We start from the raw sequence: 122,137 nt of genomic DNA, 5'->3' as shown, positions 1-122,137 counted from the left end.
TTTTAACAAATATGTGTAATATTAGGGTTGGTGGTCTTCTATTTGTAGTCTGATGTCAAACATCAGGTTTTTATGGCTTTGTTTTATTTAGTTCGGTTGATATTGAGATTGATTGTCTTTGATGGAGCTGACTCATAACCTGAAGATGGTTCAAAGTTCACACTATTCAAAGGGTTTGCTCTTCCCTGGGCATGCGTGTGTGGAGCCATCTAATTTGAACTACTCTTAAGACTCAAATTGCAAAACCATACAATCCCAGTTTTCCTATTTTTCCTTTCAATATGTAACTCATACCAGCAAATGATTGTCTACATTGAAATGACATCAGTATTTTCAGTCTGAATAGAAAACCTAAGCATTAACACAAAGTATGGGGTCTTAAGTCTAAATTATGTTTTCAGTTGTTTAGAATACACAATGTTAATTATTGTTAATACTGTAGGTAACTGAAAGTTGACTGTATTAGCATTTATGACCTTCTGGTGTGCAGAACCCATTTAATTCCCTTCTCTACATCTTAAAGGGTGAAGCTGTAAACCATATTGACATAGAAATGCAAACTTATTTGAATATTTTAACACTTTAAGACATGTATATTCTGCTTTATATGTATAAATTAAAACCTGACAGATATTGTAGCCTATTGCCAGATTATATATTTGTGTACGAACTGAAACCAAAAACCACTAATTTTTCCGATTTTTGTTATATTACAATTTCAAAGTGATTTGAGTTATGCTTATACAAAATAAATGCTTTATTGTAATTAGTTCTCTTAAATATATCACGGCCAGTAAAATGAATTTATTTGTTCTGTTGTCAAATAGAGCAGTCAACAGTTGTGGCTATTTATTCATTTTTATCAGAAGAGCTTGTAAAACACAGAATGAATTTGGGCAACTTGGAATTTTACTGCATTGACAAGTATTTACTTTGACACAGCGGGCTTCATGCAATTACAGTTCTAGTCCTTTCGGGGTCTATTTTCTTGTCATATAAATGATATGCTTAGTGACAACTCCCAAATATACTGAACAAAAATATAAACGCAACATGTAAAGTGTTGGTTTCATGAGCTGAAATAAACGATCCCAGAAATGTTCCATGCGCACAAAAGCTTATTTCTCAATGTTGTGCAAAAATTTGTTTACATCCCTGTTACGGAGCATTTCTCCTTTGCCAAGATAATCCATCCATGTGACAGGTGTGGCATATCAAGAAGCTGATTAAACAGCATGATCATTACACTGGTGTACCTTGTGCTGGGGACAAAAGGATAGTGTAAAATGTGTAGTTTTGTCAACAATGCCACAGATGTTTTGAGTGAGTGTGCAATTGGCATGCTGACTGCAGGAATGTCCACCCAGAACTGAATGTTCATTTCTCTACAATAAGCTGCCTCCAATGTCATTTTAGAGCATTTGTCAGTACGTCCAATCGACCTCACAACTGCAGACCGCGTGTAACCAAGCCATCCCAGGACCAACACATCCAGCTTCTTCACCTGTGGGAACGTCCGAGGCTAGCCACCCGAACAGCTGATGAAACTGGAGTATTTCTCTCTGTACTAAAGCCCTTTTGTGGGGAAAAACTCATTCTGATTGGCGAGGCCTGGCTCCCCAGTGGGTGGGCCTATGCTCTCTCAGACCCACCCATGGCTGCACCCCTGCCCAGTCATGTGAAATCCATAGATTAGGGTTTAATGAATATATTTAGTTGACTGATTTCCTTATGAACTATAACTCAGTAAAATCTTTGAAATTGTTTTTGTTCAGTATACATTGTAACGATGACTAAAGGTACACTAAGCAAGTTTTAGTTGCTAATGAATTCAGTGTTGGCGATGTTTTCTTAAACTATACAATCCTTGAATTTCTGGACAATATTTCTGGCCATTTAGGGGACCTTTTTTGTCCATTAACTAATTTAATTTAAATGGAAGTCAAGGCCCTGCATTCGAGATTGGACTAAGAACTGACAATAACAAATCCACCCAATGTGGCACAATGCAATCATTTGACAAATGCATGTAAAACGTGTATAAAAAAGGGTGTGTTCTGCTGTAGTGGCAGCAAAGTGACTTTCTAGCTCTCTTCCCTGTTCTCCCAATAACCTATGTGAAGCTAGCCATAGTAAGGATTACCTACCTACAAAAAACAAAGTCCCTCATTGAAAGTGATGCAAATATACAAATAAACTTCAGAATTGCATTGGGGGCATACTTGTATTTCACTGTACAGCCTTACCTATGGATTGGCGATCAATGGAATTGGGTATCAGTTCACTCAGTGACACCCACAGAACACAGCTGTGAAGGATTACACAAATATGAGTCTCGTAGCTCAAATTGCGGGACTTTTGACTGTGGGAAATCACCTCCCCTGTCAACCTATTGTGCGTATTGACATTCATATTGTACTGAAGTGATTTCCCACAGTCAATGTCCTGCAATAAGAGCTACAACGCTAATATCTGTAGCCCTGGATGTCACTGAGCAGACTGATACCTATGAAATGGGGTAAGACTGTACAGTGCAATATCATTATGAATATAAATATCCACAGTGGGCTGACTGAGCCCATAGTCAAAGTCCTACAATAAGAGCTATGATACTAATATTTGTGTAAACTATTCACAGTTGTTCTGTAGGTGTCACTGAGTAGACTGATACCCCATGTCATTGATCCACAAGCCATAGGTAGGGCTGTACAGATAAATAAGTATGCCCCCAATGCAATGATGAAGTCTAATACATCCACAGTGCGATTTCAACTGATTGTTAAATGTATATAACATGCCCACCTTGTTTAACATATTGTCCAAATATGACATGATTCAACTATTTGTATCCGTTTGCATTACTTTCAATTAGGGACTTTTATGTTGAAGACAAACCGCAAATTCCACTATTGTGGCTAGCTTCACATAGGTCTCACAATTGTACAGTCTGCCCCCACCCGCGGAACTCCAGTCCCTGCAGATGATCTGGAGGAAATGTTATGAAGACGGGTTTTATGCCAATAATCATACGTGTGCAAGCAACTAGCATTTCACAGGCTAAAATTAGGTGTGGATTTAAAATACACATTGAAGAGCTGTTGAATCACCATCTCTGGAAAATGGACCCAGGATACTTGTTACACCTCGCTATTTGAAATACGTCTCAATTCATCTCCTCGCTGGCTTTCTTTCTACCACCAACAACATACCAGGCCGACGTCGACGACAGCTAGCGTGTATTGCTAGCCACCTAGCTAACATACTGCTAGCTACTGGTAAGATGTTCTTGTATTTTCAATTCGTATCTTGGTTGATAATTTCACAACTATCACAAATGTGACAACGACAATGAGTACAGATCGATCAAATATTATATTACTTGCCATGGTAAACAAACTTAAAGATAGACAGTCAGCTACTTATGATAGCTAGCTACCTACGATAGCTGTTAGCTAAATCACTCGTGACGTACGTATACGTGATGGAGTTGTGTCTGCTCTCTACCTGTCCTTAAGGACGCTGATTATAGATGGTGTTAAACACTGGAACAACAATTACATGCGGCTCGTTGTAGATAGAATATCCACGTCCTTATTGTAATTAAACATGGGACTTGTCAACCATTTGGAGGTAACTTTTCTGTTTCACATAATTAAGTCACCTTCACCACTGTCTTCCTTATTCCGTCAAGACAGCGTGAGGTAGTGTCATAGTTTAGCTCTATCTAGCCAGCAAACCAGGCTATGTGTAGCTAGCCCGAGAAGGGTGCCATTGAGACCCGCAATTTGGGGCGTTACTGCATCAGCAGGAACCTCTCTTTATACTTCTATTGGTCAATTTTTAAGCTTGGGCTCTGGTACACAGGCGGGATTCGGGGGCGCTCCAGTGCAGTAGGTGGCGGTAATGCACCATAACATTGGATGCCAACCGCTGATAAACCCCACCGAAGAAGTGACGGGGCAACAATCCTTAGCTAGTGATGGGGAAACTAAGCTTCCTGAAGCATTGAGGTTTTTCACACAATTCTGTCAAATAGGTCCATTACTCGAGTCTTTGACCAACACGGTTACTATTGGCACCTGCTGGTCAAAAGAATTTAGAGCAGCCAAATTATTATAGATGACGTCCCACATCCCTTAAGCGTGTGCGCAACGTAGCCTTTTTGTCTTCTACCAAACCGATCAGGTGGTTGTTCAACGAAACGAAGCTTCGGATGTCATTGATCACATGCTTCTGATAAATTGATACAGGCATCGGCACCCTGCTTTGAAGTACACTTATCGATTGCGACGTGTGCCTCTGAGCTCCAGTATCAAACGTAGCATCACTAGGTAGACAGTGTCCTTTGCCCCGGCCTATCGGCAGGGATGCAAACTAGTCACCTTTTGGTGAAATTAGCCGTTTAGAATCCAAAATAGGTGACCTACGTGTTCGTGTAGATCTGACGAGTGATGTGCGTTTGGAGCAATACTGGCTGTATCCAAGGCTCAGCCAATCGTTCACATAACAGAATGCAGCATGCGACTGAAGAGAGAAGAGACAACCGATTTGCAAGTTACAGCATCAGCGGGTGCTCTGGAAAGACAGCAGAGAGTAGGACGGCAGTTTGCCATTTACAGCAGCACGTCCTCTGAATGATAACGAAGAGGTAGGTGTAAAGCCTGTCCATGGAGACGGGGGTGAGAAGGTGATGAAGCGTACTTCATGAGCTGTAACCGAAAAACAACTGGCATTTGGAAAATTTGAGGTGAGGGAGAAGGTGTGGTGAAACAAGCATTGTTAATTATCCTGCTAGCTGCATCGAGGCTTAAGCTGGATGCCACTATAGAGGTGCTAGGAGCACCACACACTTTCCCTCTTTCTCACTTTTTCAATGCAGTGGGTAAAAAGGGGTATGCCAGGTGTACTCTCTGCCTGAAAGAGATCAATTATGCCAACGAAGGGCATCATGCTCTGCTGGCACATTGTAGAACAGATATCCACAGGCAGAAAGTGCAGCCCACAGATATTGCTTTTGTTGTGTTGAACTTGACAGTACCACTTGTGAGTGAGGGGGGATTATTACATTTTTTACTCTGTGAACGTTATTTTTGCATACATGTAGTCTTGTGCACTTGATCAATGTCTACTATACTATAGTTTGTTTCATTCTATTTCCACTTTAAGATGTTTTTTACCCACGTGCAATATTTAGATGTGTGTGGTCGCAAGCGTTCTATTATAAAGGCTGTCATGGCTAACTGCAATATTAGTGTATTGTTTTGAGTGTCATTTGCAGTAAAGTCTAGGCAACAAATAACATTGGATTGCTTTCTTGACATTTTTCAGCTGTGAGTTAGGTTCACATTAACAACTTTTTATTTTACACACAGACACAGACTGAGCATGTAGAGCATATTCTTTGTTGTTTAATTAGCTAAAACCTGCATTTCCTCCTAGCAGGGATTTTTTCCCGCATGTTTCCGTGAAGAAGAAAAAAGTCACCTTTTTGGGTCCTCACCAGTTTCCGTCCCTGATCGGGCACTCCTTTCCGGCAGTTTTGTTAACGATGGCGAGGGCAGGTGTTCGGCATGCGGGAGCGAAGGACACTGTGTGAGCCCTCTAGCTAGCTAGGACTCCTGTACACAGCAGGTGGGAAAGGTAGCTAGCTAGCACACCGGTAGACTGTACTTCACTCCCGCTTGTCTGTTAACAAAGGCGAGGGCAGGTGTTTAGTGAAGGACGCTGGGTGCTACCTAGGTAGCTAACAATAGCTAGGACACCAGTAGAAGGTGTATTTGGCCACCGCCTGTCGGGAACTGCTTTCCCGCAGTTCTGTCAACGACGGCGAGGGCAGGCGGGAGCAAAGGACACGGTCTTGCACTGTCTAGCTGCAGTTTCACGTCAGGCAAATTATGATGACATTGCAAGAATGAGAAAGAAGCTCAAGCCTATAGCTTAAATACTTGCATGAGTACTACTCAAGCAGTTTTGCTTGTACTAGTCGGTGTCTTCTTCATTTGATAGAAGGCATAATATTATATATTTTATTTTATTTATTTAACCTTTATTTGACTATATTAGGCCTATGTCTGAATGCTGACACACTAGCCACAACATCAAGATCCGTCCCTTTAGGGACTAAGAGAGAGAGCCACATTTGTTTATTTACTATGAGACCATGGCCAGCCAGCTGGTGTGATGGAGTCATTTTCATGTTTTGAAACACCATCAAGAGCACCAATTTCCAGTGAATGGTGAAAATGCAGTACTTCAGAATATTCCCAACTGTACAGCACTTTTGTGTACCTATGTTTACTGTTTCTAGTGTCTTTCCGCAGTTTTAGTTTTGTTCGCAGCAAAACTATCAAGACGTTGTCTTGTCCAATAAAGGGACAATCTGGACAGTTTAAAAATGTGAGGCAACTGCAATAGGCTACATCCTTTCCATCTTGGTTGCGATTCAGTGTTACTGGTAAAAGTTGGTTTGCATGTTGTGTGAATCATATCTCCCCTCAATGCTTACATAACCAGTCAGTGCCTCCTGCAGAGTAGACCGCTCTGACCAGATTCAGCTGTTGCCTTAATTAACCTGTGCCATTATTTAGACTGTGAAGATGATTCGATTTGTGGGGGCTTGCTTTCTCTCACATGGCTTAGTCATTACGCCAGCCTACTCTGATTTCCTGCTCTCCGAGAAAGGAAGGCTTTGATTGCTCGACCCAGATCTCACCTCTTGTCAGATGAGGCAGCTGAGAGGTTTACAGTGTATCTTGTGTTTTGCCAATATTGCTGTTGCATTGGTAAACTTTGACCTGGACCTCTAGCTCTGTTACCCCTACCCTAAAATGTGTATTTTCAATAACTATTTCAATATGTTAAAATTGTGCAGCTATTGAAACCTGGCATGCAACGCATAGTGTACACAGTGACGTACACTATGTATAATGAAGAAGGGTTATTGGTTTTGGTGGGGAAATTGTGTATGTTGTCAGCTCTGTATGTTGATGCTGGGGGCCTTCACGTCCAGGCCAGATATAAAAACTCTGGTGTTGTCATTAATGTGGCATACTGAAGGTGGCAGTTACAAATGTTTTGCTATATACTGGACAGAAATACCGGCCTAGCTAGGCCCTAACTGTAAACATAAAACAATAAATTGCCCAATCAAAAGGACATTTCTTAATCAGCTTGGCTATGTGGCATTTCCAAACAGAATTTGCTAGTGATGGGGGGGATTGATATTATTTTGGACTAATTTATATTGATACTTTGACTCCAAGTATCGAAAAAAAAAATTAGATACACTGAACAAAAATCTAAATGCAAAATGTAAAGTGTTGGTTGTATGAGCTAAAATAAAGATCCACGAAATTTTCCATATGCACAAAATGCTTATTTCTCTCAAATTTTATGCACAAATGTGTTGACATTTCTGTTAGTGAGTATTTCTCATTTGCCAAGATAATACAGCCACCTGACAGGTGTGGCATATCAAGAAGCTGATTAAACAATTTGATCATTACACAGGTGCTCCTTATGCTGGGGACAGTAAAAGGCCACTCTAAAATGTGTGGTTTTGTCACACAACACAATGCCACAGATGTCTTAAGTTGAGGGAGCGTGCAATTGGCATGCTGACTGCAGCAATGTCTACCAGAGCTGTTGCCAAATAATTTAATGTTAATTTCTCTACCAATAAGCCACTTTCAACATTATTTTAGATAATTTGGCAGTATGTCCAACCGGCCTCACAACCGCAGACCACATGTAACTACGCCAGCCCAGGACCTCCACATACGGCTTCTTCACCTGTGGGGTCGCCTGAGTGGGGAGTGCTGAGGATTATTTATGTCTGTCATGAAGCCCTTTTGTGAGGGAAAAGTAATTCTGATTGGCTGGGCCTGGCTCACAAGTTGGTGGGGCTATGCCCATCCATGGCTGTGACCCTGCCCAGTCATATGAAATCCATAGATTAGTGCCTAATGAATTTATTTCAATTGACTGATTTACTTATAGGAAGTTTTACAAGTTCTTCATTTTTTGTTCTGTGTGTGTGTGTGTGCATATATATATATATATATATATATATATATATATTTATTATTATTATTATTATTATTTTTTTTTTTTTGCTAGGGAGCGTTAGCTAGCGCTAGTCAGCTGTACCTGCTCCAGAACAATTTTTCTATCTTATAGCTTGTTATTCATCTTCTTTTTAAATGGTTAGCCAACATGTTTTCAGCACTTTTGTTTCTGTGACTGATCAAAACTAATTTTGTCATGCTCTCTCTCTCTGCAGCAGACATGCACTACATGACCGAAAGTATGTGGCCACTTGCCCGTCAAACATCTAATTCCAAAGTCATGGGCATTGATATGGAGTTGGTCCCCACTTTGCTGCTATAACAGCCTCCACTCTTCTGGGAAGGCTTTCCACTAAATGTTGGAACATTGCTGTCGGGACTTGCTTCCATTCAGCTATGAGCAGTAGTTAGGTCGGGCACTGATGTTGGACGATTAGGCCTGGCTCGCAGTCGGTGTTCCAATTCCTCCCAAAGGTGTTCGGTGTGGTTGAGGTCAGGGCTCTGTGCAGGCCAGTCAAGTTCTTCCACACCGATCTCGACAAACCAATTTTGTATGGACCTTGCTTTGTGCATTGTCATGCTGAAACAGGAAAGTGCTTCCCAAACTGTTGCAACAAAGTTGGAAGCACAGAATTGTCTAGAATGTCATTGTATGTTGTAGCATTAAGATTTCCCTTCACTGGAACTAAGGGACCTTAGCCTAAACCATGAAAAACATCCCCAGACCATTATTCTTCCTTCACCAAACTTTACAGATGGTATGATGCGTTCTCCTGTCATCTGCCAAACCCACTTGAAGATACTAACAAAGTTCTTGAAGTTTTCCATATTGACTGACCTTATCTTAAAGTAACGATGGACTATTGTTTCTCTTTGTTAATTTGAGCTGTTCTTGCCATAATATGGACTTTGTCTTTTACCAAATTTTTTATTTTACCGTTATTTTACCAGGTAAGTTGACTGAGAACACGTTCTCATTTGCAGCAACGACCTGGGGAATAGTTACAGGGGAGAGGAGGGGGATGAATGAGCCAATTGTAAACTGGGGATTATTAGGTGACCATGATGGTTTGAGGGCCAGATTGGGAATTTAGCCAGGACACCGGGGTTAACACCCCTACTCTTACGATAAGTGCCATGGGATCTTTAATGACCTCAGAGAGTCAGGACACCCGTTTAACGTCCCATCCGAAAGACGGCACCCTACACAGGGCAGTGTCCCCAATCACTGCCCTGGGGCATTGGGATATTTTTTAGACCAGAGGAAAGAGTGCCTCCTACTGGCCCTCCAACACCACTTCCAGCAGCATCTGGTCTCCCATCCAGGGACTGACCAGGACCAACCCTGCTTAGCTTCAGAAGCAAGCCAGTAGTGGTATGCAGGGTGGTATGCTGCTGGGCTATCTTTTGTATACCCCCTACCTTGTCACAACACAATTGATTGGCTCAAATGCATTAAGAAGGAAAGAAATTCCACAAATTAACTTTTAACAAGGCACACCTTGAAATGCATTCCAGGTGACTACATCCATGAAGCTGGTTGAGAGAATGCCAAGAGTGTGCAAGCTGTCATCAAGGCTGTTTTGAAGAATCTTAAATATAAAAATATATTTTGATTTGTTTAACACTTTTTTTTGGTTACTACATGATTCCAAGTGTGTAATTTCATAGTTTTGATGTCTTCACCATGATTCTACAATGTAGAAAATAGTGAAAATAAAGAAAAAATGTATCGTGAGGTCCCTGGCGATTCCCAGCCCTAGTTTTTGCCCATAGTTTCATTAGAGTTGAATCTAGTGATGCACCTATATGACATTTTTCGCCAATACCGAAATACTTTTAGCTTCCTTTTTTAAGCATTCTAGTACAGTTAAATAGTTAACACACACACATGGACGCAGCGGTCTAAATCACCGCATCTCAGTGCAAGAGGTGTCACTACAGTCCCTGTTTCGAATCCAGGCTGTGTCACATCCGGCCGTGATTGGGAGTCCCATAGGGCGGCGCACAATTAGCCCAGCGTCGTCCGGGTTTGGCCGGGGTTAGGCCATCATTGTAAATAAGAATTTGTTCTTAACTGACTTGCCGAGTTAAATAAAGGTTACACACACACAACACTGACCAAAAAGTTATTTTGTTTGCATTTACGTATGTCTCCATTACAAGTAAAAACAATTCTTTCACTTACTTGCTGTGCTGTTTTGTTGTTCATTTGTTCAGTCGGTTCATTCTCAACCAGGGTTGCTATGGAACGCCGTTTGGGTCTTTGAGTGTCAAAAATATACCATTTAACACTATATTTGAAGTGTCAAATAACATAACACTATTTGACGAATCAGGACCTGAATATGACTGCACGTCACATAATAATTTAACGCGTTCATAAATTTGATGTAGTTATTACACATTGATTACACTATCACTCGTATTTCATATGTCACAGCGATTCATCGATACGTATGCTATGATGCTGGTAAAGTTGTCTTGCGCCCCTACAATGCTGGCCATAAAAAGAAAAGCTAGCTAGCTCATGGATGCAAATCATGTTCTTCCTCCAAATACATAGCAAAACGACATCTGTTTCAGTAGCTATAGTTAGCTAGCTAAATATATAGCTAGGTGTCATCATCTAAAATAACCCTAATTTATTAAACAGTTATTATTTGATTAATGGTGGTCAGACCCATCTGTGAAGCTAGCCACAATAAGAATTAGCCACAATAGTGGCTTTGTGGTTAGCTTTCAAAATAAAAGTATGGTATAATTCTACTATTTGTATTAATTTGCATCACTGTTAATTGCACTTTTATTTTAAAGGCAAGCCGCAAATTCCACACTTGTGCCTAATTCTTATTGTGGCTAGCTTCACAACACATAACCTGGTCCGGTTGAGCCTCACTAGCCAGATGAAGCTAGCTGGCTGCTTATAACGTTAGCTTTGGGCAACAGGGTTAAGTAGCTGGCTAGCTATTTATTTTCATGAACTGAAGTTCAATTTCAATAGGCGAACAACAATTGGAAACCTAGCTAATACTTAATCACAAGGATTCCTAAATCATTGCTAAGAATAATTTTAAAAAACTGCAGTTTCTACTGGTCATTGTTTTCAGGCTGGTTGTATTAGTGCTAGCTAGGTACCAAGAAGTTGCGGTCAAACAAATTATTATTCATTACCAATGCGGCATTGTAAACACATCGTTCGTGGCTGGTGTTTGCTTGTTTGCAGACCTTTTTTTGTACGGCTTTGATAGTGGTACTGTTTCTTTTATGACACGAAAAGACCCAAACGGCATTCCATAGTATGTATGTCTTGAAGCTAACAGTGGCTCTATTACTGTGTAACTCCGGTAGGTCAACATCTGAAAAATTGCGCACTTGGTAGTGTGTAGCGGTGCTCGACCAGTCGACGAAATCCAACATTACCCATGACGGTGAATGGTTTATTGTCAAGGGCAATGAATTCCATTATCTTGGCTTTAATGGATTTTCCCTTTGAGTTGTCTCGCTGAAATTTTGTTTCTCTTTCAAATGACTGCTCGACTTGTTGACTGCTCGATCCACACAGCAGACATTGTGGGCTAGTTTAGGAATGCTGTGTTGCACGTATAGCTCAACATTTTACATGGCGTCATTACGTCATGTACCTAGGTTATATAGGTATGCACGTCAGCTTCGACATTGGTTTTACTCATCGGCGTTAAACTAGACATCGGCCGATACTGATGTTGGCATTTTTAGCTAATATCGTCCGATCACCGATATATCGTGCATCCCAAGTTGAATCCAATTGGAGGAAGGTAGCTTAATGGTGGCTTGTTTCTTGTACAGGTTTGAATTATTTTGTAAATGTTGTCAAGGCCCCATAGGCATTGAAATTCAGTGGCTGAATATCAGTCTTTTGCAGTCTGTTGTGTGCTACAGGCTGTTTCAGTCATAGCCACTCCAAATGGCAAACTGTTAGCAAATGAATGGCACGAACAGCCTGTATTTCATGTCTCCATCTCCGGGTACACATACTATCCAGACGGTCTGGTGCTTTTACTCCATTCTCCGTGGCTATTTCTTTTTGCTGAGCACTTGGGCCTAGTAGGCTAATATTTGAGGATGCCTTTACCCATCAGATCAAACACAACCAACTTTAACATATAGTCTACTGGTAAGCTGATCTGGTTGTGGAGTGTTTGTCTTTCTGGGTGTAGTTTCAAAGGCACCACTTGCAAATGTATCTAGTTTCTAGTGCAGAATGCACCGAGTAGTCCATATGTAGGTACTGGACTACTTTGTTAAATGATCACGTTGTCTGGCTCTAGATGTAGCCTAAGCCTAGTTTGAATTATAGATGCTAGGTGGAGCTGAGATTTGATCACCATTTAAGAAGGCTACTGGGAACAAGATATAAGCGTGCACAGTTTTTACATGGCCACATAGATTTGTTATTTGCTGACACTTCACTGCTGAGGTCCACAGTGCATTAGCGCCCACACATTTGTAAGTTAATTATGCTACTCCGAGAACGAAGGTAAACAAACCAGTGAAGGCGGCTCAGGCAATATTTGCTCTGTTATTGATAGGGAGGAAAAGCTAGGCCTACGTACATGCGGCGGTATCTTAAATGAAGATTCTAGACTGTTTATAGGCCTAGTTACTTTGTTGACAATTTATAGTAGTAAGCCTAGTGGGCCTTTTTTGACAACTGAGAATAACCTTCCATGGACATTTGTTTATACCAGCCTTTGACGTCTGCGTAATATTGTTAAGGGTATGACCTGAAATTGAGCACGCAATTAAGCTTTATCAATATCCCAGGCCTGTGGGTAGGTAATTAGGTTTTATTGTGATAGGAGCAACTTAAGAAATGAGCCACAGGCGTCATTGAGGAAATTGAATGAACTAGAGCTGTTGTAATCAAACATTAGGCTACCTTCTCAGTGAATGGCCAGTTATGCCTATTTTAGATCACAGCCTCACTTTTTATGAACCAATTCACATTATTCTTTGAGTCTACTTGAGGTACTTGTCCTCTTCCGTTCTTTGCCTGTCAGGTTTTTTGTTAATGCTTGCCATTTGGTCAGGCCTTGTCCAGAGCCATATATAGGCTACATTCTTCCTGGTTTTTGCTTTGTAGCTGTCATGGTAAATTTCCTAATTTGACCGCATCATATTTTGTAAAATGGCCCATTAGCCTCGATAATAAAACCTTTGGTGCCACTGATAACATGGTGCCCTGCTCACTAGCGTTCTCTGATTTTAAGAATAGCCGACACACAGCTGCACAAGAAGAAAGCAGAGTTGGGTTGCTATGACGACTATCGTGAATGTTATTACCTCAGGCCGATAGGGCTGTAGGCGGAATAAAAAATGATCGACTGGGAGGCAAGTAGGTCACATGACCAGTTGAGCAAGGACGTTAGACTTCCATTCTCTTCTATCTTTTTAGAGATTTTTCTCTCAAATCCACCTTGTTTTTCACACTCTCAGTAGGCTAATATTTCCTCAATGAGTTATGCCTTAAGCCTAGTTTATACCCTATGTACAGATGCATTGAAGAACTACAAGTAGCTATACACAATGGTGTTGCGTAGGAAACCTACACAGACATGTGCAGCCCCACAATTCATAATTTGACACGAATGCGTACTGTTTTTGTGTTGCGTACGTAATTTAGAAACCAGCCCTAATTCTTTTAGATGGGAAAGGTATGGCAAGCCTAAATAAGTTCAGGAGTAAAAATGTGCTTAAAAAGTCAGCCACAGACTCACTGTGAGCGGAACAAAAGCTTTAAACATGATTTTTGAATGACTACCTCATCTCTGTACCCCACACATATAATTATCTGTAAGGCCCCTCAGTTGAGCAGTGAATTTCAAACCCAGATTCAACCACAAAGACCAGGAAGGTTTTCCAATGCCTCGCAAAGAAGGGCTCCTATTGGTAGATGGGTAAAAAAAAACAGTCAATGAATATCACTTTGAGCATGGTGAAGCTATTAATTACATTTTGGATGGTGTATCAATTCACCCAGTCACTACAAAGATACAGTTGTCTTTCCTAACTCAGTTGCCAGAGAAGAAGGAAACCATTCTGGGATGTCACCATGAGGCCATTGGTGACTTTTTAAAACACTTACGGAGTTTAACCTCTCTGGGATAGCGTCCCACATGGCCAACATCCAGTGAAAATGCAGAGCGCCAAATTCAAATAAATTACTATAAAAATGTAACTTTCATGAAATCACAGATTTCAAAAAGGCTTTACGACGAAAGCACACCAAACGATTATGTTAGGTCAGTACATAGTCACAGAAAAACACAGCCATTTTTCCAGTCAAAGAGAGGAGTCACAAAAAGCATAAATAGAGATAAAATGAATCACTAACCTTTTGATGATCTTCGTCAGATGACACTCATAGGACTTCATGTTACACAATACATGTATGTTTTGTTTGATAAAGTTCATTTTTATATCCAAAAATCTCAGTTTATATTGGCGCGTTACGTTCAGTAATGTTTTGCTTCCAAAACATCCGGTGATTTTGCAGAGAGCCACATCAATTTACAGAAATACTCATTATAAATGTTGATGAAATATGTGTTATGCATGGAACTTCACATGAACTTCTCCTTCATGCAACCGCTGTGTCAGATTTCAAAAAAGCTTTACTGAAAAAGCACACCATGCAACAATCTGAGTACAGCGCTCAGAGCCCAGCAAGCCAAAGAGATATCCGCCATGTTGTGGAGTCAACAAAGTCAGAAAGAGCATTATAAATATATTTACTTACTTTTGATGATCTTCATCAGAATGCACTCCCAGGAATCCCAGTTCCACAATAAATGTTTGATTTGTTAGATAAAGTCCATCATTTATGTCCAAACACCTCCTTTTGTTTGCGCGTTTAGTACACAATCCAAACTGCCGACGTGCTGGCAGGTCCAGGCGAAAAGTCATATTACAGTCCGTAGAAACATGTCAAACTAGGTATAGAATCAATCTTTAGGATGTTTTTATCATAAATCTTCAATAATGTTCCAACCGGAGAGTTCCTTTGTCTTCAGAAATGCGATGGAACGCAAGCTACCTCATGTGAATTCGCGTGACCAGCTCGTGACACTCTGCCAGACCTCTGACTCAATCCCCTCTCATTCCCCCCTCCTTTATAGTAGAGGCATCAAACAAGGTTCTAAAGACTGTTGACATCTAGTGGAAGCCGTAGGAAGTGCAACATGACCCCATTTCCACTGTATCTTGGATAGGCAAAGAGTTGAAACACTACAAACCTCAGATTTCCCACTTCCTGGTTGGATTTTTTCTCAGGGTTTTGCCTGCCATATGAGTTCTGTTATACTCACATCATTCATCATCATCATTCAAACAGTTTTAGAAACTTCAGAGTGTTTTCTTTCCAAATATACTAATTATATGCATATTCTAGCTTTTAGGACAGAGTAGCAGGCAGTTTACTCTGGGCACCTTTTTATCCAAGCTACTAAATAAGTTAATGGCTGTAGTTACTCCACAATACTAACTTAAACGACAGAGTGAAAAGAAGGAAGCCTGTACAGAATAAACTATTTCCAAAACATGCATCCTGTTTGCAATCAGGCACTAAAGTAAAACTGCAAAGAACATGTCAAAGAAATTAACTTTATGTCCTCAATACCAAGCATTATGTTTGGGGAAAACACAACACATTACCTCTCTTCATATTTTCAAGCATGGTAGTGGATGCGTCATGTAATGGCCCTGCTTGTCATCGGCAAGGACTAGGTTTTTTTAAGGATAAAACGAAACAGAATAGAGCCAAACACAGGCAAAATCCTAGAGGGAAAACCTGGTTTAGTCTGCTTTCCAACAGACACTGGAAGATGAATTCATCTTTTCAGCAGGGCAATAACCATTTATTTTTTAAATATTTTACTATGTAGCTAATATTGTTTTAATTAGAACAATTTTGATAAAGGGGGTGGATTACACCAAGATGGGTGCCCTAGTTTTTTGTTGTTATGTGGAGGTCCGTGCTCTCAATTAAAAAAAAAAAAAATGATTTTCACAATTCTGTATGTATTGTGATTTTATTGCGATTCGATGTTCCAAACATATTGCTCACCCTATGTCTGCTGCAGAGGGACTAGAGAGCCATGAGAAAACCAGTTTTGATTAGTCATGGCGGAAATGAGGGTTGAAAACAAATTGTGCTCCCTATTTAAAAGGGATATGGAGAACAAGCTATGCCGGACAAGTACTGGAGTTTAATATAACATAATGCAGAGCTGTGGTAAGTGTCCACTTTGAGAGCGCACACTACTAGATGGAGTTGGGTTGTCTGTCAATTAGGCTATAGTTTACCTTTGTTTGTATTGTCTCCTGACTCTCCAATTACTCCTCTGATGGGTGCTGTAGCACTGGTTTTAGACTACAGTCCTCGATTCCACATGTCAGACACACACCTCCATTAAGTTGATTCAGTCTCTTTTAGTATGTTAAAATCTGTCCTGTAGCCTAAACGGTACTTGGAGACATGTTTATGTCTTGTGGTATTTACTATCCAAATGGCCCATTACTGGTAACTTACTATGTCATCCCAGCTATCAATCTCTGATCTCTGTCCACAGGTTGATTTGTGAGCTATTTTGCCTCTTAGCAAAAACTGCTATACGAGCAGAAGTGTCTGCACTAATCACTGAATCATGCCTTCATTTCCACCTCATTGCCAACGAGGCAGATTGATTGTTTTGCTGGTTCGAGAGCTGCGAGAGACTTGCAGCCCGAGCGATTCTCCACAAGCAGGATCTAATCAGAGTATTTCATTATATTATAGTAGTATTCATCTTATCGAAATGTGTTGTATTGGAAGAGGAGTACTAGGTGTTTGTGTGACACAATGTGACACAATGTGACCTATAGCCTATGATACAAAATAAACTCACTGGTCCATTTCCTGATTTTATGTTGAATTGCAATGTGTATTTTGAATTCCTACATCTTAGTCATGGGTTGGAGAAGTTGTAAAGGTGGATGTGGAGAAAGCTTATTTCCACATTTCATATCCTCTGTCCTTTGGGCTACATCTCCATAAATCCTTAGCTAGATTACTTCTCATGCTCTCAAACACTTGAGTTTGCAGTCCTCACGACAGATTATTTGACACACCTGATCTGTCTTCTGTGAGATAATTGCAGTACTGTAGCTCAGCAAATGCCCTCTCTAGGGTTAGATAAGTGCCTCGTCAGATGGGCCTATAATTCAACATCAGCACAGTTTTTCTGGGAATACTAGGTACCTGTTAGGCATACCAGAATGCCACGGGCCTTGCAGGCATCACTTTGTTGTGTCATGCACAATGAATTTAGCTCGCTTTAAGTAACTGTCCAGTGTTTCCATATTTCTGTGAAGTATACAATATGAGTGAAATAGTTTTCCTTCCATTTACATTTTTTTTGTTTGTTAAACAGCTTTTCTGTGTTGGAATGGTTAGGGCGTACCACAACAACAGAATGGTGTGGGTGTACAACGGTTATAAAAAAAAATATGAATGCGAGTTAGGGCCGTCCTCCAAAAAATCCCCCAACCAAGAGTCGTCTGTTCTGTTACCGAAATCCTTCATTTGTTTAGGAAAAACATTCCCTATGCCCTCCATCCTTGCTCTCTTTACGTGACAAATGTATCCAACGCAAATACCACTTCGCACAGGACTAGTATTACTAGAGAACGATTATAGATAGAGTATAATTACAGTCTAGGTGATAGGGCCACACTGATAATTCTTCCAGAGAAGACTAACAGCAGGACAATGACCCTAAGCATACTGATAAAGCAACACTCGAGTGGTTTAAGGGGAAACATTTACATGTCTTGGAATGGCCTAGTCAAAGCCCAGGCCTCAATCCAATTGAGAATCTGTGGTATGACTTAAAGATTGCTGTACACCAGCAGAACCCCTTGAAGGAGCTGGAGCAGTTTTGCCTTGAAGAATGGGAAAAAATCCCAGTGGCTAGATGTGTCAAGCTTATAGAGAGAGACATGACCCAAGAGACTTGCAGCTGTAGTTGCTGCATAAGGTGGCTCTACAAAGTATTGACTTTGGGGGGGGGGGGGTGAATAGTTATGTACGCTCAAGTTTTCAGTTTTTTTTGTCTTATTTCTTGTTTCACAATAAAACATTTTTTTGCATCTTCAAAGTCGTAGGCATGTTGTCTAATTCAAATTATACAAACCCCTCAATCTATTTTAATTCCAGGTTGTAAGGCAACAAAATAGGACATGCCAAGGGGGTGAATACTTTTGCAAGCCACTGTAAGTATTCAGAGCCTTTACTCAGTACTTTGTTCAAACACCTTTGGCAGCGATTACAGCCTCGAGTCTTCTTGGGTATGATGCTACAAGCTTAGCACACCTGTATTTGGGGAGTTTCTCCCATTCCTCTCTGCAGATCCTCTCAAGCTCTGTCAGGTTGGATGGGGAGCGTTGCTGCACAGCTATTTTCAGGTCTCTCCAGAGATGTTCGATCGGGTTCAAATCCAGGCTCTGGCTAGGCCACGCAAAGACATTCAGAGACTCCTGCGTTGTCTTGGCTATGTGCTTGTTGTCCTGTTGGAAGATGAACCTTCGCCCCAGTCTGAGGTCCTGAGTGCTCTGGAGCAGGTTTTCATCAAGGATCTCTCTGTACTTTGCTCTGTTCATCTTTGCCTCGATCCTGACTAGTCTCCCAGTCCCTGCTGCTAAAAAACATCCCCACAGCATGATGCTGCCACCACCATGGTGCCAGCTTTCCTCCAGACATGACGCTTGGCATTCAGGCCAAAGAATTCAAGCTTGGTTTCATCAGACCAGAGAATCTTGCTTCTCATGGTCAGAGTCTTTAGGTGCCTTTTGGCAATACCCAAGCGGGCTGTCATGTGCCTTTTACTGAGGAGTGGCTTGCAGAGATGGTTGTCCTTATGGAAGATTCTCCCATCTCCACAGAGGAACTCTAGAGCTCTGTGAGAGACCATTGGGTTTTTGGCTATCTCCCTGACCAAGGCCTTTCTCCCCCAATTGCTCAGTTTGGCTGGGCGGCCAGCTCTAGGAAGTCTTGGTGGTTCCAAACTTGGAGGCCACTGTGTTCTTGGGGACCAAGGATGATCAATGGAAACAGGATGCACCTGAGCTCAATTTCAAGTCTCATAACAAAGGGTCTGATTATTTTCTGAAGGCACTGTGTGTGTGTGTGTGTGTGTGTGTGTGTGTGTGTGTGTGTGTGTGAGATACTAGGAATACTTACTGTTGTTGTAACTGTCATCCTTGCTCTTCTTGTTCCATGTCTTGCCTAAGCAATACTTAATTTCATATGTCAGCCAGCTGTGTTTTTTTTCTTGTGTGCTTTTGTTTAGTACTAAATTGCAAAAGAAAATTCTTTCAAATAAAATATTTTTTTTAAAGAACGTACTGTCAATATGATATACAAATATCAGAGAAAGTAAATGCATATACAGTGGGGAGAACAAGTATTTGATACACTGTCGATTTTGCAGGTTTTCCTACTTACAAAGCATGTAGAGGTCTGTAATTTTTTGTCATAGGTACACTTCAACTGTGAGAGACGGAATCTAAAACAAAAATCCAGAAAATCACATTGTATGATTTTTAAGTAATTAATTTGCATTTTATTGCATGACATAAGTATATACTGTCTATATACTACATGGAACTATCTGGGAAAATATAGGCATGTACTCTAAATATTCAGTACCAGTCCAAAGATTGGACACAGCTACTCATTCAAGGGGTTTTCTTTATTTGTACCATTTTCTTGTAGAATAATAGTGAAGACATCAAAACTATGAAATGACACATATGGAATCATGTAGTAACCAAAAAAGTGTTATACAAATATATTTTGTATTTGAGATTATTTAAAGTAGCTACCCTTTGCCTTGATGACAGCTTTGCACACTCTTGGCATTCTCTCAACCAGCTTCATGAGGTAGTCACCTGGATTGCATTTCAATTAACTGGTGTGCCTTCTTAAAAGTTATTTTGTGGAATTTACTTCCTCAATGCGCTTGAGCCAATCAGTTGTGTTGTGACAAGGTAGGGGGGTATACAGAAGATAGCCATATTTCGTAAAAGACCATATTTATTTGCCATATTTCTGGCAAGAACAGCTCAAATAAGCAAAGAGAAAACAGTCCATCATTACTTTAGGACATGAAGGTCAGTCAATACGGAACATTTCAAGAACTTTGTAAGTTTCTTCAAGTGCAGTCGCAAAAGCCATCAAGCGCTATGATGAAACTGGCTCTCATGAGGACCGCCACAGGAATGGAAGACCCAGAGTTACCTCTGCTGCAGAGGATACGTTCATTAGAGTTAACAGCCTCAGAAATTGCAGCCCAAATAAATGCTTCACGGAGTTCAAGTAACAGACACATCTCAACATCAGCTGTTCAGAGGAGACTGTGTGAGTCAGACCTTCATGGTCGAATTGCTACAAAGAAACCACTACTAAAGGACACTGAACCAGGTTCTCCTCTAGGATTTTGCCTGTGCTTAGCTCTTTTCTGTTTCTTTTAGTAAAATGTACTAGTCCTTGTCAATGACTAGCATACCCATAACCTGATGCAGTCACCACCTTGGTTGAAAATATGAAGAGTAGTATTCAGTGATGTGCTGGATTTGCCCCAAACCTAACGCTATGTATTGAGGACATAGTTTATTTCTTTGTCACATTTTTTGCAGTTTTACTTTAGTCCCTTGCAAATATTATGCATGTTTTGAAATATTTGTATTCTGTACGGGCTTCCTTCTTTTCACTCTGTTATTTAGGTTAGTGTTGTGGAGTAACTACAATGTTGTTGATCCACCCTCAGATTTCTCTTATCACAGCCAATATACTCTGTAACTGTTTTAAAGTCACCATTGGCCTCATTGTGAAATCCCTGAGCGGTTTCCTTCTTTTCCGTCAACTGAGTTAGGAAGGACGCCTGTATCTTTGTAGTTACTAGGCGTACTGATACACCATCCAAAGCGTAATATATAATTTCACCATGCTCAAAGGGATATTCAATGTCTGCTTTTATTTGTATTTTACTCATCTGGCGATATATGCCATTTGCTAGGCATTGGAAAACCTCCCTGGTCTTTGTGGTTGAACCTGGGTTTGAAATTCACTGCTCAACTGAGGGACCTTACAGATAATTATATGTGTGGGGTACAGAGATGAGGTAGTCATTCAAAAATCATGTTTAAAGCTATTATTCCACTCACAGTGAGTCTGTGGCTGACTTTTTAAGCACATTTTTACTCAACTTATTTAGGCTTGCCATAACAAAGGTGTTGAATACTTATTGAATTTGTAAAAATGTCTTAACATAATTCCGTTTTGACTTTATGAGGTATTCTGTGTAGGCCAGTGACAAAATCTCAATTTAATCCATTTTAAATTCAGGCTGAAACACAACAAAATATGGAAAAAGTCAAGGTGTGTGACTACTTTCTGAAGGCACGGTATATAAATGAAGGCATGGCACATTGCACAAGCCCTGCGGTTTTAGAATGGCTGTGTCCCTATGTGAATTTGCACATGTTTAGAGCGCCACCATTAGGTAAACGATCAACAACAACAAAAATATATATATTCTTTGTCCTTTTGAACAGTAATTGGCTTCCAAATCTCTTGTCTCTTAATTTTTACATCTTAGTTTTGGGTTTTGTAGTAATCCTATTGTTTCTGACACCTTTATCAGAATCTCACAGTTCTTCCCTTTCTAAATGTACTAGGCAGGTGTTTGTAGAAATTATAGTTTTGAAACTGAAATGTACTTTATGAGGGTAGTATAGAATATTGGGGCTCTTGGTTTGTTTCTAGAGCATGGCTAATCCTTGCAGGCTTGATTGCGCCCGCCCAGTTGACTGAGTGTCTCATGCTGATGTCTCATCCACTTCTGAAGGGTCTTGCCAGATTCGCTGGCTGTGCGCTGGGGTAGCTAAAGGACACACACACACACACACACCGCAGTGTAGGTCTGTCATATGAGGATATAAAATAGCCACAGAATCTTGCCTTTTTCTTGGTTAGTTTGCCTCTAACAGTCACTATTGTTAGTTCTCAAAGATTTTATTATTTTAATATGTGTGTGTGTACAGTTGAAGTCGGAAGTTTACATACACCTTAGCCAAGTACATTTCGACTCAGTTTTTCACAATTCCTGACATTTAATCCAAGTACAAATTCCCTGTTTTAGGTCAGTTAGTATCACCACTTTATTTGAAGAATGTGAAATGTCAGAATAATAGTAGAGAGAATTATTTATTTCAGCTTTTATTTCTTTCATCACATTCCCAGTGGGTCAGAAGTTTACATACACTCTATTAGTATTTGGTAGCATTGCCTTTAAATTGTTTTACTTGGGTCAAACGTTTCGGGTAGCCTTCCACAAGCTTCTGACAATAAGTTGGGTGAATTTTGGCCCATTTCTCCTGACAGAGCTGGTGTAACTGAGTCAGGTTTGTAGGCCTCCTTGCTCGCATATGCTTTTTCAGTTTTGCCCACAAATTTTCTGTAGGGTTGATGTCAGGGCTTTGTGGTGGCCACTTCAATACCTTGACCTTGTTGTCCTTAAGCCATTTTGCCACAACTTTGGAAGTGTGCTTGGGCTCATTGTCCGTTTGGAAGACCCATTTGCGACCAAGCTTTATCTTCCTGACTGATGTCTTGAGATGTTGCTTAAATATATCCACATCATTTTCCTGCCTCATGATGCGATCTATTTTGTGAAGTGCACCAGTCCCTCCTGCAGCAAAGCACCCCCACAACATGATGCTGCCACCCCTGCGCTTCACTGTTGGGATGGTGTTCTTCGGCTTGCAAGCCACCCCCTTTTTCCTCCAAACATAACGATGGTCATTATGGCCAAACAGTTCTATTTTTGTTTCATCAGACCAGAGGACATTTCACCAAAAAGTACAATCTTTGTCCTCATGTGCAGTTGCAAACCGTAGTCTGGCTTTTTTTAATGGCGGTTTTGGAGCATTGGCTTCTTCCTTGCTGAGCGGCCTTTCAGGTTATGTCGATAGAGATTCGTTTTATTGTGGATATAGATACTTTTGTACCGGTTTCCTCCAGCATCTTCACAAGGTCCTTTTGCTGTTGTTCTGGGATTGATTTAAACTTTTCGCACCAAAGTATGTTGATCTCTAGGAGACAGAACGCGTCGCCTTCCTGAGCGGTATGACGGCTGCTTGGTCCCATGGTGTTTATACTTGCGTACTATTGTTTGTACAGGTCTACAATTGGCTGATTTATTTTATTTTCCCCCCCATGATGTCAAGCAAAGAAGCACTGAGTTTGAAGGTAGGCTTTGAAATACACCTCCAATTGACTCAAAGGATGTCAATTAGCCTATCTGAAGCTTCTAAAGCCATCACGTCATTTTCTGGAATTTTCCAAGCTGTTTAAAAGCACAGTCAACTTAGTGTATGTAAACTTCTGACCCACTGGAATTGTGATACTGTGAAATAATCTGTTTATAAACAATTGTTGGAAAAATGACTTGTGTCATGCACAAAGTAGATGGCCTAACCGACTTGCCAAAAGTATAGTTTGTTAACAAGAAATTTGTGGAGTGGTTGAAAAATGAGTTTTAATGACTCCAACTTAAGTGTATGTAAACTTCCGACTTCAACTGTGTGTGTAACACTTAAACAACACAATGTAACTCCAAGTCAATCACACTTCTGTGAAATCAAACTGTCCACTTAGGACGCAACACTGATTGACAATAAATTTCACATGCTGTTGTGCAAATGGAATAGACAACAGGTGGAAATTATAGGCAATTAGCAAGACACCCCCAATAAAGGAGTGGTTCTGCAGGTGGTGACCACAGACCACTTCTCAGTTCCTATGCTTCCTGGCTGATGTTTTGGTCACTTTTGAATGCTGGCGGTGCTTTCACTCTAGTGGTAGCATGAGACGGAGTCTACAACCCACACAAGGGCTCAGGTAGTGCAGCTCATCCAGGATGGCACATCAATGCGAGCTGTGGCAAGAAGGTTTGCTGTGTCTGTCAGTGTAGTGTCCAGAGCATGGAGGCGCTACCAGGAGACAGGCCAGTACATCAGGAGACGTGGAGGAGGCCGTAGGAGGGCAACAACCCAGCAGCAGGACCGCTACCTCCGCCTTTGTGCAAGGAGGAGCACTGCCAGAGCCCTGCAAAATGACCTCCAGCAGGCCACAATAGAAGTAGAAAATCATTGAAATATTCCCAACAATATCAAAAAGACTATGAAGATAACATTATCTACCCACTAAATAAACTGCACAGCAGACCTGGGATAACTATAAATTTAACTATGCTTTATGGAAAGCGTAGTTAACTTGGTGGGAACAAATAGTTACAGATCTCAGAAAGTGAATACTTAAAAAAAAATGTTTTTAATACAGATCTCTGGAAATGACTACTTTTCATGATCTATTGGATTGGCTGCCTTCAACTAATGAAAGGGCTGTATCTGGATCTGCATGTTGAATAGAGCGCACGCACAATCTTAAACTATTCCAATCCATCTGACAGACATATTTAATCTACACAATACATTTTCTATTTAAATATTCTGTAAATGTCCATTCAAACGACTGTCCATTGACCAAGGTGTACATTATTAAGTCAAACCAGTTATATTTTTACATGTAATTATAAACTTTGTGACGCTCCACTACTGTATGACTTTTTCAACATGCCACTGAAAGTCGAAAGCTGTCATTATTGTTATGATACCTGAAAATACTACAGAGAAGTTGAAAGGCATTTGCAAACAGCAGCTTGGATGCTTAGCAAAAACAACTTTAACCTCTTTGTTCATCTGAGGGTAAGTGCTCTTGTTTCTAACACACTATGAGATCTTTAAAGGGATAGTTCACTCAGAATACAAAACTAACATTATTGGCTGTAGTTCAAGATGGCAGTTTTTGGATATTTAGTTTCCTTTCAACACTTAATAGACATATTGTTAGCATTCTCAGTAACACAAAATGAAATTGTTATTATGCCTGTGTAATAAAATCAATTACTTTTGGAACAACATTTTATTAGCATGTTGTTCCATAATACTTTGGTAATTGCATTTTTATTGCGTAGCACTACTGTACACGAGGAATAGTGGCTGTTCCTTATTCCACATATGTAATAACTCCATACTATGCATTATAAAGCAACTTCCAAAGGCCTTTAACCTCTCGTTGGTACGTGAGACGTTAGCGTCCCACCTCTTCAACAGCCAGTGAAACTGCTGGGCGCCAAATTCAAATACTGCTGGGCGCCAAATTCTAGGTCCCGTGTAGCTCAGTTGGTAGAGCATGGCGCTTGCAACGCCAGGGTTGTGGGTTCGATTCCCACGGGGGGCCAGTACAAAAAAGTATGAATGTATGTACTTGTAAGTCGCTCTGGATAAGAGCGTCTGCTAAATGACTTAAATGTAAATGTAAATGTAAAAATACAGAAATACTCATTATAAAAATTCAGAAAACAAAACATATTTTACATAGGTTTAAATATGAACTTCTTGTGAATCCAACCACGGTGTCAGATTTTAAAATGCTTTATGGCGAAAGCATACCTTACGATTATTTGAGAACATAGCCCAGCAGACAAATCATTACAAACAGTAACCAGCCAAGTAGAAGAGTTACTTACACAAGTCAGAAATAGAGATAGAATTAATCCCTTACCTTTGATGATCTTCATTAGGTTGCACTCAGCAGACATTCATTTACTCAATAAATGTTCCTTTTGTTCGATAAAGTCTCTTTATATCCAAAAACCTCTGTTTTGTTTGCGCGTTTTCTTCAGTAATCCACAGGCTCAAACGCTGTCAAAACAGGCAAACAAAAAATCCAAATTGTATCCGTAAAGTTCATAGAAACATGTCAAACGATGTTTATATCCAGTCCTCAGGTTGTTTTTGGTCTAAATAATCGATAATATTTCAACCGGACAATAACGTCGTCAATATAAAAGGTAAACAAGGAAGGCACTCTCTCGGTCGCGCGCATGAAAAAGCTCTGTGACACTTTAGGGTTCACTCATTCTGACTGCTCTTACTTCCTAATTTTTCAGAATACAAGCCTGAAACAATTTCTAAAGACTGTTGACATCTAGTGGAAGGCATAGGAACTGCAATTTGAGTCCTAAGTCAATGGATACTGTAATGGCATTGAATAGAAACCTACAAAACCAACAAAAAAAACTACTTCCCGAATGGATTTTTCTCAGGTTTTCACCTACCAAATCAGTTCTGTTATACTCACAGACACAATTCGAACAGTTATGGAAACTGTAGAGTATTTTCTATCCAAATCTACCAGTTATATGCATAGCATATCTTCTGGGCCCGAGAAGCAGGCAGTTTAATTTGGGCATGCTTTTCATCCAAAATTCTGAATGCTGCCCCCTACCCTGGTATTTGTAAGCTATTGTAGCTATTGTAATAATCAGTTACTACACATTAGTTACTACAAGAACTGGATGCCAAGTGTTCCTCTATTACCTTATGTCTCGCTCATTATGAAAATATATTTGTTTGTCATTTTGAAGCTGCAAAAGTGGTGCTAGATTCTAATTATCAGAGTAAGAACTTGACGGACACTATGAAAGCTTAAACCAAGTTTATTCTTCCCAAAGGATCGAGCAGCTGAATCGACAAAAACATGTTTACAATAGTGGTGGTATTTGTATCATCTCCTTTGTTTTGTTGACGTTCAGTGAGAGGTTATTTTCCTGACACCACACTCCGGAGGGCCCTCACCACCTCCCTGTAGGCCGTCTCGTCGTTGTTGGTAATCAAGCCTACCACTGTAGTGTTGTCTGTAAACTTGATTATTGAGTTGGAGCAAAGAAGTTGTTTAATTTGTCTGGGAGCGAGACGTTGGTGTCCGCGACGGGGCTGGTTTTTCTTTTGTAATCCGTGATTGTCTGTAGACCCTGCCATATACGTCTCGTGTTTGAGCTGTTGAATTGTGACTCTACTTTGTCTCTATACTGACGCTTTGCTTGTTTGTTTGCTTTGCGGAGGGAATAGCTACACTATTTGTATTCGGTCATGTTTCCAGTCGCTTTGCCGTGATTAAAAGCTATCCTAGCAAGAAACTGATATCCTAGCAAGAAACCATGTTGATATAGCAATGCTCCAAGAAACACACCTGGTTCAAAAGGACTCGCATAGAATAGAGAACCATTTGTACAAACTGGCTGCTTTTTCATCAGCCCCAAACAAAACTAAAGGTGTAATCGTAATGATGCATAAAGGCTAACTAACTAAAAAGTTGGTTACAAAAAAGAGACAACTGATCATAGATTCTTAAGATATTTGCCCGGGGGCGACATATTACCAATGGTAATTGTCTGCACTGCTGAGGTGGGGTGGGAACTCTCCTTTCTGTAGAGTCTGTGAAACTGCATGGCACACGCTACCTCAAATTAGTAATTTTTAACAGACGTTTTCAAGTTGTCATAGCAGTATTAGCTAGACGAGCTTGAATGACAAACAAATGGTTAAACAAATAAGCCTTGTGTGGTTAGCTGATTTTTCAATTTATCGTCAGTTTTAGGCAATAGATTTCCATTCAAAACATTTCAATTAGCCTTGCTACTTTAGCCTTGTTGTTTAGGCCTTAATGCTCAAATCAGTTTTGTTTTTCAAATCCGTTTTGGAATGCTGACTGTTCAAACAGTAAGTTACAAGTGATCAAATTGCATTTGTGTGTATTCAGACCTCAGTCATTTGCTGACGTGGCTGTGCTAGTTGTCATAGTAACGGCGGGTGTGTGCGCAGTGTTGTAGGTTGACTGGTGGTGGTGATTGTGCTTCCTATCACTCAGAAGTGATGTAGCAAGCTAAGCTAACTTTCAAAACGAGTCCTTTTTGGCTAACCACAGCATTCAACTACCTAGCTAGGTAGCTGTTCAGCTTTCTAGCACATTCACACATTTTTTTGTTAGCAATTAACAAGCAAGTTGGCTACCACATGTTCTTGTCAAACTGTCAACAGAGTAGCGAGAAAACAACAAAATATGACAAATAACGATCTAAAAAACACTTGAGGGCAAATAAATCGCATGGCCAGGACTCTTTGTATGTGGCTTGAAATATCCCATTCCATGTGCTTTTTGGCTGTTCAGACTGCAGGAAAAATAAAATATTTGAATTGGATGTGCCAAAAAATAGGTTGAGAGTCACTTCAAACTACCAGTGTGAACAAGGCTTTAGTGAAGGAACAAAGCTGATAACCGTAACACACTACATTTTCTTGTTTTGCAGATTTCCCCATTTCTTTTCTCAGGTGTCCACAATGACAACTAACGTCCTGCATGCTCCTCCCACACCTAGCCCTGCCTCTTCGTGATTGAACAGCTGCTGACTGACCAGAGAGGTGAAAAATGTCTGTGTTGCCATGACTTAAAGACGTCAATCAAAGATGGAGAAAAAGAAAATGTGCCCCCGTCTTCTGGACTACCTGGTGGTGGTCGGAGCCAGGTGAGGACTTCATAGGGGTGGTTGGGAGATAACTGATTCCTACCACCTCACATTATATCTTTAGGCCTTTGTTTTTTTAAATTCAAGACTGTTTCTAATGCCCATTCTCCCTCCATGCTACTTTGCAGGCAGCCCAGCACTGACAGCGGATCCCAGACCCCCCAGCTCCTCCGTCGCTACCCGCTGGAGGACCACCCAGACTTCCCTCTGTCTCCGGACGTGGTCTTCTTCTGTCAGCCTGAGGGATGCCAGAGCATCCGGCAGCGCCGGGTCAGCCTGCGAGACGACGCCTCCTTCGTCTTCGCACTCACTGACAAAGACTCGGGCATCACGCGCTATGGTATCTGCGTCAACTTCTACCGCTCCTTCCAGCGAGGGGGGCACCGCCGCGACAAGGCGGGTAGCGGTGGAACGGCGGCGCAGACAGCGGAAGCGACCAGCGAGGGTTCCGATGGCAGCGGTGGCTGCCCCACTGCCTCCACGTTCCCGACGCCTGCCAGTGCTGACACAACAACCACACCTGTGTCAAGCACGGAGCCGGGACCAACCGGTGGCGAGCCAAATGCCGGCAGGTCCCCTCGGCACAAACGCAGCACGGCCAAGATGGTCAGTCGGAACCGCGACAGCACGCTGACCTCGCTGTGCATGATCAGCCACTACCCCTTCTTCTCCACCTTTAGGGAGTGCCTGTACATCCTTAAGAGAATGGTGGACTGCTGCAGCCACAGGTTGACCCAGCGTGCCGGCCTGGCCCGCGCAACTCAGAGGTGAGACCTATGCATAGTGCCAGGCTTATCAAACGATGGAGCCCCCTGGTTTCCATTTCTTTCAGGAGATTTAGTTGAGGGAATTCACAACGTTGCTAAAACTATCCTAAAACTACTCAGGCCAGAACACTTCCAACCGCAGTACTAACCACGCTCATGATATTTAATGGACAAGATAGAATTGCCCCACTCATTCTATTGCAAAACAACACTGTGGTCTGAAATGCCGGAGGATTCAATTCTTGGAGGTGAAATGGACACTGGACAGTGAGAAACTTGTGGTAGTGTCATCAGTGAGTCAGCAGGGTCTTGCCTTATCCCCTATTGTGGGGTCTCCTAACAAATGCTGCAGGAAATGTGTGGTTCCTTGCTCTCGAAGACACACACACACACACACACCGGCACAGGGCCTATCATGCTGCTGTCAGCTGGTGTTCATGCAAGGCAATTGATGAAGATCCGTGAACATTGTGTGCATGCATCTTTACGCACACAGGATATTGAGACATTCCCATGCAAAGCATTTTGTTTTACATGCAATAATGTTTATTATTATAGTTCTATTATGTTTTCTTAGAGATATGTAACGATCAACACCACAATGGATCCATATATTGTCTGCCCAGACAATAGTAATAATGGTCCCTCCAGTAACAATTGTAGCTCAGCTCCATGAAAAGCACAGGATAACCAATTCCTGTGTGTAGTAGTAGTAGTAGCAGCAGATGTCGGTAAACAACAGTACCCTATCAGAAGCAGAGGGGAGTAAAGCACAGATAGAGCTGTAAAGATGCTTCTGCTTCGGGTTAATGAAGACCTCACTCACTGTCGTGACATTTTCCCTGGTCTGTGTATAGCGCGGTGACGAAGACCGAGAGAGAGACTCAGGGATTTAAATAAAAAATTGGTAGCACTTGTGCTCCTAACTTCAAAAAGTTAGGAGCACCACATCAATCTTAGGAGCACCAGAAAAATAGATTTGTAAATTGATTCAGATATAGCCTGCATTGGGCCTATATGAATCCTACTTACTTTTGAAGCACAGCTCCTGAAAAATATATCACCAAATGTTTGCATATACTGGTAAAGTTACCAGGTTGTTACTAGGGCCGCACGATACTATGGGAAGAAAAAATATCGTTGTGATTTTTCAACCGAATCTTGTAATTTGACTTGCGATATAGATCAAAACACTTGGGTGAACTGTTAGAATTTTAAATAGTATTTATATGATTCCATGGTTGGTGTTGTTTGGCATGACAACAAATTAAAAAGCCAGCTAGGAGTTATGACAGGGTGGGAACCAACGTGTTGGTCAGTGTTTCCCAGGGGACCCTAATCACATTTAAATAGATGCTGCATTTGGACAAAGATTTTAGAATAGGCTATCTGATTCAGAACATGCCGTTGCACAAACAACATGCTGATCTACACCACCACTGGTAACAACCTGTATGAAAGCTAATGTTTGTTTTGCCCTAACATGAGCTTTTAGCTAAATGGCATTTTAGCTAGCTAGTTAGCGATCAGCATTAGCATTATTTTAGGCATATGCCAGCTTCCTTAGTCTAACTTGGGCTTTGCAGTGGGCAAGATACACAAAGTAATCGTATAATAGAGAAGACATGTAGTTTCATATTTAGAAACAGCCTGGAAAGCGCCATCGTTCTTGTTTTGGAGTGTGGAGTGTATGAATTGACACCATGCTGAGAGAGAAAAAACGTCTGTGGAGGAGCTGTGTGCTCTCTGCTTGATTAACAGGGGCCGGTGCTTGGTGTGTGTGTGTGTGTGTGTGTGTGGTTCGGGAACTGGAAGCAAGCAGATGCAGGAGGCAGTCTTATTTGAGCAGTGTAGAGAGGTGTTGCGGTGAAATACCGTTAGACATTTATTTATTTGTGATTTTCTTTTAGTCGCGCTGGTGCTCCCAAAATAAAACCCCAGGTCGTACAGCAAAATATTTTGTCGTATATGCGTCCAAATTGCTCACACTTTAGAGCCCTAGCCGTGCTGCCTTACATAACACTGTGAGGGTCTACTGTGTTGCGGGCTGCTGCGGCGCACACACACACATAGTCACGCAGGCGCACGGACAAACACGCACACAGGAAGTCTATGACATGCGCACACACATTCACACACAGCGCTCGCCTGACAGATTGAGGTCTCTGACTGCCTTCAGGGAGCAGCTGCAGTGGGCGGCGGCCCGGGGCGAGCTCTGACGAGCTAATGATTAATCTCCCTCCCTAGCCAACAGACGCCAGGCAATTGCAAAGAGGGTTTGATGCCGCCACGTTGTGTGTACAGGTGTGTAAGTTCAGGAGTGGAGGGCTGTCGGCATATCGGCGGCTCATATCGGCGTCTTGTTTGCTCATTACACATTGACAACGTACAGTAGAATGCAGAGGGAAGGCTGTTTTGTCTGTGTAAATGTAGTTAAAAGGCTTTGATGATGTAGCACTCACTTAATATTAGAATAATGTATGTGAACAGGTGGTGTTGCGGTACAGTTTGATTGGGTGGATTATCTCGCAGGATATGCTTTTATCACCTGTTGAGAAGTATGATTGTAATATGATTTGTTGACTGTCTCCTGTCAGGGACACCATTTCCCTCTGCATGTAACAGAGGCCTCTACATGTGTATCTAAACTGTCAGTTTGTTGACTGACTTGTCATTCTGCCATCAGGGACACCATGTGGCGCGTGTTCACGGGGGCCCTGTTGGTGGAGGAGAAGGGCAGCCAGCTGCTGGCTGACCTGCGGGAGATCGAGTCCTGGGTCTACCGCCTCCTGCGCTCCCCGGTGCCCGTGGCGGGCCAACGGCGCGTAGATGTGGAGGTGCTGCCCCACGAGATGCAGCCGGCGCTCACCTTCGCCCTGCCCGACAACTCTCGCTTCTCCATGGTGGACTTCCCCCTGCACCTGCCCCTGGAGTTGCTGGGTGTGGACGCCTGCCTCATGGTGCTCAGCTGCATCCTGCTGGAGCACAAGGTTAGGGGAAAGGGGGGACGTTTTGAATGGAGTTTACCCTGAGAACTGAGTCGTTATTTAGGATGCAAAATGATTTGCAAATCAGTCAGTTGGTGCAGTCGGTGATCAGCGACTCAGGAGAATTTATGTTCTCAAACAACTCTGGGTGCGTTCGAAATTTCAGCCGACTTTAAAGGCAAGTCGAGACTGACTGATCTACAAATCACCTTGCATCATAAATAACTACTCTATTATTTGTTTATCAGTCAGTCACAATTAACCCATGATACATCAAGCTTTTGATACTGTCGAGCACGGCCTCTGCCTTAAATAAGGCTATTGCTCAGTCACAAATCAACCCATTTGCCTCCTAGGTGTGTCAGTGGAATGAGTGCTGTTGTGTGTGTGTGTCCCTGGCATCAACAGCTAAACTCAGCAACAACAAAAAAAGTCCTCTCACTGTCAACTGCGTTTATTTTCAGCAAACTTAATATGTGTAAATATTTGTATGAACATAACAAGATTCAACAACTGAGACATAAACTGAACAAGTTCCACAGACATGTGACTAACAGAAATTGAATAATGTTTGCCTGAACAAAGGGGGGATGGGTCAAAATCAAAAGTAACAATCAGTATCTGGTGTGGCCACCAGCTGCATTAAGTACTGCAGTGCATCTCCTCCTCATTGTCTGCACATTGTCTGCAAGTTCCTGGACATTTCTGGGGGGGAATGGCCCTAGCCCTCACCCTCCAATCCATCAGGTCCCAGATGTGCTCAATAGGATTCAGATCCAGGCTCTTGGCAGAACACTGACATTCTTGCAGTGTCTTGCAGAAAATCTCGCACACAACGAGCAGTATGGCTGGTGGCATTGTCATGCTGGAGGGTCATGTCAGGATGAGCCTGCAGGAAGGGTACCACATGAGGGAGGCGGATGTCTTCCCTGTAACGCACAGCGTTGAGATTGCCAGCAATGACAACAAGCTCAGTCCGATGATGCTCTGACACACCGCCCCAGACCATGACGGACCCTCCACCTCCAAATCGATCCCGCTCCAGAGTACAGGCCTCGGTGTAACGCTTATTCCTTCAACGATAAACGCAAATCCGGCCATCACCCCTGGTGAGACAAAACCGCGACTCATCAGTGAAGAGCACTTTTTGCCAGTCCTGTCTGATCCAGTGACGGTGGGTTTGTGCCCATAGGTGACATTGTTGCTGGTGAGGACCTGCCTTACAACAGGCCTACAAGCTCTCAGTCCAGCCTTTCAGCCTATTGCGGACCGTCTGAGCACGGATGGAGAGAGTGTGCGTTCCTGGTGTACCTCGGGCAGTTGTTTTTGCCATCCAGGTTTGGATATACCGGTCCTTAGCAGGTGTCGTTACACGTGGTCTGCCACGTCTCCCTGTAGCGCTGTCTTAAGCGTCTCACAGTACAGACATTGCAATTTATTGCCCTGGCCACATCTGCAGTCCTCATGCCTCCTTGCAGCATGCCTAAGGCACGTTCACGCAGATGAGCAGGTATCCTGGGCATCTTTCTTTTGGTGTTTTTCTAGAGTCAGTAGAAAAGCCTCTTTAGTGTCCTAAGTTTTCATAACTGTGACCTTAATTGCCTACCGTCTGTAAGCTGTTCGTGTCTTAACGACCGTTCCACAGGTGCATGTTCAGTAATTGTTTATTGTTCATTGAACAAGCGTGGGAAACGGTGTTTGAACCCTTTACAATGAAGATCTGTGAAGTTATTTCGATTTTTACAATTATCTTTGAAAGACAGGGTCCTGAAAAAGGGCCGTTTCTTTTTTTGCTGAGTTTATATGTTAGGGTTGTGAACAACGGACAATTTTGCATAGTGTTTAAATTGTCTTTTTTTTTTTTATCATAAAATTCTACTTCAATTCACAATGCGGAATAATAGTCTGATTACATATGTATGACCGCTAGGGCCGGGCGATTAATTTATATCTACCGCAGGTTTCCGTTCAAATTAATTAGAAGCCAATAAATACAATTGTAGCCGGTCAAATTGTCCGGAATTGCACATTGTACATCCTGATTTCACCATCAGCACCATTCTCACTCCTTGCGTGTTGCCTTACGTGTGTGCTACTGAGGAGAGAGAAATGGTGAGAAAGGAGCCTTGGGCTACTTTTGATTGCGAAGATAGTCATTTTTCTTTGAAGTAATAGATATTATGCCTATAGTTTCAATATTGTAGTAGACAATTATGGGAAGAGCTTTGGCGCGGCCAAATCCAAGCTACTGTGCAACTCGCTATTCAGGTAGGATGCAATTTTTTTAATGTAATCAAATTTGATCGTATTTATAATACTTTATCATTACTGTATATCATTGTTATTGTAATGCATATTTATTCATCTAAACTAGTTCTTTAAAAATGCAAAATGTGTTTTGTTTAATTCTGTTGAGACATTTTTGTTGGTTAAATTAATTTCAATCTGCCTTTTTAATTGTTGGCTCCGGATTTAGTTTAAGATAGGTTTAAAGAGGCCTATTGTTAAATCAATATCATTGGCCTATTGCTGTCATTTGTTGGGTACGGTAGGCATTGGCCCTTCTTATTTTATTTTTTGACCTTTATTTAACTAGGCAAGTCGGTTAACCTCTCTGCGCTACAGATCCCTTTAGCGGGATCATTTTCCTAAACAACCGCTGAATTGCAGGGCGCCAAATATTACTAAAAATATTTATAATCATGCAATCACAAGTGAAACATTCAAAAACACAGCTTAGCTTGTTGTTAATCCACCTATCGTGTCAGATTTTGAAAATATGCTTTACAGCGAAAGCAATCCAAGTTTTTGTGAGTGTATCAATCAATGCTAGAACAGCTAGCCCCAAATTAGCATGGTCACGAAAGTCAGAAAAGCAATACAATTAATCGCTTACCTTTGTGATAATCTTCGGATGTTTGCACTCACGAGACTCCCAGTTACACAATAAATGTTATTTTTGTTTGATAAATATTACTTTTATAACAAAAAAACGCCATTTGGGTTGCGCGTTATGTTCAGAAAACTACAGCCTCGTTCCGTTCGACGAGAATTCCAAAAAGTATCCGTAATGTTCATAGAAACATGTCAAATGTTTTTTATAATCAATCCTCAGGTTGTTTTTAACATACATAATCGATAATATTTCAACCGGACCGTAACCTATTCAATAAAAAAGAGAAAGAAAATGGAGAGGTACCCCTCTCACGCGCAGGAACTAATCAAAGGACACCTGACTAGTTTTGAAAAATCTTGCTCATTTTTCAAAATAAAAGCCTGAAACTATGTCTAAAGCCTGGTCACAGCCTGAGGAAGCCATTGGAAAATGAATCTGGTTGATACCCCTTTAAATGGAAGAAAGACGGGAAATGAACCAGAGATTAAAAAAAAATCACTTCCGGGTTAGATTTCCTCAGGTTTTCGCCAGCAAAATCAGTTTTGTTATACTCACAGACAATATTTTGACAGTTTTGGAAACTTTGGAGTGTTTTCTATCCTAATCTGTAAATTATATGCATATTCTACGATCTGGACCTGAGAAATAGTCTGTTTAACTTGGGAACGTTATTTAAAAAATAAAAATAAAAATCTGACCCCTAGCGTCAAGAAGTTTTGGTTACAAGTCCAACGCTCTGACCACTATGCTACCTGCCGCCCCAGGTAGCCTAGTGCAGGCTGTTCAAAACTTTTATGAGATTTGTTTCATTCGGTGTAATTTTCTTTGGCCAAATTAAATTCCAACTAATGCTGTGTTTGCTGCAATATAATATCCTGCTCGTATTTTCCATATAAAAGTTTGAGTGACTTACTTTTGATACAGTATTACATTAATGGAGTTTAGAAACTTTTTTGAAGGTTTGATGTGGCTATTAGCCTGCAGGCCTATGATAAGAAGGCAGTGCACACCTATAATCCAACTAACCCTTGACAGTTGAACTAGAGGTGAGGTAGAATGTTTTTGGCCTACCAGAGTTACTCCTATAATCTTACAATATAATGCCTATCTTTATAAAAAATATTGTAATAGAAAATTACTATTTGGCCTCCTTCTGTACGCCTATACTGTGCAGCAGATCTAGTAGCCTAGCTTATCTGACAAGGATAATGAAATGCATGTGAACAAGCATTGTGATTGGTTGAGAGGCTTCCTAAGCCAAACTAAAGATCCTGTTTGGTAAGGGTTAACCTATGACGCAAAAATGGGAATATTGTTTTCTGTTCAATCTGAGAAAGTCATTTCGAAGCGCCACTGAACGGGCATTTTACTTTAACCGCCATCGGTAGAAAACAGTACTGTGCGCCGTCTTCATCGACTTTGCCAAGGCTTTCAACTCTTGTCAATCACCGTGTTCTTATCGGCAGACTCAACAGCCTTGGTTTCTCTGACTGCCTCGCCTGGTTCACTAACTACTTCTCAGATAGAGTTCAGTGTGTCAAATCGGAGGGCCTGTTGTCTGGACCTCTGGCAGTCTCTATGGGGATGCCACAGGGTTTAATTCTCGGGCCGACTCTCTTCTCTGTATACATCAATGATGTCGCTCTTGCTGCGGGTGATTCTTTGATCCACCTCTATGCAGACAACACCATTCTGTATACTTCTGGCCCCTCTTTGGACACTGTGTTAACAAACCTTCAAACGAGCTTCAGTGCCATACAACACTCCTTCCGTGGCCTCCAACTGCTCTTAAATGCAAGTAAAACTAAATGCATGCTCTTCAACCGATCACTGCCCACACCTGCCCGCCCATCCAGCATTACTACTCTGGACGGGTCTGACTTAGAATATGTGGACAACTACAAATACCTAGGTGTCTGGTTAGACTGTAAACTCTCCTTCCAGACTCACATTAAGCATCTCCAATCCAAAATTAAATCTAGAATCAGGTTCCTATTTCGCAACAAAGCATCATTCACTCATGCTGCCAAGCATACCCTCGTAAAAATGACCATCCTACCAATTCTTGACTTTGGAGATGTCATTTACAAAATAGCCTCCAACACTCTACTCAGCAAATAATTGGATGTAGTCTATCACAGTGCCATGCGTTTTGTCACGAACCGGCTCATAGCCTGTAACAAAAGGGAGACCACATGGAGATAAGAAATAACAAACTATATTTATTAACTAAGGTAAAGTAAATACAATTAACAATGGTGTGTAGCAGTCAGTAGTGTAAGTGAGTGGCTGCGTGTATACATGTGATAAGTAGGGGTGTTGAAGGGTGCCAACACAAACAAACCAAATAACCACAACCAGGCCACAACCAAAATCTGTCTGTGTCTGACTGGAGAGAGTCTCCCCCATGAATGGGGAAGTGGTGTATTTATCCTGGACACACTGGGCTCAGGTGTTTCCCATGTAGCTGACGACCCTCCCAACTCCGCCCACCGGCATACTAATAAGGAAACAAGAACAAAGAGAGAATACAGCAGACAGAGTGGGAGGGTCGTCACAGTTTTGTCACCAAAGCCCCATATACTACCCACCACTGCGACCTGTATGCTCTCGTTGGCTGGCCCTCGCTTCATATTTGTCGCCAAACATACTGGCTCCAGGTCATCTACAAGACTTTGCTAGGTAAAGCTCTGCCTTCTCAGCTCACTGGTCACCATAGCAACACCCACCCGTAGCACACGCTCCAGCAGGTATATTTTACTGGTCATCCCCAAAGCCAACACCTACTTTGGCCGCCTTTCCTTCCAGTTCTCTGCTGCCAATGACGGGAACGAATTGCAAAAATCACTGAACTTGGAGACTCATATCTCACTCACTAACTTTAAGCATCAGCTGTCAGAGCAGCTTACCATTTGCTGCAGCTGTACACAGCCCATCTGTAAATAGCCCATCAAACCAACTACCTACCTCATCCCCATATTTGTTTTAGTTTTTCTGCTATTTTGCACACCAGTATTTCTACTTGCACATCCCATCTGCACATCATCACTCCAGTGTTAATTGCTAAATTGTCATTCCTTCGCCACTATGGCCTATTTATTGCCTTACCTCCTTACTTCATTTGCACACACTGTATACAGATTTTTCTATTGTGTTATTGACTGTATGTTTGTTTATTCCATGTGTAACTCTGTTGCTTTTGTCGCGCTGCTTTGTTTTATCTTGGCCAAGTCGCAGTTGTAAATGAGAACTGGTTCTCAACTGGCCTATCTGGTGAAATAAAATGTAAAAAAATCTGTAAAGTAATGCTTCTTTTCAAGTTTGACTAAGGTCCATCACTAGGTGACTAGAGCTGTCAATCAAAAAAAGCCTGCCTGCTGCCTGCCCACAAACCACTCTCTCCAAAAAAGTACTTTACAGTTTGCTAAATACCGTGACGTAGAAAGAAAACACATTTTCATCTAGGAATTGACTCCAAAAATCCAGTATTCTTGGAACAAAGGAGACTGATTAGGTGGCTTACTTTCGAGAATATTAACACTCGCTTCTTTCATAGCTAGCTAGCGAGGGACGGAGAGAGGCACAGTATAGGAAGTTCGGTTACCAGGCAGACTCAGAACCGTGCACTAGGGCTACCAGCAATCGAAGCTGTATCTCACTGGAATGCTGTATTTCGCAATTTCCTGGCTTGTAATGCCTCGCAACTTCTTCAGTAAAGCAGGGCCTATCACCAATGAATAGGCTAGGATATTCTACACGCAACAGACTGAAGTATGAACACACACTTGCACCATTAGTGAACGAGAAATAGCAGGCGAGCCAGCTGCACTGTGATTTTAATTTTGTAGAACAAATAAAATAAACATTGTTTTTCCGTTGGGATCCTTAACGTTAAGAAAGAGCTCTAATATATTTTTAACGTTTAAACATTCTCACCCCTACTATATATCCAACTCTTGATATTGAGTAAAAGGAGCTACTCAAACATTTAGTTCACAATCTCACTAGATTATTAAAGACCAAGTCCCACACTACACATACACTCATTTTATAGGTAGCAGGGGTATTCAACTCTTGCCCTACGAAGTCCGGAACCTGCTGTTTCTTCTGTTCTACCTGATAATTAATTGCACACGCCTGATGTCCCAGGTCTAAACAGTGCCTGCTTAGAGGGGAACAATGGGGAACAAAGCAGTGGAACTGGCTTTGAGGTCCAGAGTTGAGTTTGAGGGATATATAGTATACTACTCTTTGCTCCTAAGCTAACATCCTGTGTTGTAAACTGCTTTTAAACCCAACTCTCATCCATTCTCCGTTCTTAACCCACCCACTCATCCAGTCACTGCTGGAACCCTCCTTGGGTTGAAGTCACCACTGTAATCGTCACGCTCCCTTATTCAGTCCCCTTGTTTCACTGTCTGAACACCTGCAGTGACTACGCTCTACCCCCTTCCCATTTACCGTAAGAACAATATGTCAGGTTAACCTTGAAGGACCTCCTTTCGCTGTTCAAGCTTAAACACGCCACTGTTTGTAGAGTGAAAACAGCAGATTTTGGTCTGTGTGGCTGTTGAAACAACCACACAACTAGTCAATGCTACCTCTCTTATTGTGAAGGAATACAACTCTTTGGGAGAAAAATGAAGATACTTTCTCGGGTGGTAGTCATTGAATGTAATTGAATTGATCTTGTATGGAATAAACAGCATGTGATCACCTATGGCCAACAGTCTTCTGAAGTATTTATTGTCCATTTACAATTGATGTTTAAATGCACATCAAATAGTTTTGTTTTGTGTCTTCCAGGTGGTCCTTCAGTCGCGGGACTACAACGCCCTGACCATGAGTGTCATGGCGTTTGTGGCCATGATCTACCCCCTGGAGTACATGTTCCCTGTCATTCCCCTACTGCCCACCTGCATGGCCTCCGCTGAACAGGTACGTCAATCAAACCAATGACTGCAGCACTGGTAGTTGTAGTACTGTTAGGAGAACAAATAGAGGGCTTTTTAATAGCTGGAACCAGAGGTTGTGGATGGATTTTTTTTTAAAGGGATGCACTTCCACACACAATGTTTGGAAAAAAAATAAGGAATTCCTGCGCCGTAATTGATTGCCTTTGAAAGTTTCACAATTTTTTATTTAATTCATTTAGTCAGTTTTATCATCCATTGCTTTTTTTTGTCAGGACATTTGTGATTGTAGTTGTTGAATAAGAGATTAGTCCCTGTATTATGTTGGGTGTTTTACCTGGGATTTGAATCCATGCCTAGTGGAGTTCATGGTGTGAGGCTCCTCCTATTGGAGCTATTCTTGCTTGTCTGCTGGTTTGATTTTGTCTGATCGTGACATCATACAATGTCCTTTCTCTCTCCTTTTGTAGCTTCTCCTCGCCCCCACCCCTTACATCATAGGTGTGCCTGCCAGCTTCTTCCTCTACAAATCCGATTTCAAAATGCCCGACGATGTGTGGCTCGTGGACCTGGACTGTAACAAGGTAAGTGCCCCAAAATGGAGGTGCGCTTCAGCGTCCCCGCAAACGGTCTCTGCAGATCTATGCTATTTTTTGGCAGATCTATGCTGTTTCTTCGCAGATCTATGCTGTTCCCTACTCCATTCGATTCCCATACAGCATTATCTCTGATTGGGAGGCAAGATTCTAGACACTTGCTTGAGATGTCTTTATTTTCACTGCTAAATCCCTTTTGGGGTTCAGTTCTCTCATTGTGACATATATTGTGTTAGGCTAGATATCGACTTGATGCAGGAAAAGCCTTGCTCTTGTCATCCTTATTTCAGACCTAAGTCCTCCCTCTCTGAGACAGAGAGAGCATCAGTGTTTTCAGTGCTAAAACACACACCCACATCCCAGTCTGTCTTTCTAGGGGCAAATTCCTTCCCTCTCATCTACTACTTAGTAGGTAATAGGTGACTGATGTATGCTTTCATCATTTGAAGGGGTATTTGTGTACCCTCGTATGTGTGTAGTGTACATGGTTGTTTTTCTAACATTTGACAGTTTGCGCATGCTCTGTTGCTCCACAGGTCAAAGCACCCACCAATGCAGAGCACCTACCCCCTCTTCCCGAGCCGGAATCCACAGAACTCAAGAAACACCTGAAACAGGTAAATATAGCCTGTCGCAACATACCCGATAGCACTATTTTCAGTGGTCGTTCATGAAGCATGTATGTTATCACTGCCAACCGTTAACTCCGTTTATTTCTACCTCTTGTATTGATTTATTACTTCTTTTTTTTTTAAACAGCGATATTACCGTATGTGTTATATTAACTATTTGTTTTCAAGACATCACCTTCTCTTCTTTCAGCTTTAGATATGTTTCAAGAGAGGTTTGATGAATTGCGCCAGGCACACGGGTGTCCCTGTTCTCTTACCGTGTTGTATGTACTAACTATGCATATAGCGTGGGAGCATTGTGGAGTTAAGCATTGTAATGTCCTAACGACAACAAGTGTTTTGTTCCCTTGTTCTTTTTCTGTCTCTCTCTCTCTCTTCTTTGCATGCGCTAGCTCTTGGAGGTAAAAGCAGCTACTAGGTCTTACTCCCTGGGGCCTTAGTAACAGCTGTAGCAGTAGAACTAACCAAACCCTCCTAAGCCCAGAACCTCAAATAACAATACGTTAATTAGAAGCTGGTTCTGATTCACAAACCTCTCTTACTCGTGTTGTGAAATGCCAATCAAACCTTCCACTCTAGTACCACGTCACAGCTTAGCATTGTAACTAAAAGCACCTTGAATTATCAGCGGACATCTAGTTGCCCCCACCCTCCATCTTGACATCAAGCTATCGTTAGTACGATTACGTTAGTACGACATTGTCATCATCTAAGTTTTGAGTTTATTTGATTTGAAAGTGCATATTAAGCACAAGATGCTTTATGAAGAGAAGTTACACGAAAAGAACAACAAAACAAAAATCCGCCATATGAGCAAATGTCACGTTTAAACATTCTAGGCACATCGCCATTTAAAATGCGTCTCAATTCGTCACCAAATGTTATTCAGCGGTTATTTTTTAACATCCAAACCCAGTAAGCCCAATTTGAATCCCCAATCAAACCTCATGTTGAAAATCCCTGCATATCATAGTTTGTTGATATGCTTTGAATCAGAACCAGTGTTGTTATTTTTGTGTGATACACTTGGCCCTATCACAGAGTGTGTGTGTGATTGATTAAGATAGACCTGTGTGTTGGCAGAGCCAAAAATCTGTTGTGGTAACAAGCCATTTGAGTGACAAAATATGGGTAAAGGTGAGTTTTCATAGGTTCCATTGTTTTAAGTGTTAAAGCAGTCCTCAGCCGTCCTCAAAACAGTAACAAACAAGAGGTAGCTGGTAGGTCCTTGCAGTCCCACAGAGAATGGGTTAGTATACACTGAGTGTACAAAACATTAGTTACACCTTCCTAATATTGAGTAGCACCCCCTTTTGCCCTCAGAACAGCCTCAATTCATCAGGGCATGGACTCTACAATATATCAAGCGTTCCACGGGGATGCTGGGCCACTCCACTGCTTCCCACAGTTGTTAAGGTGGCTAGATGTTTTTGGGTGGTGGACCATTCTTAAAAACCCCAGCAACGTTGCAGTTCTTGACACACTCAAACCTCTGTGTGCCTGGCACCTACTACCATACCCCGTTCAAAGGCACTTAAATCTTTTATCTTGCCATTCACTCTCTGAATAGCACACATACGCAATCCATGTCTCAATTCTCTCACGGCTTAGAAATCAATCTTTAACCTGTCTCCTCCACTTCATCTACACTGATTTGAAGTGGATTTAACAAGTGACATCAATAATGGATCATAGCTTTCACCTGGATAGTATATGTCATGGAAAGAGCAGGAGTTTTGTAATGTTTTGTACACCTAGTGTATGTCAGAATCTCACAGGTTACGAGATGGGAGAATTTGAGTTGGGGGGAGTGTATGGACAGTGTAAACAAAAAGCCACAAGGTTTTTAATTTAAAACAATTATTGTCAAGAGATCTGCTCCCTTCTGTGTCTCAGTGTCACCTCTCCATCGTTGCCACTGGTTATCCTCCCAGTTGGTAACCATCGATAGGCTCTTTAGTCTTCAGTGGCTAACTTGTGTTGGGTGTGGTGTGGTGAATTACTGTTCCTTTTTGTGTGTTGTTTTGTCGCACTCATGTTTGTTTGTGTCTCTCTCTCACTTGTCTCTGTCATGGTTTGTTCTCTTGCACCTCTTCTCTCTCGCTCTACTTCTCTACATCATTCTTTCTCTCTTGTTCTCTGGCTATGTCCCAGTTCTCTAAAACTGCCCTTTTCCTGTTCTCCCTTCTTTTGCAACCACTTAGCTGAAAGGGCTGTATGTGAAAGCAACAAGGAGGCATCTCCATCTCCCCACTAGCCCACTTATTGGCTAGTCAAGGTTCCGACGTCGCTTCCAAGCATCCCGTCCTTTCAGCTGTTTAGTAGTCAGGATTGAGAGGAGATGAGGAAAGGAATCCATTTAAAGGGAATTGGACCACACAGCCTCCTATCTTGACCCTTTTTGTCATGTGTGGTTTCAATTCTGCTCAGCAATTGGTCAGCTCAGCCTTTTCATGTGATCCTCTTCCTGGCATCTCTCTTGTCCCCCTCCTCCCCTTCCCTAGTGTCTGGTTAGGTTGACCGTGATCACCCAAAAGCAGATCTTCTCCTCTGACAATAAGGTTCCTAATTTCTCCTTCTGCGGAATGTGCCCATGCTCCTTGCACGGATATTCTTCCTAACCAAACTTAAATATTTTTTGTTGTTGCTTGTTATTGTTTCAGTTTTCTCAAGTGTCGTACACTATTGTTGAGCTGTTGTAACAGACTGGCGGCATAGAGAGATATTTTGTAAGACCCACCACTGGCTGCTTAGTTTTGGCTTGAGCATGCCTGAATGTATGCACATCTATCTTGTCATCAGTGGGTGTTCTTGTAAGCAAACACAGTGGATATGCAGATCTTTGCTGTAACACATAGGTTGCGTCCAGGACTGAACCTGGCCATCAAACGATCCACTGTGCTAACATCGTGCAAAACCCTGAATGAGTCTGCAGCAATCCCAGAGTGCTAGTGAATTCCCTCTGCTGTTACTTCTTCCGCCGACCTTTCCCGAAGCGACGCTCCCATTTCAGGCATCTGCAAAAACATGCACTCTTCGGATTAATTTGCTGGGGAAACGGGCTTCCTTATTTTAGCCCACACTCTCACCTGTTAGCTTATAACATAATCACATTGTGAGTCCTCCTAGCTTAGTCCTTGTGTTTTATCGATGATTTATTCTCAAATGAGAACTTACATCATACAGCCAAAAAATAAATAAAACAGCACAATACATAAACAAATAAATGATAAGTTGTAACTTATTTTTATCAAATTTTGAGGTCTCCAAAACCCTGTACTACTCTCTTGCACCGTTTTGAACCTCAAACAGACAGTTCCACACTGGTCCTAGTGAGACCATTCTGTTGCACTACCCTTCAGCTGATGCCTGAGGTGAGAGTGCCCCCTAGTGGGGCCGAGTGACCCCTCATCATCACGACAGTGTGTTGATTAAAACCTTCCTCACCTCTACCCGCTCCAGGCCCTGGCCAGCATGAGTCTCAACACCCAGCCCATTCTGAACCTGGAGAAGTTCCAGGAGGGCCAGGAGTTACCCCTGCTCCCCCCCGGCCAGAACAAGGCGTCGCCCTCCTCCACCGAGTTCAACCCCCTCATCTACGGCAACGACGTGGACTCTGTGGATGTGGCCACCAGGCAAGGCTTGACAACGTTTCTCTGTCCCTTTTCAAGTAGATCTCATATTATCCATGCAAGGCAATTTGTGAGGTTGGTTCAATTTGAACTTTGAGCTTAGCAGAATAATCCAGTCAGGACCTAGACACTACTCCATTTGATTTAGTTCCTGAATATTGTAGATAGTTAATAGATATGAACGGCTATTTACATATGCACAATTTATGGATTGACCCCTGTTCCCAATTGCAGTTTTTAAATTCTGAAGTGTATATTTGTATTTGTATTGTATTTATTATGGATCCTGCCAACTGAACAAGAGGACAAGTACATTAAGAGTGTCTAGTTTGAGAAACAGACACTTCACAGGTCCTCAGCTGGCAGCTTCATTAAATAGTACCCGCAAAACACCAGTCTCAACCTCAATAGTGAAGAGGCGACTCCGGGATGCTGGCTTTCTAGGCAGAGTTGCAAAGAAAAAGACATATCTCAGACTGGCCAATAAAAAGAAAAGTTGAAAATGGGCAAAAGAACAGACACTGGACAGAGAAACTCTGCCTAGAAGGCCAGCATCCCGGAGTCACCTCTTCACTGTTGACATTTCTAAGTGACCCCAAACTTTTGAACAGTAGTGTATTTTGATTTGTTTAACACTTTTTTTGTTTGTTCCATATGTGTTATTTCAAAGTTTTGATGTCTTCATTATTATTCTACAATATAGTAAAAATAAAGAAAAACCCTTGAATGTGTCGTTCTGAAAGTCATAATGTCATGTGAAACAATGTGTTTAATTTGAGCCTCATATCAAAGACGCATGTCTCTCGTATGTAAACAAGAAAGCTTTTTGAATTGAATTAAATTTGACTTATTGAAGCGTTAACAAACTCACCTTTCCTTCTCCAACAGAGTTGCCATGGTGCGGTTCTTCAACTCCCCCAATGTGCTCCAGGGTTTCCAGATGCACACGCGTACGCTGCGCCTCTTCCCCCGGCCTGTGGTGGCATTCCAGGCCACGTCCTTCCTGGCCTCGCGGCCCCGACGCTCAAGCTTCGCTGAGAAGCTGTCGCACACCCAGGCCGTGGAGTACTATGGCGAGTGGGCCCTCAACCCCACCAACCTGGCCTTTCAGAGGATCCACAACAGTAAGTCCCTTACCCTAGCCTACACACCTGCTGTACTGCATATACCATGCACTGACTGACAATTGGTGTATTTGTGTTTAGAGCTGACCTGAACCATACTGTGCTAGATTGGATATTTATAGTGTGAAGTGAAGTTTAGCCCTTTACACTCGTACTCAAGTTGAAAATGGCAGATTTGTGCACTAGTTGTCTAAATTGGAATGTTAGTGGCTGTACAGTAACACGCTATATATGAAGTTAGAGCTCTGGCTCTGCGCTTCACAGATGACGAGGATGCTACACTACAGGTCTGTTTTGCTAGCACAGACTGGAATATGTTCCGGGATTCATCCAATGGCATTGAGGAATACACCGCCTCAGTCATCGGCTTCATCAATAAGTGCATCGATGACAGTGGCTGTACGTACATATCCCAACCAGAAGCCATTGATTGCAGGCAACATCCGCATCGAGCTAAAGGCTAGAGCTGCTGCTTTCAAGGAGCGGGAGAACAATCTGACGCTTATAAGAAATCCCGCTATGCCCTTAGACGAACCATCAAACAAGCAAAGCGTCAATACAGGATTAAGATTGAATCCTGCTACCCCGGCTCTGACGCTCGTCGGATGTGGCAGGGCTTGAAAACTATTGCGGACTACAAAGGGAAACCCAGACGCGAGCTGCCCAGTGACGCGAGCCTACCAGACGGGGTAAATACCTTTTATGCTTGCTTCGAGACAAGCAACACTGACACATGCACGAGAGCACTAGCTGTTCTGGATGACTGTGTGATAACGCTCTCGGTAGCCGATGTGAACAAAACCTTTAAACAGGTCAACATTCACAAAGCCGCTGGGCCAGACGAATTACCAGGACGTGTACTCAAACCATGCGCGGACCAACTGTCAAGTGTCTTCACTGATATTTTCAACCTCCTTGACCGAGTCTGTAATACCTACATGTTTCAAGCAGAACACCATAGTCCCTGTGCCCAAGGAAGCGAAGGTAACCTGCCTAAATGATTACCGCCCTGTGGCACGGTAAGTGCTTTGAAAGGCTGGTCATGGCTCACATCAACGGCATCCTCCCGAACACCCTAGACCCAATCCATTTCGCATACCTCCCCAACAGAGGACGCAATCTCAATCACACTCCACACCGCTCTTTCTCACCTGGACAAAAGGAACACCCATGTGAGAATGCTGTTCATCGACTAGAGCTCAGCGTTCAACACCATAGTGCCCACGAAGCTCACCACTAAGCTAAGGACTCTGGGACTAAACACCTTCCTCTGCAACTGGATCCTGGACTTCCTGACGGGCTGCCCCCAGGTGGTAAGAGTAGGCAACAATACGTCTGCAACGCTGATCCTTAACACTGGGGCCCCTCAGTGGTGTGTACTTAGTCCCCTCCTGTATTCCCTGTTCACCCACGACTGCGTGGCCAAATACGACTCCAACACCATCATTAAGTTTGCTGACGACACAACAGTGGTAGGCCGGATCATAGACAATGATGAGACAGCCTATAGGGAGGAGGTCAGAGAACTGGCCATGTGGTGCCAGGACAACAACCTCTCCCTCAATGTGAGCAAGACAAAGAAGATGATTGTGGACTACAGGAAAATGCGGGCCGAACAGGCCCCCATTAACATCGACGGGGATGTAGTGGAGCGGGTCGAGAGTTTCAAGTTCCTTGGTGTCCACATCACCAACAAACTTTCATGGTCCAAACATACCAAAACAGTCGTGAAGAAGGCACGACAAACCTTTTCCTCCTCGGGAGACTGAAAAGATTTGGCATGGGTCCCCAGATCCTCAAAAGGTTCTGCAGTTGCACCATCGAGAGCATCCTGACCGGTTGCCTCACCGCCTGGTATGGCAACTGATCGGGCATCTGACCGTAAGGCGCTACAGAGGGTAGTGCGAACGGCCCAGTACATAACTGGGGCCAAGCTTCCTGCCATCCAGGACGTATATAATAGGCGGTGTCAGAGGAAAGCCCATAAAATTGTCAGAGACTCCAGTCACCCAAGTTATAGACTGTTTTCTATGCTACCGCACGGCAAGCGGTGCCGGAGCGCCAAGTCTAGGACCAAAAGGCTCCTCAACAGCTTCTACCCCCAAGCCATTAGACTGCTGAACAATTAATAAAATCACCACCGGACAATTTACATTGACCCCCCCCTCCCCTTTGTACATTGCTGCTACTCGCTGTTTGTTTGTTACCTATGCATAGTCACTTCACCACCACCTACATGTACAGATTACCTCAACTAGCCTGTACTCAGCACACTGACTCACTACCGGTGCCCCCTGTATATAGCCTCGTTATTCTTATTGTGTTACTTTTTATTATTACTTTTTATTTTAGCCTACTTGGTAAATATTTTCTTCTTGAACTGCACTGTTGGTTAGCATTTCACGGTTTCACGGTAAAGTCTACACTTGTTGTATTCGGCGCATGTGGCAAATAAAGTTTGATTTGTATGGGTTTTGACTGACAGACGTTCTGAACTTGAGCATCAAGCGACTCGAAGCTGCTCCCACCCCTCCTGGTAATTGGACAACTTTAGCACATTTGTGGTTGTCTTAGTGAGGGAAAATGCTGTAAATAACGATGACTCAATGTATTTTGAAAGATGAGAGGCTGAGGATTATAATAGGTACCGCTTTCATGTCATAAAAGCAAGCCAAACAACCGTGAGTCCAAATGTGCACTTCACATTTCCAAATTCTACAAATTAATGTTTATGATCGCTATGCTTGATGTACAGTTACAAGATGACATGGCGTCATCCCTTGGGTTGTTCTGATCAGAATGAGCCTACGTTTGTTTATTGTGAAGGAAATTTGCCGCAGGACACACACCTGAATGCACTAATGACTCCTTTCTAAGCGCACCAATCTGTTTCTTGTGAAAGTCTGATAGTATTTTAGAACGTAGCTAGTCACGTTGGCAATAGAACAAGCTTTCAAATAATGCACATCTGACCCAGATTGCGATTTTATAATGGGCCATTTTTGCATCGCGTTAACAACAACAGGAATTGTGTGATTGCAGGGTTGTGTTCCATGCGATACGACTACAAGGGTTCTTGCTACAGTTCCTCAACGGCACAGCAGGAGAGCTAAAAAAAAAAGTACCTGTATGGTTGAAGACTCTTTTTTTGAGTCATAAAAGTGCATTGAAATTGCTTAGGAACTGTGCACACTTTAGAAAGGTGTGTAGCCACTTAGTCCTCTCACTCAAACCCTTGTCATTTTCCAGTAATAGTTGTATCATGTTACTGAATGTATCCAGAGTATTTACAAATGCGGCAAAAGTACAGTAAATGTAAAATGCACATGAAATCAACAGTGTAATGTTTGGAGCATGAACAACCCAGCAGCGTTGCAGTTCTTGACACAAACCGGTGTGCCTGGCACCTACTACCATACTCCGATCAAAAGCACTTAAATACTTTGTCTTAACCATTCACTCTCTGAATGGCACACATACACAATCTATGTCTCAATTGTCTCAAGGCTTAAAAATCCTTCTTTAATCTATATCCTTCCCTTCATCTACACTGACTTGAACTGGATTTAATAGGTGACATCAATAAGGGATCATAGCTTTCACCTGGATTCAACTGGTCAGTCTGTCATGCAAAGAGCCAGTTGTTCCTAATGTTTTGTGCACTCAGGTGTAGTTCAATGAGCGATACAGGCAGTTTGAAGGCCTCATAGTGTTTCTGAGCATACCTCTGTGTTCTGCAGACGTGTATGACCCATCTTTAATCGGAGACAAGGGCAAGTGGTACGCCCACCAGCTGCAGCCAGTGTTCTACCGTGTGTATGACGGCAGCTCCCAGCTGGCTGAGGCCATGAGCGGACCCGTAGAGGATGAGGCCAACGACTCGGACCCCACAGACGACAGGTAAAAAAACAAGACCTCCACGGTTGGAAGGTATAATGGTGTTTTGATAACATTTTGTCAATTATATTATCACAGTGGTAAATTGAAGATTTGTTCAATGCCAGGTACTGTCAACGGTCTAAAAGCTATTTTTCAATGTGTAAAACATGTTAGTGTGCCATTTAGCTGCATATAAAACTAGATCTGAAAGGAGGTCCTTTCCAGTGTTTGATCTGTGAATGTGTGCATCATTTGTGTGTTTGTGTGTGTGCAAGTGCGGCCGACGGAGACATAGCAGAAGAAGCAGCATGGTAGGCTATAGAATGTTGATAGACAACACATTAGCCACTAGATGGCAAACTCTAAACATTAACTTGTAGATTTGCTAGTTGGCTCAATAGTTAGCTTGCTAGTCTTGCTAGAAATGATGTATGAGTTGAGGTTAATTTTAGTCTGAGAAAGGTTTAGTTAGCGTTTTTCAGTTAGCCTTCTGTAGACATGTAAGATGTCACCAAGATGGTGTCCGGGGTAATGCTACTCTGTTTTGTCTCCGTGGCAGCGACAGTGAGGCTGGCTACGATGACTCCAGCTCTTCCTACTCGTCACTTGGAGACTTGGTGAGCGAAATGATCAAATGTGACATCCAAGGGGACATGCCAAGTAAGTATCTGTGCCATTTCACCAAGGTTACATTTACCCAGGCAACCCAATTCTATTATTTTGCCCAATTATTGCCAAAAGAGCTGATCTGATTGGTCAAAAGACCAATAAAGTGAGAAAAAGATCAGATTTGGGCTGCCTGTGTAATTGCAGCCCAAGAACCACCCAGCTTACACATACTTATTGTTATGACAAAAAACTGTAAATTCCCCTGATTATAATAACCGACAATTGTTTTCATCTTGAAAAAGATTCCTTTCAGAAACGGTCACTAGCTAAACATTTTGTTTTGTGAACCTTTGGCCATCAATACTAACTAACTAATATCTGTCTTTTGGTGTCGTAGACCTGGATCCCCCTACCCACGCTGCACTGGGAGACGCCAGCGAAGTGGAGTTCCAGGACTTCCAGGAGTTTAAGGGAGGAGAGGGTCCTCTCCCCCAAGAGAAGGCACTGCCCGAGGGGGGTGACGGAGCTCCTGAACCTCCTGATGGACAAGCCCTCCGCTCGAGCTCCAGCACAACCGCCAGCTCCAGCCCCAGCACCAGCACAATCATCCAGGGAGTCAACAATGTCAGTGAACCGCTCAATTTACACCAGTATAAAAATATGCAGTTAACACGATATATGTTTTTAGCAACTGGCATTTTTGGCAACTTACGTTTTGAATTCGAGAACATGAGAACATAATGGCAATAATTATATCTTTGCTTGAGTTTTTTATTCTTCCTTCTAAAGTGGCAATCTCGTGTATTTAATATCAACCATTAGTGTCCATTGATTGATGTTCATTGTGTCCAGGAGCAGGCAGAACCAGTGGAAATGGAGGCATTGGCCAGTGCAGCTCTACAGAACCCTGTCCCGGGATTGGGCGCTCCGCCCTTCTCCAGACCTCCCCCAGACGCCGCCCCAGTGGGACCAGCCAATAAGAAGGGAGAGTACGACAACCCCTACTTTGAGCCTCAGTATGGCTTCCCTGCTGAGGAGGACCCTGAGGCAGAAGACCAAGAGGAGACATACACGCCCCGGTTCAACCAGAACCTCAATGGCAACAAGTATGTTACAACACACCTACGTTACAACACACCTACTCCATAACGATGTACACACAAACAAGCATCATAAGCCACACATTCTGAAAACATAGTTCAAAAAAAAAAAAGTGATGTATACATACATCTCTTAAACATACACACCCAATTAAGTCTGAGCTCCTGAATTCTGCATCTGTGATATGCCTCTGGTGTAGCAGTCGAAAAACTAAGCTAACAGAGCGTGACAGACCTCTAACAGATCCAGACCTCGAACACTTTTTCTGCTCCACAGAGCCCAACGCCCCCTGAGGCCCAGCAGCCTAAAGCTGCCCGGAGAGTCGGACGGGGAGGGCGACTCCCGCAACAGTTCTCCAAACTCCACCATCTCCAACAACAGCAGCGATGGCTTTGGTGGCCTCATGTCCTTTGCCAGTGAGTCTCCTTAACCGGAGTCTATTTCAGTTGTATGATAATCACAGATCTGAAAGGGCTGGATAGGTGACGGTTACACTTTGTCCTCCAAAGCTGAGCTTTTTTGCCCTTCTGCTCGTCTATCCTGTCCTATGGGATCTTTGAACACTGAATGGGTAAGGATTACCCAGCAGGCAATACTGGTTGCTGGTCTTCTCAACCAGGAAGACAACCAGAAATGTACAGTTTTCAACCAGAAATGGACAATATTTGCCAGCTAGGTAGGGATTGAAATGGAACTTGACGATGGGCTGCAAATCATCACGGGTAATACTATAGGATGGTGAGACATGGTTGAATGTTGGTTTCTTTGATAGACTTCATCAGCGACGCTCTCTCTTTCACTGCAGGTAATCTGTACAAGAACCACGGCACCAGCTTTAGCCTCTCCAACCTGTCTGTACCCAACAAGGGGGGGTTGAGGGAGAAGGCCGCTGGGGCTGGGCCCTTCCCCAATCTCAAAGGTACCGTACTAATGCAGCCCTTTACCCTGTTTTGTCCACCTTTCACGTTGTCTTCACTCATCCTTCATCTCTCTTTCTATCTCTGACTTTTATCCATCTCATCTCCTTCTCCATTTCACTCTCTGTGGCTGTATTCTCCTCTTATCTGTTTTCTGTACAGTTTTTGTTCCCTACAGCCGATTGCGGTCAGGTTTGTCAGTTGAAGGCAGTAGAGGCAGGCTGTCTACCAAAACAATGCCCTTTCAAAGTTCAAAGGGTTGTCATACAGCTCTTGCAGTGGTTACAAAGTGTAAATGTTTTCGTTTTATCATTGGCATTAAAAATCATATTTGGAGTGCAAATTTCTACAATATTTTATACTCCTTATCGTGTCTGCTATTTATCTTGATAAGACACATTGAGCATAAGCTCCAGTCAATTTAATCATTTAAAGTAACTGTCCAGTGTTTCCAGATTTCTTAGAAATTTGACCAATAATTAATTACAATATGAGTGAAATAATAGTTTTACGGTAATTAAAAAACATTTATTTTATTAAGTGTGTTTTAAAAGCAGCTTTTCTTTGTTTGAATTATGTGGGCATACCCCAACAACAGAATGTTGTCGGAGTATACAAGTCATTAAAACCACTGTAGACCGCTGATTGGCCAGCTCAATGAGCCAACATGATGTCATGTTCTATGAGGAAATAACAGGCATTTTTTAAACTGTTTGACTTTTATGCTTTGGCCACAAATACATGTATGGGATGAGTTAACAGAATATTACTTTTAAAAGTAAGATTTTCACTGGACAGTTAGGCCTACTTTAACCTGGTGTGGAGAAGGAAGGAGAGAAGATGACAGAGTTACACATTATTGACTGATATGTTGAACTTCTTTAACATCAGCATATTTCTTCCTCAGAGGCTGTTGCTTTGTTTGCACTAAGTAGAGTTAGTGTTGACAGTATGTCAAGTAAGCATTCAGTGCTCATGCTGAAATGTCTGGCAAGCCAGTTTAGGCTATACAGTATTAGCATTTATGCAACTTTACATTGTAGATTTTTATTTTCTTTCCTTTTGCCTTTTCCCCTCTAATTATTTTCATTTACAAAAATATAGAATATTTTCATTTTGACATAGAGGAAGGTTTGTAGAAATCTTTATTTAGATTTTTTTTAATAGAATGAATAGACTTTCATTTTAAATTTGTATTTGTCCGTCTGTGGACTGTCATGTTGATGTAAGTTAGGCAATAGGTGGATATTGAGGACCCCGTTTTCAATGTTCCCAATCCCACATGGTTGCCTGATTTTGTTATGGGAACATTTGTGAGAGAAAATAAGAAATGCATGTGTTAAATTCAATAGCCCCACGCTGTGTGGGACAGTAGCCATAGCAAACCAACGTTTGTTTCTTTTTTCCTTTTGATGGTGCTTTTGTTTTGTCTTGACTGTTCAGATGACAGCCCGGCTAGTACCCCGGGTAGCCCGGGTCCAGACAGTCCGGGTATGTTATTGTCTGGTGTGGTAGTTTGTTTTGCCCTACAAGTAGCTCCATCTTTGACCCTTATTCGATCCTACCTGAGTCCACATTACTCAGGTTGCATACTAGGAGATATACCTGTATATACATTCATGTATATCCATATCCTTCCCTCTGTTTCCTTGTTATTCCTCTCTGTTTGATGGGAGTCTGATGCGCTATGATGCACACATTTATAGATGACAGATCTCTCAATTTACATACATATTTACCCCCTTTTTATGTGTCATTTTCCCGTTTTGTGTTTTTTCTCTTGGTTTCCCAGCAGGGTTGGGGTCAAGTCAGTTTTCAATTCCACTCAATATTTGAGGATGAATTGACATTCAGTTCCTGAATGGCAAATTACCCATTGCTTTCGATGAGGATTTTTCATTTCATCGATTGAAGCACAATTGATTACACAAGTGGACTGGAATTGAAATGAAACTGACACCTGATCTCCTTGCTCTGTGCAGTCTGTTACCTTGCTTGCTCGCTAGTTCGGTGGCTCTCCATCGTTCTTGTGTGTTCTCCGTCTGCGGTCTCTGTGGTCCGGACATAGACATGCTCTTCTGGACATAGACACTTAAAATTGGCAAATGCTTTCTCCCACCCCAAGATGGTCTAAAAAGACATAGGGCTCCTAACAATCACCACATGTAAGATTGGCCATGAAATTTAATGATCATAACCTTTTGAGATTAAAACATGTCCTTCCCCCTTCCTTGGTCTGTCTCCCTCGTTCTTTTTCTTCTTCTTTTTATTTTCTGCACTCTTTGTGCGCTCTGTCAATGTGTTGCTGTGCATGTGTGTTGTGTGTTGATGTTCAGACTGGTTCGGTCTGGGCCGGTGTCCCTCTCTGTCCCTCTTCCCACTTCTCTGCACTAATTCTGGGTTTTTTGTCCAGTATTTGGACTAAATTCTCTAATGGAGATAATTACAGAGGCCGGTCCGGTGAGTGGAGAAGGTGGGTTCCGCCCTTTAAAACTGCGTGGGCTGCATGCTTCTCCTAGCCAGTCAACTACATCTCCCGGCATCCTCCTCGCTCACCCTCTCACTCCTCTGTCACCTGACATGCACCATCGAGAGATCATTCATCGTCATACATCGAGTCTGTCCTGTTGTCTTTCACCATCCACAGTGACTGTTCCCCCAATCACTAACCTTTGCCGAGTCACACGTCTTTGTGTTAGTTTGGTTCGGGCCCTCACGGTCTTAGCTTGTTAGAAGCTGTACATCCCATATTGACAATTGTGAAGATGATGCCATTCATTTTTTCTTTTTTTTATGCCAATCTAAGTCTGCATTCCACAGTATTGTATGGGACCTGACAAGATGTTGATTCGAGTTGGTCAACATCAGCTTTCCCATTTATTCTCCAAGCCAAGCAAGAAGCGATATTTGCTTGTTTGGCCACTTCTTTGGTCTCACACATACACACCTAGACCTCTCATCACCTTGCCAGTGGAGGCAGGCCTTAGCCAATCAAAACTGCTACCCTGTAGGTAAGGCATGACATCATTCTTCCAGTGCTGTGAGTTATTTTTAAACACTGTTTTATTGATAATTGAATTAAGGAGTGCGGTCTCACAGCACCAAGAGTGCTGTTCTGTCTTACTTCCTAAACTCATAGTCGCCGGTTTTGATTGGAGTTGTCATTGGACACTTAGCTGGTTTTGTGGTTACTGAGCATCTGTACCAGTACCACAGTGATCAAATGGAATGGAATTGTTTGAAGTGCTTTGATGCATGTTGTACAACTTATGGACGATGCTTCGGAAAATGTGGGGGGAAATGGCATCGTTGTCAGGTGAGGTCTTTGGTAACATGCGGTCATAGAGCCTACAATAATGGCTACGAAATGCCATGACAAAATTGGATATACTGGTAACAGCCAATGTCTGTTTATGACAAGGACCCAATGCATTTTTGGTGGATGTATTAATTTGTATCCTCACATTCAAGACATTACCTTTAGCTTAAATGTTCAGTGTCAAACAGGCTAACCACTGGGCAAAAACTGGTTGAATCAACATTGTTTCCACATCATAAAAAAAAGTGACTTTGAATCACTGTGGAAAACTGATTGGATTTGCAAAAAGTCATCAACGTAAGGGAATAATTTTTTTTGGTGTTGATTCTCTTTAGTTGACAACTCAACCAAATGTAAATCAAAAATAGACGTTGAACTGAGGTCTGCCCAGTGGGTAAGTTATGTAGGCGCAACAATATTATAATCGGTTTGATAATAATATTGTTCACAGGCCAAATCTCTGCAGGGGATGCACTATCTGCCATGTCACTGTGTTCATGTGAGTGTCTGTCAAACTGTACAAGGTGACTAACCGTATGAACACTACAGTGTGGAGCTTTCCGTTAGCCGTGTGTGTATGTGTGTGTGATTGTCGACCCATCTGTATTTTTCGTTCTTTTACTGCATGACACACAACTTGTCTTGTTGCCATGCAGATCCCGCTCCAATCTGACCTCGCCTCTGTTCTCTGCCAATGTGTGATGCCCAAACACAGCGCCATTTTGACTCCTTCTGTGTGACGTCCCAGTTGATCTGTCCCTCACCTTTTAGTGTCTGAATATGAAACCTGTAGCTCAGCTAGTCATTAGCTAGTGTCCCTGCCACTGAAAATGTATTCGTGTGAGTGTGTCCTTTCATGTATGCAGGATGTGTCCCGTCTTTGTTAGTCTTTGATGTGGTTTTCTAATTAGTACACCGTAGACTATGTGATTTAGGGGCTTTGTAGTGAAGTGTATAAGCTCTTCCTGTATAAAGTCGACTAGTATTTCTTTTTGTATGTCCCCGACTTGTCGTTGGTTATGGTTTTGTGTTTTCCATGGTATTTACTATAGAGACCTCATTGTTCTATATGGCTCTTGCAGGAGGCGCCCGCGGTCCCCCCAGGGCGCTCGTTGACCAGAAGTCGTCGGTCATTAAGCACAGTCCCACGGTCAAGAGAGAGTCCCCTTCGCCCCAGGGTCGTGCCAACAACACCAGGTAACAGACCCCTATGAGACTGTATTACCAGCACTTTGCTGTCATGGCATTCTTTGACAACTCACGCTGACTGCCATATTTGAATTAGTTTACCATCTTCATGGCATAATATCTAAATGATATCATGTTGGCCATCAAAAAACAGAAGCTGGTTGTTATTAACTTTCTGGCCAATATGATGTCAAATGACAGACCTGGATAGGGGATAGACAACCCTTCTCCTGAAGGGGATTGATATAACTTAAGAGCCAACGGTGACATATACAAAAAGGGGAGTGTGGTCGGAGTGACTGAACCAGAGCTGTGTGTCCCAGTGAGAACCAGCAGTTCCTGAAGGAGGTGGTGCAGAGCGTGCTGGATGGCCAAGGCGTGGGCTGGCTCAACATGAAGAAGGTGCGCCGCCTGCTGGAGAACGAGCAGCTGCGCGTCTTCGTGCTGAGCAAGCTGAACCGGGCCGTCCAGTCAGAGGAGGATGTCAGGCAGGAGGTCATCCGGGATGTGGTGAGTGGAGAAAGGAATTGAGGGGGAGAGAAGTTGTAATTGTGTTTTTAACCTTGATTTTGAATTAAAGCTGAATAACACCTTTCAATTAAACTGTGCGTGTGTGTTCTACTCTTCAGGAGATTAGCAGGAAGGTTTACAAGGGCATGTTAGACATACTGAAGTGCACCGTTTCTAGTCTGGAACACTCGTACACCAATGCCGGGCTTGGAGGCATGGCCAGCGTCTTCGTTCTGCTGGAAATCGCACGCACCCACTACCAAACCAAAGGTAACGTTCGGGAAACCTATACTCGACTGAAAGTGTCAACATTTTCTCTCAAAGGACACATTCAATCAGCATGTCATGCCCCCTCCCAAAACTACGAACTTAACTATTTCCTCTGAAAAAATGAAAGTGACTGATGCTTGATTCTTGTTTGAAACCAAAGAAGTGCTTGACAGCGTTTCATATACTCCACTTAAAGGCAACGTAAGTATTAGATAGGAAAAGGAGTGAAATCTAGATCATTTCTGGGGCCAGCCTTTTTTGTCTTTTTCTTTTATCAACTCATCTAAAAAGTAAGCCGTACGTTTTTACAGCAGTGAGTTCAGGTTTAATCTCTGAGTCAGTACCGTCAACGCATGCCTCATTTTTAGGTGTCCTTTGTAGTTTAATTAAGCATTCACTGAGCGAATTTGGGTCATAAGAGCAGACAACTAGGGATGTGACAAACGATTAAAAAAAACATTTAATAGAAATTCAACTCAAATTCACAATGCAGCTTTGCCTGCAACGGGTTGGGTCTCGGTGCATCCCTTTTAGATTGCACCTCTACTGCCATTACTGGACCTCAATTCCACGTTGCAAAGTTTACATTTCCTTCTTTGCGTAACTTCTTAAAATATTGCAATACAGGACTTCGCTACTGTTGCTTGCCTTTCTCTGCCATTTTTCCAACCATTAATAACGACGATGACGTAGTGTTGGAGCATCGACTCCAAAATAATTGATTCGTCGACTCCCATTTCTAAGTGCTAAGATTCAATTCCGCTAGGAATCACTCCTAAGATTCCGATTTTTTTGAAACGGAAGAAACCGTACTTACGAGAATAGTTTCCGTACTTACGAGAATACAAACACTCCCATCTTTCATAGATAGCTAGCAAGGGACAGGGGGAGGGGAGGGGCACAGTATAGGCAGGTCTGTCACCAGGCAGACAGGTAGGCCTAGTGCACGGTTCTGACTATCGGCAATCAAAAGCTGTATCTCGCAATTTCTTGGCTTACAATGTCTCGCAACTTCAGTAAAGCAGGTCCTGTCATCAATGAATAAACTAGAATAGTCTACACGCAACAGACCGAAGACTGAACACGCACTCGCATTGCGAAGAGAAAGAGCAGGGGTGTGTGTAATCATTAGTCTAAATAGTTGCAAAACGATTTGCAACTTAAACAAGTTTCTATTGGACAAATGCAAGTAGCTCCCTACCTTTTTTTGATCCGTTTAAGAAACGTTTTGCAGAATGGGCGTAATGAATACGCCCCAGGCATCCAGAAAGAAACGTGTGCATAGACGGGTTGGTTGTTTAGCAACAACGCCGATGCGTGCGCAACTATGGGGCGAAACAGACTGGGTTGGCTTAGATTGTTGACATGTAAACTATATTTTGTCTCCAATGTTTATTGAAAACAAACACATTTGCACAATGAGCACTTTTTGTCTCTCAAATACATCTTTACAGTTGTTGATTAGCTAGCTAGTGAATTATTGCCATATTAGCATTGACATGAAAATCAGTCAACATACCTCAAAACAAGACCTGGTATCAAGAACAAGATGAAACTAGCTGAAATGTGTCACTTATGATTCCCCACATGGCAGTTTCTTGTCAGTGTTGGTAGCTATCTGGCCATCCAGAATCACAACTCACGGACTTCTGCGCAGCTGCTGTATGCACATCGTTTTCTTAATGTTAAGGATCCCACTTTCGTTTTAGCGTTTGAACGTTCACACCCCTACAAACAACCGTCTATTCTAACCTTCAAACCTCCTACTGCAACTCTAAACTGTTTCTTTCTTCTCTCGCTACTATCTCTTTCCCTTCTTCCCTATTCTTCTCCCTTTTTCCTCTTTGGTGGCCTCAGTAGACCCAGAGAAGCACAAGAGGAGCCCCAGTGACTCTGCAAGCAGCCCGGGCAGCAAGGAGAGCCCGTCTGCCCGCATGGAGAGCACCAGGCCCCCGGTGCTCCTCGTGGTGCCCCGTCTCCAACTCCCGCACCCCACCTCGGGGGGCAAAGGCACCCACCACTTTGACACCCGGAGTCTGAACGAGGAGAATTTTATTGCCTCCATTGGTGTGTAGCCCACCCCATCCCCCCTTGCATGCGCTCTGAGAGCACCCCTTGCCCCCCTGCTCACCAGTCTAAACACTGCCCTACCCCTTGACCCACCTCTCTCCAACCAGGCAACAAGGGGAGTGCTTTCCCCTTAGAAAAAGAGCCCCTTATGATATTCCATCCACTTTGACCCACACCACTGATGTGCGCCCAATGGGTCAGCATTTAAAGCTGTGAAACTCTGAAATATATTTAGAACATAAATACACTATGCTGGTTTGCCGTAATATTTGTACACAGGTTGCATATTTGCACATCACGCAACTCCAACCAAATTTTACAAATAACCACATTTGAATTCCAGATCTGGCCTTGGATCATATGTTGCTATGTGTGTGAGATTGGAACAGCTTTGAGCGGTGTAGGCGTGTGTGAAATATTGCATTTCCACCCCCCCCGGCCTGGATGTGTTATGTGTTCCTCCCACCCTCCTCTGAATGTCGAGTGCCCCTGTTTGCCGCCGCCTCTCGTGGAGTCCTCCTTTGTTTCCCTCCTAGCACCTTGACTGTGCATGTCTTCGTTTTCCGTTGTCTTCTCGAAACTCCAAATCTGCAGTACCGTGCTAAGGAGTCTGACCACCTGTCTCTGCCTTTACTGCAGGTTTCCTTTAAAGCGCGCTGTACAAGTAGCAGCTCTCTCAGCTCTAGCATGGAGGGTGGAGCGTCACTCCCCAGTAAACAGGCCCAAGGAAGAGACAAATGTCATGCTCACCGTTAGCAAGCCACGGTTGGCGTTTAGCTTAGGGATAGGGCTAATTTAACACTGAACATCGTGGAAAAGGAGCGACGCATTGCTTCTCCTTTCGACCACCGTTCTATCTCAAATGTTACTTTGGGTCTGTATACAGGGGACAGATTCACCCAACTCCCTCAATCTCCCTACCTACCAACCTACCCTCACTTCACCAGTCCCTTTTCTCTCTTTGGGAAGATGCAGCTTCAATTCTACAGAATGTCTTTTTGAGACTTGCACCCCTGCTTCTGCAACAGCTCCATTCAACTTGCCTGCTAGCTGGCTGGCCACTCCATCCCCATCCCATGCCCTTCACCCAAGCCCTGCTGCCTCTGTCACACTGGTTCTGGAGAGCCACACACTGCTAGCCAATAAGTTAACGCCTCGGTCACAGAACATTTTCAAGGAACCGCAGTATTCTCCCTTGTGTGGTTCTCCAGGACCATGGTCCAGGAGTGTTGGGTGTGTTGTAATGTTACACCTCAGTAGCAGTAACTGGCAATGGATCAAACTCTGCATACAGATAATTATGTCATAGTGTTCCATATTGCCAAGCTGAAATGTGACTACTCGCAGACATTACAAAACATCCTCAATTGTTAAAATAACTTTTTTTTTTTTTTATGCTTAATTTTGTTTTATGTTATGGTTTATCTAATGCTCATCCTCCATACCTGCCTACTCAACCAGCTCTCTGACACTCTCTCTGTCTTTCTCTCCTTGCTTGCAATGCATCTTGGGTAGAATTGTGGAGCAGGCACCATGAAAAGGATAAGCAAAAAGCTATGGAAAAACAACAGAGTAAGATATTTTTCACACACAAAAAAAGACTGGTGTATTGCATAACTGCCAGCTCTTAACACTTCCACGCCCTTTTTCCCACCTTTCCCCAACCTACTTATGTTGATTAGTCACAAATGATTTAAATAGTTCATGTAAGTGATCATGTTGACATGGATATTGATTCTAGGACTCTAGGTCTATAATCTTGATTTGAGGTGTGTACGTAACGTTTTGTGATTTTGGGTTGAATCACGTCTTGATATCAGTGGAATAACTGAGTTACGCTTGCATATCTCAAATCAGGAGTCATAATGTTGGGAGTTCCTCTTTCTTTCCATAGAGCTCCTCCGTCATATGTTTGCCAACAACTTTTCCCATTCCTATTCACTGAGTTGTGAAATAGTCATTGGAAACGTAGTCTGTCAGATCCATACTTAATCCCAAAGATTCCCTATTTTCCTGGGCTCTTGAGGTTCTATCAAAGTTAAGACAGTTGTGGCATTTTAATTTAGCAAATGTGCTTTTCTGGAAAATCACTACATGGCAAGAAGTTAAAATGTACAACAAGAAAACTAGTTTGTTAGAGTACAAACATCTCTTGCAGGTTTGTTGGCTGCATGGCCAAATGTATCACAGAAGTCAAGTCATGGTTACATTTGCACTTTTGCCCCATTATAATTGACTGTACTTTCTTCCAATGTAAAGGTTTGATGTCCTGGACTCTTCAAAATGTACAGATTGCAGGCCAGCGTTTGTTTAATTGTAGTAACATTTTCCTAGCGGTGCATTATGTGAGGCGTAACAAGGTGTGTCTGCAACAACTGACTGGTATATTAACAACAGTGCTGTTGGTCAATGCTTGTCTAAAAGCAAACTTGTGCAGAAAATGGTCTCCTATTTTGACTGTCCCTCAGTTTGTCTGCATGCCTAACTGCCTGAGTCTGTATGTCCATTTTTGTAACTTTGACCTCTTTTATATTGGTATCTGCCTTTGTCAATTACAGTTTGATGTACATCTATCAATATTCCTACTGATTTTGCACTCTCCACTTGCCTCTACATAGTCACATGCTTGGTCTATTGAAATCTGACAGCTGGGTCATGTTCATTAGGGCACACAAAACAATGTTTTGCAACAGAAAACAAATGGGATTTGATCTCTCTGTTTTGAGCCATTTTCTTCTGTTTTGGCCTACTGAACATGACTGATTTATTATAACATTTTTTGCTTCCTGAATATAAAAAAACAACATAGCTGTTGTAACTGTTGTTCATTGAATTCCACAACAAAAAAAGAAAGGCAAGATCCTCCGGTTAAATGAACTGTCCCTATTATAGGGCCAGTATTTCCGGTCAATCCCAACGTGATGATATTAGAGGTCAGACACACCAATAGCGTTTGCTGGACGAGAGTACCTTGCACCTCTGAACGTAATTTGCGAACCGAGTGCGCACCAATTTTACATGGAGAATCGTGTGAAAAGTGTCGTCATTCAGATCAGAAGACAAACGCTAAATCCACATTCAGTGCGATGTGTGCAAGCCTTTCAGTAGCAGTTAGGTCACCCGCACCCTCCCCCACTTCTCTGCCAGTTGCCAAACATGTGACACTCCGTAAGGGGGCAGTGTGGAAGTGCGCATGGCACCCGTGCTGACAACAACATGTATCCTGCAGGAGCGGAGGGGGCTAAGAAACAGCACCCTGAGCTGACTGACACAGAGGAGAAGAAGTCCCAGATCAGTGCTGACAGTGGCCTCAGCGTCACCTCTGGATCCCAGGTCTGTTCTTTTCCAAAGCCAGCTCTTGTAACTAAGGGAAGAATGCACATGTTGAATCTGACACTTGTTTTATTTCGGTTATCCCCCAACTCTGGTGCTTGTCTGCTGGTTTTCATTCTTGTCAAAATGTCGAACATTTTCCTGTCAAAATGTAACGAGTACTTTTGGGTGTCAGGGAAAATGTATGGAGTAAAAAGGTACATTATTTTCTTTAGGAATGTAGTAACGTACAGATACCCCAAAAAACTACTTAAGTAGTACTTTAAAGTACTTTAGACCACTGTCTGTCTGCTCAACTCTCTTTCTCAGTCTTTCTCGGTCTTGCTTTGCAGAAGAGTGACACAGAGTCTGTGACCAGCACTGAACCGCCAGTCCTTACCAGAAGCAACAGCCAGGACTCAGAGGCCAGCACAGTGGTAGGGCGCGGCCAACACAGAGAAACAATCTCAACCCGATCCTTAGCCCCTCTCAACCTTACCTCAGTGTGACTCATCCCAAGGCCCGCTTATCCCTAAGCTTAATTTTTATCCTTAGTCTTACAAGGTTTACACTCAAGGTTTCCCAATCTTACTAAATTCCGAGCTTGATTAATTTCTAGTCTTTGCTAACTTTAGTCCTACTCATCTCTTGTCTTGCTTTGTCTCAGCCTGGCACAATGGCTGTTGCCAAAACCGTACGTGTCATACTAATCTACCTCTTCCCCAGTGTTTCTTAGCCTTAGTGTAACTCAGTGATCCTCAAAAAAACCTGTAGTACTGCAGCTCTCCAAGAGCAGGGTTGAGGAGTACTTATCTAACTCTTGTCTCTTTTAGCCTTAGTCAGTGTGAGTTCTCTGTGTCTCAGTATGCCTGATATTCACTAGTCTCCTGACACTTTGACCCCTGACCCCTCCAGATAAGTAACAGCTCAGGGGAGACGCTGGGAGCTGACAGTGACTTGAGTAGCACCACTGGGGAGGGCTTGGGTGGCAGGCAAGCCCCCCACCTCAACCTCTCCAGGGGAACACTGTCCGACAGCGAGATTGAGACCAACCCGGCCACCAGCTCAGTGTTTGTGAGTGGAAAGTCCTTCCTGGCTGATCACACTGCTTGATTCACCAGTTAATATTCGTGCAACTGCTTTGTTTTTTGGGGCGTTTTCGATAAGTGCAAATGCATTCGCTGCGGGACATGAAGTCTGCCCGTGGATGTCAATCTTGTAAATGCAGGAAAACCTTGAAAATCTTTGGCAAGACGAATTTATCCCATGATTTATGTTTTGTGGTGTTTTCCCAGGGTAAGACCCAAAAGATGAAGCCTTGTGTGAAGGAGGTGAAGGCTAAACTTGTGCCTGTCGTGGCTAAGGGGCCTCCCACCCAGCCCTTGGAAGACATCAGCATGAGGATTTACCTGTGTGATGGCCTGCTAGGTACGTTCCAGATGACTGATGTTTTAGAAAGGCTGTGGGTTTTAATATATATTCCAGTGCCTTCTTTAGTCTCCCTCTGTTCAACTTTGTGGTTAAAAAGTTCCAGTAAATATCGAGTAGCCTCAGCGAGATGTTGCATGCGCAAGGTAAACACAATATCAGGTAAATTTCTGCAACATCAAAGAACGTTGAAGCGCGATGCTAAATGTCTCTGCTGTCTTGCATCGTGCTCATCTCACATCTGCGGTGCTGCTCGTTGTAATGTCATCTTGCTGAGTGAATCCTTCCTATAAGGCAAAACACATGCATACATGCATGCATGCATGCATACATACATACATACATACATACATACATACATACATACATACATACATACATACATACATACATACATACAGTACCAGTCAAAAGTTTTTCTTTACCTTGTAGAATAATAGTGAAGACGTCAAAACTATGAAATAACACATGGAATCATGTAGTAAGCAAAAAGGTTTTGAACAGATAAACATATTTTTGATTCATCAAAGTAGCCACTCTTTGCCTTGATGACAGCTTTGCACACTCTTGGCATTCTCTCCGTCAGCTTCACCTGGAATGCTTTTCCAACAGTCTTGAAGGAGTTCCCACATATGCTGAGCACTTGTTGGCTGCTTTTTCTTCACTCTGTGGTCCAACTCATCCCAAACCATCTCAATTGGGTTGAGGTCGGGTGATTGTGGAGGCCACGTCACCTGATGCAGCACTCCACTCTCCTTCTTGGTTAAATAGGCCTTACACAGCCTGGAGGTGTGTTGGGTCATTGTCCTGTTGAAAAACAAATTATAGTCCCACTAAGCGCAAACCAGATGGGATGGCGTATCACTTCAGAATGCTGTTGTAGCCATGCTGGTTAAGTGTGCCTTGATATCTAAATAATCAGAGATGGTGTCACCAGCAAAGCACCCGCACACCATCACAACTCCTCCTCCATGCTTCACGGTGGCAACCACACATGCCACGTCTTGCTTCCGGACAGGCTAAACACATTCTTCGCACGCTTTGAGGATAACACAGTGCTACCGACGGGGCCCTCTAACAAGGACTGTGGGCTCTCCTTCTCCGTGGCCGACGTGAGTAAAACATTTAAATGTGTTAACCCAAGCAAGGCTGCCGGCCCAGACGGTATCCCTAGCCGCGTCCTCAGAGCATGCGCAGACCAGCTGGCTGGTGTGTTTACAGGCATATTCTATCTCTTCCTATCCCAGTCTGCTGTCACCACATGCTTCAAGATGGCCACCATTGTTCCTGTACCGAAGAAGGCAAAGGTAACTGAACTTAATGACTATCTCCCTGTAGCACTCACCTCTGTCATCATGAAGTGCTTTGAGAGACTAGTCAAGGATCATTACCTGCCACCCTAGATCCACTTCAATTTACTTACCGCCCCAATAAATCAATAGACGATGCAATCGCCTGCACACTGCCCTATCCTATCTGGACAAGAGGAATACCTATGTAAGAATGCTGTTTATTGACTATGGCTCAGCATTCAACACCATAGTACCCTCCAAGCTCATCATTAAGCTCGAGGCCCTGGGTCTGAACCCCGCCCTGCGCAACTGGGTCCTGGACTTCCTGACGGGCTGCCCCCAGTTGGTGAAGGTAGGAAACATCACCTCCACTCCGCTGATCCTCAACACTGGGGACCCACAAGGGTGCATGCTCAGCCCCCTCCTGTACTCCCTGTTCACCCATGACTGCATGGCCAAGCACGCCTCCAACTCAATCATCATGTTTGCAGACGACACAACAGTAGTAGGGTTGATTGCCAACGATGACGAGACAGCCTACAGGGAGGAGGTGAGGGCTCTGGGAGTGTGGTGCCTGGAAAACAACCTCTCACCCAACATCAACAAAACAAAGGAGATGATCGTGGACTTCAGGGAACAGCAGAGGGAGCAACCCCCTATCTACATCGATGGGATCGCAGTGGAGAAGGTGGAAAGTGTTATTTCATAGTTTATGTCTTATCCTACAATTATAGAAAATAGTAAAAATACAGAAAAACCCTTGAATGAGTAGGTGTGTCCAAACTTTTTCTGGTACTGCATATCTTTCTGATTCGTCTAACTCTTTCTCACTATTTGACTAACACTGCATGAACTGTACTATAAAGCGCGAAGGTAGGTCTGCAGTGAATGAGGTTGGGTCTGTTTATTTGTGCTTTCACCTCTTCCTGTGGTCTCTTTCTTCTCTTGGTTTGTCATTAACCCACTCAGCTCTGAGCTTAACCCTCTTTGCTCTGCTGCTCCTCTTCCTCCCTACTGCGTGTCCCGGGAACACCTTGCAGGGCGAGACAAGAGCTCCATGTGGGACCAGCTGGAGGATGCTGCCATGGAAACCTTCTCTCTGAGTAGGGCTGACCTCTTTCACCTTTTGACCTTCTATGTTTGTGCTTGGATGAAATGCCCGCCTGGGCTCTGGTGCTCACTTGTGTATTGTCTGGTGCTTTGAAGTGTTGCTTTGATCTTTACCGCCACTGGATTTCCCATCACACTGAGTGGATGGTTTTGTAAACAATGTAGCAGGACAATGGACAAGTAAACAAGAGACAATATCTCTTGGTTGACAATACATTTTCAACAATCACATGGTCAGGTGTGTGTGTTCGCATGGATGTGTGTTCATATGGGTGTTTGTTCGTTTGTGTGTGTGTTTGTGCAGTTATGTAAGGATCTGTGGGATCATGTGTATGTTAATGCATGTCTACTGGCGAGTGTGTGGTGACATGTACAGTAGTTGTCAGTGTGAAGGGGATTTTGACCTGGAGATGATTTTGTAGACTAGTTTTGTGGTTTTGTGTGCCCTTGTGATTGTGGTCATGATGTGTTTTGTGTAAGTGTGTCCCCTTTTGGTCACAGAAAAGCAGTGTGTGTTGTATTTATGTAGGTAAGGAGCGCTCTACACTGTGGGACCAGGTCCAGTTCTGGGAGGATGCTTACTTGGATGCTGTCATGTTGGAGAGAGAGGGGATGGGCATGGACCAGGGACCTCAAGAGATGATTGACAGGTACAGGTTGCCTATTAGAGTGGATCTGTATTTTTGAATTGACAGCCATCCTTGTATAGCTGTGTTTCCTGTTTAGAGGCTGATGGTTACTACTGTTTACACAGATACCTGTCACTCGGGGACCACGACCGTAAGCGCCTGGAGGACGATGAGGACAGGCTGCTAGCTACTCTACTGCACAATATGATCGCCTACATGCTAATGGTTAAGGTGGGTCTATCACACACAATGTTTCACTTCGTAACCCCCGTATGTCAACTGCAGCAACTACGAATGTTCAGATAAGTAGGCATTGCACATTTTCCGACGTCTCTTGCTAAGTTTGTCTGTATATCCTTCTCTGTCTGTCCAGGTGAACAAGAATGACATCAGGAAGAAGGTGAGGCGTTTGATGGGGAAGTCCCACATCGGCCTTAGCCACAGCCAGGAGATCAACGAGAGTCTGGACAAACTGGCTAATTTGGTAAGAAAGAACCAAGGATTCTCTCTCTTCAATAAAATAGGAGCCACTAAGGCAGTCAACTGTTCTACCAAGTGGCATAAAGATTCAACGTTTTATGTGGTCCTTCGAGCCAGATCCTTTTATGCAACACATGTTTTTACGGTGTGTGAGAATATCAGTGTTGCTGATACAGTATCTCTGTTTAACCCTCTAGAGTCTAAGCCCTGTCTAAGCCGGGGATGAAACATTTGATTTGGCATTATTGCTATTAGCCCATAGAAAAGCAGATTCAATATATGGAACAACAATCCCCCCCCATAAAAAATCTAAAAGAAATCCTGTCCTATATCTGAGAGATATAAGAAAGGACACATGTATTTAACCCCTTATTCAAAGCACTAAACAATCTCCATTAGAGGTTGACCGATTAATTAGGGCCGATTTCAAGTTTTCATAACAATCGTAAATCAATATTTTTGGACACCGTTTTTTTTTTTTTTACACCTTTATTTAACTAGGCAAGTCAGTTAAGAACACATTCTTATTTTCAATGATGGCCTAGGAACGGTGGGTTAACTGCCTCGTTCAGGGGCAGAACGACAGATTGCTAGCTAGCATTAAACTTATCTTATAAAAAACAATCAATCAATAAATCAATCATAATGACTAGTTAACTACACATGGTTGATAATATTACTAGTTTATCTAGCATGTCCTGCGTTGCATATAATCGATGTGGTGCGTATCGTTGCGCCAATGTGTACCTAACCATATACATCAATGCCTTTCTTAAAATCAATACACAGAAGTATATATTTTTAAACCTAATAAATTTAGCTAAATAAATTTAGCTAAAATAAATCCAGGTTAGCAGGCAATATTAACCAGGTGAAATTGTGTCACTTCTCTTACGTTCATTGCACCCAGAGTCAGTGTATATGCAACAGTTTGGGCCGCCTAACTTGCCAGAATTTTACGTAATTATGACATAACATTGAAGGTTGTGCAATGTAACAGGAATATTTACACTTATGGATGCCACCCGTTAGATAAAATACGGAACGGTTCCGTATTTCACTGAAAGAATAAACGTCTTGTTTTCAAGATGATAGTTTCCGGATTCGACCATATTAATGACCTAAGGCTCGTATTTCTGTGTGTTATTATGTTATAATTAAGTCTATGATTTGATAGAGCAGTCTGACTGAGCGGTGGTAGGCAGCAGCAGGTTCGTAAGCATTCATTCAAACAGCACTTTCCTGCGTTTTGCCAGAAGCTCTTCGCTTTGCTTCAAGCCTATCAACTCCCGAGATTAGGCTGGTGTAACTGATGTGAAATGGCTAGCTAGTTAGCGGAGTGCGCGCTAATAGCGTTTCAAACGTCACTCGCTCGGAGACTTGGAGTATTTATTCCCCTTGCTCTGCATGGGTAATGCTGCTTGTCGTTGTGTTCCTGGTTCGAGCCCAGGTAGGAGCGAGGAGAGGAATGGAAGCTATACTGTTACACTGGCAATACTAAAGTGCCTATAAGAACATCCAATAGTCAAAGGTTAATGAAATACAAATGGTATAGAGAGAAATAGTCCTATAATTCCGATAATAACTACAACCTAAAACTTCTTACTATTGAAGACTCATGTTAAAAGGAACCACCAGCTTTCATATGTTCTCATGTTCTGAGCAAGGAACTTAAACGTTAGCTTTCTTACATGGCACATATTGCACTTTTACTGTCTTCTCCGACACTTTGTTTTTGCATTATTTAAACCAAATTGAACATGTTTCATTATTTATTTGAGGCTAAATTGATGTATTATATTAAGTTAAAATAAGTGTTCATTCAGTATAGTTGTAATTGTCATTATTACAAATACATTTTAAAATCGTCCGATTAATCGGTACCGGCTTTTTTTGGTCCTCCAATAATCGGTATCGGCGTTGAAAAATCATAATCGGTCGACCTCTAATCTCCATATATACTTCCATTGATTAAAAAAAAATAATAATGGTACCGGGTAACTTCAGATGAGTCTTGAGGCCTTGTGGGCATCCTAGAGCAAAACAACCAACATGAACGCGTTTGTGAGAGACTCGCCTTTCCACAGAGAGGGGTCATATTACTGTGTAGTCCAAACTGTTCGGAGGCTACAGACAGAAGTTGGCAGAAGGGGATGTACCAACTTCGTAGAGCAAAACGGAGAACACCATTGGGTTCATGAGTCATCTTTCCACAGAGAAGTCATAATAGTTTTATAGGCCAAACCGTTCAGACGTTTTTGGGAGAGGACCGATCTTCTGGATATCTCATGGTCTGACAAACACAGTTCTTCTAATTCTGCCACCTTTCACCACAGATGTGGAAGGGCGATCTCGGCGAATATGGTGGATTGAGACGCAGCCCATGCAAAAAAAAAACATATCTCTAGCTTAAACGGATGCATTTTGATGGGGATTTATTTATTATGTTAGATTTCCACGCGGCCGCAGAAATTGTAGAAGGGTGAAAAGTCTTGTTCAATCACATTTCAGAATGGCCGCGAGCTGTTCATCAGACCTAGCGGAAGCCGTCACATCAAGAAGCAGACCTTCGTGGTGCATGCTGGGACAGATACCACGGGGGACATCTTCTTCATGGAGGTATGAGAGACACTTTCAGCATTCACTTTCCCAGCCCTTCCTTGTACATACAGTAGGCCTTGTTCATGTTTTCTTTTTATCGTGCCCTCAGAGATGGCCTGACGAGTATCTGAATAGATCAAATTTACAAATCATCGTCAAGAACTGTCAAACTCTGCAATTTGAAGTTTCAGTAGATCTAGCGTTTAGCTCTACAGTGGATATCAAATAATTGCATCCTTTGCCTCTGTCCATTTCCCCCATTCAGGTGTGTGACGACTGTATAGTCCTGCGCAGCAACATCGGCACAGTGTATGAGCGCTGGTGGTACGAGAAGCTCATCAACATGACCTACTGCCCCAAGACCAAGGTCCTGTGTCTGTGGAGACGCAATGGCCAGGAGACCCAACTCAACAAGTTCTACACCAAGAAGGTGAGCCCCTACCGTTAGCGCTTCGAGTACTGAAATGCAACTAGCAATTATGAACACCATGATATCCGTGTTAGTGGAACCTGTGACTAAGGTGACTGCAAATTGTGACTTTCGTGTCCAGACTTTTGTACAGCCACTTTTTGTATTCCATAATCTGAATTCAAATGTTTTGTTGTCTAGTGTCGCGAATTGTATTACTGTGTGAAGGACAGCATGGAAAGAGCTGCTGCCCGACAGCAAAGCATTAAACCAGGTATGTGGGTGTGCACGTTTGGCTGGAGTCTCTTTCTTTGAGGCAGCACCAATGTATTCTTGCCCTGCGTTTTGAAAATGGATAGCCCTAGGCCAGTGGTATTCAAAGTCTGGGTCGGGACCTAGAGGAATTGCTTGTGGGGTCACCAAAATATATTTCAAAGAAATGAAGAGTACAGATTAATGTATGAAACAATATATACAAACGCTTGTGAGAGAGATCATTTGAAAAAGGAATTATTGAATTTGTTGGTTTCTTTTCAATTTGATAAGACAGATGAAAATGTCATGAAATAAAGGTTATTTGTTCATGTAAAAATGGAAATGTGCCGATTTTTAAGGTTGTCATTACATTTGGCCAAAAAAACGGGGTCCCGATGAAGAAGTTTGTATACCGCTACACTAGGGGTTAATAACAGTTAGTAATAGTTCGTAGTCTATGGAGAAGTAGACCTTTGGGATGTAGGAATAACCGAGTGAAGGTGAGCTCTACCCTACTGCTTTATCGTCCAATAAATTCTATAACCATTTGAGTCAATCAGCTGAGTTGGCCAAGTAAAGACTTTTCTGTCTGTTATCACGAACACTTTTCGAAAGGGATGTACAGCGAAATGGATAGGGGAGGGATCCTTTGGTTTAAGCGACCTGTCCCTCTCTCCATAGGGCCAGAGCTGGGTGGAGAGTTCCCTGTGCAGGACATGAAGACTGGCGAGGGAGGACTGCTGCAAGTCACCCTGGAAGGCATCAACCTCAAATTCATGCACAGCCAGGTAGGAGGCCTGTATTACCACACGCACACGCAAAACCATTTAACCTCCTTCCAACCACCGCAATTCTTCTCCTCGTTTTCTTTCTCTCTCACACACACACAACAGTGGCTCACTTCCTCTAAGGTCTCTTTAAAAAACAAACGAGAGAATAGAAGGCATTTATGGTTGTTTATCTTTGGCATTGATACATTTTTATAGCCTACTGACTTGAGTGAAAAAGCAGAGTACATTTTAAAGGTACTTCAGTCACTGTTTTGATCAAGACCTTAGAGGAATAACTCATTTTTGTGCTTTGTCTTTCTATGATTTATTTGTGCAGTCACTAAGATGTATGTTTCAAGATGAAAACACATATCCACTTCTGTTAAAGGCCTCCCGAGTGGCGCAGCGGTCTAATGCATTGCATCGCAGTGCTAGAGGCGTCACTACAGATCCGGGTTCAATCCCTGGCTGTGTTGCAGCCGGCTGCGACCGGGAGAACCATGAGACGGCGCACAATTGGCCCAGTGTCGTCCAGGTTAGGGGACAGTTTGGCCGGCTGGGTTTTCCTTGTCCCATCACGCTCTAGCGACTCCTTTTCGAGGCCGGGGGCATGCACGCGGACTTCAGGTCCCCAGCTGTACACTGTTTACTCCGGGTTAAGGCAGCAGTGTGTCAAGAAGCAGTGCGGCTTGGCAGGTCGTGTTTCGGTGGACGCGTGGCTCTTGACTTTTGCCTCTCCCGAGTCCGTATTGGGAGTTGTAGCGATGGGACAAGACTGTTAACTACCAATTGAATATCATGAAATTTGGGAGAAAAAAGGGGTACATTTTTTAAATTTTAAATAATCATAATTGGACATAATTTTTAAAAAATATATAAATGCTAAAATAGTCTGTTAATAATTAGCATTCTTAGTTGTGGTGCCCAAACCTTGTCGTTTGTGTAAGAGAGATTTGTGCATCAGAGGTAAGACAGATGACCTTGCGCAAAGACTTTTCATTAATAATTGCCATTTTATTTTTCCCTTTTAAAGTTTTGTCCCCTTGACCTGCATATTAAAGTTCGATGAAAAGTACTTCAAGTATTCACAACTTTTGGGGTTGGGGCAATTCCATTTCCTGAATCAACTTGAGTAAGAATATAATTGACCTCAGTCCTCACCACTGTCACAAGTAGATATTTTTGGACCCAAAGGAAATGCTTGGAATCTGAAATAACAATTATAGTGACTGAGGGTCATAGGAGTGGCACTCATTTAATATAACCATAGTGAAGAAACATACTGGACATATCACACTGTAGGATTGGGGCAAAAACACATTGAATCAACACATGGGAATGCCTACTCATAAAGTAATACTCAATTGTAGTAGAATAGAAAACAATGTTTTTGACCACTACTTTCTTTATGAAAGGTCCTAGCTCTTTGAACTGCTTTCTTGATTTCTTTAGATCACACAGTGCACCTAATTGAAAGGAATTAAGGCTAGACATTGGAGTGGCCAATCGAGAGTGTATTTGATAGTGTTGCTTCAAAAAGAAGGCACAAACAGGTTAGAACACAGTGCTATGGTTGAAGAACAGTTTCATCATCATCATCATAGAATTTAACAAGGGTACCACAGTCAATGTTATAATACCCTTCCCCTACTACAGACAACTTAGCCTAATTTGCCTTTTAGGAACAACACATACCTTTGTGCAACCTGATTGTACGATAATGGTCATAGTTCTCATTGAGATGCTGCTTGGAGAGTTCAAACCACCTCTTTTTCCAACGTCAGCTCTGCAGGAGCGTATGCACCAGTAGTAGATGTCATATTCATTAGACCTCATTCATGCAATAAAACATTACAAAAAAACACTTAACTGTCTTGTTGTGAAGAACTTTTAATGCCGAACCATTACATTTTGCCAGTGCAGACCCACCCAAGCTTCCAGTGACAGACATGGGTCACCGTAGGGTTAAATACGCGGGCATGTTACAGAGTGGTGAGGTTGTTATAGGGGGCAGCCTGTTTTGTTGGGGAGGCGATGTGGCTGACTGCCCTCTTGTACCTGTACTACTGAGCTGTTGTTGCCAGCCCTCGTTGCTGGAGGAGGGGGCATGGAGGGCATGGGGGGCGGGAATGGATTCCCAGCAGTCAAAACTGGTTGAAATTATGTCATTACAACCAGAGATTGGTTTTGGTAAACTGGTAGTAATTATGTCATTTTCTGGGTTAGGCCCAGTAACGAACCAAAAAAAAAGTCCAGCTGTTTAAAGTATAGACTAGACCAACTTTCAGTAGTTATTTTTTCATTTTTTTGTACTTTAGTTTAGCACTTCATCATTCCAGTAGAATTTTCTGTGGCAGGTATATTGGCATTGATAGCTGTTAATACGTCAAGTCCCGTCCGTTATGTTGATCGTTTTTGGGGGATAGTGCCGCGCCCTCTTTGAGCGCCGTCCAGTGTTTGTGCTCTTCTGTCCGGTAATAATCCAAACCGTTTCTCTTCCATGCTCTCTCCCCCTGCAAGGAGCGGAAGGTACACAACCTCTGCCGTGTTTGCTTGTTAGCGGTTATGACTTTTTTGTTGGGTTCGTTTTCCTCAATTTCTTTAGCTGTGTGTGGTAAACTTTATGTTATGTGTCCTCATCTCTGTTTTCATATGGAATTTCCATGTATGCTAAGCATTACATGGGTCACAGTGCATTTGCATTAGTAGGGAAAACGGAAATTAATTAGCAGTCGCCATTGCTTCACTGTTGACAACAAATGGCCACAATAGCTTTGCTGATGCACAGTTTAGCTAAGGCACTATAGTGTGAACAAATTGCCATATTATAGTTTCATTCAGCAAGTAATCATTAATAGCACTCACTTCATCATAGACCTTTCCACAATGCATTTCTACTCACCTAACCCCAGCCCATGTAAGCATTCAAACATGGAAACTTCTGTTTTGTGCTGTCCCATTTCATTTTGGTAGCGTTTAAAAGCTTGCATATACCATCTTCTGTATTCTTTCCCTTTTAGTATTGACTAGATGAGAATTTAAACGTTGTTCATTTTCTCTCTGAAATGTTTAATTTCAGCATGTTGTCATTGAGTTACTAATGTTCTGTCTTGTTGTTTTTTTGTTTTTTTTGTTTTAGGTTTTCATAGAGCTGAATCACATTAAAAAGTGCAATACTGTGAAGGGAGTCTTTGTCCTGGAGGAATTTGGTAATTACCACATCTATTGATTCTAGGTCTGTACTCGACACGGCAGTAACTCACGACAAACGCAATCTTGACGCACAGCGTTAGCAACTGCAACGACTCGGGGTTCAGTGGATTCACAACAGCTCTTGCTTACCTCAGGGCAAATTATAGTCAGCGCTAGAGTTAGCTAGTTTCATTTTGCAATTTGAGAAGTCCAGCTCTCACAAATATGAATGTTTGCTTATTTTCAGATTTATTCGCTGAATTATAAAACAAGAGAAAACAGCCTTATTTGTGAGATTTCTGTCTTTATCTTGTGTTTTTAGTTTTTAACCATGAGGTCTTAGGAGTCAGGCCTGCTGTGTTATGATGGAAGACTTGATGCACAGCTTGTTTCTGCATCAGACTTTTGTAAGGATCAAATGTTGGAAATTAGAGCTTTAGGGTAGGAAATCGTTTTTAGGGTTCACTCGACCAAATAAGATGCTATGTGCGTGAGAGGGAAATTCATCAAAGCCCAGAGCAGAGGGAAGCGGAGCCACAGATCGTATTTGAACTGTTTTAAACGCTCATTAGGAATAAAGGACACGTACGTTAATGATGTTCTCAGTTGAAACTGAATTATCTCGCTCGATCTTCAGGATGGAAGGATGCTAACTTGCTGGAAATGGCCACATTTGTGTTGAGTAGGCACAAAAAAATGTTTTCAGAAAGAAAAGGAAAATGTACTTTCTTAGGCACGTTCAGGTAGTATCTCAGCCATTTCAAAACGTTTTCTCTCAATGGTGCCTACTAAATGCGATTAGTGATTCCTTTCCTGAGACCAAGGCTAGTATTTAGAGCATTTCCTTCAAGATGTGTACAGTAGATGGTTTATCGTGTCTGTTTATACTGCCATATTTGAAACAGACAACCAGTGACCAATGAGATTGTTAGGAGAGGCCTAGATCTGTGAGGTTATAGCCCCCATTTATATCAGCGCTGGACTGGGTTACTGCCGTGTCTCTGTGCTGCTTTTGTAACACGTTACCCTCATCCTTGCCGCTATGAAAACCTTCATTCTCCAGCAGGTAAAGTGCTGTCACCTTTCTCTTCTCCTTTCCCTTACGTAAGAGCATTCCTCCTCTCCGTTCCCGCCTTCTCTCATCCCCTTCATTCTTTATGCCGAATCCCCCTCGTTCCTTTCTTGTAAACCTTGGCTGAGTTTCTTCCTGTCCTGACCGTTTATTAAACTGAAACTTTCTGCTCCTCTCCATCACTTTAAAAAAGCAAACCCCTCTAGTGTTGTTTTTTTTCCTCAGTGCTTTGGGGTTTTGAGGCCAAGAAACCTGGCGTCTTGACAATGTGGGGAGCAGAGCGCTTTGACTGCCCCCCATTCCCTCCCCCTTTTTTCCGACCCCTACTTATCATTGTCCCCTCTTTCATAGGTTCACAGTTACTAATGAAAAGTCTGTCCACCGACACTGGCTTTGAGCTTGGTCTACGGAGTTGGGCCTCATTAAAAGGACACTTGGGGATTTTGGCTGTCTACTTCCCCAGAGTCAGATGAACTCGTGGATACCATTTTTATGTCTCTGTTTCCTGCGTGGATGTAGTTTCGTGAGCCCATAAACTTCCAGTCATTGCGCTGACGCCAGTTAGCAACTTCCTTCAAACTGCAAGCAGAGACATAAACATTGTATCCATAAATTAATCTGACAATGGGGATGTAGATGAAGGGCCTCAATGCCAAAATCCCAAAGTATCCCTTTAACAGCTTATGTATTTGTGTCTTTAAGCATTCAGTTTCTTGGTTGACACACTTAGTTTCTTCCCTATAATGTCCTGCTTTGTTTCTTTCCCATTCTCCACATTGTTTTACATTGTTGTTGCTGTACACATTTGCTCACACTGTGTGACACTGATGGTTTTTGTATTTTCAAGCCATTAAGTGGGAGTTCTTTCCTTTTCCGTGGGCCACATATGTCCTTCTTTACACAATCATTTTGATGCCTGTGTTCAAATGGCTTGCTGCTACAAACAGTTGAATCTATTCACCAAGACAAATCTAGAAACAGTAAGTAATGGGGGCAGTAAAAACCACTTTTTAGGGAACAACAGAACCTACACTACCGGTCAAATGTTTGGGGTCACTTATAAGTTTCCTTGTTTTTGAAAGAAAAGCACATCTTTTGTCCATTTAAAATAACATCAAATTGATCAGAAATACAGTGTAGACATTGTTAATGTTGGAAATGACTGTTGTAGCTGGAAACGGCAGATTTTTTTTTATGGTATATCTACATAGGCGCACAGAGGCCCATTATCAGCAACCATATTTTTAAAAGGCTAATTGATAATTGGAAAACCCGTTTGCAATTATGTTAGCACAGCTGAAAACTGCTGTTCTGATTAAAAAAGCAATAAAACTGGCCTTCTTTAGACTAGTTGAGTATCTGGAGCATCAGCATTTGTGGGTTCAATTACAGGCTCAAAAAGGACAGAAACAAATAACTTTCCTTCTGAAACTCGTCAGTCTCTTCTTGTTCTGAGAAATGAAGGTTATTCCATGCGAGAATTTGCCAAGAAACTGAAGATCTCATACAATGCTGTGTACAGAAGGGATTCTGGCTCTAACCAGAATAGAAAGAGGAGTGGGAGGCCCCGGTGAACAACTGAGCAAGAGGACAAGTACATTAGTGACTCTAGTTTGAGAAACAGACTGGCAGCTTCATTAAATAGTACCCCAAAACACCATTCTAAATGTCAACAGTGAAGAGTTCACTCTGGGATGCTGGCCTTCTAGGCAGAGTTCCTCTGTCCAGTGTTCTTTTGCCCATCTTCATCTTTTCTTTTTATTGGCCAGTCTGAGATATGCCGTTTCCAGCTACAATACTCATTTCCAACGTCTACACTGTATTTCTAAATAATTTAGTTTTTTTAATGAACAAAAAAAATGCTTTTCTTTCAAAAACAAGGATATTTCTAAGTGACCCCAAACTTTTGAACGGTAGTGTATATATTTTTTATCAGGTGAGAAACTGAGCCAGCTCATACAGGTATACTGTTTGACATGTACCACAAGGATAAAGCTGGCAGCAAGCTAGAAGCGAGGTCGAAGTTTGGGTGGTTCTCGGAAACGAAGCTAAATAAACAAACTAGCCAGCTGTTTGTCAGAGGTGTTTGCAGTTGGCCGCATGCTGTGGACCGGGCAGACTAAATTCTCTAACTTTGCGAACTCATCTCTGGTGAACTATGCAGACAGTCATCAAGATGGTAGTCTGGTATGCAGACATGGTGGAAACATAACCAAACTGTCCCCAAGTTATATTCACACAAGCAGTTTTCCATCGTTAGCTTGAAAGATGATGGCTAGCTACCTAACTTAGCAGTGGCTGTTTGCCAGTCAGCATAGCTTGTAGAATACTGTGTGTAATGCCCTGGGAGTGCGACCCTAGCCCCTGTGTCTTCGGGTCAAAAAGACGATGCAAGCCGTTGATTCACTGTGTAACCAGAATAATGGTGAATATGTAGTAGTACAAATTTCTACTAGAGAAAAGGAATGATAATACAATATTAGTCATGTCTAATAATTCACTAGATAAAACATTGACATAGGTATACAATAGGAAGTAAGCAGTGAAAATATGCATAAACATACAGAAAAGAATATGCATAAATAGTCATAAGGAATGTACACAAACATAATTGCAAGAATACCTAAGAAATATGCATATGTAATATGTGGTTGGTATATATACATAATAGGTGATACACATGTAAACAATATGCATATAAACCATGCCACTAGGCGAGCTCTGTAATAGCTCTAATTGCAAAGGCTGACTGACATCCGTGAACATGCCAGAAAGGGCGGTGCTAGAAAACGAGAACTCTTAACGGCTGCGTTTCAAACTCAAAGTAGACAGCCCTCGGCCCTGAACTCTAAGCCCTTGACTGGCATTTTACATCGTCACATCCGAGTGTTCCTTAAATGTCCCTTGCCCAAGCGAGGGAGAGTGTTGATCGAAGAGGCAACGTCCTTGGTGGAAATCTTGAAGTTGAGCTTCAAAACAACCAACCTAAGGCTATTAATGTTAACGACGCTGGGCCTATTGTACGTTGGCTTATGGGACTCCCAATCACGTCCGGTTGTGTATACAAATTTCAGAATTCCCCAAAAATATGTTTATGAATCTACTGTTTATAGGCTCCTCACTATGAGACTAAGCCAATTTTACAACGCTAAAATCAATGTTGTCTAGATATATTTTTTATCAAGTTAGGTTCATTTTTTCTGGCATGCCGAAAAAGCAGCCTTGTTGATTAAATGTATAACTTTGCGGCCACCAGAGTTTGACATGTGACTACAGTTTGCATTGAATTGTGGGTCATATCAACCCTGCAAGTGACAAATTCTTCACTCGCTCCGTCAAGCAAAATCGAGGGCCAAGGGGGCAACGTTTGTGAATTTGACCTCCATTTAAGGTGGCAATCAAACTACATCCGGTTTCAATGGGGATTCCCCGAGGGAATGTTACTAGACCAAGGGCTGATGGGGTAAAAATCGCGTATTTGGACTGCAGCCTAGTGAGTGCCTTATTTTTCCATAGAGATTAACAGGCACAAATGGTGAACTGCCTAAATGGCCTACAGTTACATACAACACTGTAGAATAGGAATGTACAGGCACAAATAACATGCAGGGTGTAAGCATACATGGTAACAAAAGGGATAGAAGTAAGATTTGATGGAATATAAACCTGTACATGGCTGTAATGGATATAACAAAATACTGTTCTGACCACGGTTTACCTCAACGGTGAATAGACCAGTCAGAGGAACAGTAATGGAAGCCTACATAATATGCAGCGAAACAAGGAAGGTGAACTATATGTTGTAACCCAATACTGATATATTCATTTGTAATAGACAATATATAAAGGTGAGTAGCAAGGCTACATTAACTGGGAACTAGCATAGGCTGACCGGGATAAGTTGGCAAAGGCAAGATGGCAATGACGCAGTATAAAGTTATCTGTGGGGATATACAACAGGCATAGCAAAAAATATTGTAATCAGATTGTAGATACTTTAGAGGATTACATATGACAACGTTTTCTCTCAATTCAGCATTGGGAAAAGGACACAGTCAGAGACTACAATGACAATCACCAAATGCATTTGGAAACTTTTTGTCTTCTTCTCGGTAGTGATGCATGGGTAATATCACTGGGGAAGCCAGGACCATGCGGACGCCTCCGAGCGATCGGGGAGGCTGTTTGGAATATTTATCTGACAGGATTAAAAAAGTGTCACCCCTACTTCTAAAACCAAAGTTGCGCCCCTGAATTCAACCACACCTTTGTTTCATCCCAAAACCGGAGAGCGACATCTGTCCGGTGAAGTCCACAAAGTATATGGCATGTAACAAACAGTTACGTGACCTACAGCATGGTCAAGCAAGTTAATGTTTACGACATTTTCGGACAACTAAACTATTGATTTAGAACTAAGGAGAGTTACCGCAAGTTGCAAAGAAAACAGGAGCTGCCTCCATTATTCCAGCACCATTTCAACTTCAACATCATCAAATCATCTATGCCTAGTCTAGTAGTGACAACTAAAATATACCAAAAACAATATAGTCTGATCAACATAAGCTAAATATGATGTGGCTGTCCATTGTTCTGATTTGTGTGTATGCAGAGAAAAACATGTTGACTCACCCTACTACAAGCGTTTCACTACACCCGCAATAACATCTGCTAAATATGTGTATGTGACCAATACGATTTGATTTGTAGAGAAACACCAATGCCATCCTCCTCTCATTCATGTTGACGAAACGGTATATGACTGTCATACAAAATACACTTTTATTTTTTGTTGTCCTAGGCTACCTGGCTAAAATGCTTGCTCGCTAGCCTAACTTCCTTTTCGTGGGCAACATTAGCTAGTTAACATTATCCTTCTACATATACAGTAGCTACATAGCTATTGAACTTCCAACCTCTCAGTCCAGGGGCACAATGTCTGAATTTATGGCTGGATCAGAATTGCTTTTATAATCATTGGCCAATACGGAGAATTAAGTAAAACCAAATCCCTATCTCCATCCATGGCAAGGAAATGGCCAATTTTAGCTAGCTATCCACCGTAGGACAACACAAGATGCAACAATTGAAGTTGTTTCTGTCAATTATGTATTTTTCTTGAAGCGATGTGAAAGAAGTGAAGCCAAATTCAAACTGGCGTCCCTTGATACTTTTTTTTGGTGCGCCAGGAGCATTCACAGTTGAGCTCACTCAGTTCAGCGGAACGCTGATTGGCTATTATTTTCATTACAAAATTATCAAGGGAGGCCAAATGTTCGCTGGCTTCCCTTGCATTCAATGCTACGGGAGGCAACAATGTCATACTCTTTAAGACTGTAACTCTGTGTTTTTTGTCGCACTGCTTTGCTTTATCTTGGCCAGGTCGCAGTTGTAAATGAGAACTTGTTCTCAACTGGCCTACCTGGTTAGATAAAGGTGAAATAAATCAAAAATTAATTAAAAAGACCAGACAGCATCAGATAGATGGCCTACACATACGGAGACAAAGGGGCGCTGTGTCGCTCTCTCGGATGCTTTCTCCATGATATACATTCAGCCTCTTGCGAATTGAAGGACAATTCTGAAAACACAAAGAGACGAAAGATATATTTCTTTGTCAATTTTTCAAGGAAGCCAGGCTTCCCTTGGTATCCATGACTACACACCACTGCTTCTAATGCCTCATAAGGGGTAAGTAATCCAAAAGTAATCAACTATGTTACTGAGTTTGGGTAATCCAAAGGTTACTTAACTGATTACAATTTTGGACAGGTAGTAACAGATTACAATAAGAAAGTAACCTACCCAACCCTGCTGGTGACTGAGGGAGATGGGGATTCTTCATTCTTCTAGTGCACTAGCTAGCTTATTAGCTGGCTAGCTACCTACAGTGGCTTTCTTAGCGCATTATTGAACTTCGCTTCGCAAAGACTATAATTTGAGATGATTTACGAAGAACGTATTTTGCCTACAAGAACCACCCAAAGTTGCACTTTGATTCTACTGTCCTTCCCCCTTAAATATCAAATATATTTGCTAGACCTAGCAGTGGCAGAAAGGTAATTTTGAAAATGCCACACATTTTCAGATAGTATATGAGAGTATCCACCGTCTTAGACTTCAGATTTTCATCATGCCCAAGTGAAGCGTGTCCGTGTTTTTGATTCGATCCAATCTAGCATATGCCCAAAGCAAATCAGGTAGCATAATTTTCGAGCTAAGTATGAACTCTGAACCAGTTCAGTACTTGTGTGGACTCTTGGCCCACAGCCTCTTTTGCGTAACCTCTCATAGTCTGAAAACTCTAATCACATGCTACACCCGCTGCAACCCCCAGCTCTAACACTCTTTCTTGAAGGGTGGTTTCAACCTCTTGAATCCTTTGTTTTGTCTCTTGCACCTGCACTTGTAGTTCCTGAAACTAAAGAAGTGGTGATCCACAAGTACAAGACACCCATGGTGAGTTAAACTCTTCCGCTCTTGTAGCTGATGCCATACCCTTGGCATTCAATAGCCACCAGATCTGTTTTAACAGTACTGCGTTGCATATACAGTTGAAGTCGGAAGTTTACATACACTTAGGTTGGAGTCATTAAACTCATTTTTCAACCACTCCACAAATTTCTTGTTAACAAACTATTTTTGGAAAGTCAGTTAGGTCATCTACTTTGTGCCTGACACAATAATTTTTTACAGACAGATTATTTCACTTATAATTCACTGTATCACAATTCCAGTGGGTCAGAAGTTTACATACACTAAGTTGACTGTGCCTTTAAACAGCTTGGAAAATTCCAGAAAATGTCATGGCTTTAGAAGCTTCTGTTAGGCTAATTGACATCATTTGATTCAATTGGAGGTGTACCTGTGGATGTATTTCAAGGCTTACCTTCAAACTCAGTGCATCTTTGCTTGACATCATGGGAAAATCAAAAGAAATCAGCCAAGACCTCAGCAAAAAATTGTAGACGTCCACAAGTCTGGTTCATCCTTGGGAGCAATTTCCAAACGCCTGGAGGTACCACGTTCATCTGTACAAACAATAGTACGCAAGTATAAACACCATGGGACCACGCAGCCGTCATACCGCTCAGGAAGCAGACGCGTTGTCTCCTAGAGATGAACGTACTTTGGTGCGAAAAGTGCTGTTGTTCTGGGATTGATTTGCAAAGGACCTTGTGAAGATGCTAGACGAAACAGGTACAAAAGGATCTATATCCACAGTAAAATGAGTACTATATCGACATAACCTGAAAGGCCGCTCAGCAAGGAAGAAGCCACTGCTTCACAACCACCATAATAAACCCAGACTATGGTTTGCAACTGCACATGGGGACAAAGCTTTTTGGAGAAATGTCCTCTGGTCTGATGAAACAAAAATAGAACTGTTTGGCCATAATGATCATCGTTATGTTTGGAGGAAAAAGGGGGAGGCTTGCAAGCCGAAGAACACCATCCCAACCGTGAAGCACGGGGGTGGCAGCATCATGTTGTGGGGGTGCTTTGCTGCAGGAGGGACTGGTGCACTTCACTTCATAAAGCTTGGTCGCAAATGGGTCTTCCAAATGGACAATGACCCCAAGCATACTTCCAAAGTAAAATGGCTTAAGGACAACAAAGTCAAGCAATTGGAGTGGCCATCACAAAGCCCTGACCTCAATCCTATAGAAAATTTGTGGGCAGAACTGAAAAAGCGTGTGTGAGGCAGGAGGCCTACAAACCTGCTCTGTCAGGAGGAATGGGCCAAAATTCACCCAACTTATTGTGGGAAGCTTGTGGAAGGCTACCCAAAACATTTGACCCAAGTTCAACAATTTAAAGGCAATGCTACCAAATACTAATTGAGTGTATGTAAACTTCTGACTCACTGGGAATGTGATAAATCACTCTGTACTGTTATTCTTACATTTCACATTCTTAAAATAAAGTGGTGATCCTAACTGACCTAAGACAGGGAATTTTTACTAGGATTAAATGTCAGGATTTGTGAAAAACAAAGTTTAAATGTATTTGGCTAAGGTGTATGTAAACTTTCGACTTAAACTGTATGTCCTGACATGATTATGAAGAGTAATCCCTTTGACATAACTGCTAAAATGCATGTAATATTCATTTTTTTCAAGGAGCCTTTTTATTTAATCTCTAAGTATTTTAAAATAATGTAATCCCCTTATTGTTCATAACGATTAGTGTAAATTCTACAGAGCCATGACATCAAATAATAAAGTGAAAGGTGGCAGAAGTAGTATAACTATGCCACAGGTAGCTTGACCTTTTTCTTTCTCTCAAACAGGCACACCAGATCTGTTACTCCGTCCTCTGCCTTTTCTCCTACGTGGCTGCGGTGAAGGGGAAGGAAGCAGAAGGCAAGCCCAAGCTTCTATCTCCAAGACCCCTGGCCAGCTAGTCTACGACCGCCCCCCATCCCCCCCGTGCCTCTCACTCTGCAACAAAGTGGAATCTCGGTCCTACTATGACATTGAGTTCTATGACACACACCTCTTTACTCCTCTTTGCACCCTGTAAGTACATCTCCAAGAAATACCCTCTCCTCTTTGCGCCTCGCCATGTAAGTAAAATCCCTATGTTGTGTGTATGTATATGTGAACCCTGGTCTGTGGCATCGTGTGTACCCTTCCCAACGATGGTCACGTCCACTAGGCTCCTCCCATACAGGCCCAGCCTGATGTCTTGGCCGTAAGCTTGCTTGATCTTCAAGGTGAGGTCCGTCCGTCCCCCATCTCTGTCCCCTCTGAGACAGTGTCCTTCTCTCGTCCTGGCCTGCTGCCAAGGTCTCATTGGTTGTTTTTAATGGGATGGAGACAGTAAGGGGGAGGGGTGTGAGGCACAGCTCTGCAAGTTGATAAGAAAGCAACCAACCGCCCCGTCCACACTCTGCTCCACTCCCTATGACTGTGATGAATATTATATGTGCTACTACTGTAAAACTCCAGTCTGTCCAAGTCCAAACCGGTGAAACGTTTAAAAAGCATTCTAGTACTGACGGTTGTCACTTTGTTAATAAATGCTACTTCTGCATGGTGCATCAAACACTGCACGTAAAAGCTTTTATTCCTTTTGATCCCAAAATATCTTGTGTGGTCCAAGATGTGTGCATCTCTCTTTAGCTTGCCCAGTGAGGCTAAACTACTGTCAAATGTCTTGTCTGTGGTCCTCTGTATTGAATTGCATGTTACTATGGAGAGAAAAAATGCTGTACATTCCACCATAAGATGTTTTGCAAAGTGTGGTTTATTCACTAGATGTGCAATACTTTACGTAGTTCGCCAGAGCCTGATCATTGTTCAGATTTTTTTTAAATCTTGGCAATTCTGGCTTACAAAGAGCAAAGATTGTAAAAAAGGACTTCATTGTCGTACATATTTATTGAAGTAAATAAATATGATGACCTATTGTTTATATGTGCGAAATCACTATTTGGAGATTGTAGAGATGTGTAAACCTACTGCTGTTATGGTTTTGTCTGTTGGAGAGGTGTGTTAAGTCTTCATGTTGTGTCTGTATTGTAGTAAGATAAATAAATCCAATCTAGCCCAACTGTAAGTGGTGCATACATGCAGTGTGTTGTTTTGCCAGATCAGCAATATATGAATAATACGATATGATCAGGATATTGTTTTTAATGTTTACGTGGCTTTTATTTTTTAGAGATGAAATGCGTGTGTAAGAAAAATATTGTTACAACTTCCATGAGAGGTATTTAAAGGTATTTCATTCTTGACAATAAAAACACTGGTGTAAATATGAGAGTAGCTGGATGAGGATTGTCTCAAAACGGTAACAGAACATAATAGTATAGTTTGTTAGACTAGTTACATATAATGAGAACATTACGAAACGGGAGCATTTGAAACCAACCAACCCTATTATTGTGTTAGCTAGCCTACTGCTGTTGAGAGAGAAAGTGATGGAATAATTGAAAAGGTTGTAAATATTTGTGTTTGAAATAAGTATTTATAGAACATGTACAGCTTTGGCAATATCAAAATAAAAGTTGTCAACTAAAGCCCTCCATTTTGTCTCAAAGTTTGGATGAACACCAAAATGATGTAGCACATATCCAATGTGCATACATATATTTGGAAAACATAAGAATGAAATCTAGAGTAATATTTGTGAAGATTTAATGCAATACTAGCATGGTCTCAGACAATACCCTTTTTTTAAATTAACACATTTGTGAAGGCACTGACTCCCATATCACCTGAAATTATTACAATGAGTGCTGTTAGCATTAACTATATTGGTAATAAAGAATAGACGATTGTAACTGAATAGCAAATATTTGTTTGTACTGGAACTGGAGTAAATGCCAAGTTGCACAATGTGGCTTTCAACATGCACGTGTACTGAAGAGGACGAGTTATTTATAATAAAGGGTTACATGGAGAAAATCAAACCTCTTTAAAATGAAAATGGAGTGCCCTCCCTTCTGCAAAATATATTGTACCTGCACCTTAGATACGCACTTTTATAAACTGTTCTTCATCCTGTAAGCATTACATGGCAATGCCGGAATTTTGATATCGCACTGTGCTGCGGGCCAGAAGCATGCAGACCACCATGGACAAGAGTAGCCTAGGGGTGGAAACATCTCCTTTTATAGTAAAAGCATTGCATTAATCGATCATATTTGCCAGGTTTAAAAAAAAAAAAAAAAAAGAAGCCTTTTATAAAAATGTAATTAAATTCATAATTTCACATGTATTTTTAAATACCACACAAATTACCGAAATTTCATTCTAAACATTAGCAGAGAGGCTTAAGTGTTAATCTTACAATATTTCTCCAATGCCAAATCCGTGTCTTGTTTGCAAATAATTAAATCTGAGACGTCATTAGGAATCTAAACATGGTACTTTCAAAAGTTTGACCTACCTTTCCAACCCAGACAGAGTAGGCCTACCTTTCCAACCCAGACAGAGTAGGCCTACCTTTCCAACCCAGACAGAGTAGGCCTACCTTTCCAACCCAGACAGAGTAGGCCTACCTTTCCACCCCAGACAGAGTAGGCCTACCTTTCCAACCCAGACAGAGTAGGCCTACCTTTCCAACCCAGACAGAGTAGGCCTACCTTTCCAACCCAGACAGAGTAGGCCTACCTTTCCAACCCAGACAGAGTAGGCCTACCTTTCCAACCCAGACAGAGTAGGCCTACCTTTCCAACCCAGACAGAGTAGGCCTACCTTTCCAACCCAGACAGAGTAGACTTACCGACGCATCAAAATGTAAGCTTTAACTGCTGGCTTCTGTTCTTCTGTGGTTTAAACATTATTTTAGCCTACAGAAAGTGAATAGCTTAATCAATTGATAGTGGCAGAATTAAATTACTTCCCAAGCAAAGTCTTATGTCTTATCGGGCTATAAAAAGGTTGAATCTCAGCCTCAATGTCAAAAAAACGAAACAGTGATATTCCCATATGCATGAAGTAATGTCTTTCCCGGGTATTTTACACCTTCATGCTTGTTTCTGAACACAAGCATAAAGCATCTCGGGACAAGGCACTGTTATACATCACTTTATATAAATCGGATCAGTTTAATTTTATTACAAATCTTAAGCGAACAAAAGTCGGTGCTTTTTGCTATTTTCTTTAATAAAAGGTAGGACGATGGCATCCCCTTTCATACCCCGTCAATTCGTATCCCCTTTCATACTCCGTCAAGTCTTGGTTTTAACTTAACAGCCTGTCATTGACATAGAGGTTGGAGTAATTGAGCGACAAATCTATGGATATAGCATTCTATTGCCTAATTTCATCTATCAAACAGGTAGGCCTACCTCTTATTTCTTAAATAGGAAGAAATTGGTTCCAACACAAAGACCTCTTGTTGTTAGCAAAGTCTCATTCAAATGAAGACTGCTGAAATGAATTATGCCTACTTTCAGCACCATGAGCTGTCTATTTCTGATTGATTGATACGGTGGCTGCTGCTTCAAGTTTCAGCGACACGATGTAAGTTACTCGAGTCTGGCTTCTTGTGAGGTCAATGACTCTGATAAATACATAATGGGCGAGAAATATTGTTGCGCTCTCCTTCTCAAACTGAACAGAACATAGACTAGTCCATACTAGCTAGTCCATTTTGACATTTGTAGAAGCCTCCTGAACTGCCACTGTAGCCCTACACAGCACAGCCATTGGTTAGGCAGCACACAAAAACGTTTTTGATCAGCCAGAGCAGGCAGGGGCTCCGGATTGGAATATCCATTGCGGTGTGTAACGCAGCCTAGTTGTATTTACACCATCATCAGCCATCTTAGAAATATAACTTTGCTCTGTGCTTCTCTGAGCATGCACTTCGTAGCCTATAGGCTATGGATCATTTGATGGAGACTACACTAAAGAGTCTATATGCACACTTGATATTGAGCACCCAGCGAAAAATCTGAGAAAAGTTATTCTAAAACATTGATAAATTACATGACCCTCCCCCTGGACTAGATAACAAAAAAAATACTAAACCCTCCCCTTGACTGAAATTGAAAAAGCATGACCTTCACCCAATTTCATTCAGGTAACCATTCTGTAAATTTAGATTAATCCCATAGCTTATGCTTTTATCCAAACTTGCATGTGCATACATTTTACGTACGAAGAGTTATTGTAAAGAAAGTTATTAAAAAATGATTGATTTGTGGGGCTGATACTAGTGCTATACACTTTTTTTGTCTTAAGGTTAGATGGCTGAAACTGAACTATACTACTGGATACAAGAGGTAGAAAAAACTTCATCACCTCTTGTTGACGTGACACCCTTAAGACATTGATGTAGTAAAGTGCTGCCAAATTATGACCACCAGAACACAGGCCGATAGAAAAATAGATTAGAGCAAAGGGAAAGATAGGTCAATATTTTCGCTTACACAACCCTAGGAACAAAGACACTATAGTCTACCGGCTTCATACAGTAAGACAGATTCTTCATAGGTATGCTACTCATAAACAGCTTCTATGCCTCTGTTAGCACTTATAAAGGGGAGTGTGTATCATTTAGGAGTGCTCAACCCTTTTCCCCATCTTCTTGCACTTTGCCCAATTGTCACTCTGTTCAAAAAACTGGCAGCCATCTTGACTCACACACGAGTAGCCGTAGCCCACTAGACAATTAGCATCTGCCTCTTTTGGCCGCTCAGAAATTCTGTAGATCAGGGCTCTCCAACCCTGTTCCTGGAGAGATACCCTCCTGTAGGTTTTCACTCCCAGTTGCAACTAAACTGATTCATTCAACTTATCAACAAGCTAATTAATAGAATCAGGTGCACTAGATTAGGGTTGGAGTGAAAACCTACATGACGGTAGCTATCCAGGAAAAGGGTTGGCGAGCCCTGTTGTAGATTGATGCGGTTCTATATAGTTGAAGGAGGCTTCGCTCTGGGGGCTTGGCGGGTCTAGCTCTCTCCGTGGACAGACTTGCAGAGTATCCGCAGGCGAGACATGACTTCGTCCCAGTCCAGGTAGGCTCCCTCCAGGTGCCTCACCCGGTCTGGGTGGCTCTGAAAGCTCTTCCGCCCATGGAGCAGGCGCCAGTTGTCAAAGGTGACCAGGTCGCCTGCAGGAGGAGGTGGAGGGAAATGGCGACTCAGTACTCAACCAATGTTATACAGATATTTCAAGATGAAAGTTCAAACGAATAGGCTAATAGGCTAACGAATACTAGCACTCTTAAGTGCTAGTACAGTATGTCACATAAAAGATTAGTCATAGACGGTAAGTCTACCATCTCTACAACATTTGTAACTACAATGAATTAAATATTTTACAATACAATCCTATTCACATTGGCAACTTTTATCCAGGGAAGCTTCACTTGAACTGCTAATGTTGAAGGGGCACACTCATGCACACACACTAACCAGGCTCCATCTTGTAGGTGAGCATGTTTTCTGGTCGCGTCATCAGCTGGACGTAGGCCTTGAGGGAGCTGTAGAAGGCCTGGACCTGGTGCAGGGGGAGGTCCAGCACAGAGTCCCTGGTGGCATTGTTGTAGTTGATCCGGACCACCCGCCCATCACTGTCAACACTGCTCAGAGAGAGGAGGGGTGCCACTGTTAGTAAGTGTGTGTGTCAACCTTTAAAAAACGATGAAAAAGATTGCATGTTGGACATCTAGGCCTTGTTGCATAATCAGACTCGGCAGTTGTCAAGTGTCAGATGTACATATCTGACACAATCGCATAAGAACGATCAGTAGCAGTATATATCAATTCCCACAGTGACCTTGCTTGCTCACTTAAAATCATCTTCTTACCCATCAGTTGCAGGCTATGTTCCCTCAAAAAATGTTGGGCACTGAGCAACATTCTGTGCAACTTCCGGGGCGCGTTTACAGTGAACACTGAGGCTGTACCTGCTTTAAGTTACAGTTTTAACAGTGGCTGGCTATTTGATCATAATGTAGGTCCTACTAGAGTGGCCTACCATCAAAAACAATGAGAAAAAATGCATCGCATAACAGCCTACAGTAGCAGCAAATGTGTGATATGGAATGTAGGTCTGTCTACATTCCATGAGACTTTTGAAAAAAAAAGGCTTGATATTAACCTGTTTAGCTACTTGTCCTTCAGACAAGGAGGTGACTGAAAATGTTGTGTGATTTGATGCAAGAATCCACAAAATTCATTATTATTCCTGACTAGCTTTTCAAAGATGACTAGAAATGCACACATTTTGTGCTCTTGTAGGAAGCAACCGCTCCCCCATCGTTGACAAAACATTAGCTATAACTGGGCTAATAACTCACTAACGAGCAAAGAATATGAACAAATGTGCACAGGTGGCTACATGCAGCCCTCGCTTTGATCTCAAAACAAGCGCATCTACACACAACCACTCACGCTGTAAACACAGTCCAGTTCAAAGTGAATGGCACAGATCCATATATGGCAATTCAAAGTGAATGGCACAGATCCATATATGGCAATTATATAATTGCCATATATGGATCTGTGCCATTCACTTTGAACTGGACTGTGTTTACAGCGTGAGTGGTTTGTGTAGATGCACACAACATGTGTCCTGCTGATATTTATTCTGCACAGCAGTCCAAGGGGAGCTGCGCTCCTGCGCACAGCTTAGAGTGAACATTGGTTGAAGGTTGTGTATTATACATTTATATTGCGGTTTAAATTCTGAGCAGCAGATGGCGACACATATCCATCAAGCTCCTAAATCACATCCATGTAGCTTTAAAATAATCCTGGGAATGTGACTGACTGTCTGTCTGTCTGTTTGTCTGTCTGTGTGTATTTTGGTCCATGTGCTACCTGGAGCAGTTCTAGACTGACCTCCTGTCAAGTCACATTAATATGTAAGCTGAGTGATGTCTCTTATGTGTGCGAAAAACAAGCCAATGCATCCATGTCTTATGTATTTGAATGGTGTGGCGCTCACTCACTCTATGATGTGGTTCTTGGACTGCACCATGAAGTCGCAGTAGTCGGACCCTGTGTCGGTGAAGTCCACCCGCAGGGAAGTGAGGGTCCTGAAGGCCTCGGGGTCTTCTCTCCTCAGTTGATCTGCCATGTGGAAGCCGTCCACCGCTTCACTCTCCCCGCCCTCGCCAGCCTGGCTCAGGCAATGCAGGAACTGCACCTGCAAACAGCCATACAGGATATTAGTACCGTTGCTAACAGCCATCCCATATAGGAAACATACATCTTACAATATGGGGGGTGGGGACTGTGTGCAGTAAACTGCTTAAAATATATATATATATATATTTTGTGTGTGCGTGTGTGCGTGCGTGCAAGAGTGTTTCATCCAGATATGACTCAGGTGTCTGACCGATAGTGGGATAGGAGAGGATTAATGTAGATTTCATGAACATGATGGTGGATACTGTCTACTCACTCCAGGTGGGTAGTGCAGTGCTGGATAGTCAGTGTGGAGACTGAGTTTGCCAGAGGTGTAGGCCACGTTGTTAGCCTGGGATTTGTCCTGCACCTGCCATGTGTGCCTGAAAAAGGAATGAGACAAGTTGAGAAAGGTCCATTATTAATGATTATTAACTAATTGTCTAATCACAAAGGTGTTGAGCACTAATGGCCAAGGCATTATCTTTGGAAACATTAAAAAGGTTCAAGAGCAACAGGACATGGAAAAAGTTACTCATCGTCCTACATTTCTAGTATTTTGTTAAATGGATACTGTTGAAATAGTATGTCAATTGTGACCCGATTCAGGAAACTAGGTGTATGTCGCAAGTCACGACTTCACAGGAGAAGCGTTTGAACGTACTTTTTTTTTTTAATCAAAATGTGTTTTCAGCCAGAAGTGCCTTCTCGAACATGTGAACTTTCATGCCATCTGTAAATACGAATAAAGTTGTTAAATTAAGAGCCTTGTTGGTTTAGCTAAAGAAAAAGTCAGGAACCTTCCCGCTAGCCATGATTGGCTGGTAAAATGAGTGGGCTGGACATGCCGAGAGATGAGTTTCAGATTGTTCTGCGGTGTAGCATCTTGTGTCTATAAAATTAGCTGCTAGATATGCATAAATAATCCTTTCTACTACAGTTTTTTTCTAAAGAGATAACGTTAGCCATGGAGAACTGCAAATATGTTGCTACTGCTCTCAATAACGTTGCTGCCCTGAATTTATCAGGGGCTATCGACAAAGGTCAGTGGGAAAAAGTTGTGATGGACTACTTTCTGGAGGACGATCGTGCCATGCTGACTCTGAAAATGAATCAGACAATGAAGACATCCCTGACTTAGGTAAAAACCTTTTCATTGAAGAAGACATTCTAGAGTCTTCTGATGACAGTGATGGCGAGGAAACGGCGATCAACAGTGTTATCACGGAAGAAGAACACCGAGTTTTGAAATCAGTGGAACATAACGGGCCAAACAAGCTGTGCAAACTAAATGGAAACGACACAGGACATCTTATTTAATGAAACGGGTTGCAGTCTGCCGTGAAGCTCTCATCCATGTAGATGGGTAAGAATCTAGCTACAGTTTCAGACATTATACATTTCTAATTTTGTCAGAAAGTTGTTTTCCTTGAAAGTTAAGACTTGCTGTTAGCTAGCCAGCTGGAGTTTGATGGCTGGCTTGCTAGCTAACGTTAACATTGAACCTAACTTATTTGGTTAACTTTAGCTATGACAATTGGTTTGTATTGCTAGTAACGTTACTCTATGGATTGGGATTATAGTTCATTTTTTAGCTAGCTAACGTTAATGTAACATGTCCAAACATAAGACCCCAAGTTAAAGCTTGCTGTTAGCTACCTAACGTTAGCTGAGGTTAGATGACTGGCTGGCTTGCTAGCTAACATTCATTTAGGTGTATGAATTGTGCGTAACATTAGTGATGTTTTCTCAGAATGCCATTTCGCAAGGCTAGTTATAGCCTAATGTTAGCTAGCTAACAGTGAACTTATTTGGTTAACTTTAGGTAGCTATGCCAATCGGTTTGTATTGCTAGTTAAAGCTTGCTGTTAGCTAGCCAGCTGACGCTAGATGGCTGGCTAGCTAGCTAACATTACGTGTATGATGTGTGTGTAGTGATGTTCTCAGAATGCCATTTTGCATCTATTGTATAATAATGCTCAAATATTTGTATCTGGAATTTGTCTTTCAGCATCAGTAGGACATGCCTAACTCTCCTCCACCAGTCATACAAGGAGAATGGTCTAATGCCTCCCATCAAAAAGAGAGCTGGCCCAAGCAAGCAAAGGTAGCAGCGCAGTCATCAACTACATGCACCATTTTTTCATCAACTATGGAGTTGGGGAAACACGTGTGGACCTGAATTGGGATAACTGCTGTGGCCAAAACAAGAACAGGTTTGTGCTCTAGTATTGTGCCTGTCGAACCATGCACAAGCTCCACCACAGTCTGGACCTTCACTTCCTTACAGGCCATACCAAGTTTGCCCCCGACTGTCATCAAGCAGCGCTTCAGAAAGACCAGAGTGAACATTTTGTCTGAGATTGCTGGTGTTGTGAAGGACAGCACTGTGAAATGGGCCAACATCCCACAGCTGGTTGGACTGGAGGATGATACGGTGCTGGTGTAAAGCTATGGCTGGTAACAACACCTGACTCCAGGCCGATGCCACAGATCAAGCAGTACCAGCACTTCAGGTGAAAATCCTTTTCATTGCATTGTATGAGGTGAATCTTCTTATCTAAACTTGGGAGGTGAATTGATGTTGTGCAGGGTTGTAATGTCTCCTGATTTTTTTAAATGTTATTCCCTGTTTTACAGCTTCGAGGCTCTGGAGCCTGGTGTTGTTGTTGCCAAGGAGTGTTCGGACTAGAGGTCGACCGATTAATCGGAATGGCCGATTAATTAGGGCCGATTTCAAGTTTTCATACCAATCGGTAATCTGCATTTTTGGACATCGATTGTGGCCAATTACATTGCACTCCACAAGGAGACTGCGTGGCAGGCTGACTACCTGTTATGTGAGTGCAACAAGGAGCCAAGGAAAGGTGCTAGCTAGCATTAAAATTATCTTATAAAAAACAATCAATCTTAACATTATCACTAGTTAACTACACATGGTTGGGTAAAGTGATTGTGATACACAATCAGGGGTAAAGTGGCTGAGCAGCAGGATAAAACAAAAAAATAGTAGCAGCAACGTATGGCGTTTATGTCATTTAGAAGCTTCTGATAGGCTAATTGACATCATTTGAGTCAATTGGAGGTGTACCTGTAAATGTATTTCAAGGCCTACCTTCAAACTCAGTGCCTCTTTGCTTGACATCATGGGAAAACCAAAGAAATCAGCCAAGACTTGGCTCATCCTTGGGAGCAATTTCCAAACGCCTGAAGGTACCACATTCATCTGTACAAACAATAGTACGCAAGTATAAACACCATGGGACCACGCAGCCGTCATACCGCTCAGGAAAGAGATGCCTTCTGTCTCCTAGAGATGAACGTACTTTGGTGCGAAAAGTGCAAATCAATCCCAGAACAGCAGCAAAGGACCTTGTGAAGTATCTATATCCACAGTAAAACGAGTTCTATATCGACATAACCTGAAAGGCCGCTCACCAAGAAAGAAGCCACTGCTCCAAAACCGCCATAAAAAAGCCAGACTACGGTTTGCAACTGCACATGGGGACAAAGATCGTACTTTTTGGAGAAATGTCCTCTGGTCTGATGAAACAAAAATAGAACTGTTTGGCCATAATGACCATCGTTATGTTTGGAGAAAAAAGGGGGAAGCTTGCAAGCCGAAGAACACCATCCCAACCGAGAAGCACGGGGGTGGCAGCATCATGTTATGGGGGTGCTTTGCTGCAGGAGGGACTGGTGCACTTCACAAAATAGATGGCATCATGAGGGTGGAAAATTATGTGGATATATTTAAGCAACATCTCAAGACATCAGTCAGGAAGTTGGTCGCAAATGGGTCTTTCAAATCACAATGACCCCAAGCATACTTCCAAAGTTGTGGCAAAATGGCTTAAGGACAACAAAGTCAAGGTATTGGAGTGGCCATCACAAAGCCCTGACCTCAATCCTATAAAAGATTTGTGGGCAGAACTGAAAAGATGTGTAGGAGCAAGGAGGCCTACAAATCTGACTCAGGAATAGGCCAAAATTCACCCAACTTATTGTGGAAGGCTACCCAAACCGTTTGACCCAAGTTAAATTATTTAAAGGCAAAAACAAATTGAGTGTATGTAAACTTCTGACCCACTGGGAACGTGAGTAATAAAAGCTGAAATAAATCCTTCTCTCTACTGTTATTCTGACATTTCACATTCTTAAAATTAAATGGGTGATCCTAACCGACCATAAGACAGGGAATTCTTACTAGGATGAAATGTCAGGAATTGTGAAAAACTGAGTTTACATTTATTTGGCTAAGGTGTATGTAAACTTCCGACTTCAACTATATGTATGGAATACTATGTGATAAGTACGTGTGTAACAGTATATAAAGTATGTTAATATACTGGTGTGTACTGGTGTGCATTTTGGCAGTGGTTAAAAGTACTTAAGAACTTAAGTATTTTTGGGGGGTATCTTTACATTACTTGACTATTTATATTTTTGGCACCTTTTACTTTTACTTCACTACATTCCAAAATAAAAGAATGTACTTTTTACTCCATACATTTTCCCTGACATCCAAAAGTACTTGTTACATTTTGACAGGAAAATTGTCCAATTCACACACTTATCAAGAGAACATCCCTACTGCATCTGATCTGGCAGACTCACTAAACAGAAATGCTTCGTTTGTAAATTATGTCTGAGTGTTGGAGTGTGCCTCTGGCTATCTGTCAATAATTTAAAAAAACATTTGGTTTAATATAAGGAACTTGAAATGATTTATACTCAAGTATGACAATTTAGTACTTTTTCCACCACTGGATGTGGCTGGGGGTTATAGCATTTATTTCACATCAATTTAGACAAGTGTGTCTGGGTAAGTGTCATCTAGTATTTATCAAATATTTTTAACATCTGGACCACTTTCTGTTTACCTGGAATTTTTCCCTTATTGTAGGCTACTACCACTTTTAGTCTTAATCTTTACTACACTACTCACTGTTTAGCACATGACCTCATGTCAATCCTTAAAGAGAAGAGGGGGCTTAAGAGGGTGTGAACAATGCTGAATGGGTGTAGACAAAGTATTCCCAAACGCGCAATGTCGTCATGGGTACGCAAATAAAAAGAAATATTCACATTAAATAAGGTTTTTTTCTTGTCTGAGTTGCCTCGTTTCACTGACAAAAATCAAATTAAACCATCAGCGAAATAACAACACAATGTCAAATACAGGTAGCCTAGTCAAATAATTAACATCCAATCACATTAACCATTACTCTCTCGTGGGAATTCCACTGGTCCGTATGTAGCCAAACGTAGCTGCTGCTCATGTTGGTATCTGTACTGATGGCGCAAAAGCCATGACAGGGAGACATAGTGGAATGGTAACGCGCATGCAAGCAGTTGCTCCCGACGCAACTTGGGTACATTGCAGCATCCACCGAGAGGCTCTTGCTGCCAAGGGAATGCCTGACAGCTTGAAAGACGTTTTGGACATATGAAATGGTTAACTTTGTTAAAGCAAGGCCCCTGAACTCTCATGTATTTTCTGCACTATACAATGATTTGGGCAGCGACCATGTAACACTTTTACAACATACAGAAGTGCGCTGGTTATTAAGAGGTGAAGTATTGACATTTTTTTTTTATTGAGAGACGAGCTTAAAGTTCTCTTTACTGACCATAATTTTCACTTGTCTGACCGCTTGCATGATGACAAGTTTCTCACACGACTGGCCTATTCGGGTGATGTTTTTTTCGTCTGAATAACCTGAATCTAGGATTACAGGGACTCTCCGCAACGATATTCAATGTACGGGACAAAATTGAGGCTATGATTAAGAAGCTGGAGCTCTTCTCTGTCTGCATTAACAAGGACAACACACAGATCTTTCCATCATTGTATGATTTTTTGTGTGCAAATAAACTCAAGCTTATGGACAATGTCAAATGTGATATAGCGAAGCACCAGAGTGAGTTGGGTGTGCAATTATGCAGGTACATTCCCGAAACGGATGACACAAACAACTGGATTCGTTATCCCTTTCATGCCCTGCCTCCAGTCCACTTACCGATATCTGAACAAGAGAGCCTCATCGAAATTGCAAAAAGCGGTTCTGTGAAAATTTAATTTAATCAGAAGCCACTGCCAGATTTCTGGATAGGGCTGCGCTCAGAGTATCCTGCCTTGGCAAATCGCGCTGTTAAGACACTGATGCCCTTTGCAACCAGGTACCTATGTGAAAGTGGATTCTCGGCCCTCACTAGCATGAAAACTAAATACAGGCACACCGTGTGTGGGAAATTATTTAAAACTGAGAATCTCTCCAATACAACCCAACATTGCAGAGTTATGTGCATCCTTTCAAGCACACCCTTCTTATTAACCCGTGGTGAGTTATACACAAGGTTTTATATGTAAGATGGTGAAATAAAGAGAAAAATTATTGATTATTATTATTATTTGTGCATTGGTCCTATAAGAGCTCTTTGTCACTTCCCACGAGCTGGGTTGTGACAAAAAAACACTCATTCTTATGTTTAATAAATGTATCGTATAGAGTGTGTGTGTGGCAGGCTTACAACGATGGCAAAAAAACTAAATTTGAGAGTGTGCTGACCCTGGTGCTAGAGGGGGTACGCAGCTGGAGGTTGAATGTTTGAAGGGGTACGGGACTATAAAAAGTTTGGGAACTACTGGTGTAGACAAAGGAGAGCTCTCCAGTAGGTACCAAAACATTCGAAGGCCCTTTTCTCAAAAGTGAGTGTATCAACTTTCAAAGCAGAATTACTTTCCCATTGTTCCTCAAAAATGCTGTGTATGATATACCATTTTGTTGCGCTGAGTCTCTACTTTTATCCAATGTAAAAATAAAAAATAAACATTTCAAATTTTGCTACATAAGACCGAATCCAGCTGATGAATCACAATTATACTAGGTCTCTTCTTTGCTCTTGGCATGGAGTCTCTGTGCTCAAATATATGCAAATATGTGCACTGGTATTTTGTTGTGTCTCTTGGGTTGTTATTGGTGGAAGACATAAATACTGCAGCTTCTTTCTTTTTTTTTTATCAACAAAAACTGCAGCTTCTTTAATGACATGTCTCTTGCTTTGGTTCGCAGCTGTTAGCTTCCACCGACCTAGGCTTATCTGCTGGCTGTGGGATGCTTGTTGTTCCAACCTCAGCTTTGATTATTGACCAACATGCAATCATTGGAAAACTAACTGGATGATCTACAGTCGAGACTATCGTACCAACCGGACATTAAAAACTGTAATATCTTATGTATCACAGAGTCGTGGCTGAAGGGCAACACGGATAATATAGAGCTGGCTGGGTTTTCTGTGCATCGGCAGAACAGAGCAGCTACGTCTGGTAAGACGAGGGGCAGGGGGGTGTGTCTATTTGTCAATAACTGTCTCGAGGTATTGCCTGAGGTAGAGTACCTTATGATAAGCTGTAGACCACACTATCTACCAAGAGAGTTCTCATCTATATTATTCGTAGCAGTCTATTTACCACCACAAACCAATGCTGGCATTAATACACCATGACAGCGCAAATACACCATGACACTGTTCCACCCCTTGTGTATTGCGCTGTCATGGTGTATTAGACTGCTACGAATAATAACAAATACACCATGACAGCGCAATACACAAGGGGTGGAACAGTGGCAAAGGTACCCACAGGACAAACAGAATAATATTAGTCTGAGGAGAGATTAAATAGCATTAATACAACAAAAATAATTCTAAACACACCTTTAGTTTACACCAAAGTTAAACAGATGTATGTTTTCTTCATAATAAGCAGTAGTAATATTCTTAGATCAGAATGACAGCAGACTGTACTTCACTCAACGAGCTGTATAAGGCCATAAGCAAACAAGAAAATGCTCATCCAGAAGCGGCACTCCTAGTGGACGGGGACTTTAATACAGGCAACCTTAAATCTGTTTTACCTCATTTCTACCAGCATGTCACATGTGCAAACAAAGAGAAAGAAAAAACAACTCTGGACAACCTTTACTCCACACACAGAGACGCATACAAAGCTCTCCCTCGCCCTCCAGTTGACAAATCTGACCATAATTATATCATCCTGATTCCTGCTTACATGCAAAAACTAAAGCAGGAAGTACCAATGACTCGCTCAATACGGAAGTGATCAGATGACGCGGATGCTCCACTACAGTACTGTTTTCCTAGCACATACTGGAATATGTTCCCGGGATTCATCCAATGGCATTGAGGAGTATATCACTTCAGTCACCGGTCTTACTACACCGGCTATGACGCTCGTCGGATGTGGCAGGGCTTGAAAAATATTACGGACTACAAAGGGAAACCCAGCCACGAGCTGCCCAGTGACGTGAGCCTACCAGACGAGCTAAATGCCTTTTATGCTCACTTCGAGGCATGCATGAGAGCACCAGCTGTTCCGGACGACTGTGTGATCACTCTCTCCGTAGCTGATGTGAGCAAAACCTTAAAACAGGTCAACACTCACAAACGGATTACCAGGACGTGTACTCAAAGCATGCGTGGACCAACTGGCAAGTGTCTTCAGTGACATTTTCAACCTCTCCCTGACCGAGTCTGTAATACCTATATGTTTCAAACAGACCACCAAAGCCAAGCTTCCTTACATCCAGACCCTATATACCAGGCGGTGTCAGAGGAAGGCTCAAAAAATGGTCAAAGACTCCAGTCACCCAAGTCATAGACTGTGCTCTCTGCTAACGCACAGCAAGCGGTACCGGAGCACCAAGTCTAGGACCAAAAGGCTCCTTAACAGCTTCTACCCCCAAACCCATAAGACCTTTGAACAATTAATCAAATGGCCCCCCAGACTATTTACATTAATCCCCCCCCCCTTTGTTTTGATACTGCTGCTACTCACTGTTTATTATCTATGCATAGTCACTTTACAAATTACCTCGACTAACCTGTACCCCCGCACATTGACTCGGTACCGGTACCCCCTGTATATAGCCTTACTTTTTGATTTGATATGTTTACTTTATTTAGTAAATATTTTCTTAACCAACAATGCCGTTCAAGAAATAGTTAAGGGCTTATAAGTAAGCATTTCATGGTAAAGTCTACACCTGTTGTATTCGGCGCATGTGAAAAATAACATTTGATTGAGTGTATTGGGTAATACCTCGGGCTTAATGTCCCCTGGCTACATTTTGGACTGGCCTCCCAGTCTTTGTCCCTGTGCAAGCATTACTGAACTAGAACAGCCCAAGTTAAGATGGATTGAGGCCTCACCTACCAAAACTCAATTACGTTGCATGTCCATAAAACCTCTGGTTAATCCAGACTGAAGGTAGCAATAGTAAGTGTAGCGTTCAGTCTGGTTTAACCAGGCTGCCCATGTTATCCTCAGTATACAAAGGAGCGGATAGCTGAGAGTAGCAATGGTTTCTATAATTAGGATGTTTAGGAAAAATTGACAACAAACGCACCCTAGTAAATCTACTGCGGTGGAAATATAAAGCTGTGTGAAAAAAGCAGAGCTTTTTAGAAATGATATCACCGTGGTTTGGTTTAAGAGTATATGAAGCTAATAAAGTCAGAGGGAAAGGTTTCTCACCCATAGAATGTCAGTCGGAGGTATCCAATCCTCTGGCTGAGGCGGGCCACCTGACCCTGCTCCACCGGCGCCCCCTTCAGGTAGACGATGCCCACGCGACGTAGAGCCAGCAGCCAGGCCAGGGCGGCCTTGTCGTCGTGGAGGACCTCCTCGAAGTTGGCCGTGGGGATCCGCAGCTCTGAGTCCCAGTACACACGCTCTGAGAAAGCCAAGGAGATAGATGCACTTCATTAAAGTATTGTATCATCCTGTATGGTCTGTATCATACCGTCCTGTATCGTATCAGTTTGTCAAAGTTCCCAGATTTTTCCGAAATTCCAGTTGGAGGCTCCCCAGAATCAGGAGGGAATAAGCTGGGAGGGAATCCTTCAACTGAAAATCCTTGAGGCAGGATTTCTGAAAAACCTGGTAAATTTCCGGAATTTTGCAACGTCAGAATTTTGCAATGCATAGAGAGTGCAACTTCTAACTCTAGAGATACAAATTTCGGCCATTTTCTACCAATATTGACAACTGACAGTTTCTGCTCTGTGCAGTGATTGAACTGCCTGGGGTGCAGGTCGGGGACAGAATAGAATGTCCTGGTTTGTTTGCCTTGGTTTCAGGACAGCTGAGGTTGTCAAAACCATATGGACAGACACCACAGCCTGTCAATGAACAATGGACTCTAATGGCAATATGTGTAATGCTCCCGGTCACAGTCTGTACTGGCTGTATATAATGTGTCTGTGTGTCCATGAAACGTTTCCTCCTAGGGATAGGAGGGAGGGAGGCCAGCTCGCTATGGTTGAATACTCTGTGAGGAGGAAGAGGAAGGGGGAGAAAGGGGTGAGAAGAGTGCATGTCTCGACTGACAGCAGTGGAAAAAGCCTCCCACTGCTTCGCTTTGCACCAAGCTGGCTTCAGCCCTTTTTCCATAGAGGCTCTCTCCAGTGGCTCCTGCATTGCAGACACAGCTGCCGAGCTCATTTAGTGTGTGTATGTATGGGGGGTACAACAAACCTCTTCAGTAGCAATTCATCAGGATTAAGTGGAGAGATAATCCAAGTCAGATGTTAGAAAGCTTGACTTTGCATCAACTCAGTTGATGTAATTATCTGTGTGGCGTAGTCAATGGATTTTGCTCTGTGAGTACAGCTATGGTAACACATGGAGTGTCTAGGGGCTTTGCAGGAATATGCTGCAGCTTGATTGTCACTCTGGGGGATGATCCTGAACCTTTTCACCTGCAACATAGAGTCATCGAGATACAATGATATCTTTCACTGATACTGATGACTTAACCCACAGCAGGTTTCTACATCTCCTGTCACGCTGTCATCTCCAAAACAATTCTCTGTCAAAAAGTCAAGAAGAATCCCCCCAATCCTAACTCTGTAAATGAAGAGGGTTGAAACATGTTTGGAAGGGAAATAAGATCTTTATTAAAGGCTGGCTGATCTTGAGGGTCACCGACAAAGAGAAGGTTGAAGTATGAGGAACTTCTAGAATAAAGGCTAGTTCCTTCCAATGTTACAAGCACTCCCATGAAATAAGACTAGCCCATAGACACCATTTGACCAGTCGGTATGTATCTGCACACAAAGGGGGACATAAAGTTCTTGGCTAGAGGCAGAACGGTGCTTCAGGGACAGAGCCCTGGGGTTTTGGATATCACACATGACGTAGTAAGCCATAACAGCAGAGGTAAAAGCATGTGGTATCGAATTAGGAATTTTGGCTGAACTTGCCTTCCCCCTGTAAATTGACCTTTTCTTGTCTGGTGAACTTGTCATGTTCGGCTAACATCACTGGTTATCTCCTGATTGACTCAAGATCAGTATTAACTACCTTCACTGTTATGTTTTAAACCAAGGACCGTTATGTTTTGAACAAACCGATTTCAATCCTTGAGGTCCAAGAAAAATGTAGAGAGCGAGAGTAAGGAGAGAGGAAAGGATAGGAAGGGAGAGACAAATGGAGACAGAGGGAAAAAAGTGAGAGAAAATGGAGAGTGGAAAGGAGCATAGAGAGAGTCAGAGCAGAGAGCGCTAAACCCGGTTAGGCCCTTTAGTGGGTGATGGATGGGGTAAGAGAGCGGCTGGCTGGGCAGTGGGCCCGGGCTGGAAGGGTTCAGATGGTGCAGGGCCCAGAACATTCTGCTCGACACTCAAATTCTCACCAAGCGCAAAATCGCTGCTCTGATTTCCTGAAACGTGTAGCGTTAGTCCACCAGGCCAATCAGCGCCGGGGTTAACTGAGATACAATGTCAGGCTGTGTGTGTGTTTGAGAGAGAGCTAGTGCCTGTCCTAGTACGTATGTGTCGAAGAACGCAGGACTTTTAATGTGACACTATTATGCTTGTGTATGTACGTGTTATCTGTCTGTTTGATGGGAGTGTGCATTTGTAAATCCTTTCCTCCCTTCCGTTGGTCTTCTGCGGCTTTTCCAGACGAGGTACTCTCTCTCTCGTCGTGGAGTTCCCCAAAAAGCTGCTCTGGGCGAAGACAGGGTCTTTCACAATTCAATTACACTAGATCAACTTCCTCACAAGGTCAACTGTGGAGTTCAGTTCTTTTCGACTGGAGGTATTAGACGCCGTATTGTATTTGCTGTAAAGGCCTTCACAAACATGGTGGCATTCATCAGTGCTTTCATTGCAAAGGGGGCTGATGCCAGTGAGTGTGCCCACTACAACTATCAGGACAAGCCTGCAGCTGTACTGAAATTTTAGATGAATGGAATTGGGTGTTATAATCGGCCAGAGAAATGTTATCTAGTTGAATACAGAGGTTTCCGCAAAATAACTACAATCCTGTATCCAATCATGTGAGAAGTGAAGTTGCATAAACACACAGTCCCAGACACACACACGTCGGCACATTGTAGCTGTTGAAGTCCCATTTACAAAGAGCCTGTGTCTTAAACTGACGTGGCACAGCTAGTCTCTTCTCTGGAGAATACAACAAACTAACCTTTCTCTGTTTAATGGAGAAACCTGCACCACAGAGCCACCTCTGCCTTCTCAGCTTTAATAAAGAGTCTATTGACCAATTCCAAACCGACCCCCTAATCCCTACCTCTACACCATAGTACTTTTTATAGATCTGGAAGACATGGAATAGGAGTCAGCAATAATAGCTTTCCCCTCTTGTTATAGCTCGACCTAGCCCTCAGATGGGCTGGATGGAATTTCCCCATGTTGCTTACACCTATTCAATCCATTCAGATCTTTAATATCCTTATCACTCTCCTGAGCAGTAAAGCTGAACTGAGCTGTGCTGTGCTGGCCTGGTTACACATCCACCGAAACATACCATACGCATCCATGTGTGTGTGTGTGTCTGTGTTTGTGTATGTCCGTGCGTGTGTGGCGCTGTGTGTGTGTGTGTGTGTGTGCGCACATGCTCAGCGGGAGAGATTCATCTCCTTGATCGACAAATCGGTGTGTGTACATGGAAATGGTGAGGTTTGGGGGGAAAGATGCGTGTTTTTCCATTGATGCTCCGGTGCAGCTATGTCTTTAGGAGCCTTGTATTTTCCCCCCCAAACTGATGTGTTCTCACGTATCGACCACAAGAGCCCGTAGGTCCAGAGGGTGTCTAAATTCATACCAGATGAGTCAAGGAAGACACAGACTCCCATTAAGTCAAAGGAAAGACATATCAGTTGCTGCTTGGATGAGTAGGAACAAATCAAGTTCCATTAGGACTAACTGAGGCCAAGTCGGGGCAAATTATCGTAACATTCAGACGTTGAGCTGATGAGAATACTTTAGACAGCGAACCTAGTGAATGCAATATCTATGCCGTTAAGTAACTATTTTTGTTTAAATATATTCATACTTGTGTTCATCTCTAAGCCAAGCTAGATATCAATTAGGTCCTCATTAAAAAGTGAGAAATAATTCTATCCTATTTTATTACGATTTACAAACATGGCTTGCTTGCTAAAACTACATCAGAGCAGAATATTCCATTCCTTGGTGGCCAAACAGGGACAGTCTTAAGTATCTATCTCATTATAACATTAACAACTGGCCCAGAGTCAGATTAGGCCTGTTTATCTCATGAAAGGATGCTTTAAACTGATGCATGGCGAGCTGATCCAAAATCTGCACCGCAGAGAAGAGAGTGACTCAGTAGGCACTATGGTAGTGACCAAGCAGACAGTGAGTAAAAGGTGTTGACACATTTCAAATCAAATGTTATTTGTCACATGCGCCGAATACAACCTTACAGTGAAATGCTTACTTACAAGCCCTTGACCAACAATGCAGTTTTAAGAAATATAAGTGTTAAGTAAAAAATAATTCAAGAGCAGCAGTAAAATAACAATAGCGAGGCTATATACAGGGGGTACCGGTACAGAGTCAATGTGCGGGGGCACCGGTTAGTCGAGGTAATTGAGGTAATATGTACATGTAGGTAGTGTTAAAGTGGTTATGCATAGATAATAAACAGAGAGTAGCAGCAGCGTAAAAGAGGGGGGGCAATGCAAACAGTCTGGGTAGCCATTTGATTAGCTGTTCAAGAGTCGTATGGCTTGGGGGTAGAAGCTGTTAAGTATTTTGGACCTAGACTTGGCGCTCCGGTACCGCTTGCTGTGACGTAGCAGAGAGAACAGTCTATGACTATGGTGGCTGGAGTCTGACAATTTTTCGGGCCTTCCTCTGACACCGTCTGCTATAGAGGTCCTGGATGGCAGGAAGCTTGGCCCCGGTGATGTACTGGGCCGCACTCACTACCCCTTAGTCGGTAGAGAAGAGTCCAGAGGAAGATGTGTGAGAAAAGACGGTGGCCTCTTGGATAAGCCAGCCAACACTTCTTCGTCACCTCACGGTAGGTAAAAGGCTCAAAGTACGCTAGCTAGAAAGTGAGAAAACACCACGTCATTCACCGACGATAATCCTCATCCTCCTCAAGCGTTCAAAGAGAGCTTAAGGACATGGTAGGGCCAGTGTACAGGCTTGATTACTGTTCACAGGATGCGGCGAGTTGGAACAGTAGATAAACATACAGAAGATAATGACTACTAGACTTAGAATAAAAGGTGCTATCTAGAACCTAAAAGGGTAATTTGGCTGTCCCCATAGGAGAACCCTTTGAAGAAGGGTTCCCCAGAGGTATCTACATGGAACCCAAAAGGGTTCTGCGTGGAACCAAAAAAGGGTTCTCCTATGGGAACAGCCGAAGAACCCTTGTTTCTAAGAGTGTACTGGTAATGTTAATAATGTAGGCCTAGAAAGACAATGCCTCATAATAACGGGAATAATAACGAGTGGTATCCAATATTTCCTATGGAGGGGTGATTGAAACAGGTCCACAGCCCCCCAAAAGCCACATCTCCCAAGACAAGGGTTTTAGAAACCGAAAATGACTATAGTACCATTCCTAGAATGCTTTTGGAATAAGAAGGCAAAACAACTCACGGTTGCTAAGGTCCTCGGTAAGATAAACAGGAAGTGTAAACACTAACAAATATAATCATGACAAACACTCCTTGTAGATTCCAATCTCCCTGGGCACAAAAAAAAAGTATTTGAGTGTTATACTATACACACTATGGCTTCAAGCTCTAGCCTAGACGATTTAAGTGAGGTTAGAACCAGACCTGGGTTTAAAATAGTACTTGAAATAATTTAAATACCAGTGCAAACCCCCACTCGACTGGCACTCGAGGCAGGCTCAAAAATGCCAAATAGCTTACTATTTAAATCCAAGACTGGTCAGAACAAGGTCCCCTCAGTTGCATGGAGTGGATAAACAACAGGGAAAATTGGTTCAACGAGTTGAGTTTGGCTTAAAAGCGGTGTTTCTAAACATCCACTTCCATTCAGCTCCCCTTTAATTAGTATTCCATATGGCAGAGGCAGAGGGGGGAGAGGGGGGGGGGTTGAACATGGCTGCACACAGACTCCACACCTTGCCGAAGGTCTCAAGTTATTAAGCTATTTCACATACGGCCGCTGCATACCTCAGTGATGTAGTCTGGTCTAGATGTGTGAAAGCGACATCCTCTGGGCTAGAGATTGACAGGCTGCACACTTTGACAGCAGCAGCAGTGTCTGGGGAACCCTATATAATTAGAAATGATTGGAGGCATGTGGTCCTGGAGGTTGGTCTAGTGGTCAACACAGCCGCCTCCGGACTCCCCGTGCCCCTCAACAGCGGGGGTTCAAATCCGTTGTGCCAGTTTCTGTACTGTTCATTCTCCCACTCATTTCCATGCTGTGTAAATAAATGAAATATAACTGTTTTTTTAAGTAAATGGTTAGGGGGAAACTCCTAATTCCTACAAACACCAAAAAACAAGTGAGGGGGGATTCAGTCTGAGTAACACCCCCGCAGCTCATATTATCATATTAACCTCGGCATCTCCCGCGTGTGCTACACTTTGACAATCTTACCGGTCTTCTGGGAAAAAAGGAAAACATACAGATATTCCAAACTAGGTCTGTCTGTGAGTGAAATAGAGAGAGAGAGAGAGAGAGAGAGAGAGAGAGAGAGAGAGAAAGAAGGAGAAAAAAAGAGAGGGGCCTATAGGGAGCTAGGTAGGGATGTGAACAAAACTTGAGTAACAAAACTTCCAGATGTGAACATTGTTTCACCATCCATCCATCTAAAAGCGTAAATTTTTCCAGGGTTTTTGGCAGATGGAATTTCAGACCAGACCTCAGGAGGATATAATTAAACCCAGAGACAGGGGGGCTGGTGCGCGTGTGTGCGTGTGTGAAAGGCAGAGCCAGACAGAACATGAGCTAAACTCTGTCTGATAGGAGCACTCCTGGTGCTGAGCTAGCAACAGTTGAAGAACAAAAACCCTGCACTTACAAAGTGTGTGTGTGGGGGGGGACCTCTTACACCTGTACTAAAGGAGATAAGGAGGGGGGGGGCTGCTATCCACACACACTGTCTTTAATCACTCTAGAGTGGAAACAAAGCAGGAGCCACTGAAACCTGTGGATCCTTCAGGACCACGTGTGGAAACACCATCTAGTCTCTCCTCAGTTGAAATGCAGCTACAGCCATCATTTCACCTTCATTACTGCCTTGTACACTGCTCTTTCCATGACATACAGTAGACTGACCAGGTGAATGCGATGATCCATTATTGATGTCACTTGTTAAATCCACTTCAATCAATGAAGGGGAGGAGACAGGTTAAAGAAGGATTTTTAATTACGACACGGCGTGTGGTGCATGAAATGTATTCTTGGATGTTACACATATTCAAGTTTAACAGTCTGTGCTCAACACTTAGCTAACTAGATGGCCATTTAGATCACTTGTAACAAGCAAATACTGATATACAGTAAATACGCTTATTGGTATCAATAATGTTTTTCTAAAGTACTTGTGGCCTGTAGCATATGTTTTTTTTAAAGAACTGAAAATGCAGTTAGTATGGCACAAAGAAAATGTCAATCAAAAAGTAACATTGGAATTTGCACATCAGGATGCTTGGTTAAGGTACTGTACGAGGGCACAGAATCTTACTCTTTTTCAGATAAATTCTTCAGGGACATTTTCAAGAACAAAAAGCATTTATCTCATGGGTCTTCAGAGCACTGTAGCAGTCAGCTACTGTTAGACTAGACAAAAATAGAATGGACACTGTCAGCATGGGTGAATTGGCTGTGTGTGTGTGTGTGTGTGTGTGTGTGTGTGTGTGTGTGTGTGTGTGTGTGTGTGTGTGTGTGTGTGTGTGTGTGTGTGTGTGTGTGTGTGTGTGTGTGTGTGTGTGTGTGTGTGTGTACTGCAGCAGTGAATTTCAATAGACAGAGACACATGCTCAACACAAACTAAGAGCTATGAAACTACGTAGGCCCTACCAGTTTGGGACCAAATTCAATCATTATATATTTTTTAAATGATTTATCCTGATTTATTCCAGAATATCTACTTTCAGCGACAGTGGGGAAATTGCCATATAGCAGTTCATGGCATAATATTCTTACCGTTTAGGAAGAGCTCCTCTTGTAGGGCTTGTCTGGCAGCAGGAGAGAAGCACCGTTTCCTTAGCCATTCTGGGTCAAACTCGCTGGTGTGCTGGTCCGGCCACACTATGGACACCTGAGGACAACCACAGAGGTTGGTTAAGGGTTTGCGTGAGAATCCCAAACCTTTCCCAAAGGCAGCTCACACTAGTGTAGCACATGGGGATGTGTGAAACTTGCTCCTCAGCCTGAAGTGTCCCCACTTGCACTTCTCTCAAATGTTGTGCACAAATTTGTTTACATCCCTATTAGTGAACATTTCTCCTTTGCCAAGATAATCCATCCACCTGACAGGTGTGGCATAGAAGCTGATTAAACAGCATGATCATTACACAGGTGCACCTTGGGGACAATAAAAGGCCACTCTAAAATGTGCAGTTTTGTCAGAGAATATAATGTTAATTTCTCGATCATACCTCACTCCAATGTCGTTTTAGAGAATTTGGCAGTACGTCCAACCGGCCTCACAACCGCAAACCACATGTATGGCACTGTGTGGGCGAGAGGTTTACTGATGTCATCATTGTGAACCGAGTGCCCCATGGTTGCAGTGGGGTTATAGTATGAGCAGGCATAAGCTACGGACAATGAACACGATCGTATTTTATCAATGGCAATTTGAATGCACAGAGATACAGTGACGCGATCCTGAGGCCCATTGTCGTGCCATTCATCCGCTGCCATTACCTCATGTTTCAGAATGATAATGCATGGCCCTATGCCACAAGGATCTGTACACAATTCCTGTAAGCTGAAAATGTCCCAGTTCTTCCATGGCCTGCATACTTACCAGACATGTCACCCATTGAACATGTTTGGGATGCCCTGGATCACGCGTACGACAGCGTGTGCCGCCAATATCCAGCAACTTTGTACAGCCATTGAAGAGGAGTGGGACAACATTCCACAATCAACAGCCTAATCAACTCAATGCGAAGGAGATGTGTCACACTGCATGAGGCAAATGGTGGTCACATCAGATATTGACTGGTTTTCTGATCCACGCCCCTACCTTTTTTTAAGGTATCTGTGACCAACAGAATCATATCTACAGTACCAGTCAAAAGTTTGGACACACATTCTCATTCCAGGGTTTTTCTTTATTTTTTACTCTTTCTACATTGTAGAATAATAGTGCCTACATCAAAACTATGAAATAAATAGTAACCAAAAAAATTGAATCAAAATATCCTGTTGAAAAACAAATGATAGTCCCACTAAGCGCAAACCAGATGGGATGACATATCGCTGCAGAATGCTGTGGTAGCCATGCTGGTTAAATGTGCCTTGAATTCTAAATGAAATCACTGACAGTGTCACCAGCAAAGCACCCCCACACCATCATACCTTCTCCTCCATGCTTCACGGTGGGAACCTCACATGCAGAGATCATCCGTTCACCTACTCCGTTCACCTGCATCTCACAAAGACAAATTTGGACTCATCAGACCAAAGGGCAGATTTCCACCGGTTTAATGTCCATGGCTCGTGTTTCTTGGCCCAAGCAAGTCTCTTCTTATTATTGGTGTCCTTTAGTGGTGGTTTATTTGCAGCAATTAGACCATGAAGGCCTGATTCACGCAGTCTCCTCTGGACAGTTGATGTTGAGATGTGTCTGTTACTTGAACTCATTTATTTGGGCTGCAATTTCTGAGGCTGGTAACTCTAATTAACGTATCCTCTGCAGCAGTGGTAACTCTGGGTCTTCCTTTCCTGTGGGGGTCCTCATGAGAGCCAGTTTCAGAATGCACTTGAAGAAACTTTCAAAGTTCTTGAAATTTTCCGGATTGACTGACCTTCATGTCTTAAAGTAATGATGGACTGTTGTTTCTCTTTGCTTATTCAAGCTATTCTTGCCACAATATGGACTTGGTCTTTTACCAAATAGGGCTATCTTCTGTATACCACCGCTACTTCATCACAACACAACAGATTGGCTCAAACGCATTAAAAAGGAAAGAAATTCCACAAATTTACAGGTGTGCCTTGTTAAAAGTTAAGTTAATTGAAATGGATTCCAGGTGACTACCTCATGAAGCTGGTTGAGAGAATGCCAAGAATGTGCAAAGCTGTCATAAAGGCAAAGGGTGGCTACTTTGAAGAATCTCAAATATAAAATATATTTTGATTTGTATAACTTTTTTGGTTACTACATGATTCCATATGTGTTATTTCATAGTTCTGATGTCTTCACTATCATTCTACAATGTAGAAAATAGTAAAAAATAAAGAAAAACCCTTGAAATGAGTAGGTTTGTTCAAACTTTTGACTGGTACTGTATATTCTTAGTCATGTGAAATTAATAGATTAGGGCCCAATGAATTTATTTCAATTGACTGATTGGGGCAAAGGCACTGCATCTCAGTGCTAGAGGCGTCACTACAGACCGTGGTTCCCATTCCAGGCTGTATCACAACCGGACGTGATTGGGAGTCCCATAGCGCAGCGCACAACTGGCCCAGCATCGTCCGCGTTAGGGTTTGGCCAGGGTAGGCCGTCATTGTAAATAAGAATTTGTTCTTAACTGACTTACCTAGTTTTAATAAAGGTTAAATAAAAAATACAAAATATGAGCTGTAAATCTTTGAAATTGCTGCATGTTGCGTTTATATTTTTGTTCAGTATAAATTAACTTAAGTGGAGTAGGATGAGTGCCATTAGATTGACACGGATATAAGGTCAGTTTTACATTTCCCTCCTTATGGTTAAATTGAGGAAAGATAAGTTCATCCAAGATATGTTACCTTGTTGTTGTCAGTGACTTGGACCCGGTCGACCCCAGTGTGGATGTCCAGCTGGGAGAGCAGCAGGCTGCGGGCCTGGGCCGACTGCAGGGTACACAGTGGGCATTGACAGTTGTCCCTAAGCCATGTGTACGGGTACAGGCTCTGTCCGCTGCCCTCCCACTCAACCTCCAGTAGCCTTTCCTGCTCCAGGGCCCGGACCTGCCTCACCCCAGGGCTTTCCCCCAGGGCGGTGGAAGGGAGCGGGGCGGGTGCTTGGGTCCCGTGCCCACGGAGCTGCCTCCAGGTCAGGTGAAGAGAAGGAGATGAGGAGATGGCGGCTGCCCATCCAGGCCTACCCCCAGCCCTCAAGGCATGGCAGGCCAAGACGGAGCTTCGCTTGAGCATGGTCGGCAGGGTACATCGTGCTATAGTGGTCGTCCACATCCTCGAACCGGGACCTCCGGATGAGAGCAGAAGGGTTGTCGGAAAGGACAGTACACTCTGGGATCAAAGTCATCATAAATATTCCAACGGTTAATAAGGGTACAGGTCAAGACACATCTAGGCATGTATTACTTGTTTTTTTTAACTTTTATTTTGAAGTTATTTTTGAATTATTGTTTTAAATGTAGTGTATTATCTAGGCATATTTCACCATAAATGGAATTGAGATGTTTAAAAAAAGTAACTTTTATTTAAATAGTTCGATTTAAAATAGGCTAGTTTGAGGCAAAAGGTGTAATAATACTAAATGCACCTTGCTACCACACTGATGGGGAGAACAGGACCTTGCAATTTTTTGTATTCAAAATTGCTTTCATTTGTTATTTACAAGCGCGGCAACACTGGGTCGTCCCTAGACACCACAGACAAAGTCATAAACCCCGCCTATTTCTACAATTTATCTTCTTAAATGTGATTTTAACCATTACCCTAACCTTAAAAACACAATGCTAACCCTAATCTTAAATTAAGCAAAAAGCAACAACAAAAAACATGATTTTTACGATATAGACTATTTTGACGTTGTGGTTGTGCTATCTAGTGGAAACCACAACATTGCGCGACACATTTTTTGTTGTTATAATTCTGTTCTGATACATTGCATGTTTCCGCTTTGGAAACTAGATGAAAGGTCAATACATGGGCAAGCGTCCCGGAAGCAGCTCGCACTACAGATTTAGAAAAAAGGCTAATATATATAATAGATTGTCTTATTTTGTTATTCCGTACTTTGAGAAACCATACAAACTATATATTTTTAACTATTTGTACTTATGCGAGTCTGAACTGCAAGGCTAGGTTTACTGTAGCTATCTGCCCAGGCTAGCTCTCGTTCTACTACTAGCTAACGTTACCTTAGCAAGCTACTATTACCATTTAATTTAGCCTCCAATGACAAAATAGTTGACATTAGACGCTCACTTGCTGATATTAATTGAATGATTTACGAAAATCCCATGTTTGTAGCGAGCTAGCTAGCATATATCCCATTCATTTATGTGGAGACAGTGAACTACCGTTACTGTATAACTTATTTAACGTTACTTTGCTTTCACTACGCAACCAGACATTCCAGTGACAACACATGCTATATTTACCGGCAACATTACAATATGTAGTATCTAAAAAATAAGTATGAAAAATGTATGTACCTGTATTATTTTGGTAGGCTTCTAAACTTTTGAATGTTCTTTGTCAACGAAGCGTCTATCAAAAATGCAGTGCCGACTGTCAAACTAGGGGAAAGGTTAGCACGTGGGTGAATGACATAACCACTGTCGTTGTGGAGGCATCAGAGATGGTGAGTCAGTGAACTTTGCTGACATGACATCAACAGACCAGGGTTATAGTGTGCCAATATCAAGGTTGGGAACTTAGGAAGTCGATCACAATTAGAATAGCTATTAATCATTCTCCCACTCGGTTTACATATTACAGAATATAGCAGAGCAATCTCTTACCTCTCAGCTCTTTAGTTGTGTCAGTTGTGTAGTTGGTCAGTAACAGGTTGAATTAAACTAGCCTGTGGTCTGGAACTGGGTGCAACAACTGCTTAAAATTATATTAAATTAAAATTAATTATTCACACTACTCAGAACCCTGTTAGAGGAGAGTGACAGTATTCTAATTATTTCCTTAATACTGTCTGCTACTTACCCGGTATTGACTTAGAAAATACTTTCAACAATAATAGCTACATTGTAATAGAATACTAATTATCTTCCAATACAATTTGTTGCCAGGTAGTTTCCATTTGTGTTGAATTATTTTATGAAAGTGCTAGATGATTAACTGTTACCACATGAGTAGTGTAATTCTGCAAGGGGACATGTTAACTAATCTCCCCTCAATGCAACAGCAGACAAACTATTGTAACGACCCTGGGTTTATAAACGCGGAAATCGACTCTGCCGCTCGAACATGCTTTTGCGGCACAGTCGATAGCGCGCCGGACTTCGGGCTACAAGGTCGAGGGTTCGAGACCTGCTCCCTGCTGTTTCATTACACTATGTAATCCAAGGCACATGACTGTCTGTGAGACCAAGACTGCTTTATTCCACTGAGAAAAAGCCTAGGCATTTGATCTGGGACCTAACACAAGTCTTCAGGTCACAGTTATGAGGTATAATTTCCAGCAATTCTAGGCTATTCCTCCCTCTTGCCTGGCTCTCCTTGCAAATACACACAGACTACTTCCTCATGGGAAAACACAGTGTGTAATAAAACACTTCTTGGTGGGCATGTAGGGGCACTTTGAAGTATGTCCTTAGAATCTTTGTAAAGTTGCTAACTACTGTTTGTCCTAGAAAGCTGTGCAAAGCACTGGTTTCACCAGCTGTAGTTCAGTCTTGTCTATAATAACGAGGCGTCCAAACCCCTGAGTCAAACACAAAATCTTTATTAAAAAACGGAACACACAAAACATGTTAGGAACGTTGCCACAGACAGTGAAGTCCATGAGTGCTGCCTGCAGTCTTAAGTGTTTATCATACTTGTTGCCACACATACATATATATCATTTCGAAAAGAAAAACAATAGATATTGCAGATATTGAAACATATTAGCCTAAACAAAAATAACGAGTACAATTAAGCTCTTCTGTCACATAGATATTGACATGCACTGCATTTATTCTCATAACATGCTCTGAACATTTCCCCAAACTATATTGCATCCACAAAAATGCAAAGGGATATACACATCATAAGTCACAACCTTATACGTCAAACAAGGCAAACATTGTTCAAAGTATTATTTAAAACTCTTGTTAATTGGCCTTACTGTAAAAATAAAAATGCTAATTGTTATGCATTGTAAACATTTCAATAATTTCCAGCCAAATTCACTCAACTGAATGCAAGATCTCAGAGATACAAGCTGCCAAGTGGATTCTGTAGGTAGGCCATGTCACATACTCTATAAATAACACCTGTTGCGACTGTTAGACAACGTCATCGCGATGAATGAATAGTCATCTTTGAAATCCCCCGTCAGAGCAAGGCATCGACAATTATCAATTGCAAAGGCATTTTAACGCAACACCATATTGCAAATGCCCAAATAATGTTGACACAAGTAAACCATAGGCCAACCCAAAATGAACTGACAACATTGTCAATGAATTACATTTCACCCTACATGCGAAACCCCACTAGGCCTATTGTATTTTTAGAATAAATAAAACTGGTATCATTTCTGTCTGCATGTTTTATCTCTCCTTTAATATAAATATGCAATGAAATACGACATGATTTCGCCAATATTATTTTCCTCGGACTACTTTTATAACTCGGCTTAAACTAATTTACCCAAGTTTAACCTTCATGTATTCATTTTTCAATCGGCTCAATCTGGTCCCGTGACTTCGAATTATGAGAGAGAGAAGCTCGTGTTTATCCTTCAACCCCACCGATATGTACAGTGTGTCCTTTAGCACGTCTCTTGTGTGGACAACCATGTTCAGAAAGTCGTCGTTTATGCGGTGCTCCTCCTTCAATTCGTTCTCCTGACTCTGTTTGAATTTCACCTCCAGTTCTAACAGAGACTTTTCAGAGTTTGTAAAAGCCTCGCCAATCTGAGTCGTCTCCCTTCTCAAATATTTTCCATAGCTGTCCTCTCCGTCCAAATCAAAAGAAATGCTTTTCCCGATCCCCTCTAGCACCCTGGCCGAGTCTTCGATGTGTCTCTTGATGATCGTGAAATCATCTCGGATTACCGAATCGTGGTCCTCGTCAAGACCGCATTTTCTGTCGTCTGTCATTTTAAAAAGCATTTGACATTTTTCCGGATCATCGTTATTCTCATAGTCGCCGTCTGGCACAAAGTAGTGATGGAACGTGCCGTTAGACATCTCTGGATACAGAGGTCCGTTAAAAAACGCACCGCAGATCGGCAATGAAAACATCCCAATAGCGAGTAAGTGTAGAAAAGCCATCCTACCCACTTATTGACAATACGTGAGCAATAGAAGATGCTTTCCTTTAGAGCGCAAAAAAATATGAGTTAATTCGCTCACCAATCAAACATTTCCAAACTTGCAATGCATGTGGTATCCATGAGCTAAAATACCGAAAGTAACTAGGTGTCCAGGCAGGCTTTGTGATATTTTTAAATCTTCTTTCAGGTCGCTCCTCGTTTAGCCTATGCAAGTGTTGCCAACTATTTTTCAAGGAAAGTAGCAGTTGGTTCAGCCACAGACAGTCACGTGAAAGTTTGAAATACTTTTTTTTTTGTTTTACACATAGAAACCCCAAAGATTTCACGCAGGAGTAGCCTATCAAACAGAGAAATTTGAAAGTGCCTGACCGTAGCTTTGTGACTCAATTTCAAGTTCAACATCTGGATTGCTCAAGCACCGCGTTTGGTTTTGACTAATGATAGCCTACCCTCTCTCAACTCTCAAATTACATCCATGCTCCGTCACTTAAAAGGAAGCGCAGTTTCAATTGACTTCAGGCCCGGTCCTGGCGGATATGCAGCCTAGACAAGACAAAAAGATGCTCCCCTCCTATCCCCACAAAGTAGAATACAGTCTCGGCCCACAATGCACTTTAATGAATGCCTATCCATCTGGTACCTACTTTTGTAAAACAGGCACGTTACATTAGCTTTATAGTCTGACACCTGACAGACTGGAGACTAATTATATACTGAACAAAAATTAAATGCAACATGCAACAATTTCAAAGATTTTACTGAGTTACAGTTCATATAAGGAAATCAGTCATTTGAAATAAATTCATTAGGCCCTAATCTATGGATTTCATTCATTAGGCCCTAATCTATGGATTTCACAACTGGGCAGGGGTGCTGCCATGGGTGGGCATAAGCCCACCCACTGGGGAGCCAGGCCCACCCAATCAGAATCAGTTTTTCCCTACAAAAGGGATTTTTTACAGACATAAATACTCCTCAGCACCCCCCCTCCCTCAGACGATCCCGCTGGTGAAGAAGCCGGATGTTGAGATCCTGGGCTGGCGTGGTTACACGTGGTCTGCGGTTCTGAGGCCGGTTGGATATACTGCCAAATTCTCTAAAATGATATTGGAGGTGGCTTACGGTAGAGAAATTAACATTACATTCTCTGGCAACAGCTCTGTTGGACATTCTTGCAGACAGCATGCCAATTGCACACTCCCTCAGAACTTGAGACATTGGTAACAAACTGCACAACTCAGTGTCCCAAAACAAATGCACTCACCCTCCCCAACTTTAAAAATATTTTCACATGACCCTCCCCTTGTACTGTGAAATACATTGAACACCCACCCCCCCATATAATTAACTGAAAAGAATGTTTACAACCACAAATAACAATAACTTTAGTGACCCTGTGTTAATAAACATGGATAGACTTTGCCACTCCATGCTTTTGTGGCAGTCGATGCCACACATTACTACGGCCAGAAGGTTGAGGGTTCACAGACTTATGTTCCCCAGCAAGAAAACCAAACATGTTGCTCAAAAAGGGGGAACCAAGAATGAGTCACTGACAACCAGAACAAAACAGGTGGGATTTTAGAAGGGGTTCTAAAAGACACTCATGGGTGTATCCACTGAAAGTTGCATAGCAACAACAACTGGGACCTAAAAGACACACACCATATGAGTGCCCACTAAATTTGCACACTAAGAGGCAAAGAAAAAGAAAAACCACACCAAACTTAAAGACAGGAAGCAAACCAAAAATGTGGAGCAAAACAACATCATTGTTTGTCTAGAATTCAAAATAGGGAGAACCAACTAAAGGTGTTAACCCTCCGCATCTATCAAGACAACTGGAGCACTGGGCCAGCCACTCTTAAATAGATCCTGGGCCAGCACAGGTGAAACATCTTCCCACTAACGAGACTGCAACCAGCACAGGTGTAACACATACTGACTAACGAGGTGACACCAATCGGCGCGCCCTACCTGCTAACAAGTTATATGTACGAATGTCCAACCTTAAAACATAAATGGAGCCGGCTAGAGACAATGATCAGCTAGGGGGCGATCAGATTTTCAACATTTTGATGCCATATTTATAGTTATATAAAATACCGTATTTGCAATGACTATTCCACCAACAGGTTTCTGTGCCAATGCACCACACAACCAATAAATAAAGCATATCAACTTCGGGCACTTAATATCATGGTTTCAACACCACAATAAGTAGACTATGTCAATCTCGACAAACAGAAAATACATCCCTCCCTACCTTGTTGGCTTACCCAGTATCAAAGGATTGTTTTGACAATCTCCAAATGTCATTAAACTTTTTTGGTGTTTTGTAACAGATGTCTCTTTCCATTCATCAATTGTCCACTGCACAGTTTGGATTGATTTATTGGTTTAATTTTTCAGAAAAAAAATACACCTTTCCTTTTTTGAAGTGACTTGGATTGCACAATAAAGTCAGAGACTTATTTCCATTGTGGTCCCTATTTTTTTACATAAATACATATACAATTACACTGAACAAAAATATCAACGCAACATGTAAAGTGTTAGTCCCATGTTTCATGAGCTGAAATAAAAGATCACAGATATTTCTCGCAAATTATGTGCACAAATCTGTTTAAATCCCTGTTAGTGAACATTTCTCCTTTGCCAAGTTAATCCATCCACCTGACTGGTGTGGGATATTAAGAAGCTGATTAAAGGGCCTCCCGGGTGGCGCAGTGGTCTAGGGCACTGCATTGCAGTGCTAACTGCGCCACCAGAGTCTCTGGGTTCGCCCCCAGGCTCTGTCGCAGCCGGCCGCTGGTCCGTGGGGCGACGCATAATTGGGCTAGCGTCGTCCGGGGTAGGGAGGGTTTGGCCGGTAGGGATTTCCTTGTCTCATCGCGCTCCAGCGACTCCTGTGGCGGGCTGGGCGCAGTGCGCGCTAACCAAGGGGGCACGGTGTTTCCTCCGACACATTGGTGCGGCTGGCTTCCGGGTTGGAGGCGCGCTGTGTTAAAGAAGCAGTGCGGCTTGGTTGGGTTGTGCCTCGGAGGACGCATGGCTTTCGACCTTCGTCTCTCCCGAGCCCGTACGGGAGTTGTAGCGATGAGACAAGATAGTAATTACTAGCGATTGGATACCATGAAAATTGGGGAGAAAAGGGGATAAAAAAAAAAAAAAAAAAAAAAGAAGCTGATTAAACAGCATGATCATTACACAGGTGAACCTTGTGCTGGAGACAAAAAAGGCCACTCTAAAATGTGCAGTTTTGTCACACAACACAATGGCACAGATGTCTCAAGTTTTGAGGGAGAGTGAATTTGGCAAGCTGACTGCAGGTCAGAGCTGTTGCCAGATAATTGAATGTTAATTTCTCTACCATAAGCCGCTTCCAACATTGTTTTAGAAAATTTGGCTGTACGTCTAACAGACCTCACAACTGCAGACCATGTGTAACCACACCAGCCCAGGACCTCCACATCCGGCTTCGTCTGAGACCCGGACAGCTGATGATACTGAGGAGTATTTCTGTCTGTAATAAAGCCCTTTTGTGGGGAAAAACTCATTCTGATTGGCTGGGCCTGGCACCCCAGTGGGTGGGCCTATGCCCTCTCAGACCCACCCATGGCTGCACCCCTGCACCCCTGCACAGATCATACCGATCTCATCTCTATAGAGCTGCTGCCTATGCTTCTGACAAAATCTCTATTTTAGTAGTTCTTCAAAGTAAATAAGGCCTACTTTTATGACTGCTGAATACCAACTATCAAAAAGAAACACAGACTGGACAAGTAGGAGCGCAATGGATTATGGTCATTGTAGTTAATTCCCACATTTTCTGAGCTAAACTATGTATAATATTGGCCTGTTGGAAACTACATCTCCCTACTACATCGCACAGTTCGGGCTTGATCTGATTTATGTCTAGAGAGACTGTGCAATGTGTGCATTGCACCTGTCAGTACTGCACATGTAGCCTAAAATGGGCACAACTGGTTCCTATCTTTGAGTGTGTGTAATAAGACAAAACAGGTTAGTTTATGCCTGTAATACATGTTACATAAAGAGTACATCTGAAAATAATTGTGTACATTTTAAACGTTGAGTAGTATATGAAAGGTTTTTGTTGACATACTGCTCAACATTTGATGGCAAGTAATCTATATTTGAAGACAGTTATCCTCAACTATACACTGTACCTCTATCCCTTTCCTCAATCCTACTTATAGGTGAACAGACTCATAGCAGCCTGGCTTTATTTCCTTCTTATAAATCAAATCAAAGTGTATTTGTCACGTGCGCCGAACAAAACAGTGAAATGCTTACTTACAGGCTCTAACCAATAGTGCAAAAAAGGTATCAGGTGAACAATAGGTAAGTAAAGAAATAAAAACAACAGTAAATAGACAGTGAATAACAGTAGCGAGGCTATATACAGTAGCGAGGCTATAAAAGTAGCGAGGCTACATACAAACACCGGTTAGTCAGGCTGATTGAGGTAGTATGTACATGTAGATATGGTTAAAGTGACTATGCTTTTATGCTGAATAGAGAGTAGCAGTAGCGTAAAAGAGGGGTTGGCTGGTGGCGGGACACAATGCAGATAGCCCGGTTAGCCAATGTGCTGGAGCACTGGTTGGTCAGGCCAATTTAGGTAGTATGTACATATGTACATGAATGTGTATTATATTGATAAAAATATATACCATATTAGACTGTGCAGATTCTGGTCAATAATGTCCAGGGTTTTTCAGTTAAAAACATGCTGAAGCACATTTTATTTTGCCCAAATGTTCCAGCTATAGGCCTATTAATTGAAATAATATGGAACCACTCCTCTCCAAAAATATGTGCTTTGAGAGGGAGAATTAGGAGTGGAAAAGTGGTGAACCACGATTTTTCACGTTGGAACATTTACATTGTGTCATTCACTGAAAGTAGCATTGTCAAGATGGCTGTAAAACCTTGACCTATGGCTAAAGGTGGTCACGGAACTTGAACCCAACAAGTCCCTTTCATGGTGATATGGTATTTAAGGAAATTCCGACTGCTTATTGCTTTTTTAAAGCAGGAAATTACTAGACGGAATCCAAGATGGGGTGCTATTATTGTACTTGCAAACTTAGTGAACGGTCTTGATTGAACAGAGTATGAATATTATATAGTATTTAGTGCTACCTAAGTCCCTTCCCTTTATACTGAAGAAGTCCTTCTGTTTTTGTAAACGTCATATCCCTGTGCAGTCTAACCTGATGATATTCTAGACAGGCCTGGTGAGTGATGACTTGGATGTCATGACCCCC

The 122,137-nt window shown here is 42.3% G+C and overlaps 3 protein-coding genes across 24 annotated transcripts; 1 reads left to right on the top strand and 2 right to left on the bottom strand.

Moving 5' to 3' along the window:
- The first annotated feature begins 2,937 nt into the window (after window positions 1-2,937).
- Window positions 2,938-86,563, top strand: LOC129834252 (MAP kinase-activating death domain protein-like). 22 transcript variants are annotated; one of them, XM_055899066.1, is made up of 38 exons: window positions 2,938-3,275; window positions 28,430-28,576; window positions 28,705-29,343; window positions 32,030-32,333; window positions 40,033-40,164; window positions 40,610-40,723; window positions 41,272-41,352; window positions 43,872-43,928; window positions 44,830-45,002; window positions 45,888-46,123; window positions 49,864-50,023; window positions 50,278-50,313; window positions 50,562-50,662; window positions 51,009-51,235; window positions 51,464-51,717; window positions 51,989-52,128; window positions 52,518-52,631; window positions 55,043-55,102; window positions 57,031-57,145; window positions 57,460-57,646; window positions 57,766-57,916; window positions 59,774-59,983; window positions 61,502-61,558; window positions 63,216-63,319; window positions 63,652-63,735; window positions 64,214-64,372; window positions 64,594-64,726; window positions 67,059-67,121; window positions 67,658-67,778; window positions 67,883-67,988; window positions 68,131-68,241; window positions 70,749-70,856; window positions 71,104-71,268; window positions 71,449-71,521; window positions 72,184-72,290; window positions 75,412-75,481; window positions 82,949-82,995; window positions 84,830-86,563. In XM_055899066.1, the coding sequence occupies exons 2-38, from the start codon at window positions 28,518-28,520 to the stop codon at window positions 84,941-84,943; spliced, it is 5,172 nt and encodes a 1,723-aa protein (XP_055755041.1). In that variant the 5' UTR covers window positions 2,938-3,275; window positions 28,430-28,517; the 3' UTR covers window positions 84,944-86,563. The 22 variants fall into 22 exon arrangements, with proteins under 22 accessions (XP_055755041.1, XP_055755044.1, XP_055755042.1 ...); XM_055899069.1 differs by having other exon boundaries at window positions 28,361-28,576; window positions 51,470-51,717; XM_055899067.1 differs by having other exon boundaries at window positions 28,361-28,576; window positions 59,777-59,983.
- Window positions 86,171-114,162, bottom strand: LOC129834255 (gamma-butyrobetaine dioxygenase-like). The gene is made up of 8 exons (XM_055899088.1): window positions 114,055-114,162; window positions 112,418-112,900; window positions 109,634-109,748; window positions 101,694-101,892; window positions 92,412-92,517; window positions 91,957-92,153; window positions 90,416-90,582; window positions 86,171-90,111 (listed from the first exon to the last, which is right to left on the bottom strand). Exons 2-8 carry the CDS (start codon window positions 112,841-112,843, stop codon window positions 89,951-89,953), a joined length of 1,371 nt encoding a protein of 456 aa, XP_055755063.1. The 5' UTR covers window positions 112,844-112,900; window positions 114,055-114,162; the 3' UTR covers window positions 86,171-89,950.
- A 1,123-nt stretch (window positions 114,163-115,285) lies between these two features.
- Window positions 115,286-117,384, bottom strand: LOC129834250 (fin bud initiation factor-like). Its single transcript, XM_055899064.1, has one exon. It carries the CDS (start codon window positions 116,836-116,838, stop codon window positions 116,209-116,211), a length of 630 nt encoding a protein of 209 aa, XP_055755039.1. The 5' UTR covers window positions 116,839-117,384; the 3' UTR covers window positions 115,286-116,208.
- Window positions 117,385-122,137: the final 4,753 nt, after the last annotated feature.

This window comes from Salvelinus fontinalis, chromosome 35, assembly GCF_029448725.1.
Source record: "Salvelinus fontinalis isolate EN_2023a chromosome 35, ASM2944872v1, whole genome shotgun sequence".
NCBI lineage: Eukaryota > Metazoa > Chordata > Actinopteri > Salmoniformes > Salmonidae > Salvelinus > Salvelinus fontinalis.
This window is presented reverse-complemented; position numbering and strand designations above follow the sequence as displayed.

Coding starts and splice junctions, on each gene's coding strand:
- LOC129834250 (XM_055899064.1), bottom strand. CDS start 116,838: ATGGCTTTTCTACACTTACTCGCTATTGGGATGTTTTCATTGCCGATC.
- LOC129834252 (XM_055899066.1), top strand. CDS start 28,518: ATGGAGAAAAAGAAAATGTGCCCCCGTCTTCTGGACTACCTGGTGGTG. Junction 32,334..40,032: donor GCATCCTGCTGGAGCACAAG/GTTAGGGGAAAG, acceptor TGTGTCTTCCAG/GTGGTCCTTCAGTCGCGGGA. Junction 71,269..71,448: donor ACAAGTTCTACACCAAGAAG/GTGAGCCCCTAC, acceptor TTTGTTGTCTAG/TGTCGCGAATTGTATTACTG.
- LOC129834255 (XM_055899088.1), bottom strand. CDS start 112,843: ATGTGGACGACCACTATAGCACGATGTACCCTGCCGACCATGCTCAAG. Junction 101,893..109,633: donor AGAGGAGCTCTTCCTAAACG/GTAAGAATATTA, acceptor TGGCTTTCTCAG/AGCGTGTGTACTGGGACTCA. Junction 90,112..90,415: donor CACCTACAAGATGGAGCCTG/GTTAGTGTGTGT, acceptor CTCCTCCTGCAG/GCGACCTGGTCACCTTTGAC.